This window comes from Ovis aries, chromosome 5 (assembly GCF_016772045.2).
Source record: "Ovis aries strain OAR_USU_Benz2616 breed Rambouillet chromosome 5, ARS-UI_Ramb_v3.0, whole genome shotgun sequence".
NCBI lineage: Eukaryota > Metazoa > Chordata > Mammalia > Artiodactyla > Bovidae > Ovis > Ovis aries.
In genome coordinates this window covers 7,354,206-7,496,836 of record NC_056058.1, presented here as the reverse complement: position 1 = coordinate 7,496,836, position 142,631 = coordinate 7,354,206, and the positions used below count along the sequence as shown (strand labels likewise).

The following is a 142,631-nucleotide window of genomic DNA, read 5'->3' as shown; positions in this document are numbered from 1 at the left end:
TCTAGGTTGCTTCCATGTCCTGGCTATTGTAAACAGTGCTGCGATGAACACTGGGGTACACGTGTCTCTTTCAATTCTGGTTTCCTTGGTGTGTATGCCCAGCAGTGGGATTGCTGGATTGTAAGGCAGTTCTATTTTCAGTTTTTTAAGGAATCTCCACACTGTTCTCCATAGTGGCTGTACTAGTTTGCATTCCCACCAACAGTGTAAGAGGGTTCCCTTTTCTCCACACCCTCTCCAGCATTTATTGCTTGTAGACTTTTGGATAGCAGCCATTCTGACTGGTGTGAAATGGTACCTCATTGTGGTCTTGATTTGCATTTCTCTGATAATGAGTGATGTTGAGCATCTTTTCATGTGTTTGTTAGCCATCCGTATGTCTTCTTTGGAGAAATGTCTATTTAGTTCTTTGGCCCATTTTTTGATTGGGTCATTTATTTTTCTGGAATTGAGCTGCAGGAATTGCTTGTGTATTTTTGAGATTAATTCTTTGTCAGTTGCTTTGTTTGTTATTATTTTCTCCCATTCTGAAGGTTGTCTTTTCACCTTGCTTATAGTTTCCTTTGTTGTAAAAAAGCTTTTATTGGGGCATATTCCTCTAAGTGGGTAAATACATGTATAATTTTGCCAGATATTTACTAATTTCCCCCCTCCAGGACGTATATCACTTCGCATTCTCCCTAGTAAAGTTTGTGAGTGTGTAAAATACTCACAAGCTTTTTCATTTGACCTGATGGACTCCTATGCATGCGTGTGTGCTACGTCACCTCTGTCGTGTCTGACTCTCTGTGCCCTATGGACCACAGCCTGCCAGGTTCCTCTGTTCATGGGATTCTCCAGGCAAGAATACTGGAGTGGGTTGCCATTTCCTTCTGCAGGGGACCTTCTCAGCCCAAGGACTGAACCCATGTCTTTTGTGTCTCCTGCATTGGCAGGGGGGTTCTTTACCACTAGTGCCACCTGGGACCCCTGGTGGACTCCTATACATACTTCAAAACCCATCCCCAACATCCAGGAAGACTTCCCTTCTCCTCAGGCTTTCCCTTCTTGCCTTTCCCAGCTCCAGAGTCCTTCCTCTGGTTCAGTCCTGACATCGAGAGGCTGAGAGTGTCTCAAGCTCCATATTCTCCAGACTGGGAGCTCCTTGAGTGCTGGCTCCAGAATTGAGTCTTCTAGGGGCATTCAGCACAAGACTGAGAACAGAAAGGTGACAATAACAGAAGGTTTTCTGCCTGAACACAGGACAGTCCCTTAGCTCTGGGCCTCTCTGGCTGAGTCCTCCTGGGCCAGAGGAAAAGAACTAGGTCAAGCTAGCCAGTATTCTGGGTTCTCCTGTTTGCCCTCTTGCTAAGTCACCTGTGCTCTAAGGCTGATGTGTCCACTGTGAGTCTGTTACCTGCTTGGCTTCCAGGCAGGTCCAATTCAGGCCTCCCTACTCCCTGGGTGGAGCCCCTCCTTTCTCCATGCCTTAATTCTTCCATCTCTAAATGTGAATAATAATGTGTCTATCTTATGCTTGGAGCAAAGGTATTAGTGATATGAAATAACATCAACTTACTGATGATTTATATCTAATTTATTTACTAATGAGGTGAAATCCATGTACCATAAAGTTAATCATTTCAAAGTGAACAATCCAGTAGCATTTAGTACCTTCACAGTGTTGGGCAACTATTATCTCTGCTGCTAAGTCACGTCAGTCGTGTCCGACTCTGTGCGACCCCATAGACGGCGGCCCACCAGGCTCCTGTCCCTGGGATTCTCCAGGCAAGCATACTGGAGTGGGTTGCCATTTCCTTCTCCAGTGCATGAAAGTGAAAAGTGAAAGTGAAGTCGCTCAGTCCTGTCCAACTCTTCACGACCCCATGGACTTCAGCCTACCAGGCTCCTCCGTCCATGGGATTTCCCAGGCAAGAGTACTGGAGTGGGGTGCCATTGCCTTCTCTGAACTATTATCTGTATCTAGTTCCAAAACATTTTCATCACCCTAGATGGAAACCCCATACTGATTAAGTAATCACTCCCCATTTCCTCCTTTCCCTTTTCCTCCCCAGCCTCTGGCAACCACCAGTCTGCTTCCTGTCTGTAAGAATTACCTATTCTGGGCATTTCATAAAAATGGAGTCATACATTATGGGGCATTTTGTGTCTGGCTTCTTTCACTCAACATAATGCTTTTGAGGCTCATCTACATGTAGCATATGTCAGAGCTTCCTTCCATTTTATGGAGGAATAATTTTCTTTCCTGTAGATATTTGGCATTTTGTTTCTCCAGTCGTCATTTGATGGGCATCTGGGTGGCTTCCACTTTTGGCCACTTTGAATAGTGCTGCTGTGAACGTGAGTGTGTGCTTGCACTTGTTTGAGTACAGTTTTCAGTGCTTTTGGGTTTCCACCCAGGAGTGGAATTACCAGGATGTTTAATCTTTCGAGAGATCATGAAATTCCACCGTTTATTTTTACACACTTGGGACCTCTGATGCCTCCCAAAGCCAGCGAGGAGAGAATTCTAAGTCTTCATTTGGCAGCCAAAAATCTGAAGCTGGGAGAGGTACCACACCACTCTGAGTTTAATGACCACAGAATAGCTCCCATCTGCTTCGTGACCATTGGGTGCCACACACTTGCTAAGGAGGGTTTTAGGATTGTACCCCCATAGCTTCACCATCCCCGGAATCCGACAGATCTGGGTTTAACTCCCAACTTGGGCAAGGTATACTCTGGATCTCCATCTCCCTCTTTCATCTGCAGGCATGCTCAGTTGCTTTAGTTGTGTTCGACTCTGTGCAACCCTGCAGGCTGTAGCCAGCCAGGCTCCTCTGTCTGTGGAATTCTCCGGGCAAGAATACTGGAGTGGGTTGCTTTGCCCTCCTTGAGGGGATCTTTTCCGGCCCAGGGATCGAACCAGCATCTCTCATGTTCACCTGTGTTGGCAGGCGGGTTCTTTGCCACTAATGCCACTTGGGAAGCCCCTCTATTATCTCAGTCCCTATCTTAATGTGCAGAATGAATGTGGAGAATGTAGGCAGATGATGGGGCTTGCGTTAAATAAACCTTTGAGGGAATTCCCTGGTGGTCCAGTGGTTAGGACTCTACACCTTCACTGCTGAGAGCCTGGGTTCAATCACTGGTCAGGGAACTGAGATCCCACAAGCCACGCAGCATGGCCAAAAAATAAAGCAGGCTTTTGATTTAAAGATGAATCAAACAAAAAAGTGATCGACTAGGGCTCAAAAGGCTGAGTAACTTGCTAAAATCACATAGCAATTGGTGGCTAGATCCAGCCTGCAAGCATTTTTGAGGTTTCCTGAACCCCTTTGGAAGCTGGTGAGGTGAGATCCTTAAGGCAGGTTCTCTTGTGTTGCGGGGGAGGGACTTGCTGCTGTGTTGCTTTGTTCTTTGGGGAGCTGAACTTTGATAACAGAATCTTGCTGAATCAGCCTGGGGTGGCTTGTGGTTGTGAGCGACAATTGGTTCCCCCTGGGGAGGTTACCTTTGCCCCTAACTGTTCACTCCTCTTTCCTGTTCTACACTTTATATCAGCACAGCCGAAGGCAGGATGACTTCCGGTGCCCCAGACAGGCTGGCCCAGGTGCTTCCTTGCCTCTAAGCATTGGAACCCGCTGGTCCCTCTGCCTTGAGGCACCCATCACCCTTGCCTTTCATTTCTGCCCTGCACACTCTAGAATCTTCCCAGTCGACTTCTTCCCTCACCTCTGGTCTCCTCTCCCCGTGGGTTCCCCACTCCAGCCCACTGACCTCTTGCTCCTTGAGGAGCCTCCCCTCATTCAGCCCCAGGGCCTTTGCACTTGTTCCCTTTGCTCAGAATGCTCTTCTTCCTGTCTTCCTATCATTCTGGGATCATTCAAACATCACTTCCCCTTAGAGGCCTTGCTCTGACCACCTTATCTAAACTAGGTTCCTTGTCCTTCCTGTGAGCACATCCTACTTACTAAGATCCTTACCAGACATTATTGTATTCATTTGTTATTTAAATTTTTTAAAAATTTATTTTTTGGCTTCATTGCACAGCATGTGGGATCTTTAGCTCCTGACCAGGAATGGGACTCATGTCCCCTGAAGTGGAAGCACAGTCTTAACCACTGGACCACCAGGGAAGCCCCTCATTTGTTCATTTACTGCTGCCTCGGCAACTTGAATGTAAACTCCATCAGGGCAGGAACCCGTTTGCTCAGTACTGTATCTCTAGGCTGAGACCAGTGCCTTGCACATAGTATTCAGGTGTTCAAAAATGTCTGTCAACGGAGTGGCCACACGGTTCCTTATCATAATATGAATTCTTTTTCCTCCCAAATTGGAGGACGAAAGTGAAGGCCTTTTTCATGCTTGGCATTCAAGTTCCGGAACTCTCAACAGGGTCTCAGCAATTAAAATCCTGATTCTGTTCTCACCACCAGAAGTGTCACCTTGGGCAAGTCACTGGCCTTTTGTGGGCCTCCAATTTGTCAAATAAAGTCTTTAACTCTTAACTACTCTCCCCCACCCTCTCTTTTTTTTTTTTCCCCAAAAGCTGGCGAAAGCTGTGGCTCCCAGTCTCCCCTGGTAAACTGAACTCATGATTTGGTACATGATTTTAAGGGATTTACTAATGCCCTGCCCAGAGTCCAATTCTGAGTTTTCCCTCTCCAGATAATCAGTATCAAAATTGATTCGTTTGTGGACTCATTTGTCAGCAGCTAGTCAAATGATATCAATAGTCTGTGCTTAGCCTCATGCTGGGAGATTCTGGGGTCCCAAAAGACCTAGTCATGAGCTAGCTGGGAGAGCCCACAGTGGGAGCTTGAGTACAGCCTAGGGATGAAGCATAGAAAGGCTCGTGGAGGAGGGGCTGCTGCAGCTGGGCTTTGAAGGATGAATAGGAGTTAGTTTGCCAGAAATGGGTATTCCAGCAGAGGCAAGCTAGCTTCTGGGGATTTGAGGGAGGGAGGAGAAATAATAACACATATTTATACAGCATACAGTCCACTTTTGGGGTTGGATTCTCAGGTCCACCCTAACAGGAAAGGAGATGATTGCCCTCCTTTTACAGCTGAGAAGAAGGAGGCACAGAGCTAAGAAGAGCACACCAGTTCACAGAGCTGGTAATTGTTAGAACAGGATTACTGCTGGCTTCTCCTAAAGAGGTATTCTTATTGGTTGAGGGACAAGATGGTTGTTTTTAATAGGCTGAGGTGGGAAGGTGGAGTCTGGTTGTGTGAGATGCGGAAGAATGTCTGATTGGCTGAAGGGAGGGAGGGTAGAGTCTGATTTGCTGATGGCTGGGGGGGCGAGGGGAGGGGGTGGAGTCTAATTGGATAAGAAGCAGGAGATTGGAATTTGTCCAGCTGAAGGACAGGAGAGCATTTAATTGGCTAAGGTGTAGAAGTATAGAGTCTGATTGGCTTGCTGCTGCTGCTGCTAAGTCGTCTCAGTCGTGTCCGACTCTGTGCGACCGGATAGACGGCAGCCCACCAGGCTCCCCCGTCCCTGGGATTCTGCAGGCAAGAACATTGGAGTAGGTTGCCATTTCCTTCTCCAATGCATGAAAGTGAAAAGTGAAAGTGAAGTCGCTCCATACTCTTGCCTGGAGAGTCCCATGGACGGAGGAGCCTGGTGGGCTGCAGTCCATGGGGTCGCTAAGAGTTGGACACAACTGATTGGCTTAGGGGAGGTCAAAATGAAGTATCAGCAGTATCATTTACCCTCTGTTTCATAAGTCCTTTATCCCTAGGCTCTGGTATGGGGAGGTGGAGATTAAGCCCCGCCCCGAACTATGGGGAAATGGAGACAGGTGTGTGTGGAGGAAGGGAGGGGGCTGGGTCACTCTAGGCAAAGGCCAGAGAAGACACCTTGTTCCCTACTGCTCATCTCGCCGTCCCCAGAGTGACTGGATTACTAGGATTCTTGTCCAGGCAGAAGAGTGAAGCTAACCCTCCACCCGCAGAAGGTGAAGTTCTTGATCCTCTGAGCTTCCCACATTCCCTGACAGCACCCCTAGTTTTAGGGAAACATGCTGTCCACCTCTCTCTTGTTGCAGCAGCAGCAAGCCAATCAGAGAGAAGTTTCTGAGGACCAAGGCTTGTCCTCCCTCCACCCACCTCAAAGCAATTGTTGTTCAGTCACTAAGCTATGTCTGACTCTTTGGGGCCTTGTGGACTGCAGCCAGGGTCCTCTGTCCTCCACAATCTCCTGGGGTTTGCTCAAATTCATGTACATTTAGTTACTGATGTTATCTAACCATCTCATCCTCTGCCACCTCCTTCTCCTTTTGCCTGCAGTCTTTCCCAGCATCAGGGTCTTTTCCAGTGAGTTGGCTGTTCAAATCAGGTGGCCAAAGTATTGGAGCTTCAGCTTCAGCATCAGTCCTTCCAATGAATTTTCAAGGTTGATTTCCATTAGGATGGACTGGTTTGATCTTGCAGTCTAAGAGATGCTTAAGAGTCTTCTCCAGAACCACAATTTGAAGGCATCAATTCTTCAGCACCCGCTCATCCTTCTTTATGGTCTAATTCTCACATCCAGACATGACTACTGGAAAAACCATTAGCTTTGACTAGACGGACCTTTGTTGGCAAGCATCTCCACCTGGGTCTATATTGCTATAGTCCTTGTCTTCCCTGAAGTTCTCTCCCTTTCATTCATCCCTCTCGTTCTGAAACATACACTTTATCAAGACTGAGTCAAAAAGAAACAATTTGAACAGATTGATCACCAGAAATGAGATTGAACCTGAAAAAAAAAAAAGAAGTCCCAGCAAACAACAGTCTAGGACTAGGCAATCCCACAGGGGAATTCTACCAAACATATAAAGAAAAACTAATACCTATCCTTTTCAAACTACAGCAAAAAATTGAAGAGGAAGGTACACTCCCAAACTCATTCTCGGAGAATACCATTACCCTGATACCAAAAACCAGACAAAGACAACAACAACAAAAAGACACAAAACAGAAAATCACAGGCCAGTGTCTGTTTTGTTATTGTTTTTATCAATATTTAAAAATTGAAGTATAGTTGATTTACAAGGTTGTGTTAATTTCTACTGTACAGTGAAATGATTTAGTTATGCATATATATACATTCTTTTTTAAAAATGTTCTTTTCTATTATGTTTTATAATAGGATATTGAATATAGTTCTCTGGGCTATACCGTAGGGCTTTGTTTATCCAATCTATATATAAAAGCTGATGCAACTTTAAATTGGATTTTTTTTTTTACTTTCTATTTCTGATATTTCATTATTAGTGTATAGAAACACGGCAGATTTCTGTTTACTAATCGTGGACCCAGCAACCTTGCTGAATTTGTTAGTTCTGAAAGTTTTGGAATGAAGACTTTAGGGTTCTGCATATAGAGTATCGTGCCATCTGCAAATAGGGATGATTTTACCTCTTCCCTTCCAACTTGGATACACTTTATTTCTTTTTCTCGTTTCTGATTGCCATGGCTAGGACTTCCAGTACTATGTTAAACAGAAGCAAAAGTGAACATCCTTGTCTTACTCCTGAATTTAGTATGCAGGCTTTCAATTTTCACCATTGAGCATTATGTTGGCTGTGAGTTTATCATAAAGAGACCATATTATGTTGATGTATGTCTGCTCTATACCCACTTCAATGAGAGTTTTCATCATGAATGAATGCTGAATTCTGTCAAATGCTTTTTCTTCCGTTGTTGAGATGGTTGTATAATTTTTATCTTTCCTTTTAAAAATGTGGTATATCACATTGACTGATTTCCATATGTTGAACCATTCTTGTGACCCTGGAATAAATCCAGCTTCACCATGCTGTATGATCCTTTTTATGACTTGTTGGACTCAGTTTGCTAATATTTTGTTGAGGATTTTTGCATCTTATATTCAGCAAAGATATTGGCCTGTAATTATTAGAGAAAGGCAAATAAAAACTACAGTGAGATACCACCTCACACAGGTCACACAGGTCAGAATGGCCATCATTAAAAAGTCTGCTGCTAAGTCACTTCAGTTGTGTCCGACTCTGTGCGACCCCATAGACGGCAGCCCACCAGGCTTCCCCGTCCCTGGGATTCTCCAGGCAAGAACACTGGAGTGGGTTGCCATTTCCTTTTCCAGTGCATGAAAGTGAAAGGTGAAAGAAGTCGCTCAGTCATGTCCGACTTTTAGCGACCTCATGTACTGCAGCCCACCAGGCTTCTCCGTCCATAGGATTTTCCAGGCAAGAGTACTGGAGTGGGGTGCCATTGCCTTCTCCATTAAAAAGTCTACAAACAACAAATGCTAGAGAGGGTATGGAGAAAAGGGAATACTCCTACACCATTGGCAGGAATGTTATTTGGTGTAGGCACTGTGGAAAACAGCATGGAGGTTCCTCAGAAAACTAAAAATAGAATTATCACATGATCCAGCAATCACATGGGCATGAGTATATGGCATACATGCCTATGTACTCCTGGGCATGTATCTGGACAAAAAGGTGCATGCATCCCTATGTTCGTAGCAGCACTATTCACAATAGTGTAGAAGCTTCATGATAGTGAAGACATGGAAACGTGAACAAAATAATGCCACTTGCAGCAACATGGATGTAACTAGACACTGTTATCCTAAGTGAAATAAGTCAGGAAGAGAAAGACAAATACCATATGATATCACTTACATGTGGAATCTAAAATATGACACAAATGAACCCATGTGTGAAACAGAGTCACAGACACAGAGAACTGGCTAGTGGCTGCAAAGAGGGTTGAATCAATATTTTTAAAGTGGCCATACTCCTGAAAGCAGTCTATAGATTCAGGGCATGTGTGCGCTCAGCCACTGTCCAACTCTTTGTGACCCCATGTAGCCTACCAGGTTCCTCTGTTTGTGGGATTTGTCAGGCAAGAATACTGGAGTGGGTTACCATTTCATCTTCCAGGGGATATTCCCAATCCAGGGATTGAATTCATGTCCCCTGTGCCTCCAGCACTGCAGGCAGATTTTGTACCACTGAGTCATCGGGGAAGCTGAAAACCCCTATAAAAATACCCATGACAATTTTCACAGAACTAGAACAAATCATCCTAAAACTTATATGGAACCACAAAAGACCTGGAATTGCCAAAGCAATCCTGAGAACAAAAGAGAAAAGAAAAAAGCTGGAGGTATAATCCTCCCAGACTTCAGGGTATACCACAAAGCTACAGTAATCAAAACAGCATGGCAGAACAGACACATAGATCAATGGAACAGAATAAAAAGCCCAGAAATAAACTCACATACCAATAGCCAATTAGTCTACAACACAGGAGGCAAGAATATACAATGGAGAAGACAATCTCTTCAACAAGTGGTGCTGGGAAAACTGGAAAGCTATATGTAAGAGAATGAGGTTAGAACATTCCCTCACACCATATACAAAAATAAACTCAATGTTGACCTAAATGCAAGACCTGAAACTAAAAAGCTTCTTCCGCATTCTCCACTGAAAATTCCAGTCTAAATGGGCCCAGGCCAAAAACTCTGGAGTTACCCATGACTTTTCTTTCTCTCACACTGTATTCAATCTGTCAGCAGATCTTTTCAGGGGCCCACCAGGATACGCACGATCTGCGCTGTCTCCTCCCAACGCTTTTCTCCTCCAACTCTCCTCCACACTCAACTTGCTGTAGACTCATGGGTCTCTTGGATGTTTCTTAAGACACAGTCCACCCTCAGGACCTTTGCACAGACTGTGCCCTCTGCCTGGTAAGCTTTCTCCAAATATCTTCCTTCTTCCCTTCTGAATGAACATTCATGCATGTCCCTTGTGTCTGACTCTTTGCACCCCATGGATTGTAGCCTGCCAGTCTCCTCTGCCCATGGGATTTTCCCAGCAAGAATACTGGAGTAGGTTGCCATTTCCTGCTCCAGGGAACCTTTCTGACCTGGGGGTTGAACCCATGTCTTTGGCATCTCCTGCATTGGTGGGCAGATTCTTTGCCACCTGGAATTCCCCCTTTCCTTCTGGTCTCTGCTTAAATGTCACTTCCTCAGAGAAGCCTGGTGGCTCAAATGGTAAAGAATCTGCCTGCAATGCGAGAGATCTTGGTTTGATCCCTGGGTCGGGAAGACCCCCCAGAGAAGGAAATGGCAACCTACTCCAGTACTCTTGACTGGAAAATCTATGGACAGAGGATCCTGGTGGGCTACAGTCCATGGGATCGCAAAGAGTTGGACACAACCAAGCAACTAACACTTTCACTTTCAGAGAGACCTTTCTCTTTCCCTTATCTTGCTAGACTGTTCCTCCATAGGAAACATATATCACATAAAATACCTCTGTAAATTATGCGCTGCAGGCTTCCCTGGTAGCTCAGTAGTGAAGAATCCCACCTGCCAAGGCAGGAGACACAAGTTTGACCTCTGTTCTAGAAGATCCCACATGCCATGGCATGGCTAAGCCCTTGCACCACAACTATTGAGCCTGTGCTCTAGAGCCCGGGAACTGCAACTACTGAAGCCTGTGTGCCCTAAAGCCTGTGTTCTGTAGCAAGAGAAGCCGCTGCAATGATAAGCTCATGCTCTAGAGAGTGGCCCCCACTCCCTGCAACTAGAGAAAAGCCTGCACAGCAATGAAGACCCAGCAGAGACAAAATAAATAAATAAGTAAAATCATATAAAAAATTATATGCTGCTGATCACATGCTAAAAAAAAAAAATATATATATATATATATATATATCCAGAGATCGGGAATGTGCTCTGTTTTATTCACTGTAGAAAAACACCTGGTACTCTCTGGGGACTTTTTAAAGTATTTCTTTACTTTTAAAAATTTATTGTATTATTCTTACTGTTATTTTATTTATTTTATGTTTTGGCTGTGCTGCACAGGATATGGGATCTTAGCTCCCTGACCATCAATCAAACCTGCTCCCGTTGCATTGGAAGTGCAGAGTCTTAACCACTGCACTGCTAGGGAAATCCCGAACTTGTTTGTTGAATAAACATGTGCTCTCTGCCAGCTGGGACTGGGAAAGAGGCATGGAATGAAAAAGAATGTCTCCTTGCCTGGAGTTCAGTCCTGTCCAGAGGGAGACAGTCACTAAACAGACCATTTCAAGAATAATTTTTCTGTGACTGAAGATACATAGGAGCTATGGCTGCCTTGAGTATGATTTTTGAACTGAAGACAGAAGCTGGGGAAGCCCTCAGAGCTGAGACCTACAGGATAAATAGAAGTTAGCTGAGCAGGTGAGAAGGAACAGAATTCTCGGCAGAAGGAACAGCAGGTACACAGGCTTTGAAGTGGGAGATGGCCTTGGTGAGTTTGGTGAAAAATGGTCTCAAGTGACTGGTGTATGGACTATGAGCAAGAAAGTGGTGAGTGACGAGTGGGAAAGGGCGGTTTGCTCCCTTATTCACCCAGAACTCCTGAACTGCTCTCATCTTGGCTTCAGATCTCCCCAGGTCTTTGTGCCCTATTTTGTGTCCTAGGAGAGACTGCTAAGGACCACTCAAGCAGCTCTTTTGCCTTGTGACTTACAGATGGGTTCAAAATGGGGAGCCGCAGCAGGCATGGGAGGGAGGAGAGTGAGATCAGTGTGTTTCTACCTCATCCCCTTTCCTTGTAGTTTGTGCAAGAAGGCTGAGGCTCTTGGCCAAAGGTTCATGACCCCTGCCAGACAGTCCTTTCCACATAGCCTGATCTGGTCCGAGTTGTAGTAACCACGTACTCCTTGGCTCCAGTCCCAGGGGAGCCGTCACCAGGAACCATTCTGGGGTGCCGTATTATCCATTTGAAAATAGTGCTTTTATTAAACCCTTTTCAAATTACCCCATTTGAGTACTCTGTTTCAGAACTCTCTCTTTTTTAAGACTGAGGTTAAATTCACATAATATAAAGTTAACCTCAATCAAATCCCTTATGATTATACAGTGGCAGTGACGAATAGATTCGAGGGATTAGATCTGGTAGTCAGAGTGCGTGAAGAACTATGGACAGAGATTTGTAACACTGTACAGGAGACAGGGACCAAAGCTATCCCCAAAAAGAGAAACACAAGAAGGCGAAGTGGTTGTCTGAGGAGGCCTTGCAAACTGCCGAGAAAAGAAGAGAACTGAAAGGCAAGGGAGAAAGGGAAGATACAGCCAACTGAACAGAGAGTTCCAGAGCACAGCACGGAGAGATTAAGAAGGCCTTTGTAAGTGAACAGGGCAAGTAAATAGAAGAAAATAAGAGAGTTGGAAGGCCTAGAGATTTCTTCAAGAAAATTGGAGTTAGCAAGGGAACATATCATGCAAGGATGGGCACAATAAAGGACTGAAATGGTAAGGACCTAACAGAAGCAGATAAGATAAAGAAGAGGTGGTAAGAATAGCCAGAAGAACTGTACAAAAAGATCTTAATGACCTGGATAACCAGGATGGTGTGGTGACTCACCTAGTGCTGGACATTATGGAGTGTGAAGTCAAGTGGGTCACAAGAAGCACTACTACAGAGAAAGCTGGTGGAAATGATGGAATTCCAGTGGAGCTATTTAACATCCTAAATGATGATGCTGTTAAAGTGCTGCACTCAATATGTCAGCAACTTTGGAAAACTCAGAAGCGGCCACAGGACTGGAAAAAGTCAGTTTTCATTCCAATGCCAAAGAATGTTCATCAGTTCAGTTCAGTTCAGTCACTCAGTTGTGTCCGACTCTTTGCGACCCCATGAATTGCAGCACGCCAGGCCTCCCTGTCCATCACCAACTCCCGGAGTTCACTCAGACTCACGTCCATCGAGTCAGTGATGCCATCCAGCCATCTCATCCTCTGTTGTCCCCTTCTCCTCCTGCCTCCAATCCCTCCCAGCATCAGAGTCTTCCAATGAGTCAACTCTTCGCATGAGGTGGCCAAAGTACTGGAGTTTCAGCTTTAGCATCATTCCTTCCAAAGAAATCCCAGGGCTGATCTCCTTCAGAATGGACTGGTTGGATCTCCTTGCAGTCCAAGGGACTTTCAAGAGTCTTCTCCAACACCCCAAATCATGAACAAGAACGGTCATACCACCCACAATTACACTCATTTCACATGCTAGTAAGGTTATGGTCAAAATCCTTCAAGTTAAGCTTCAGCAGTACGTAAACCAAGAACTTCCAGAGGTACAAGCTGAGTTTAGACAAGGCAGAGGAAACACAGATCAAATTGCTAACATTCATTAGATTGTAGAGAAAGCAAGAGAATTCCAGAAAAACATCTACTTCTGCTTCATTGACTACACTAAAGCCTTTGACTCTTAAAGAGATGGGAATATCAGACCATCTTACCTGTGTCCTGAGAAACCTGTATGCAGATCAAGAAGCAACTTACAACTGGACATGGAACAGCAGCCTGGTTCAAAATTGGGAAAGGAATATGACAAAGCTGTATATTGTCACCTTGCTTATTTAACTTATATGCAGAGAACATCATGGGAAATGCCAAGATTGATGAATCACAAGCTGGAATCAAGATTGCAAGGAGAAACGTCAACAACCTCAGATATGTGGATGATACCACTCTAATGGCAGAAAGCGAAGAGGAACTAAAGAGCCTCTTAATGAGGGTGAAAGAGGAGGGTGAAAAAGCTTGCTTAAAACTCAACATTCAAAAAACTAAGATCACGGCATCCAGTTCCATCACTACATGGCAAATAGAAGGGGAAAAAGTGGAAACAGTGACAGATTTTATTTTCTTGGGCTCCAAAACCATTGCAAATGGTTACTGCAGCCATGAAATTAAAAGACACTTGCTCCTTGGAAGAAAAGCTCTGACAAAGCTAGACAGTATATTAAAAAGCAGAGATATCACTTTGCCAACAAAGGTCTGTCTAGGCAAAGCAATGGTTTTTCCAGTAGTCATGTACAGATGTGAGAGTTGGACCATAAAGAAAGCTGAATGTCAAAGAATAGATGCTTCAAATTGTGTTGCTGGAGAAGGGTCTTGAGAGTCTCTTGGGCAAGGAGATCAAACCAGTCAGTCCTAAAGGAAATCAACCCTGAATATTCATTGGAAGGACTGATGCTGAAGCTGCAGCTCCAATACTTTGGCCACCTGATGCGAAGAGCTGACTCACTGGAAAAGACCCTGATGCTGAGAAAGATTGAGGGCAGGAGGAGAAGGGGGAGGAGGAGGAGGAGGAGATGGGTGGATGGCATCACTGACTCAATGAACATGAATTTGAGCAAACTCCAGGACATAATGCAGGACAGGAAAGCCTGGCATGCTGCAGCCTATGGGTGCGCAAGGAGCTGGACATGACTTAGCTAGTGAACAATAATAAAAATTAATCACTTAAAAGTGTACAATTCAGTGGCCATAGTATATTCACAAATATTTTGTGACCATCACTTCAGTCTAGTTCCAAAATTTTTCATCACCCCAAAAAGGAGATCTTATATCCATCCCCTGTTTGGTATTGACTCCTTATTGCCCCTCCATCAAGCCCCCGGTAACCACTAATCAGCTTTCTGTCTCTATGGATTTACCTATTCTTGGACGTTTCATATAAGTGGAATCGTACAGTGCATGGCCTTTCCTGTCTGACTCCTTTCATTTGGCATAGTTGTTTCAAGGTTCATCACGCTGTCAATGAATCAATGCTTCTCTGTTCTTTTTAAAAAATTTATTTATTTTTAATTGAAGGATAATCATAATATTGTGTTGGTTTCTGCCATACATCAACATAGGTCTACACATGTCCCCTCCCTCTGGAGGCTCCTTCCTTCTTCCCACCTCATCCCACCCATCGTGGTTGTCACAGAGCCCTTGTTTGTGTTCCCTGCGTCATACAGCAAGTTCCTCCAGGCTATCTATGTTACATATGTTAGTGTATATGTTCAATGCCACTCTCTCCGTTTGTCCCACTCTCTCCTTCCTAGCTGAGTAATGCTCCATCGTACAAATACTCCATAATTGTTTATCCATTCATCCACTGATGGACACGTGGATTGTTGCCACCTCCTGACTACTGTAAATAATGCTGCTATAAACATATATATTCATATGTCTGTGTGAGTCCCTGTTTTCAGTTCTTTGGGGCATATACTTAGAAGTGGAACTTGGTTCATATGGTAATTTTATTCCTCTAAAAAGGAATGCCCAAACGTTTTCCCATGGTGGTTGCATCACCTTACATCCCCATTATCAGTCCATGAGGAAAGCTCTCTTCTTTTCACCTCTGCCCCTTAAAGTCTGCTGTGGGCTTCTGGAGCCCTTTCCCGTACCAAGCCACGCTTCACCTTTACTCACTTCCAGGTGTCTTTCTGGCACCATCTCCCTAGTCCGATCACTGCCTCCACTTCCTCCCCTCCTACTCGGACTTGTCTGTTGAGCCTGGCTGAGGACTCTGGTGACTTGGTAACCACACAGTCCTGACTCTTGTCAGTGGCTGGGCCTCTTGACCTCTGGCACAGGGGATGCTGCTTCTTACCTGGCTTCCTCCACTTTCCCGATGTGACCTCCAGCTCCATGTCTCTGCCTGTCGTCTTTCTGAACACAGCTGTGAGCAACACTTCTTCTTCCATCCTCTTCTCAGTCCAACTGCTGGAGTAATATCAGTGACACATCACGTTGGCATCTACTGCCTTCCGAATACAGGTGAGTCACAGACACACTGCTCATGATAGTTCTTGCTGCCTCCTGGGTGTCTGCATGCATGACCAAGAGGTCTTTTTCAGACTCAAGGTAAGTCAGGGTGTCTCAGCTTTGGCACTGCTGACATTTGGGGCCAGATCGTTCTCTGCTGTGGGGGACATCCTTTGTATCATAGGATGCTGAACAGCATCCCTGGTCTCCACCCACTAGATTGATCCCTGTAGCGCCTCCCACTCTGCAGTCTGCCCAAAGTGTCTTCAGACATTGCCAAATGTTCTCTGGGGAAACAATCTGTCCCAGTTGAGAACTGCTGCTGCTGCTGCTAAGTCGCTTCATTCGTGTCCGACTCTGTGCGACCCCATAGACGGCAGCCCACCAGGCTCCCCCATCCCTGGGATTCTCCAGGCCAGAACACTGGAGTGGGTTGCCATTTCCTTCTAAGATAGCCCAAATCAATCCTGAAACTTGTGCTGACACTTTTCCAGCCCATGCTCTGTACCACGCATGGCACTGAGGACACTGCAAACGCCGTCTCATCTCCTGGTCATTGCCTGCATTTTATCTGTCCAGGGATGGAGCACCACAAGGATCATGTGACTTGCCTGAGGTCGCACAGCCAGGAAGCCTACTCTCACTGCTTCCGCATCCCCTGGCCTCTCAGCTTGCTCCTCCTTCCTTGCCTCCATCTCTCAGGGCAGAAAAGCTGGGCTGACACCCTCTCCTCTCCTCCTCAGTCCCCTAGAAACCCACATCCCGTGGGGCACCGGTGAGGACATTCACCAGTGACAGCCTTGAGGGGTGGGATGGGATGGGAATTGGGAGGGAGGCTCAGGAGGGAGGAGTCACACATATACCTATGGCTGATTCATGTTGATTTACGGTAGAAACCAACACAATACTGTGATTATCCTCCAATTAAAAGTAAAATTAAATAATAATAAAAAAGCTCCAATGTGCTGTAAAACAAACCAACTGGGAATTTCCTAGTGGTCCAGTGGTTAGGACTCCACACTCTCACTGCCAAGGGCTGAGGTTCAATCCCTGGTCAGGGAGCTAAAATCTCACAAGCCACAGAGCCAGCACAGACAAAAAAAAAAAAGATTAAAAACAACAGCAACAATAACCAGGGCTTCCCTGGTGGCTCCCTGGCAAAGAATCTGCCTGACAATGCAATAGACAAGTGTTTGACTCCTGATCCGGGAACATCCCACGTACCACGGAGCAGCCAAGCCTGTGCCAGACGACTGCTGGGCCACACTCTGGAGCCCGGGAGCCAGAACTACTGAAGCCAGAGCGCCTACAGCCTGTGCTCCACAACGGAGCAGACACCCAGTGAGAAGCCTGTGTCAAACAGTTAGAGAGGAGCCCCCCGGGCTGCAACTAGAGAAGAGCCTGTGCCGCAGTGCACCCGGCACAGCCAAAACAAATAAACATTAAACAAAACAACCAATGGAGGGCTTCTTCCCTGTTCCAGTACCATCTGCGGCTCCCCATCGCTCACCAGGTCAACCCTCAGGCACTCGGACGGGACGCCTCCAGCCTGCCTGTCGCTCACACCCCAAGGCCAGGGAAACCCACCTGCCCAGCCACCTCCTCCGGTGTCTCTGTGCTGAAGCCCCACCCCCTCTCCCGCACCTGTTGAAATCCAACCTCTCCCTGAAGTCCTGGCTCAGATGTCACATCCCTCACGTTGCCTCCTCTGGCCTCCCTTCCGCCTCCTCCTAGCCACAAAGCTTCAATTATTTGTATATCCTCTCCTTCACCTCGAAACACTACCCCCTCCCACTCTCGCCACCTACTGAGAACTTCATGAAAATGACAGAGAAAGAAATCACCCACATTTACCACCCTCTGCGGCAAGTGGTGCATCTTACGTTTGTTCTAGAATTCTCTTCTTCAAGTTTTGAGCCCTCTGCCTCTTTCTGGAATTTGGGAAAGACCAGTGCCCTAATTTTTCCAAAACTCAAATTCAGGGATTTTCAGCCTCCTCCTTTGTCTTCATCTTAATCCAGACAGATGGTTTTGGATTCTGAAATTTCAGCCATTCACAATCACCTGTCACCATTTTTGCCCAGACTAGGTCTTACCTTTCTATTACTTAATAGTTTTCTCTCAGTGCTTTTCCTTTTAAACCTTATTTATTTTAAGCAAAATTCATACTGCTGTTATTACACACATGAGACTAGGGATTTAATGTTCAGGCTAAGTGTATTTTTTCTTCTACATATGAAAACAAATCTCGCATTTAATATAAATACATAAAATAGAAAATGAATAGAAAATGTTCCTCTGTGTGACATATAAAATTACCAGGCTTGAAAAAAAGACACTGATGTTTTGGACTCAGAGGGAGAGGGAGAGGGAGAGGGTGGGATGATTTGGGAGAATGGCATTGTAACAGGTATACTATCATGTAAGAATCGAATCGCCAGTCTATGTCCGACGCAGGATACAGCATGCTTGGGGCTGGTGCACGGTGATGACCCAGAGAGATGTTATGGGGAGGGAGGGGGGAAGGGGGTTCATGTTTGGGAACGCATGTACACCCGTGGTGGAGTCATGTCAATGTATGACAAAACCAATACAGTATTGTAAAGTAAAATAAAGTAAAAATAAAAATTTATTAAAAAAAATAAAATTACCAGGCTTGAGTTCAGGTTATTTTTCAGCATGAGCCAGCTGTTCTCCTTGCTTGGCTCTGCAACAAACCTTTCTCTGCCTAAAATAAAATAAAATAAAAATAAGACTAGTAGACTGAATAGCTAAGGATACTTGTATCATGCTTTGGAAACCAGTCAGAGTAATTTCTGTAAGGTTCAGACTTGTAAAAATTCATTCATTCATTCATTCACTGAAAGTGTATTCTTTTCCTAGCTTGCTTTAAGTATATTGACAAATAAAACTTGTGTATATTCAGGATGTTCAATGTGATTTGACATTTATTCTCATTATTCAGATTTTAGCTGGAAAACTGATACCTTTTCTATCTCATGGTAAAACCCTGTGTTATATCCCTTTACTGGTGGAAATATCTGTATCTATTTCCCCCACTTGAATCTCAGTTCCATGAGGACAGATATTTGGTCTGTTTTATTCTCTGCCATATTCCCAGCTCTAAAACAATGCTTAGAATACAGTGGGTACTTCACTGTTGTATGGACTAATTCTGAGCCAATGGCTGCTCAGCTCAGCACTGGCTAGTCTTGGGGCGGGGGGGCACTCTTCAGAAGACCCCAATCTCAAGGAGAGACAGAGCCAAGCTAAAGTGGGACCTGCACATGGACCGGGTAGGGAAGTCTTGGCTGTCCCTGAACCAGGACGTGGAATTAGCAATCAGGAGTTGCTGGTGAGGGAGAAGGCTGGAAGCTTCCCAGTGGTTAATAATAGCAGTCAGCGCTTACATAGTACTTCAGTTCAGTTCAGTTCAGTCGCTCAGTCATGTCCGACTCTTTGCGACACCATGAATCGCAGCACACCGGGCCTCCCTGTCCATCACCAACTCTGGGAGTTCACTCAAACTCACGTCCATCCAGTCCGTGATGCCATCCAGCCATCTCATCCTCTGTCGTCCCCTTCTCCTCCTGCCCCCAATCCCTCCCAGCATCAGAGTCTTTTCCAATGAGTCAACTCTTCGCATGAGGTGGCCAAAGTATTGGAGTTTCAGCTTTAGTATCAGTCCTTCCAAAGAACACCCAGGGCTGATCTCCTTTAGAATGGACTGGTTGGATCTCCTTGCAATCCAAGGGTAAAACAAAAGTGCTCCTTACACCTTGAAACAGGGTTTCTCAACCTGGGCCTTGTTGACTTTCTCTGCTGTGAGAGGTTCTCCGATGTGGGCATCGTAGGGTGTTTAGCAGCATCCCTGGCCTCTACTCACAAGATGCCAATAGTACCCCAGCTCCCAGATGTGATGATCAAATGTATCTCCAGACATTGCCAAAGGTGTCTAAGGAGCAGGGGTGGGGGGTGGGGGGTGGGCGGCAGAATTGCCTTGGGTGTGAACAGCTTCCCTAAAGCATTCTGACAACCTTCTGAGGTGGACATATATATAGTAAGTGAAGAAGCCATTTGAACTCTTCCTTCAGAGTTCACAGTCTACCACTGTGCTATACAGCTTTGCATTTGACCTTGGTCCCTGGCTCTGTCTTCTGAGAGTCCAGCACTGCTCTGGGCCTGCTCCATCTCTTGGCCCTTCCACCAGGCTAACCAGACCTCCTGCCTCATCAGCCCCCTGAGCCGGGACTGGCTCACTTGGCCCTCACTAAGTCTGTAACTGCATCCAGAACTTATTTTTATTTGATAAATCAAAAGGCTTCGGAATAGTGGTCCTCTGGGGGAGGAAATCTGAACGTCTTTGCCCTTTCTTCAATTTCGTTATGGTTTACTATAGTTTTAACTCTGGAGCTCATTAAAAGAGGATCATTATTTTCTCATAGCTTCAGGCTTCTCTGTTTGATCTGGTCTTTGCCTGAATCTGGACAGTCTTGAGGGGAGATGTCTCCCCTCGAGCCTGCAGCCTGTGCCTCAGGTTCCCTAGATGGCCCTGAAATAAGAGCTTGGGCCTTTGCTTTCCAGGGTTTTTTCTCCCCCCTTTGACAGATAGTTTTGGGCATCCAGTATGTGCAAGTACATTTGCTTTGCCCTGGGGAGACTGTGGGGAGCTGGAGACCACCTGTGAGTCCTCCTATCTGCCTGCCCTCTTGCCCAGGTCAGATCAGGCAATGGTGTGTGCAAGTCTGGAGGCTGCCTGACTCCATCCGGGCACATCTGGAGCAGGCGGGCTGGCCAAGGACAACATCCTAGCTGGAGGAGTCAAGGTGGCTGGCAGGAGACAGGTGGAGTGGGAGGAGCAGAAAAAGTCTGTGGTGCCTGTTGAATCTGGAAATCTTCCTGATGGCAGACCCCCCAGCGGGTGGGCTGGACTCTGAGATCCAGAGGGAGAAGGAGAGCTGGCTCCCAAGGGCTGTTGGAGTTTGAGGATTTCTGAGGATCCCAGAGGAGGGTCCTGGGGGCCTGCGGGTGCTGGCTTAGGGACCCCAGTTCCAGCTTGGGAGCAGGCCCTGGATTGGGGGCCATGAGGGGTGCTGGTGTGGGCGGTGGGTCCTAGAGAGTGGTCCAGAGGGGAATAAAGGCGCCAAAGGCAGTCAGGGTGGCAGGAAGCCTGATGGTTTTGGGCCTCTGGGTTAAGTCTGTCTCTTCACCTGTCTCTTTCTCTATCTCAGCATCTTGTTCTCCGTCTTTCCACTTGTCACTCTCTCTCACTGGGGCCTCTCCGTGTCTTTCCCTTTCTGCTCCTGTCCACGCCTCCATGTCTCCACGTATCTCGTTTTCTCCCATCTCTGGGGCCCCGCAGCGGTCCCCGCCCAGAGGCTGTTGAGATGGGGGGGGGGGCGTGCCCGGGGCGGGCCTCCCGTCCGGCCGGCTGGCAGGGCGGCTTAAAGGGCTGGGTTGCCTGACTGCGCGGTCAGAGCCGAGGTTGCGGTTCAGGCAGATCCGGATCTAGGGCCGGAGGCCGAGACCCGCAGGGTGAGTGCGTGTCGGGAGGGGCGGGCTGTAACCTAAGAGGGGCGGCAGCCCGGCGCGGTAACCCGAGGTGCACCAGCTTTCGGGCTGGTACCGCGGGTGCGAGCGGCTGCGGGCGGCGGCTGGCGGGGCACCGCAGGCCCCAGGGATCCCCAGGACCAAAGACGGGACTGCCTGTAAGGGACTCTGGTGCGTGTGTGTGTGTGTGTGTGTGTGTGTGTCTGTGTGTCTGTGTGTATCCCCGACCGTCTGTGCATCTGTGAGAAGTTTCTCCTGTTGTGAGCCTAGGAGTCCTGGATACATGCTTCTCTCCGGGTTTCCGTGCAGACCCAGATCTTAAGAAGGCACAGACTCCTCATCAGGTCATCGTAGACACATCCAAGCCCAGCCGTATGACGCCTCCCTAAGACTGAGTGGGGTGACTGGGATTTCACTTCACCCTGTCTTAAAGGGAAGCCTGCATGCCGCTGGTGAACTTTAGGCTTGTGGTCCCACCTGGGTCACACACCTTGCAGGCATAGAGCCTCCAAGAGCCCCTCTATGAAAAGAAGATGCCTGCCTGGGTCCCCACAGTTGGCTGTGAGGATTGTGTGAGGTCCTGCTAATGTTCCCAGCTGATGTCTGTCGTGTGATGAAGAAATAATGTTCCGTTGTGTCCCAGGGGTCAGAACTGGCCCGCTTGGACCACAGGGTGGCTAGCCAGCTGGAAGCACCGCAAGGCAACTGAGGCCCATCAGCTGATAAGTCTCAGGCTGGAGGTAGGAGGGAAACAGTTGAGGAGCTGGGATTTGAACAAACCAGCCCTGGCTGACCCCCAAATCCTGGGTACTTTCTGATGGCTGCCGCCTCTCGGTATAGCCCAGCTTGGGTTTCGGAGCAGTAACATTAGATCCAGGCTGGTGTCCCGCCGTGACCTGAGTTTGTATCTGCAGAGGTGCTTGGATGACTCTGGGGACATTCAGAGAACGGGACCCCATTTCTCCTCCCTAGTAAGATGTGGGCATGATTCTCTAAATCCTCGAATGGCAGGGCAACAATAATGAATGAGATGGCAGTACCAACCGCCATGAGAGATACCTTTGATCAAGGACTTCTTGTCCTTGATCAGGCACTGAGCTGAGCCGATTAAAAATCGTGGAAATGTCATCTCAGCCCCAGGAGGTGGGTAATACGGTTCCTGTCTTTTGGATGAGGAAATGACGGCTCCAAGAGGTGTACGGACACTCCCCTGAGGTCACACAGCTATGAGGCAGAGCTTCATGGAGTCCTTTTCAAGGTGCACATCCAAGTATGGTCACTCTGGATGGACAGAGACAATTGCAGCCCTGGAATGAGCTAGATTACTGGTGTCTTTTAAGCTTCTTTTTCTGTCAGGATTTCCTTTGGGCCAAAGTAACTGCAAGCAAATGCCTACAATATGTACAAAGCTGTGTTGAGACTCCCCGACTTCACACCCGGAACTGCCAACTTGTCCCTGCCCTCGTAACTGCCCCCTGAATCTCTTTCTCAGAACCTCAGAAATTTGAGGGTAGGCCCCCTTCTGGCTCATACCATCTGGGGCTTGGCACTTTGGAAAAATAAGATTTGTGCCTGGGATAGCCCTTTGGCGTAGAGGGGGGTCACAGGGACAGACTGTATTGACTACAGGCTGCGAGACAGGATGGAGAGCAGGGCTGGGATGTGAGGTATTGGGGCCAGCCAGTGTTGGGTACTTGTTTGTCAGGCCACCTTGTGGGTGGGGGCAGAGGTAGGATGCGTAGTACCTGTGGTTTAAGGAGAGGCAGACATGGTTTCTGGTGGGTCGGGGTCCACATTGCTGCATTCCTTCTCAGGAGTCCGCACGCCTTGAATGACGAGTCCCCATTTGCAGGCTGGGCTAACCTGACAAACCAGCACTCCGTGGGCGTGGGCTGGCTTTGGAGCCAGTCGCTGGCATCTCCATCTCCAGATAATGACTGCCCAAGTAGGGTGGGCGGGGTCACCTCTGCCAGGGCAGGTCTGCTGAAGGCCTTTCTTGGCTTCTGGGATGAGACTGGGGGCTGGCGCAGATCGGAACAGGCATGCCAGCTTCCCACATGGTCTTGAGAGTGTCAGCTTTGAATTTTTCTCACTTCCATAAAATGCTAACAGAAATAAGAATAATGGCTGAAATTTGAAGAATAATGCCCGCTATGTGCCAAGCCTTATCTCACTGAAGTGTTCCAAACATCCTTAAGGGGTAGGTCCTGTTGTTATTAACCATTTTACAGATTGGAAAATGGAAGCCGAGGATGGGGACTGGGCCCCCTCCAGGCTGCTTAACTGGGGAGGGGCAGAGCTGTGATTTGAACCCAAAATGCATTTTGAAGGATAATGCAACCCCCTAACACCTCTTCATTTTATTTTTTATTTTTTTTAGTTGAAGTACAATATATATACCAGAAAGTGCACATTCTAGAACTGGTGTTTCCTCACAGTGAACCCCCACATGTCACCAACACCCATATTAAGAAAAGGAATAGCTGCCTGCATCCCCAAACATGCTTCTCTGTTCTTTTTTATATTCATTTTGATTATGGTTTATCATAGGATATTGGATATAGTTCACTGTGCTATCAATTAATTTTTCTTAAAAATAGAGAATTATATTTTTATTTATTTTTAAAATTTAATTTATTTCTTTTTAAATAGAGGGTAATTGCTTTACAATGTTGCGTTGGTTTCTGCGATACATCATTACGAATCAGCCAAAGGTGTATGTATGTCCCTTCCATCTTGAACCTCCCTCCCACCTTGCACCCCATCCCTACCATCTAGGTTGTCACAGAGCGCACCAGGTTGAACACCCTCTTATAATTTCTCATTAGCTCTCTGTTTTATGTTTGGTAATATATGTATTTCAATGCTCCCCTCTCAATTCTAGACTTTACCTTTTAGAGCAGTGTTAGGTTTAAGGAAAAATCACCCAGAAAGTACAGAGCTCCAACACCTGCCCCCCGCAACCCCCTTGTTATTGACATCTCCCATCAGCATGGTGCATTTGTTACAATTGATGAACCAATATTAGAACATTATTACTAACCAAAGTCCACAGTGTAAAGTAGAGTTCATTCTTTGGGTTGTACAATTCACTAATTTTCACAGTTAAAATATTTTTGAGTGGTCAGTATGTGCTCAGTTCAGTTTAGTTGCTCAGTCATGTCTTGCTCTTTGCGACACCATGTACTGCAGCACGCCAGGCCTCCCTGTCCATCACCAACTCCTGGAGTTTACCCAGACTCATGTCCATTGAGTCAGTGATGCCACCCAACCATCTCATCCTCTGTCGTCCCCTTTTCCTCCTGCCTTCAATCTTTCCCAACATCAGGGTCTTTTCAAATGAGTCAGTTCTTTGCATCAGGTGACCGAAGTATTGGAGTTTCAGCTTCAGCATCAGTCCTTCCAATGAATATTCAGACTGGTCTCCTTTAGGATGGACTGGTTGGATCTCCTTGTAGTCCAAGGGACTCTCAAGAGTCTTCTCCAACACCACAGTTCAAAAGTGTCAGTTCTTTAGTGCTCAGCTTTCTTTATAGTCCAACTCTCACATCTGCACATGACTATTGGAAAAATCATAGCTTTGACTAGATGGACATTTTTTGGTAAATTTATGTCTCTGCTTTTTACTATGCTGTCTAGGTTGGTCGTAACTTTTCTTCCAAAGAGCAAGCATCTTTTAATTTCATAGCTGCAGTCACCATCTGCAGTGATTTTTGAAGCCCCAAAAGATAAAGTCTGTCACTGTTTCCATTGTTTCCCCATCTATTTGCCATGAAGTGATGGGATCAGATGCCATGATCTTAGTTTTCTGAAAGTTGAGTTTTAAGCCAACTTTTTCACTCTCCTCTTTCACTTTCCAGGAGGCTTTTAAGTTCTTCTTCGCTTTCAGCCATAAGGGTGGTGTCATCTGCATATCTCAGGTTATTGATATTTTCTCCTGGCAATCTTGATTCCAGCCTGTGCTTCATCCAGCCCAGTGTTTCTCATGATGTACTCTGCATAGAAGTTAAATAAGCAGGGTGACAATATACAGCCTTGACGTACCCCTTTCATGATTTGGAACCAGTCTGTTGTTCCATGTCCAGTTCTGACTGTTGCCTCCTGACCTGCATACAGATTTCTCAGGAGGCAGGTTGGGTGGTCTGGTATTTCCATCTCTTTCAGAATTTTCCACAGTTTATTATGATCCACACAGTCGAAGGCTTTGGCATAAAGGCTCTCAATAAAGCAGAAGTAGATGTTTGCTTCTACTACTGCTACTTTAATATGTGCTCAGGGTATAGAAAGTCAGAAAGGCCCCCCAGGCTGGAGAAGGAAAGGTAAATCTCTCTTTCAGTCCCGCTCCCAGTTCTGCCAGTTTCCTTCCAGGAGCAGCCACCATGATAAATTTCTCATGGGTCCTCAAACTTTGTATTGCACTTAAAAAATTGAGGCAAAAGTCATCTAATATAAAATAACTAAAAATGCTTTTGTGTTTAGTTAGGCATTTATTTGGCTGTGCTGGGTCTTAGTTGCCGGACACAGGATCTTCGATCTTCATTGCAATGTGCAGGATGTTTTCGCTGCAGCAGATGAAATCTAGTTCCCCATCTGGGGATTGAACCTGGGGCCCCTAGCATTGGGAGCTTGGAGTCTTAGCCACTGGACCACCAGGGAAGTCCCTAAAATAACTACTTTAAAGGGAACAATCCAGTGGCATTTAGTATCAATACATTCACAGTGTTGTGCAATCATTGCATATATCTATTTCCAAAACATTCTCATCAGCCTGAAAGGAGACCCCATACGCATTAGCCGTCACTTCCCCTTCCCCACCCCCAGCCCCTGGCAACCATGAATCTGCTTCCTGTCTCTATGGATTTACCTACTCTGGATATCTCATATAAATTGGGTTCTACAATACGCGGGCTTTTGTGTCTTGCTTCTTTCACTCAGCATGATATTTCTGAGGTTCATCCATGTTGTAGTACGTGTCAGTGCTTCATTCCTTTATGTGGCTGAATAATATTCCACTGTATAGATAGATCCACTATATGATATTTATCCATCATCAATTGATGGACATTTGGGTTGCTCCCATCTTTTGGTGGTTATGAAGTGTTGCTATGAATATTTGTACACAAGTATCTAAGTCACTGTTTTCAATTCTTTTGGCTATACACCTCAGGCTTCCCTGATAGCTCAGTTGGTAAAGAATCTGTCTGCGATGCTGGAGATGCTGGTTCAATTCCTGGGTCTGGAAGCTCTACTGGAGAAAGGATAGGCTACCCACTCCAGTATTCTTGGGCTTCCCTTGTGGCTCAGCTGGTAAAGAATCCACCTGTAGTGTGGGAGACCTGGGTTCAATTTCTGGGTTGGGAAGATCCCCTGAGGAAGGGAAAGGCTACCCACTCCAGTATTCTGGCCTGGAGAATTCCACTGATTCTATAGTCCATGGGGTCACAAACAGTCAGACACAACTGAGTGACTTTCAGTTCACTAGGAGTGGAATTGCCGGGTCATCGGGTGATTCTGTATTTAACTTTTTGTGAGACCACCAAACTGTTTCCTACAGCAGCTGCAGCACCTCAAAACTTTTTGTAGCACCTTCTTTTGGGGGAGGGGCATTGGACAGAAGTGCTCTTGTTTGAGGAACCCAGCTGAAAAAAGTAGAGGAATTCCTCAATGCACCCATTTATTGAGCTCTTCCCTTTAGCATCAGATAGACCTCTTTATTTTATTCCCATTATGTGGATGAGAATGTTGAGGCTCCCAGGGTGAGAACCAGTTGGGGATTCACAGCATGTGTGTTTTTTCCTGCTAGGAATAGAGCTGATGTCTGCCCTGGGAAAGACTGCAGCCTGTACCTGGCCTGGGGGATGATGAAGCAGGCACAGGGTTTCTCTGGTCCTGCCTTTCCAGCAACCCGCCTGGAGCAGGGACCGCTTTTCCAGGGATCATGCTTTATCTTGTTCCAATTTCTTCCCATTTCAGTTCAGGAAGACATTTTGTTGGTTGGGATATCAGCTGGGTGGAGGAGGGGGCTTTTGCTGCAACTCCACTAAAGAACCCCACAATTGATGGGAGGTGGATGACTGCAGTAAAATGAACTGTTAGGGGCAGGGCTGGGCCTGGAGGATGAGGGGAAGCCAGCATGGGCAGAGCTGGGGGAAAGACATGCCAGGTGGAGGGAACAGCATGTGCAAAGGCTCAGAGGTAGGAATGGACTTGGCCCGTGGCTGCTGTGGCCAGAGTTGAGTGAGTCACGGGGAAAGTGGTGGGAGGCACAATTGGAGGAGGTCAGTAGGGGCAGACCATACAGGGCCCTGGGATCCATGGAAAGGAGCCTGAATTATTTTCAGAGTAAAATAGGGGGAGCATAGGAGGAAGGGGAAAGTCATGTCTGATTTAATTTTAGAAACAGCCCCTGGCTGCTGTGTGAATAGACTGCCGGCAGCCAAGGAGGGAACTCAGGGGACCAATGGGAGGAGGCTACCACAGTGGTGACACAGGTTGGAAAGATGGCGATGGAGAAAAATGAATGGAAGTGAAGGATGTTTAGGGTGGAGATGATGACGGATTGGATGGAGGAAGAAGGAGGGAGGTAGGAGGTGAGGTGAATCTGAGGGTCTAGGGGGTACTTTTGGGGGAATATCCAGGAGTTGGCTGGACCTATTGCGGGGGGGGGGGGTCACTGAGACACGGGAGGGACTTCAGAGATGGGTCTTGGCGGCCAGGGGAGGGGTTGAAAGTCTCAGGAGGTGTGCACAGAAGGTGAGGAGAGGACGACCCAGGCCCAAGCTCTAAGGAACACCAGCATTTACAAACCGAGTGAGGAAAGCAGGGGCCAGGTCCAAAACAGATTGAGAAGGGGAATCTTTGTGGCTGAGGTGGAGAATGCACAGGGTTCACCTCCCAAAGGGCTTTGGATTCCAGGGTTGGGGAGTGGGGAGCCAAAGATAGAGTTAGGCCAAGGGCATGACAAGCCTTTAGAAAGGGTGTGTGTATGGTGGCTGGGATGGGAGGCAGACTGCAACCAGGTTTCAGATGTGGCCCAGGTGGCCTGTTGGCTGACTGTATATATATATATATATATATATATATATATATATATATATATAACCTTTATATATATATATAAAACCTTTTATTGAAATATAGTTACTTTAAGGCTTCCCAGGTGGCACAGTGGTAAAGAATCTGCATGCCAAGCAGAAGACACAAGAGATGAGGGTTTGATCCCTGGGTGGGGAAGATTCCCCTGGAGAAGGAACTGGCAACCCACCCCAGTATTCTTGCCTGGAAAATTCTGTGGACAGAGGAGTCTGGTGGGCTACAGTCCGTGGTGTTGCAGAGAGTTGGACAGGACCTAGTGGCTAAACCACCACCATAGTTACTTTACAATGTTGCGTTAGCTTCTGCTGTACAGCAAAGTGAATCAGTTATATTGATACATATATGTCGATCCACTCTTTTTAAAATTCTTTTCCCATGTAGGTCATTACAGAGCATTGAGTAGAGTTCCCTGTGATATACAGTAGGTCCTTCTAAGTTATCTATTGTGTATGCAGTAGTGTGTATATGTCAGTTCCAGTGTTTCAGTTTATCCCACCCCCCTTCCCTCTTTGGTGTCCATCATTGTTCTTGTTCAATCATGGTGTCGTATCTGACTCTGCGACCTCATAGACTGTAGCATGCCAGGCTTCCCTGTCTTTCACTATCTCCTGGAATTTTCTCAAACTCAGGTCCATTGCATTGGTGATGCCATCCAACCATCTCATCCTCTGTCACTCCCTTCTCCTGCCCTCAATCTTTCTCAGCATCAGAATTCTTTTCCAATGAGTTGGCTCTTCACACCAGGTTGCAAAAGTATTGGAGTATCGTATTGGAGCTTCAGCTGATGTCCATAGCTGAATATATTGAATCCACACCCCACCCCCAGGAGTCTTGGACCTGCCAGGATGGTGACTTTGACCCCAGCGTTCCACTCAAGACTACACACAGGAGTGGTCAAACCTGATGGGCTCAGAGATCATCTCTTACAGCCACCCCCACTTCCAGATGGGGGAACTTGGGGTGACAGTTAAAGCCAGGCAGTGGGAGATTCAGGATTAGAACCCAGCTGCTTACAGTGTGTGTGTAAGTGTGTGTGAGTGTGTGTGAATGTGCACGTGCATGTGTGTGTGAGTGTGTGTATGAGTGTGTCTGTGTGTGTGCGCACGCACATGTGTAGTAAGAAAGACCCCTTTTCCCCCCCTAGGTTCCTCTTTTCAATCTGGCCTTTGTGAAGGCCTCTCAGATATTCCTCCCCTGAAAGGCCTTCCTGGACCACTGCTGGATATGACTGAAGCAACTTAGCATGCATGTACTCAACCACTAGCTGGCTTCCTTGTATCACTGGGAAAAATCATTAACCAGTGAAATCAGTAAAGAAATAAATACCCATGGATCCTTCCTGCGGAGCAAGTCACCTCCAGTCGTCCATGGGAGTGGTGGACCACATTAGTGGCCCTAATTTAGAGCTTGCGCCTGGGACTTGTGACTCAGAGCTCTCTGTGTTTCATTAGGGAGGGTTGCTTACTCCCCACCCCTCCCTCTTTCCCTTCTTCTCTACCTCCTCAGCCTTCCAGAGGACATATTGCCTACATCAGTCTGTCTGCATTTTTAAAACAAAAATTTTTTGATTCTGACCATTTTTAAAGTCTTTATTGAATTTGTTACAAAATTGCATGCGTGTGTGTATGCTCAATTGTGTCTGACTCTTTGCGACCCTTTGGACTGTAGCCCACCACGCTCCTCTGTCCATGGGATTTTCCAGGCAAAAATATTGGAGCCGGTTGCCATGCCCTCCTCCAGGGGATCTTCCCAACACAGGGATCAAACCGGCATCTCCTGTGCTTCCTGCATTACAGGTGGATTCTTTACCTACTGAGCCATCGCGGAAGCCCCTGTTACAACATTGCTTCTGTTTCCTGTTTGGGTTTTTTGACTATGAGGCATGTGAGATCTTAGGCCCCTGACCAGGGACTGAACCTGCACCCCATGTGTTGGAAGACAAAGTCTTAACCACTGGACTGCCAGGGAAGTCCTTGTCTGTATTTTTGAAAGGAATTTTAATTGAAGTAAAATAAACAAAACATTTACCATCTTAATCATTTTAAGTGTATAGTTCAGTGGTATTAAGTACATTCACATCGTGGTGCAATCATCATCACCAGCCATCTCCTGAACTTTTACATCTTCCCTAGTTAAAACCCTGGATCTATTAAACACTAACTTTCTGTTCCCTCCCCCAGGCTCTGGCAACCATCATCCTATATTCTGTGTCTATGAATTTGACCCCACAGGGAACCTCATTTGAGGATATCATACATTATTTGCCCTTCTGTGTCTGGCTTTGTTCCTTTAGCATAATGTCATCAAGGTTCATTGATGTTATAGCACATGTGACAATTTCCTTCCTTTTAAAGGCTGCATAATATTCTACTGTGAGGTTTTCCGGTGGTGCTAGAGGTAAAGAACCTGCCTGCCAATGCAGGAGACATAAATGATTACGATTCAATCCCTGGGCTGGGAAGATCCTCTGGAGAAGGGCATGGCAACCCACTCCAGTATTCTTGCCAGGAGAATTCCATGGACAGAGGAGCCTGGCGGGCTATGGTCCATGGAGTCACAAAGATGGGACATGACTAAAGAGACAGCACACACACATGCAATATTCTGCTGTATGAATGGACCACATTAAAAAAAAAAACACAGTTTGTTTTGTGTTTGGGTATAGCCAATTAACAGTGTTGTGACCGTTTCAGGTGAACAGGGAAGGGATTCAGTCATACATACAATGTATCCCTTCTCTCCCAACTCCCCTCCCATCCAGGGTTCCACATAACATTATGAGCAGAGTTCCATGTACTACCCAGTAGGTCCCTGTTGGTTGTCCATTTTAAATACAGCAGAGTGTGCATGTGAATGGACCACAGTTTATTTATCCATTCTTTCACTGACAGATGCTTGGGTTGCTTCCACTTTTTGCCTATTGTGAACAGTTCCTTCGTGAACATGAGTGTACATATATCTATCTGAGTCTCTGCTTTCACTTCTTTTGAGGATCTACCCAGAAGTCGGATTGCTAGAACATATGGTAATTCTACGTTTAATTTTTTTTTGAGGAACGACCATAATGTTCTCCATTTTCCATTCCCTCCGGCAATGCATAGGTTTCCAATTTCTTCACATCCTTGCAAACACTTTGGCTGGTGGAAGAGCCAGTCAGTCAGAGCCCCTAGTGGGGGGCACCCCTGGCAGAGGTGGGGGAGGTTGAGGACACAGGTGAGAACTTGCACTGAAGGGTTGCTTTAGCAGTGTTGTCCAAGGAGGTAGGAGCACAGAGGGAACCTTTGGCTCATAGGACAGAGTGGAAGAGATTGGTGAGAGCAGGACTTGAGCATTTTCAGCAATCTCCTTGGTGTTGTCTGAGATCCATGGGCCCTCAAACGTGATTGAAGTTGGCCTTGGTGGGGGATTCAGGGGACCTCTGCCTGCTCCCTGTCTCCCTTGAATTAGAGGCACGGAGCTTGAATTGTCTGGACAATGGAAAGAATGATAGGACCTGCCTCCAAGGATTGCATTAAGGTTCCAAGAAATGAGGCACCACCCAGATGGCACACAGTACGTGCTCCATACCTGCTCACTGTTACTAATATTACTGCTACCCACCCACTCTGCTTTGGGTTCTTCAGGGCAAGGATCTGAGTGCAAGTAGTTTATTTGAGAAGTGATCATAGAAAAGACCAGTAAGCGGGGAGGAAGTGAACCCCAAAGAATTGCAAACAGGGACTCAAACACATACCTATACACCCATGGTCATAGCAGCACACATCACAGTAGCCAGAAAGGTGGAAACAGGGAATGCTTCCCTGGTGGTCCAGGGCTTAAGACTCTGCTTCCAATGTAGCGGGCAAGGGTTCGATCCCGGTGGGGGAACTAAGATGCTACCTGTATGGCCAAAATGAAACAAAATAAAACAGAAACCATGCTAAATGTCCAACAGTTGAATGGATAAACAAAATGTGCTACATTCTTACAAAGAACTATTACTAGCTGCTGCTGCTGCTGCTGCTGCTGCTGCATCACTTTAGTCGTGTCCGACTCTGTGCGACCCCATGGATGGCAGCCTACCAGGCTCCCCCATCCCTGGGATTCTCCAGGCAAGAACGCTGGAGTGGGTTGCCATTTCCTTCTCCAATGCATGAAAGTGAAAAGTCAAAGTGAAGTCGCTCAGTCGTGTCCGACTCTTAGCGACCCCATGGACTGCAGCCCACCAGGCTCCTCCGTCCATGGGATTTTTCCAGGCAAGAGTATTGCTAGCAGTACAAGAAATGAAGCACTGATACATGTTACAAGGTAATGACCTTTGAAAACATTGTGCTGAGGGAACGGAGCTACAAAAGATGTAAAAGGTTGCAGTGTTTGATTCCATTTATATGAAATGTCCAGAACAGATAAAGTCGTAGAGGCAAAAAGAGAGAGAGACAGAGAGAGAGAGAGAGAGAGAGAGAGAAGTGATTGCCAGGTGTGGGGGGAGGGGAGAGTGGACTGCTGATGGGGACGGGGTCTCCTTTTGGGGTAATGGAAGTGTCTCGGGACTAGGTTAGAAGTGATGGTTGCATAGCGCTGTGAATGCCAGTGACTTGCTCGCTTTAAAATGGTTCATTTTATATCATTTAGATTTCACTTCAATTAAAAGATGAAGAGAGAAGTAAGACAGGGGAAAGGAGGCAGCTTAAAAAGAAAGTTTTTTCTCGTGGGGAGCTGGAGTCCTTCTGGAGAACCTTAGTAACACACGTAGAACCACATATCGGTCTTTGCACCAGAAAGAAAGAGCTGGAGCTCGTTAGTCATTGGTTAAGCCTCAGCAGCAAAGCTCATCAGTCATTGGTTGAGACTCATCAGCAATGCTCATCAGTCATTGGTTGAGAGCTCCTTTCAGAAGGGAGGAGGGGAGGGAGTTTGTTTTAATTTTCTAACACTCTGGCCAGCTGTGCACTGGCAGAGGCGTCAGGAAGGATACTCTGTAAAGTTAAGGCTGAGGGCATATGGAGGGGCCAACTGGGTAGCTCCTCCTCCTTGGGGGAGGAAGCGTCCTTGGCGCCTGGGACTTACATGTATTAATGTGCCAGGCATATCATGCTTGGCTCCACAGCTTGGCTCCACAGGTATACACACCTCCACAGGGTGTGTATGGCACACCCATGCCGGAGGGTGGTTCCCACTTTCACTGACCCCCATCCTGTGTGTCCCCCCGCAGGATGCTGCCCATCACAGAGCAACTGCTGCACCTCCTGGGGTTGGAGAAGACGGCGTTCCGTTTGTATGCTGTGTCCGGGCTCCTTCTCACCCTGCTCTTCTTCCTCTTCCGTCTGCTGCTGCAGTTCCTGAGGCTCTGCTGGGGTTTCTATATCACCTGCCGCCGACTACGCTGCTTCCCCCAGCCACCCCGGCGCAACTGGCTGCTGGGCCACCTGGGCATGGTGGGTGTGGCTGGGCAGGTGGGCCGGGCGGGCCAGGGCAGGTACAGGTATTCAGTAAGGATGATGGCACTGCTGGCTTCCCTTATCCCCTCAAGAATCTGGCTGGAGCCATGAACAGACCCATTCTACAGGATCTGAGTGAGACTGAGGTTCAGAGAGGGCAAGCAGTTTACCCAAGGTCACACAGCTTTGATGAGGCAGAGCTGACTCTAAGGTTCTCTCTATAATTCCGGGCTATTGCTATAGCAACAGGCACCAGTGCTTATGAAATCCCAAGGGAGGGAGAGTGGGAGGTATCCTTGTAGATTTCATTGCTTCACCTGTCCCCCAGTGTGGTTTCACAAACTCTCTCATCCTCTTTAATGCTGTGGTCCCAGGTGAGGATTTCAGCCCTTTTCTTTCTTTTCTTTTTTAAAAAAATCATCCAATATGAAGTTTCTTTTTTTTTTTTTTAATATAAATCTTTTCTTATTTCACATATATATTCTGAGTATTAGTTCAGGCACTTTATAAATATTTACTCATTTAGTCCTCTTGACAGTTCTAGAAGGTAGGTCCAGCAACTGTCTCCTTTTTTTTTTTCCCTTCTGGAGAATACTGTGGCACAGAGAGGTTAGGTTGAGTAGCTGGTCCTTGGCCACACAGCTCGTGAGTGGCAGAGTCTGGGTTCAAACCCATGCTGTCTGGTCCCAGCACACCTGATCTTAGCTCTCTACCCTTGCCCGTCTGTCTTCTGGATGAGAAAGGCTGGACTTTTCTAAATAGGCTTCAGAGGTTGTAAGAGAGAAATTCAGATCCCTGAGGGTGCCGAGACTGTGGGGGGCCCCAGAGTCCAGCCCCTATTTCCCTGCTGGACTCACCTGGTTCCCCTTCCAGCCCTAAATGAAGCTGAGGGACAGTTGTGGGGATCTTCTGAGTGAAAGCCTTATGCTGAACTTGGAGGCCTTTGGGGAGGCAGTTTGGGGCGGTGGTCATCAGCATGGACTTGCCTGTCTCGACCATGAGCTGCCTGTGTGACCCTGAGAAGCTTCTTCTCCTCCCTGTACTTCATCTGCATTGTGGAAATAGGATCATCCCCGATAACCCCATGAGAGTGTTCCAATGATTCTTGAAGTTGTTTCTGTGGCATGCTTGGTGCTGGGCCTGCTCCACAGAGGTGGGTGTCTGCACTTCACCCCGGGGTCCTGCAGAGACTGAAAGGAGCAAGTGATTCTAGATGTCTTTTAGATACTGCTTGGAGTGAGTGTCTCAGGAGAAGGAAGGAGGAAACGCATGTCCATTCAATAGTGCAAAATACATTTATTTTACTCAGTTTTGGGAATTACCTTCCTGGAGCCAGCACTCACCAAGTTTTGCCTCTTTGTACCTGAATCATCTCCCTCTCTTCTGTTCTCCGAGCCCTGCTCAGGCCTCCTTTCCCCTCTTCTGCTGTTCCATGGTCCAGACTCCTTCCCGGGCTCCTGCCTTCATTCTCACCCTTCTGGTTCATGCCTCATCCAGGCTCCAGAAAGATTCTTGAATCCCACCATGTTCCTTCCCTGCTCACACACCCTCCAAGGCTCCCCACTGCTGTCCTGAGAAACTCCTAACTCCTCAGCCGGAGTTCAAGTCCCTTTAGACTCTAACGCTCACCCTCCTCACCTGTTCCGCTGTCTCCCTCTGGTCTCATAGAATGACTTTCTGCTCCATGAACAAACTCTGACTTTCCACCTCCATGACCTTTGCCAAAGCTGCCCTCTGCCCAGAACATCTTTTCCTGTCAGATGAACTTCTGCTCATTCGCCATGCCCCATATCCAGCCTTACTCCAGGAAGCCCTCCGGCATGCTGGTGGTGCTGAAAGTGGCGGCCAGGCCCTGCTGCCACAGGTGGTAGGCCAGGGCCAGCTCTGAAGTTCAGCCTCGATCCCATGGGCCCATCCTGGGGCCGAGCGATCTGGATGCCATAGTCTCCCTTGGGTGTGGACAGGCTCAGGGCTGAACTTGATCCAGAAGGAGAGGCAGAAACCAGAGACAAGTCATTCATTGATTCATTCTTCAATTTCTGGACCCTGTCATTCACCAGGCACTGGGTTAGGTCTTTTGTGTTTGAGCTGTCCCAGTTCTCATAGCTTATGAAATAGGAATGGACCTGTCCGACATTTTGGATTTGATATTTGAGGCTCAAAGAGGTCAAGTGACTAGCCCAAGGTCACACAGTGTCTGAGGATGGGTTTGAGCTCAGATCCACCTGATGCTGAGCCTGAAGAGCTCTGCCTCATAGAGCATGTTGGTTAAGAGCAGGTGTTTTGGAGCTTGGGGGGCCTGGGTTCAAATCCTGCCTTCACCACTGTGGCAGGTGATGCCACAGTCTGTTCACATTTCTCTGCCCATTTCTGGCTGCAAGGGGCTGACTTGCCTGAGTTCTAGGCCTTTCTCTAGCTGTAACCCACTCTGCCCAGGTGGATTGTTAGCTTGTGAATTAATGCCCCAGGATAGCCCTCAGTCGGTGACTATGGGACTAAAGGAGCTGGTATAAAAACATCCCTGCCCCCTCACCCTCAAATGGTTGGTGGGTTGACCCTGAGATGGATGTCCCCCCAGAGGTCCCTAGTGGGAATGAGCCCCAGTTGCCCATGGGGATAATTCCCTTGATGACTCTTTACTGGCTGCCTTTTCTGTCTATCTCACTCCCCCTCTCCTCACCCATGTTCTGGGGGATTACCCTCCCAAGTAAACTGCTTGCTCTAGAACCCTTGTCTTTCTGCTTCTAGGGGAGCCCGCACAAAGACAATCCCTTACTCACCTGTAACTTGACACAAGTCATTTGACCCTACTGAGTAAAGTAAAATGGGGGAAATAGTAGCAACTACATCATAGGGTTTTTGTGTGGGTTGAACATATGAATATATGAAAAATGCCCATGGCAGTGCCCAACACTGCAAGGCATGTGTATGTGTTAGAACAATGCCAGTAATATTTTATCACAAACAGAAATACTCGATAAATGCTAATCATTAGCGTTATTGTGTTTGCTGTTACTGCTTTTATTTCTTGAGCACCAGCCGTGTGTCAAGCCCTGTGCTAGGATTCTTTCATGTTGCTGTTTCATAAATTGTCTCAATTGTCCTCAGAAGGGGAGTTGAGTCCCCCCGCCCCGGTTTTCAGCTGAGGGAATGGAGGCTAACTGGGGTGCAGCTGACTGCCTACAATCACACAGCCCTTCCTGGCTTCTTTTGAGGGCAGAGGAAGTGGTAGGAGGGGAGGGCCAAGGGAAACCAGGGCTGGGAACCATCTCACTACCTTTCTGTACCACCACCTGCAGTATCTCCCAAATGAGAGAGGCCTCCAAGATGAGAAGAAGGTGCTAGACAACATGCACCACGTGATCCTCGTGTGGCTAGGGCCCGTCCTGCCACTCGTGGTTCTGGTGCACCCTGACTACATCAAGCCCCTGGTGGGCGCCTCAGGTAGGTGGGCTGGGCCTCTGATTGATGAGTAAACCCTCAACTCCCATGGCCTACCTGGGTTTCTAAGCAGGTGGGCTATCCAGAGGAAAGGCCATTTGAGTAGGGCTTTGAAGTATGAATAGGAGTTTACCAGAGCTGACTCAGCAACACAGATTATGAAGACAGCAAGGGAAAAGAGGTGACAATATCTAAAAGTCCCAGGAACTTTGACAGGCTGTTTACTTCTCAAAGTCAGAGCAAACATGTTCAGATAGGCAGTTGTTTTGCCCAAGCTTTTGTTAAATGGTTGTTGCTTAATTTTAAGCCACGGCACTCCCATCACTTGGATTCTGACACTCCCACTGTGGCTATCCAAATCTGCAGCCTGTTCTGTTAACGTAGGCTGACTGGTGGAGAGGGAAATGTAGAAAGATTGCCTCTCCCGTCTGCATTCCACATCCATCCCAGGGTTAGGATTCCCAAGTGTTCCTGGGGAGCTCTTGCTCAGCCTTCATCACGCAGCTTGAATAACCCCCTCCTCCTGGAAACCTCCCTTGATTCCCCATACAGACCATAGCTCTTTCCTCTGAACTCTTCCAGTCTCACTCCTAACCATTTAGGGCAGAGTTATCTGTGTCCAGCATTGTATCTTCCTCATAAGTGAGTCTCTAGGCCCCCAAGGTGGCCTCGCATGTACCTGGGCATCTCCAGAGGCATCAGGGGATGTTTGAGAGAGGAGGGATGGGAAATTAAGAGCTCCAGGAATTTTAAGCCCTCTGGCTTCAGCTTTGGCCTCTGCAAACACACGTCTGGAGACCACCTTCAAGGTGGCCCCCTGGGGCCACGAAGGCGAAAGAGGCTGTCATTCAGTTCTTCTCAGCTCTGCCCTTCTCCTGCTTTGGGGTCCCCCACTGTTGCATGTGTGAGGGAGTGCGCTCAGTTGCTCAGTCGTGTCTGACTCTTTGCAACTCCATGGACTGTAGCCCGCCAGGGTCCTCTGTCCATGGGGTTTCCTCTTCCAGGGGATTGAACCCACATCTCCCATTGGCAGGTGGGTTATTTACCACTGTGCCACCGGAGAAGCCTCTTGTAGGGGAATAACCATCCCCATAGAACAAAGAGGGAAACCCAGACTCTGCAGGGCTGGGGGGCAATGACACTTCCAAGGGATGGACACCAAGTTGTGGAAAAGAGGCCTGGACCAGGACTTGTGTGGGTTGGGTTTGAATCCAGGCTGGAGCACGCACGTGCTGTGTGACCCAGTGATTTATTTAGCTTCTCAGGGCTTCAGTTTCTGATCTATTAAATGGGGCAGCTGTGAAGACTCAGTAAGATAGTGTTGCGTAAGTCCTAAATAAGGCTTTCTTCTCTTCTGCCTTTAAAAAATTTTATCTTAATTGGAGGATAATTGCTTTATAATATTGTGTTGGTTTCTGCCATAGATCAACATGAATCTGCCTTTTAAATCTTTTTTTTTTCCTTTCTTTCCCACTCCCCCTCCCTATCAACTCAGAGCATCTGTTTTCTGAAGGTCATCCTGCATGATTGTGCAAATAGACCAGGAAGTAGAGCCCCTATCATAAGCTTAGCACTTTATGGGACTTTCCCAGAGGTCCAGCGGTTAAGACTCCACCCTCCGATGCAGGGGGCGTGGCTTCAATCCCTAGTCAGGGAAGAAAGTTTCCACATGCAGTGGAGAGCAGCCAAAAGTAAACAAAGGAAAAATTAAGCTTAGCACTTTAGCCAATGCTCAGGTCTTTTCCCTTCCTCTCCCTTCTCGCCTCTCAGGACTGGCAGGAAATCTTTTGCCTCCCCAACAGGAGGAGCCGGATGGGAGACTGCATCTCAGGGAGGGAGGGGCTGTGAGTCAGGAGAAGCAGCCTGGAGTCAGGGCTCCTGGCCCCAGGGTGTCTGGGCCCCTCTGTGCCTGCCTATCTCATATTGGACAGGCCTGGCCCCAAGTCTTAGATGCCAATGTCTAGGGACCACATCTGGTGGGGTGGAGAGGGGCTTGCTCTTCTGGTCTTAAAACCACACCTGATGGACTCTGGGAAAGGCATGGCTCCTCCTTGAACCTCTGTTTCTTTATCTTCCAAGAGATGTTTGTGATAGAGAGAGAAGGTGGGAAAAATGCTCTCTAGAATAACAAAGCAGGATATATAGCCATATAATTGTAGCTTTGTTTTTATATACTCATTTCTAAAATTGAGCTGAAATCACATACTGTATAATTACTTACTTTAAAGTGGAAGGTATTTAGTGTCTTCACAGTTGTGCAACCATCCACCCTCCCTAGTTTCAAAACCTTTTCATCACCCCATAAAACACCCCATAAAACACCCCATAGCCATGAAGTTGTCATCTCTCATTCCTTTCTCTTTTTGGCCCCTGGTACATACTTTCTATCCCCATGGACTTTCTTTTCTGGACATATCATAAGAAAGGAGTTATACAACATGTGGTCTTTTGTAACTGACTTCTTTTATGCTGAATAATGTTTTTTGAGGTTCAGCCACATGGTAGCAATGACTAAGACTTCATTCCTTTTTTAAGGCTGAGTAATATTTCATTGATGGATATATGGATATACCACCTTTGTTTATCCATTCATCTGCTGATAAACATCTGGGTTGTTCTGCCTTTTGACTGTTATGAATAAGGGTGCTATGAACATATGTGTACAAGTTTTAGACATATGCTTTCATTTCTCTTGGGCAGGTACCTAGTTGTAGAATTGCGGGGTCATATGGGGCTTTCCAGGTGGCTCGGTGGAGAATCCACCTGCCAATGCGGGAGACACAGGAGACACGAGTTTAATCCCTGGGTCAGGAAGATTCCCTGGAGAAGGAAGTGGCAACCCACTTCAGTATTCTTGGCTGAAAATCCCATGGACAGAGGAGCCAGGGGGGTTGCAGACCATGGGGTCACAAAGAATCAGACACGATGAAGCATGCATGTATGCTTATGGGAATTCTATGTTTAACTTTTCAGGGAGCCACCAAACCGTTTTCCATGGTTCCTATGCATTCATTTTTCCCTATCAGGGTCTTCCTGTGAGCTGGGGACTGAGATTTTTCATCTCACAAATTCTTGATACCACTGTGCAATAATTATAATCACAGTAGTACCCCAGGTGGTTCAGTGGTAAAGAATCCCCCTGCCAATGTGAAGACACAGGAGACATGGGTTCAAACCCTAGATCAGGAAGGTACCCTGAGGGAGGAAATGGCAACCCACTCCAGTATTCTTGCCTGGGAAATCTCAGGGACAGAGGAGCCTGGCAGGCTATGTCCATGGAGTTGCAAAGAGTCGGACATAACTGAGCAACTGAGCACACACACACAGTAAAAATAGCCACGTATGCTAAGTTGCTTCAGTCACGTCCGACTCTTTAAGAAGACTGTAGCCCACCAGGCTCCTCTGTCCGTGGGATTTCCCAGGCAGGAATACTGGAGTGGGGTGCCATTTCCTCCTCCATGAAAAGTAGCCGACAGTTGGTTAATTCATTTATATGCAGAAATATTTAATGAGTACCTACTGAGTGCCAGGAGCACTAATTCCTTGAGTTTTTGTAGGATTGCCACAAGGCAGGCAGGACTGCTCTATTTTCTTGTCCAAGTTTACACAGCCAGTCAGTGGTAGGCCTGGGATTTGAACCGGCCACTGGATTTGTGGCTATCCCAGAGGCTGAAGTCTCAACCACAGTAATATGCAGCTTCCTACTGGGCGCCTTGGGGGAGCTTTTCTTATATCACCTCCTCCAGGGTAGATGTTACCATCTCCTTGTTGCTGGAGGGAAAAGTGATGGGAGGGGCAGACTGGACACAGCCCCTCTGGCGTCAAGTGGTCAGGGTTGGATTTGAGGAAGGATCTGAGGATGGCAGAGCAAGGGTTCAGTGGGGAGAAGGTCTGGAGAAGGCTTCCTGGAGGAGGCATCAGCGAAAGTGGGCATTGAAGGATGCATAGGAGTTTGCCTGATGAGAGGTCCCAGGTAGAGGGTCCCAAGTGCAAAAGTGCAGATGTGTGAAAGTGTCAGGGAAACTCAGGTGACTTGGGGTGTCTGGAGTGAAGATGATGTGTGGGGAGAAGTAGGAAATGAGACAGGAGTTGGACTCAGAGCACCAGTGTACAAAGTGAAGGAGCTTGTGTTTTATCCTGGGGGTGTTAGGAAGCCATGGGAGGTGTTTGAGCAGGACGGCCATTATACAGGTTCATGTGTCAGAAAGAGCTCTAAAGGGCCTGGAGTCCAGAGCCCAGAGAGGAGAGATGAGACTTCCACCTCACCCTCCAAAGCTGCCTCTTCCCAGAAGTCTGCCTTGACTTCTAGCAGCCCTTTCTTTGTGCCTCCCTCTGCTCTTGGCATACATTCTACCTGCTTGCTAGTTACATGGCGTGCCTCTGCTTCCCTTTTCTACCACACCCAGAGCTCCACCAGGCAGGGCGTGGAGCTGAGCCATCTCTGGGTCCTCAGCATCGCTCATCATGGGTTGGGCACAAAAGGGTGGTGGAAGAGGTGTGTTGAATGGGAGAATGAGTGGACAGGTAGTTGTGCATACAATTGGCCAATTCCTAGGGAGTGTGTGTGTGTAGGTGGCTGAGTAATATCTCAGGTAAAAGTGACATCACTTGAGTTTCAGGTACTTCCTTCCTGCACCCTGCCCATTCTGTCCCAATTCTATTTAGCACATAGAAAAGGAATTCACTTACTCCATCCACCCCTCCATCCACCCCTCCATCCAATGATCCATCCATTCATCCATCCAACCATTGATAGTTTTCATTCATTCATCCTTTAATTGGCTAGTTCCTTCATACAATAAAAATTTATTTAGCACCAATAGATTAGTGATCAACAAGATCCCTCCCCTCATCCAGAGTGACTGATGGGAGAGGGAATGGCATCCAAGTGGAGACTGGAAGAACGAGGAAAAAGTTTTTGAGACAGAGGGTGCCTGGTGGAAAGACTTAGAACTGAGAGAGAACATAGCTTTTCAAAAAGCTGAAAAAGTTCCGTGACGTTAGCAAGTTGAGTGTGTGTGGGCTGAGGGATGGTTGAGGTAGAGGATAGAGGTATTCTGAGAGTGGTGTGGACTGGGATAGGTCATTCAGAGCATTGGAAATGGGCTGAGCAGCTGTGTTTGAGACTGACGGGTGTGTGGGCAGGAAGGGACATGGTCAGATCTAGAGGCAGATAAGATCCTCCTGGATCTAGCGTGCAGGGCAGACTGGAAAGGGAGAGGCTGGAGGCTGGGAACACAGGAGGTATGGTTCAGATGGCCTGAGTTGGCAGAAAAGAAGGGGTGAATTAGGGGAGGAATCAGGTGAAGAAAGCCATTCTGGAGAGAGTGCACAGTCTGGGCAAAAGTTTGGAAGTGAGGGTCAGCATGTGGGGTTATTTGGCATTTGCTGAAGGATGAAAGGGAAAGGAATATGGCAGCCAGATGGGGCTGGGCTTTCAGTGCTAGCCTGAGCCTGAAATGTTTTACAAGGGCAATGGGGAGCCATGGGAGGTGTTTGAGCAGGGGAGGCTCATGTTCAGATCAGGGTGTTATAAGAATCTCCCTGGGGCAGGTGTGGAGGATTGGACTGGAGGGGTGAGGTGGGAGGTGAGAGCCCAGAGTGGAGGGGCCCAAGGAGGTCGTAAGCAGAGGCCAAGTGTCAGAACCTTGTTTTGAGGCATCGTCACCTCTTCTCTCCCCACAGCTGCCGTTGCCCCTAAGGATGACCTTTTCTATGGCTTCCTGAAACCTTGGCTGGGTGAGCTCGGGACTGGGTAGCCTGGAGCTGGGGCTTCAGGGAAGAGGGGGCGGAATGTGAGGTTTCCTGGAGAGGTCCTTACCCCCATCTCCTGGGCGTAGGAGATGGGCTGCTGCTCAGCAGAGGTGACAAGTGGAGCCGGCACCGCCGCCTGCTGACGCCTGCCTTCCACTTCGACATCCTGAAGCCCTACATGAAGATCTTCAACCAGTGCGCTGACACCATGCACGTGAGTCCCAAGGCTTCTCGGGTAGAGGGTATCTGGAAGTGGGGCTGGTCCAGACTCCAGCTCGTGGCAAGTCCTGTGATGTCAGGAAGCCTGCATCCGGAAGCCTTACTTCCTTTTTTTTTTAAAACAAACTATTTACCTCTTTTTGGCTGTACTGGGTCTTCACTGCCGCCTGGGCTCTTCTCTGCTTGTGGAGAGCAGGGGTTATTCTCTGGTTGCAGTGCGTGGGCTCCTCATGGTGGGGGCTTGTCTTGTTTCCGAGGACAGGCTCTGTGGGCTTCGGTAATCGTGGCACGTGGGCTCAGTAGTTGCGCGTCCGACCTCTAGAGCACAGGCTCGATAGTTGTGGTACACAGACTTCGTTTCTCTGAGGCATGTGGGATCTTCCTGGGCCAGAGACTGAACCCATATCTCCTGCATCGGCAGGCGGATTCTTTACCCCTGAACCACCAGGAAAGCCCTCACTTCCTCTACTTATGAAGTGGGCTTGTAGTGAGCTTGCAACTGTGTTATTATCCGCCTGGCTGAAACTCTGTGGTCTCCATGCCCGTTTGTCACGTGTCTTTGTCTTCCAGGCTAAATGGCGGTGCCTGGCAGGGGGCTCAGAGGTCTCCCTTGACATGTGTGAGCATGTCAGCCTCATGACCCTGGACTGTCTTCAGAAATGTGTCTTCAGCTACAACAGCAACTGCCAGGAGTGAGTATGGCCTCCCTAGGGAACATAGCGCCAGCTGCTGCAGGGGCAAGGTGATGAGAGGAGAGAGAAAATGCTTAGCTGTTAGGCACTCCTGGGCTGTTGGTGCTCTGCCATTGACAGGCTGTGTGGTTCTGGGAAACTGACATCACCTCTCAGCCTGCTTCCTTAGCCCCCAAATGCATATCTCCTTCTGGTCCTCATAGTCGTCGTAGGGGAATTAAATGAGATAATATGAGTCAATGGCTTGGCACACAGTAGATGCTCAGTGAGTGCTAAGTTTAATTTATTCTTCCATGGAAAGTATGTGGTCTTTGGAAAGAGTCCCTCCCCACACCTTCTGAGCCTCAGTTTTTTGTTTGTAAAATAAGAATGACAGTCCCTGACCTGAGAGATACTTAAAGGTTAAAATGATGTAGCACTGCCCTGGCACACAGCAGGTGATGAGTGGATATTTGTTGAGTGAATAAGTAAAATATCCATTGCCCTGGTTCATTCATTCATTCATCAAATGTTTGTTGTGCACCTACTACGTGCCTGGCACTATGCTAGCTATGGGGGATATGGTGGTGAGCACTCAGTCCCAGTTCCTTGGAGCTTTTAGTCTAAGTAGGGATATAAGGAATACGGGACATAATGACTGCCAAGTTTATAGCACATAGTAGGTCCTCACCAATGAGCTGCTGACTCTGTTACTCTGGGCCTTGTAGTGGTATTGTTTCAGTTAGGTAAGGTGGAGATGGCCTTCATAATTAATTCATCAGTTGATCCAAAAATATATATATTGAGTGCCTGCTATGCCCCAACTCTAGACTAGAACACGGTGGTCAGCAACACAGATAAGGAACTAACATTTTAGTGGGAAGAGGGGCAGTAACCAGGAACAAATAAGCAAGAAAACGGCAGCTGGTGATAAAGGCATGAAGACGACAAGCACATTTAAGATCTAAGGACAGCTCTTGGCAGCTCTGGCCCCTTGAGATTTTGTTTTTCTTTTTTCCAAAATAACAACTCTACCGAGATGTAGTTGATATACCATACAATTCCCCTGTTCAAATTATACAGCCAATGGCTTTCAGTCTGTTCACAGAATTGTGCGCCCCTCACCATAATTGATTTTAGAATATTTTCACTGAGAAGAAACCCTGTATCACTGTATTATTCTTTCATCCCCCACTTCCCACTTGCCCTCCAGATCTAGGCAGTTACGGATCTTCCTTACGTCTCTGTAGATTTGTCTTTTATTGACATTTCATGTAGATTTCCATAAAATTCACATAGATACAGAATTTCATGTCTGGTTTCGATATATTGTTTCCAGATTCACCCATGTTGTAGTTGAATTATCAAGAATTAATTTTAAAAATTGTTGAAAAACATTCCATTTACCATATAATGTGGCTCAGCGGTAAAGAATCCGTCTTCAGTGGAGGAAATATAGGAGACGTGGATTCAATTTCTGGGTCAGGAAGATCCTCTGGAGAAGGAAATGTTAACCCACTCTAACATTCCCACAGACAGAGAAGCCTGATGGGGTGTAGTCCATGGGGTTGCAAAGAGTTGGACATGACCGAGAAGTTAAATGGTATTACCATATAATACCAAGTTTTGCTTATCCAAGCATCTGTTGAAAGACAGGGTTATTTCCATTTTGGGGGCAATTATGAACAATGTTGCTATAAACATTTGTGTTCAGGTTTCTGTGTGAACATTTTAAATTCTCTTGGGTACATATCTAATCATAGAATCATCGGTCTTTATGATAATTCTTTGTTTAATCTTTTTTGGAACTGCCTAGTTCAGTTCAGTTCAGTTCAGTCACTTAGTCATGTCCGACTCTTTGCGACCTCATGAATTGCAGCATGCCAGGCCTCCCTGTCCATCACCAACTCCTGGAGTTCACTCAGACTCACATCCATCGAGTCCGTGATGCCATCCAGCCATCTCATCCTCGGTCGTCCCCTTCGCCTCCTGCCCCCAATCCCTCCCAGCATCAAAGTCTTTTCCAATGAGTCAACTCTTCGCATGAGGTGGCCAAAGTACTGGAGTTTCAGCTTTAGCATCATTCCCTCCAAAGAAATCCCAGGACTGATCTCCTTCAGAATGGACTGGTTGGATCTCCTTGCAGTCCAAGGGACTCTCAAGAGTCTTCTCCAACACCACAGTTCAAAAGCATCAATTCTTTGGCGCTCAGCCTTCTTCACAGTCCAACTCTCATATCCATACATGACTACCCAAAAAACCATAGGCTTCACTAGACAGACCTTAGTCGGCAAAGTAATGTCTCTGCTTTTGAATAAGCTGTTTAGGTTGGTCATAACTTTTCTTCCAAGGAGTAAGTGTCTTTTAATTTCATGGCTGGAATCACCATCTACAGTGATTTTGGAGCCCTCCAAAATAAAGTCTGACACTGTTTCCACTGTTTCTCCATCTATTTCCCATGGAGTGATGGGATTGGATGCCATGATCTTCGTTTTCTGAATGTTGAGCTTTAAGCCAACTTTTTCAGTCTCCTCTTTCACTTTCATCAAGAGGCTTTTTAGCTCCTCTTCACTTTCTGCCATAAGGGTGGTGTCATCTGCATGTCTGAGGTTATTGATATTTCTCCCAGCAATCTTGATTCCAGCTTGTGTTTCTTCCAGGCCAGCGTTTCTCATGATGTACTCTGCATATAAGTTAAATAAGCAGAGTGACAATATACAGCCTTGACGTACTCCTTTTCCTATTTGGAACCAGTCTGTTGTTCCATGTCCAGTTCTAACTGTTGCTTCCTGACCTGCATACAGGTTTCTCAAGAGGCAGGTCAGGTGGTCTGGTATTCCCATCTCTTTCAGAATTTTCCACAGTGTATTGTGATCCACACAGTCAAAGGCTTTGGCATAGTCAATAAGGCAGAAATAGATGTTTCTCTGGAAGTCTCTTGCTTTCTCCATGATCCAGCAGATGTTGGCAACTTTTCCCAAAAATTGGTTGTGGCATTTTACATTCCTACCAGCCGTGTGTGCAGGCTCCAGTCTCTCTACACCCTCAGCAACACTTGTTATTATCTATTGTTTTTATTATTGCCATCCTAGTTGGGTTAAGTGGTATTACATTGTAGTTTTTATTTGCATTTCCCTAATGGATAACGTGTTGGAGAAGACTCTTGAGAGTCCCTTGGACTACAAGGAGATCTAACCAGTCCATCCTAAAGGAGACCTGTCCTGGGTGTTCATTGGAAGGACTGATGTTAAAGCTGAAACTCCAATACTTTGGCCACCTGATGCGAAGAGCTGACTCATTTGAAAGGACCCTGATGCTGGGAATGATTGAGAACAGGAGGAGAACGGGACGACAGAGGATGAGATGATTGGATGGCATCACCGACTTGATGGACATGGGTTTGGGTGGACTCAGGGAGTTGGTGATGGACAGGGAGGCCTGGCGTGCTGTGGTTCATGGGGTCTCAAAGAGTTGGACACAACTAAGCGACTGAACTGAACTGAACTGAATGGATAATGGTTAATTTCCCTAATGGTTAGATAGCATCACCAACTCAATGGACATGAATTTGAGCAGACTCCAGGAGACAGGAAAGCCTGGCGTGCTGCAGTCCATAGGGACACAAAGAGTCAGACACAACTTATCAACTGAAAACAACAATAGTGGCTAATACTGTGAAGCATCTTTTCATGTGCTTATGGGCCAGGTGTATGTCTTCTTTGGAGAAATTTCTTTTCATATTCCTTGCCCATTTTAAAGTTGGGTTGCTTGTCTTTTTTATTACTGAGCTTGTATTTATCTGTTTGGCTGTGGCAGGTCTTAGTTGCAGCATGCAGGATCCTTGGTCTTCGTTGCGGCGTGCAGAACCTTTTAGTCGTCACATGTGAGCTCTTAGTCACGTGGGATCTAGGTCCCCAACCAGAAATCAAACCTGAGCCTCCTGCAATGGGAGGGCAGAGTCTTAGCCATGGGACCACAGGGAAGTCCTTATTATTGACTTTGAAGAGTGCTTTGCATAGTTTAGATACAAGCTCCTCATCAGATACATGATTTGCACATATTTACTCCCGCACTGTGGGTTGTAGTCATTTAGTGATGCTTTCTTTATATGGAAGTCCTCATCTCTCTTTGGGCCTGTTTTAAAATGTACCTGGAATTTAGTTTTATTCAGGTTATGGTGAGGACTACAGATGAGGAAGCAATTGCCATTGAAAAGATAGTCTGTTACTTCCCATTTCCAAGATGGGGGTGGGTGGGGTATGCCACAAGACACAAGGCTACCTGGAGGAGCACCAGGAGGGGCATGGCAGGAACATTTTCAGGGGGTCTTCTACGGGAAGCAATGGGAAAGGCAGGGCATGCAGCCTTAGGACTGGGTAGTTTTTCTTTTTTAAGTTTTTAAAAAAGTTTGTTTATAGGTGAGATGAGCCTTTGATGTGGGTTCTTGGTTACTGCGTGTGGGCTTTCTCTAGTTGCCGTGAGCAGAAGCCACTCTCTAGTTGCTGCGGTGTGTGGGCTTCTTATTGAGGTGGGTTTTCTTGTGACAGTGTGTTTTCTTGTTGCAGCTCACAGGCTCCCGACAGCAGGCTTCAGTAGTTGAGGCACATACCCTTAGTTGCCCTGAGGCATGTAGGATCTTAGTTCCTGGACCGGGGATCCAACCTGTGTCCCCTGCATTGGCAGGCAAATTCTTAACCACTGAACCACCAGGCAACTCCTAGGGTTGGCTAACTTTGAATAATTTCAGCTGGCTCTGGGGCAGAGAGGTGCCCCAAGTTATCCAGTGCTTGGCCCTGGGATAATTAAGGTAGGGGTATATAGTGGCTCAGCCCAATAATGTTTGGAGTATGGACTCTGGATTGGTTAGTTTGCAAAAGAAGGGCATGCTCCTGGGGGAGTCATTTGCTGCCTCTAAGAAACAGCTAGTCCTGGGAGGGGTGGTGTCTGTCCAGTCAGTGAGGCTCCAGATGGAATATCATCTAGAATACAAGGAAATGGACTTTTCTGGAGGTCCAGAGGTTAAGAGTCCACCTGCCAATGCAGGGGTTCAATCTCTGGTCTGGAAATTAAGACCCCAGAGGCCTTGGAGCAACAAAGCCTCTGTGCTACAACTACTGAGCCGGTGGGCCTAGAGCCTGTTCTGTGTATCAGGAGAAGCCACTACAGTGAGAAACCCGTGCACGTCAATGAAGAGTAGCTCCCTGCTTGTCACAATTAGAGAAAGTCTGCACGCAGCGCTTAAGACCCAGTGCAGCCAAAACAAACAAGGAAATGAGAAAGTAGAGTTAATTCAGGGCTGCTCTTTGTCACCTGGGGGCTTCCCAGGTGACTCAGTGGTAAAGAACCTGCCTGCCCATGCAGGAGACTTGGGTTTGACCCCTGAGTTGGGAAGATCCCCCAGAGAAGGAAATGGCAACCCACTCCAGTATTCTTGCCTAGAGAATCCCATGGACAGATGAGCCATGGGGGTCACAAAAAGTCAGACACAACTTAGTAACTAAACAACAACAGCTCTGTCACCTGCCTATTGAGAGAGGAAGCTTGTCTTAGGGCCTATGCTCACGTCCTTTTTTCTCCCTGGCAGGAAGATGAGCGATTACATCTCGGCCATCATTGAGCTGAGTGCCCTGGTGGTCCGACGCCAGTATCGCCTGCATCACTACCTCGATTTCATCTACTACCGCACGGCTGATGGACGGCGCTTCCGGCAGGCCTGCAACACCGTGCATGGTTTCACCACAGAGGTCATCCAGGAGCGGCGGCGGGCGCTACGCCAACAGGGGGCCGAGGCCTGGTTTAAGGCCAAGCAGGGCAAGACCTTGGACTTCATTGATGTGCTGCTCCTGGCCAAGGTGAGACGGGACCCTGGAGGGTGGAGTCCTGCCTGGGACAGCTTCCTCCTGAGTTGCCACAACTGTGGAAAATCCGAACTAAGGCGGATCTCAGGAGGCATTAGTGGTAAAGCACCTGCCTGCTGTGCAGGAAATGCAAGCGACACGGGATCGATTCCTGAGTCAGGAAGATCCCCTGGAGAAGGAAATGGCAGCTCACTCCAGTATTCTTTCCTGGGCCCTCCCATGGACAGAGGCGCCTGACAGCTATAGTCCACGGGGTTGCAAAGAGTCGGGCGTGACTGAGTGCACACACACAGAATGTGGATCTAGAATGCAAGCAGATGTAGAACACGTGAGACTGTATTCATTTGCTGGATCTGCAGTGGGGTTTCCCAGGTGGTGCAGAGGTAAAGAATCCACCTGCCAGTGCAGGAGATGCAAGAGACGCGGGTTTGATCCCTGGGTTGGGCAGATCCCTTGGAGAAGGGAATATATACTCTCTCCAGTATTCTTGCCTGGAAAATTCCATGGACAGAGGAGGCTGGTGGGCTACAGTCCATAGGGCTGCAAAGAGTTGGACATGACTGAGCAACTGAGCACAGATTTGCCATTAAAAAAAGCACCATGACACTGGGTGGTTTATTTATTTGCTTATTTTTTTGGCTGATCTTTGTTGCTGTGTGCAGGCTTTCTCTAGTTGCAGCGAGTAGGGGCTGCTCTTCATTGCCACGCGCAGGCTTCTCCTTGCGCTGGCTTCTCTTGCTGCAGAGCACGGACTCTAAGGGGAGGCCTTCAGTAGTTGCAGCACGTGGGCTCGGTGGTTTTGCTGCACAGGCTTAGTTGATCCAGAGCATGTGGGGTCTTCCAGGAACAGGGATTGAATTGTCCCCTGAACTGGCAGGTAGATTCGTATGCAATGGACCACCAGGGAAGTCCCAGCACTGGGAGGTTAAAGGGCAGAAATCAGTCTTCTCAGTCTGGAGGTTAGAGCTCTGAGATCACAGTGATGGCAGCGCTGGTTTCTCCCGAGGCCCCTCTCCTCGGCTTGCAGCTGGCTGTCCTCACCTGTGTCTTCATGGCCTCGCCTCTGTCCGAGTCTGTCCTCATCTCCTCTTCTCATAAGGACACCGGTCACACTGGATTAAGGCCCGCTCTAATGACCTCACTGTAACTTAATTACCTCTGCAAAAGCCTTATCTCCAGATAAGGTCACATTTTGGGGTTAGGATTTTAACTCATGGGTTCTGGGGTGGGGGCGGGGAGGGGCACAATTCGGCCCACGGCACTAACAAAGATGAAATACAGGATCTTGAAGAAATATGACAGTTGCAGAGATGGGTGGTCACCTGTTTGTGATGCTTCTGTGGAGTTTCTGAGCAGCGCCTGGCTTTTGGATTCAGACGGTCCTGGATGCTAGTTCCAGCTCTACCACTTCATACATATTTGACCTTAGTTTTCCCTCTGAGCCTCAGTTTCCTCATTTACAACATGATGATCATAAGATCTGATCATGAGATTTTGTCAGGCCTCTGGCAAGATGCTTGGTGATAGGAACTGCCGAAGAAATGCAAACTCCCTTCTTCCTCTCACCTTTGGCTCTCTTTCCCTCTTTCTTGGACAAGTTGCATACCTCTGTCTGCTTGGGCTTCCCTTGATGGTCAGATGGTAAAGAATCTGCCTGCAATGCAGAAGACCTGGGTTCAATCCCTGGGTCAGGAAGATACCCTGGAGGAGGGAATGGAAACCCACTCCAGTATTTTTGCTTGGAAAATTCCATGGACAGAGGAGCCTGGCAGACTACAGTCCATGGTGGCAAAGAGTCAAGACATGACTGAGTGACTAACACACACACACACACAACTACCTGGAATCCTTTCCCCTGCAGCTTGGCTTAACAAAAAGAGGTGGGTGTCTTTAAAAAATATATATTCATTTATTTGGCTGTGCTGGGTCTTAGTTGCAGCATGTGAGATCTTTTTAAAAATTTTATTTATTGATTTTTGGCTGTACTAGGTCTTTGTTGCTGTTCAGGCTTTCTCGAGCTGTAGCAATGAGGGGTTACTCTTCGTTTGGGTGTGTCGGCTTCTCATTGTGGTGGCATCTCTTGTTGCAGAGCATGGGCTCTAGGCGTGTGGACTCAGTAGTTGTGGAACATAGGCTGAGCTGCTCCCCGGCATGTGGGATCTTCTGGGACCAGGGATTGAACCCGTGACACCTGCATTGGCAGGCATATTCTTAACCACTGGGCCACAGGGACGTCCCAAAGGGCATGTCCTAGGAAGAACTCCTAGGCTGTGGTGGGTGAGACAAAATGAGCTGAGCAGTCTATTGCCCATTCCAGGATGAAGATGGAAAGGAACTCTCAGATGAGGACATCCGAGCTGAGGCAGACACCTTCATGTTTGAGGGTGAGGATGTGGGGTGAGGCTGGGGAAGGATGGAAAAGGGCCCCATTGTCTGAGGACAGCATCTCTGCTACCTTCAGGCAGCCTCTAGCTAGGCTCCTCATCTGCCTGCAGGTCATGACACAACATCTAGCGGGCTGTCATGGGTACTGTTCAACTTGGCCAAGTATCCAGAGTACCAGGAGAAGTGCCGAGAAGAGATCCAGGAAGTCATGAAAGGCCGGGAGCTGGAGGAACTGGAGTGGTCAGTCTTGGGTCCTGGGGATATTGGGGGCAGGTTGAGTTTAGAGCCTTGAGTATTCATCTCTCTACCACTTACTGTCTAACTAACCTTAGCCAAGTCACTTAAACTTCTTGAATTTAAGTTTCTTCAGCTGTAAAATCGGGATGACAGTAATGCATAGGCATTCTTCATAGTGCAGGAATTCTTAGTTGGGAATGTTTTAGTCAGCAAAGGTTGCAATAATACTGTGTAACAAACAGTTCCTAAGCTCAGTGGTTTGCAGCGAGCATTTTTTTATTGCTCTTGTCTGCACATATTTTTCTTATCTGCATATTTCTCTTATTGCTGCTGAGCTTCACTGAGTTGAATAGGTTTGTTTCCAAGCTCAGGTTTGAATTCAGATCTGTCCTACATGTCTCCTCATTCTCCTTAGACCAGCAGCCATACTGGACATGATCCAGCATTATGCAGCATCAAACAACTAGAAAGTTCCTTTTGGTTCATTATCAGTCATTTGGATTATGAACTCAGGGAGACACTTTCAGTTGATGCCATCTTACACTGATACCATTTTACACCTTGCTAATCCTTGCTAATCTGCCTTGTTAAGGAAGGAAGAAGATGCCTCAGACTCTGAGAATTGGCAGGAGGTGGTATCTAGCCAGAATTCAATACCTCTCCTCTCTTTTCCCAGTGGTGTTTATATTTATGGATCTCTTTATACCAGGCATGCCATTTGCCCTTTGTGATAGCAGCATAAAATTTCTTTGAAAGACAGCCTGTTAGTATAAAGAAGACATCTAGATCATGAACATTTATAATTAATCTAATGTTGGGCGCTGAAGTCCAAAGGAAAAAAAATTAATGCAGTATAAGGAGATGATGTGTGGGTTTGTAAATACTGAAGTTGATCCATTCAGGCTGGTAAACTGTTGCTACTCCAGGTCGCTCTGTTTGTCCTGGCACATCCGCAGGGGTGCCCCCTGACCTCCACACAATTCATCAGTTAGAGAATTAATGCTGGGCTCAAAGACATCCAGCTAGAGCTGCTCTGATTGGTCAGGGGGCAGATATTTTTTCTGTTGAGGATTAGAGGTGTGTGCAGGGCATAACTGCAAATGCAAGTTGGGGGAAGTCTGAAATCCTGGACTGGTTTCCTGCAGTTGCTCCTAATAGCCTCTGCACGTGTGTGTGTGTCTCTAGGGGAGGGGGTGGCGTCATGGCCTGGCATCCAGTCACCCACTGTCCCACATTCCCCAGGGACGACCTGACCCAACTGCCCTTCACCACTATGTGCATCAAAGAGAGCCTCCGCCAGTTCCCACCTGTGACCCTGGTCTCCCGCCGCTGCACGGAGGACATCAAGCTCCCAGACGGACGCATCATCCCCAAAGGTGCCCCTTTGTGTTCCCTGTTGCCTGCTTGCTCTATCGCTCGTGGGGGTCTGGCCATGCCTGCCCCAGGTGCGGTATCGTTGTAGGCAGTTTATAGCCTGTGGCTTCTGGGGGTGGTGAGGAGATCCGGTTGTGTGTGTGTATCGGGGAGGCAGAGGTGGGTGGACCCAAGCAGAAAGGAAGGAGTAGGTATGATGGCGTGGGCTCCATGACGGTGCAGGTAGAGAAGGGTTGGCTTCTTTCTGTTGCCAGATATCCTTTGGAGACCAGGTCCTGTCCTGGGTGAGGCTGGGCATGCAGTGAAGCCTCATCCCCAGGTCCAAGCTTTGAGTACCAGCCAGTCTGGGGAAGACACAGCAGGGCATGGATGTTCCCAGTCACATGGGGTGAGGGATGGGCTACAGGGAGGGACAGGGACTGGAGAGCCCCAGATAAGGAGCGATGACGGTATCTGGCATGGAATGCAGGGAGGGCTGCCTGGAAGAGGGAACATGAGAGGTGAGCCTTGGGAAATGGAAGAGGGAACATGTTTATGGAGCAGAGCCTCAGAATACACATAGTGAAAGAAGTTGAATGTACAGTTGAGGCACTTGAACTTGATCCTCAGGGTAGTAGGGAGCCACGGGAGGTATTTGAGCTGTGGCGGAGCAATGTCAGGTGTGTGAGTAAGATCCCTGTGTGGCCAGGATGACAGCTAGGAAGAAGGCTATGGGGACCTCTAATGGAGAAGCAAGGCAGTGGATGGTGAAGCAAAAGTTTTTAAGGAAGGATGGGCAGGAAGGAGTGGCAGATGGCTTGTGGGAATTGTGCGGCTCTGGAGAGAGCTGGGGGAGGGATAGGTCTCCAGAGGAGGTCCTAGTTTCTCTCATTTCCACTGACCCCACTGACCCTCCCCTTCCCCACAGGAATTATCTGCCTGGTTAGCATCTATGGGACCCACTATAACCCTGAAGTGTGGCCTGACTCCAAGGTGAGCTCCTGCCCCAACCCTCCCTTCTCTCAGCTTCTTCCTCCTAAGACCTTGGTCAGCAAGGCCTCCCCTCTCCTCCTCCCCAGGGAGCCAGATGGTAGGGCTGAATGCAGGGCTTGAGTTCTTCTCCTCACCCACCATTCATTCCCCCATTCATTGTTAATTCATTATATCTACAAATCTTTTTTTTTTTTTTTAAACTTTTTGACTGCACTGCGTGGCATGTGGGAGTTTCCTGATCAGGGACTGAACCTATGCTCCCTGCAGTGGAAGTGCGGAGTCCTAACCATTGGACCGCCAGGGTTCAGTTCAGTCACTCAGTTGTGTCTGACTTTTTGCGACCCCATGGGCTGCAGCACACCAGTCTTCCCTGTCCATCACCAACTCCTGGAGCATACTCAAACTCATGTCTATCCAGTCGGTGATGCCATTCAACCATCTCATCCTCTGTCGTCCCCTTCTCCTCCTGCCTTCAATCTTTCTCAGCATCGGGGTCTTTTCTATGACTCAGCTCTTTGCATCAGGTGGCCACAGTGTTGGAGCTTCAGCATCAGTCCTTTGACTGAATATTCAGGATTAATTTCTTTTAGGATTGATTGGTTGGATCTCCTTGCAGTCCAAGGGACTCTCAAGAGTTTTCTCCAACACCACAGTTCAAAATCATCAGTTCTTCAGTGCTCAGCTTTCTTTATGGTCCAAGTCTCACATCCATACATGACTACTGGAAAAACCATATCTTTGACTAGATGGACCTTTGTTGGTGAAGTAATATCTCTGCTTTTTAATAGTCTAGGTTGGTCATAGCTTTTCTTCCAAGGAGCAAGCACCTTTTAACCTCAAGGCTGCAGTCACCATCTGCAGTAATTTTGGAGTCCAAGACTACCAGGGAAACCCCAACATATCTTTGTTGAGCATCTACTGTGAATGGGACACTGAGGGCCCTCTGGGGCACTCTGTCTTTGCTCTCACAGAGCAGACAGTGAAGTGAGGAGGAGGAAAATAAGCAAATAAATAAGATCATTTTGAACTGTGATACACACACAAGGGAAACAAAAACTGACCTGTGTTGGGGGACAGCAGTTTAGCTCACACAGTGAGGAAAGTCCTTACTAAAGAAGAGATGGGTGAGCTAAAACGGAAAATGTTCACACTTTAAAGTGTGAGGAGCAGGGAAACCTGTGTCCCATGTGGAGGAAGCTGCCAGTGCAAAGGTCCTGTGGTGGAAATGGAAAGGAGGCAGGTGTGGTTGGACCTCTTAGTCCAGCTGGTCTGGCCCCCAGGGGCTGAGGGAGGGAACCAACGCTGGGACAGCCAGAACTCACCCCCAATCTACTTCTGCCTAGGTGTACAACCCCTATCGCTTTGATCCAGACAACCCACAGCAGCGCTCCCCATTGGCTTACGTGCCCTTTTCTGCAGGACCAAGGTAACTTTTATTTCCCCCAATCCAAGTGAAGTGTAGGAGGAACATCAAGGCCAGTGGAAGGTCAGGGATGTGCCTGTTAGGAGCAGAAACCACTGGGGGTGTCCTGTCCACCAACCTGGTACCCTTTTCGTGCCCTCAATACATCAAGAAGCCCCCAAATCAGACCCTACGATATCACGATATCACCCAGGGTATCAGATATCTACTCTGTGCCAAGCCCTGAGTTCTGGGCTCATGTGCTCTTAATGGCTCTACGATGCCTTTGTCCGGGAGTTGAGGCTCCCAGTGTGTGTTAGTCGTTCAGTCATGTCCAACTCTCTGCGACCCCATGCACTGTAGCGCGCCAGGCTCCTCTGTTCATGGGATTCTCCAGGCAAGAATACTGGAGTAGGTTGCTATGCCCTCCTCCAGGGGAACTTCCTAACCCAGGGATCGAATACAGGTCTCTCGCATTGCAGGCAGATTCTTTACCGTCTGAGCTACCCAGGAAACCCTGAGGCTCCAAGGGGGAGGTCCTTTTGCCCCATCCCAGGGACCCCGCTCACACAGCGGCTGAGCCTGAGCCCTCTGTCCTCCGTCCACCAGGAACTGCATCGGACAGAGCTTCGCCATGGCTGAGATGCGCGTGGCTGTGGCGCTGACGCTACTGCGCTTCCGCCTGAGCGTGGACCGAACGCGCAAGGTGCGGAGGAAGCCCGAGCTCATTCTGCGCACGGAGAATGGCATCTGGCTCAAGGTGGAGCCGCTGCCTCCGCGGGCCTGAAGGTCGGCGCGCCCCTGAAGGTCGGCGCGCCCCTGCGGATCCCGGGGCCCCAAGCCCCGCCCAGAGAGGCCTAGGTCCCGCCCCCGAGGGACCAGGCCCCGCCCCAAGAGCAGGAGGGCATAGACCACGCCCCCCGGAAGGCTCTGCTCCTGGAGGACCGTTAAGCAGCCTGATGGTGCAGGTCACACCCACTCAAGGCAAGGCTCCGCCTCTGGAGGGTCTGATCCCGCCCCTCGAGGTCGAGATCCCGCCCTCCTGAGTGCCAGTTTCCGCCCTCTTGTTTGAGGAACCAGGATTGGCCACATTCCCTCGAGCTCAGGCCCCGCCCCAGCATCTCTCGGATTCCGATGTTCAGGCCCCACCAACTGAACCTTCTGAGGACCAAGGTTAGATATCTCAGGCCTCTAGGCTACGAGCCCAGTCTACCTCAGATCTCGGCCGCTTTTAAATTGAAGACGTGGAAACTGGAGCCTGAGATCAGAACCCTGACCATCACTTTCTTGAGGCCCCCAGCTCACATGGATGAACTCCCGAGGCTGCATCCCAGGGCCCAGGATGTTTGTTGTTGACTTGTAAGCCCAGACTCTCCCTCTCAAGCCCAGGATGTTTGTTGTTGACTTGTAAGCCCAGACTCTCCCTCTCAAGCCCCTTCCTTCTTCCCTTGCTCAAAACCCCTTAGGCGAGTGTCCTGAATTTTGTAGAATATAAGCAAAGGTGCAGACAGCTCCCATCACCCACTCCCTAGCCAGATCAGATCCTCACACCTGGATTCCAGCAAGGAAATGAGGGGTCCTGGACAGCTGGGAAGTTGTGGGCTAGGAGGCTGGGAAGACGTTTGTCCTCTGACATAAACTTGGGCTTTTGGGGACAGTTTGTGCATTTGTTTATTTCAACACGTGCGTGTGTGCTAAGTCTCTTCAGTGGTGTCCGACTCTTTGCGACGCTCTGGACTGTAGCCCACCAGGCTCCTCTGTCCATGGGATTCTCTGGACAAGAATAATGAGTGGATTGCCATGCCCTCCTCCAGGGGATCTTCCCAAACCAGGGATCAAATCCCTTTTGTCCCCTGCATTAGCAGATGGGTTCTTTACCATTAGTGCCACCTGGGAAGCCCCTTATTTCAACATACTGCTTAGTAAGTGTCCAATGGCACTGGGCTGAGAGCACGACAGCAGGCAAATCCCTGCCCTCAGGAGGATGGGGGACATGTGTTGGACAAATAATTCCATGGGTAAATGTATTTGCAACCTGTGAGAAGTGCTGCAAAAGAGAGGCTCTGGTTCTGGGCAAGCATAGCAGGGGATGGAGGGTGGCTCAAGGAGAGCTACTCTGATGCTGAACCTGGAGTAGAAGTTGAGTGTTGAGGAGGGAGCGAAGTGCTTTCCAGGAAGCAGGAACAGCATCTGCAAATGTCCTGGGGTGAGAGAGTGTGGTGTGCTCATGGAACTCACAAAAGGACTAGGGTGGCTGGATCTGGGGAGTGGGGCTGGAATGGAGAAGGGTGGAGAAGGGTGTCACAGTACAGGTTTTATGCAGAGGGTGTGTGTGTGTGTGTGTGTGTGTGTGTGTGTGTGTGTGCTAAGTCGCTTCAGTTGTGTCTGACTCTTTGGAACCCCGTGGACTGTAGCCTGCCAGACTCCTCTGTCCATGGAATTCTCCAGGCAAGAATACTGGAGCAGGTTGCCATTTCCTACTCCAGGGGATCTTCCTAACCCAGGGATTGAACCCAAGTGCCTTGTGCCTCCTGCACTGGCAGGCAGATTCTTTACTACTGCACCACCTCCTGTAGAGATGGGACGATGATAGTGACTGCAATGATCACATTAATTCATCACATATTTTTCTGAGCATCTGCTGTGAGCCAGGGAGTGTTTGAGTCCTTGCATCACTGACATTCTGGCGCTGGTGGTAGTGGGGGAAACAGATGACAGATGATAAACAAGCAAATAAATAAGTAAATTCACACGGCCTTGGAGGTCACTGGATGGATTATGAATTTCACTGTGACAGAAATCGGGAGCCATGGAGGGTTCTGAGCAAAAGAGGGACAAGATTTGTCTTACAGGGACTTCCATGGTGGTCTAGTGGCTAAGACTACTCCATGCTCCTAATGCAGGGACATGGGTTTGATCCCTGGTCAGGGAACTAGATAGCACGTGCCACAACTAAGAGTTCACAGGTTGCAACTAGCGATTCCGCATGGCACAAAACAGAAGTCTGAAGATTCCACGTGCTGCAACTAAGACCTGGAACAGCCAAATAAATAAACAAATATTAAAAAAATGTTATCTGACAGTCGTGGGTTACTATGTTGAATAGAGACTGTGGTGAGGATGGGATGAGGGAAATCAGATTGGTTGTGGGGGGGGTGGTGGGGTGGTGAGATGATGGTGGCTCTGCCCAAGCTGGGGGCTATAGAGGCGACGAGCGGCGGTTGGATTATGATGAGAAATGACTGTTTCATGATGGTCATACTGGCAGGTCTGCAGATAAATGGAATGTGAGGCTTGGGAGAATGGGCCAACACCAGGTTTGGGTCTGTGGTGGTTTAGTTGCCAAGTTGTGTCTGACTGTTTGCAACCCCATGCACTGTAGCTCGCCAGGCTCCTCTGTCCATGGAATTTTCCAGGCAAGAATACTGGAGTGGGTTGCCATTTCCTTCTCCAGGGGATCTTCCAGACCCAGGAATCGAACCCGGGTCTCCTGCATTGAAGGTGTATTCCTGCATTGCAGGTGGATTCTTTACCAACTGAGCTATAAGGGAAGACCAGGTTTGGGTCTGAGCACCTGGAAAGATGGAAATTCTACCAACTGAGATGGAGAATCCCAAATGGCGTGTTTTTTTGGCGAGGGGCGGGTGAGGGGGGGCAGCCGGGAAGCGGGAGGTGGTTTGAGATCAGCATGTTTGTTTGGGCTGGGGTAGTTGGAGAAGTCAACCTGGCCAGTTGAGCAGATGGGTTCTTAATTTGGACAAGTCCAGGGCTGGTGACGTACATCTGGGGAGGCTCAGTGTTTAGATGTTTAGAAAGCCTCAGGGCCAGGAGGGATCCCTTGGTGTGTGTGTGTGCTTGTGTCTGCACCTCTACACACTGGCGAGCTTGTGAGGACATGAAGGAGGGGCTCAAGGACCAAGCCCTGGTGTCTCCAAATTAATAATGAGGTATAAGTCGATTGAATACTGCTTGTGTGCCCTTCCCAGATATTTTCATTTAGTTCTCAAGGGTGCTGCTATTATCTCTTTTTGGGCTCCCTAGGTGGCTCAGGGGTAAGGAATCTGCCTGCCAAGCAGAAGACAAGGGTTGGATCCCTGGGTTGGAAAGATTCCCCTAGAGGAGGAAACGGCAACACACTCCAGTATTCTTGCCTGGGAAATTCCATGGACAGAGGAGCCTGGCGGGCTATAATCCCTGGGATCACAAAAGAGTCTCCGGCAATTTAGCAACTGTGCACACACGCACTGTCTCGTTTCACGGAGGTGGAAACTTGAGTTCCCCAGAATGAAACGACTCACCCCGAATCATACAACGATGTCCTTGGGACCTTAGAGGGGGCCCGGAGTCGTTTTCTACCCTGTGCTTCGGGCTCCTTGTCCTGGCGGGGTCTCTAGCCCCCTTTTCCCGGAAAGGAGTGTACTAGGGAACGGGGTGGGGTTGGGGGCATGGAGGAGCGGAGGCAAACCTGGGAAGCCGATCCTGGCGCGCCCTCAGGTGGCGTAAAGTGGGGTCGTCGCTCGAAATCCTGTGTCAGAGGCTACAAGAGGTCTAAGTGGGGAACTTGCGATTCCGGGCCCTACAGGCACCACTCGGCTTTGATGATGCTCCGTCTTCCACATCCTTGTTCAGGCTGAGGGTCTCCAGGAGCATACCATTCCCTAAATATCTCAAAGGCATCTTTCGCGCCACCCTTTCCCTTGCCACCTTGTCCTCCACCGGCAAAAATAACTTGGCCTTGGGAGGCAAGAGATGTGGGTTCAAACCCCGGCTCTGTCCGCTCCTAGCGGTGGGCTTGGGCGCATGACTGCCCTTCTCTGCTGCTTCGTTCTCCCTGATCGTGTGGATTTTACAGGATCATCATCCTTGCAATTAATGCAGATTGACTTTCCGCTAAGGGCTGAGGGTGGTGAATGAAAGAGACAAGGAGGAGGGGAAAGAGACAAGGTCCCCGAGACTCAGGTGCACCCTTGCACGTGATTCTTAAGGCCTGGTGCTGTCACTGCTGCTGCTGCTGAGTCGCTTCAGTCGTGTCCGACTCTGTGTGACTCCTAGACGGCAGCCCACCAGGCTCCCGTCCCTGGGATTCTCCAGGCAAGAACACCGGAGTGGGTTGCCATTTCCTTCTCCAATGCATGAAAGTGAAAAGTGAAAGGGAAGTCGCTTGGTCGTGTCCGACTCTTAGCGACCCCATGGACTGCAGCCTACCAGGCTCCTCTGTCCATGGGATTTTCCAGGCAAGAGTACTGGAGTGGGGTGCCATTGCCTTCTCCGGGGGTGCGGGGATACTTTTAATTAAATCTTTCCTCTCCTGAGTGTGTCGGAGGCTCCCTCAGCTGGACGATTCGGGAACAACAGGCTCGAAAGCGTCTGGTCTCCACTAGTTTAACGTGTGAGCGTGAGTGCACGCGAGGCCGTCTGTGACTTGGTATGTTAGGGTGCATTTGAGTGAATATGCGAGCATCCATGTGACTGTGTGCAAGTATGTGAGGGTGTGTACGTGTGTAAGAGTCAAAATGTGTGCACAGTGTGTGATTGTGTGCTGTGTGAGATGGTGGGCGCATGCATCCGTGTGTGTGCATGTGTGTGGGTGGGTGTGTTGGGAAGAGCGAAGAGCAGAATTGCGCTCACTGAATGACTGCAACTGTTCACATCAGGCTGGGCTTATCGCAGGAGCTGCTGTTCAAACTTCCCTCAGGCAGGACATTCTGGAGAAATAATGCCTTTGGAAGCAGCCCTAAGTAAGGACTGGAGGGGCGTGGGCGGGTATATGTTCTCTGCTCTCTCCCAAAGGGACTGAGCCCCAGGTACTCATAGAGTAAGCTTCCCTGATAAAGCATCCTTTACCTGCTGCCTTCTCTTCTTTGTCTCACTTCCCCATTGTCTTACTGGCATTTTCTAGAATCACCTCCCAAAGAAACAACTTACAGTTGAATTTTTGTCTCAAGGTCACTTCCGAATAAGGTATTTTCACTTGAATCTTTACACCAGCGTTAAATTCTGGAGAACCCAAACTAAGACACATATATGGGTTTACTTCCCTAATTCTCATGCGAGTGTTATTTGCTCAGTTGTGTCCGACTCTTTGAGACCCCATGGACTGTAGCCCACCAGGCTCCTCTGTCCTTGGGATTCTCCAGGCAAGTATAGTGAAGTGGGTTTCCATTCCCTCCAACAGGGAATCTTCCTGATCCAGGAATGGAACCCGGATCTCCCTCACTGCAGGTGGAGTCTTTACCATCTGTAGACCTAATCTTAACGCCTCTTCTTACCAAGAAGGAGAAGGAAAATCACTTGTTCAAGGTCACACAGCTGGAGATCAGGCAAAGGTGGGCACTCACCATGGGCTTTCTGACCCCAAGTCCAGGGCTTTCTCCCCTCTGGGAGTCTCCTCCTTGATAAGCGCTCAGGGAATAAATGGGGTGAGGCTCGTAAACAGCCGGTAGGTTACTGATGTGTGTGCTGGATGGACCCAAAGCTCTTGCCTTGTGCTCATGTCCTCATTCTGTCATAAAATAAGAAGAATAATGGCAAACACCATGCTTGGTGCTGACTGTGTGTCAAGGAACATTGTTGGAGGCACTTTATTATTTATCTCCTCTCTCCTCTCTCTCCCCCTTCCTTTCTCTCCACGTATGACATGGGAAACATTTTCACTCTGTTCCCGCTCCCCAACCACCAGCCCCGCAGTGTGGTGTGATTTCTTTTTCATTTTACAAAACTGCATATAAGAGCATTTGCAAGGCACACATTTGTGGACACATAACTATTTTTTGCATTTCTTTACCCTCCCCATGGAAAAGAAATGCAAAAAAATAGTTATGTGTGCACAAATGTGTGCCTTGCAAATGCTCTTATATGCAGTTTTGAAAAGAAATGCAAAAAAGCAAAATGGCTTTCTGAGAAGGCCTTACAAATAGCTGTGAAAAGAAGAGAAGCGAAAAGCAAAGGAGAAAAGGAAAGATATAAGCATCTGAATGCAGAGTTCCAAAGAATAGCAAGAAGAGATAAGAAAGCCTTCCTCAGTGATCAATGCAAAGAAACAGAGGAAAACAACAGAATGGGAAAGACGAGAGATCTCTTCAAGAAAATTAGAGATACCAAGGGAACATTTCATGCAAAGATGGGCTCGATAAAGGACAGAAATGGTCTGGACCTAACAGAAGCAGAAGATATTAAGAAGAAGGAGCAAGAATACACAGAAGAACTGTACAAAAAAGAGCTTCATGACCAAGATAATCATGATGGTGTGATCACTCACCTAGAGCCAGATATCCTGGAATGTGAAGTCAAGTGGACCTTAGAAAGCATCACTACGAACAAAGCTAGTGGAGGTGATGGAATTCCAATTGAGCTATTTCAAATCCTGAAAGATGATGCTGTGAAAGTGCTGCACTCAATATGCCAGCAAATTTGGAAAACACAGCAGTGGCCACAGGACTGGAAAAGGTTAGTTTTCACTCCAATCCCAAAGAAAGGCAATGCCAAAGAATGCTCAAACTACCACACAATTGCACTCATCTCACACGCTAGTAAAGGAATGCTCAAAATTCTCCAAGCCAGACTTCAGCAATATGTGAACCGTGAACTTCCAGATGTTCAAGCTGGTTTTAGAAAAGGCGGAGGAACCAGAGATCAAATTGCCAACATCCGCTGGATCATGGAAAAGCAAGAGAGTTCCAGAAAACATCTATTTCTGCTTCATTGACTATACCAAAGTCTTTGACTGTGTGGATCACAATAAACTGTGGAATATTCTGAAAGAGATGGGAATACAGACCACCTGACCTGCCTCTTGAGAAACCTATATGCAGGTCAGGAAGCAACAGTGAGAACTGGACATGGAACAACAGACTGGTTCCAAATAGGAAAAGGAGTATGTCAAGGCTGTATATTGTCACCCTGCTTGTTTAACTTCTATCATGAGAAACGCTGGGCTGGAAGAAGCACAGGCTGGAATCAAGATTGCCAGGAGAAATGTCAACCTCAGATATGCAGATGACACAACCCTTATGGCAGAAAGTGAAGAGGAACTAAAAAGCCTCTTGAGGAAAGTGAATGAGGAAAGTGAAAAAGTTGGCTTAAAGCTCAACATTCAGAAAACAAAGATCATGACATCTGGTCCCATCAGTTCATGGGAAATAGATGGGGAAACAGTGGAAACAGTGTCAGACTTTATTTTTCTGGGCTCCAAAATCACTGCAAATGGTGACTGCAGCCATGAAATTAAAAGACGCTTACTCCTTGGAAGAAAAGTTATGACCAAGCTAGATAGTATATTCAAAAGCAGAGACATTACTTTGCCGACTAAGGTCTGTCCAGTCAAGGCTATGGTTTTTCCTGTGGTCATGTATGGATGTGAGTGTTGGACTGTGAAGAAAGCTGAATGCAGAAGAATTGATGCTTTTGAACTGTGGTGTTGGAGAAGGCTCTTGAGAGTCCCTTGGACTGCAAGGAGATCCAACCAGTCCATTCTAAAGGAGATCAGTCCTGGGTGTTCTTTGGAAGGAATGATGCTGAAGCTGAAACTCCAGTACTTTGGCCACCTCATGCGAAGAGTTGACTCATTGGAAAAGACTCTGATGCTGGGAGGGATTGGGGGCAGGAGGTAAAGGGGATGACAGAGGATGAGATGGCTGGATGGCATCACTGACTCAATGGACATGAGTTTGAGTGAACTCCGGGAGTTGGTGATGGACAGGGAGGCCTGGCGTGCTGCGATTCACAGGGTCGCAAAGAGCTGGAGATGACTGAGCGACTGAACTGAACTGAACTGAACTATTTTTTGAGGACTCTAAACATGTTAGGAAATATATCTGTTTGTTAACTTTTATTGTATAATAAACCTTCAGGAAGTTTAGTAATTTAAAATGACAAACTTAAGCTCCCTTGCAAACTTAAAAAACCATCTTCTCAGCAACACCTAGATAAGGGTTTAATAACTGGGTCCTATACTTTGACCATCTGATGCAAAGAGCTGACTCATTGGAAAAGACCCTGCTGCTGGGAAAGACTGAAGGCAGGAAGAGAAGAGGGTGGCAGAGGATGAGATGGTAGGATGGCATCACCGACTCAATGGACTTGAATCTGAGCAAGCCCTGGGAGATGCTGAAGGACAGGGAACTAGCGTGCTTCAGTCCGCAGGGTCACAAAGAGTCAGACACGATTTAGTGACCGAATAACAACGACAACTGCCCTAGTCTAGCTGACGCACAACATAAAATCATCATAATCTCTTGAGGGGAGGGATGGCAAAGAGTTTACTGCTAACTTTAATTTACTACTTGGGAAGTTAGAAGGGGACAAATGATCTCTTTTTTAGCATTACACTTCCCAAGGGGCATTTCTCCAAGCCTCCCTTCTGTGGCTTGGGGTGGTCCTTGGTGGTCAGGCTAGTTTTTGTGAACAATCATTACCCAGTAAGTAGACAGGGCAGATGATGATGATGAAGAAGGAGGAGGAGGAAGGGCAGGAGGAGGGATGTGGGGAGGAAGGAGACTATTCATGACTGTATTGCCAAAAATAATATGCCCTAGCGGCTTTTCCTCACTGTGTGTGTTCTCTGTACTTTTCCGAAGTTTTCCTCCAGGCTTTCTGGCTCCCAAGCCAGTTTATTTGATCTGCTGCCACCTGGGCCAGAAATCTGGCAGCTCTGCCATCTGGTTCTCCCTACAGTGTAGCCTCAGGGACCTGTTGGTTTTTTCACCTCAAACCTGCGTCAGGGCTGGGAGTGCTGAGTCAGATTGCATCAGCTCCACTGTGGGTCTCCAGCATGGCTGGTTCTGGCTGCTTTGATTCTCTTTAGTTCAGTTCAGTCGCTCAGTCATGTCCGTCTCTTTGCGACCCTATGAATCGCAGCACGCCAGGCCTCCCTGTCCATCACCAACTCCCGGAGTTCACTCAGACTCACGTCCATTGAGTCAGTGATGCCATCCAGCCATCTCATCCTCTGTTGTCCCCTTCTCCTCCTGCCCCCAATCCCTCCCAGCATCAGAGTCTTTTCCAATGAGTCAGCTCTTCGCATGAGGTGGCCAAAGTACTGGAGTTTCAGCTTTAGCATCATTCCTTCCAAAGAACACCCAGGACTGATCTCCTTCAGAATGGACTGGTTGGATCTCCTTGCAGTCCAAGGGACTCTCAAGAGCCTTCTCCAACACCACAGTTCAAAAGCATCAATTCTTCGGCATTCAGCCTTCTTCACAGTCCAACTCTCACATCCATACATGACTACTGGAAAAACCATAGCCTTGACTAGATGGACCTTAGTTGGCAAAGGAACGTCTCTGCTTTTGAACATGCTATTTAGGTTGGTCATAACTTTCCTTCCAAGAAGTAAGCGTCTTTTAATTTCATGGCTGCAATCATCATCTGCAGTGATTTTGGAACCCCCAAAATAAAGTCTGACACTGTTTCCACTGTTTCCCCATCTATTTCCCATGAACTGATGGGACCGGATGCCGTGATCTTCGTTTTCTGAATGTTGAGCTTTAAGCCAACTTTTTCACTCTCCTCTTTCACTTTCATCAAGAGGCTTTTTAGTTCCTCTTCACTTTCTGCCGTAAAGGTTGTGTCATCTCCATATCTCAGGTTATTGATATTTCTCCCAGCAATCTTGATTTCAGCCTGTGCTTCTTCCAGTCCAGCGTTTCTCATGATGTACTCTGCATAGAAGTTAAATAAGCAGGGTGACAATATACAGCCTTGATATACTCCTTTTCCTATTTGGAACCAGTCTGTTGTTCCATGTCCAGTTCTAACTGTTGCTTCCTGACCTGCATACAGGTTTCTCAAGAGGCAGGTCAGGTGGTCTGGTATTCCCATCTCTTTCAGAATATTCCACAGTTTAATGTGATCCACACAGTCAAAGGCTTTGGAATAGTCAATAAAGCAGAAATAGATGTTTTTCTGGAACTCTCTTGCTTTTTCCATGATCCAGCGGATGTTGGCAATTTGATCTCTGGTTCCTCTGCTTTTTCTAAAACCAGCTTGAACATCTGGAAGTTAACGGTTCACGTATTGCTGAAGTCTGGCTTGGAGAATTTTGAGCATTCCTTTACTAGCGTGTGAGATGAGTGCCATTGTGTGGTAGTTTGAGCATTCTTTGGCATTGCCTTTCTTTGGGATTGAAGTGAAAACTAACCTTTTCCAGTCCTGTGGCCACTGCTGTGTTTTCCAAATTTGCTGGCATATTGAGTGCAGCACTTTCACAGCATCATCTTTCAGGATTTGAAATAGCTCAATTGGAATTCCATCACCTCCACTAGCTTTGTTCGTAGTGATGCTTTCTAAGGCCCACTTGACTTCACATTCCAGGATATTTGGCTCTAGGTGAGTGATCACACCATCATGATTATCTTGGTCATGAAGCTCTTTTTTGTACAGCTCTGTGTATTCTTGCCACCTCTTCTTAATATCTTCTGCTTCTGTTAGGTCCATACTATTTCTGTCCTTTATCGAGCCCATTTTTGCATGAAATGTTCCCTTGGTATCTCTAATTTTCTTGAAGAGATCTCTCGTCTTTCCCATTCTGTTGTTTTCCTCTATTTCTTTGCATTGATCGCTGAAGAAAGCTTCTTTTTATCTCTTCTTGCTATTCTTTCGAAACTCTGCATTCCAATGCTTATATCTTTCCTTTTCTCCTTTGCTTTTCGCTCCTCTTCTCTTCATAGCTATTTTGCCAAGAAAATGCACTGGTCATAGCAAACACCCTCTTCCAACAACACAAGAGAATACTCTACACATGGACATCACGAGATGGTCAACACCGAAATCAGATTGATTATATTCTTTGCAGCCAAAGATGGAGAAGCTCTATACAGTCAACAAAAACAAGACCAGGAGCTGACTGTGGCTCAGATCATGAACTCCTTATTACCAAATTCAGACTTAAATTGAAGAAAGTAGGGAAAACCGCTAGACCATTCAGGTATGACCTAAATTAAATCCCTTATGATTATATAGTGGAAGTGAGAAATAGATTCAAGGGACTAGATCTGATAGGTAGAGTGCCTGATGAACTATGGAATGAGGTTCGTGAAATTGATTATCTTAGCCCATTGATTATCTTAGCCAGCCTTGATTATCTTAGCGCATTTGAAGACAGAAGCAGAATGAACATATGTGTCCCAACCTATCTCTGTAGTCCTGGTGTGGCTTCAGGGAGTGGTTCTTATTCATGGCCCACTTTTCCAGGTCATTCAGGTTTCTGCCCAAAAGCCACCTCCTCAGGGAGGCCTGCCCTGACTGCCCAGTCCAGAGCAGTGCTCTTGGTCACTTTCTAGTGCATCTCACTCTGTTCATTTCCCTAATTCCTGCCACCACCCGACTTGGTCTTATTTCCTGTTGACTTCCTCCACTAGATGTGAGCTCAATGATCCAGAGACCTTGTCTGTCTTGTTCATCCCGTGTGCTGGGTCCCAGCCTGTACAGCTTGTTGTTGAGGAATGAGCCACCTGGGAGATATAAATCCTCTCTTCATTTGCAGAGGAGGACATGAAGATTAGAGAGGGCAGTTGACTTGCCCAGGGTCATACAGCCAGCGAGTAGCAGAGCTGAGACTTGAACTCAGTCAGTTCTTCTGAGTCCGGAACTTGTTCCTTCCTAATAGCTGAGGGAGGAGAGGTGAAACGCCAGCCAGCAGGCAGCCTGCAGGCTTGTTCTAGAGAGACTCCAGGCTGGTTCATGAGAGGTGTGTCTTTATTATGACAGCAAATAAAAACTCATCATCTGTTTTGTGTGGCCAGCTATGTGCCTTTCACTGTGCTAAATCCGTATTTCTTTTTAAAATTGTGTTTTAGTGATAAACATTCTAGCAGCTCAATGTGGGAGAAAAATGCATTCGAGACTCCAATTTACTTCTCTCAGTTCCACTGTGTTGTGTGGATTCTTCTGGACTTTTTCATCGCATATACAAACACGTGCACACATACAAATGCACTCACAGACGTTGTTTATAATCTCACCTTTGTGCTGTGCTCAGTTGCTCAGCTGTGTCTGACTCTTAGCAGCCCCATGGACTGTAGTCTGCCAGGCTCCTCTGTCCACTGAATTCTCCAGGCAAGAATACCAGAGTGGGTTGCTCTTTTCTTCTCCAGGACATCTTCTCAACCAAGGGATTGAACACATGCCTCCTGTTTCCTGCATTGGCAGGTGGATTCTTAATCACTGTGCCACCTGCAAACTGTTTTGAAACATGCTTTCTCCTACTCTTTCTGCCTGTGTCTAATGGGATGCTTGCAACTCTCTGTGAGGTTCTATCAACCCATCTAACAGATGTGAAAAGTGAGGTTCAGAGGGGTGATGGACTGTGCCAGTGGCTGGTGATACCAAGCAACCACCACAGCTGGTCTGGCACAGGCTTGCCCACTGCCAGGCTCTGGATGGGTGTGGAAGGAGAGTGGCTCCTTTCTTCAGCCCTGGCTGGGGGACATCCTGTAAGCCAGGCTTGTGTGATTTGGCAGCTGAGATGTTCTTTGATGAGAAACCCCTGGAGACGCTCCAGCCTCCTCGGGCACAGAACAGAAGGTCCCCATCTGAGGCTTCCTGTCCTTCCATGCTGGGTCCCTTTATTCTCCTACCGTCTGATCCAGGAAGCGGGTGATGGATCCTGCCCCTTCTGTAGGCCCTAGGCCTGCTGGATTTTGAGTTCTTGGCCACATGGTGAAGCAGTCTTTAATCCTGGCTTCTGGAGAGAATGCTGGACCAAAATTTTCACCTTAGCTGGTTCCCCCAAGGATTTGGCAACTGCCTTCACAGTGTGGGTGCTGAAAGGACAAGGACAGGCTTGCTTGCACCTACTCTGTGACTGTGGGGCCCTTTTAACCACGCAGTCCACTTCCCCTCTTCATTTGGGTCCCGCTCAAAGGTCACCTCCTCCGGGAAGCCCTCGTGTCCCTATTACTGTCTGGCAATTCTTGATCACTTATCTGATCATCGCCCTTCTCCCCCTTAGAGGAGTCCTCTGACAGAAGAGACAATGTCTGTTGTGCTTATAGCTACAACCTACCCTCTAGAGTTGTTTCTAGAACATAATAGGCACTCAGTAAATCCACAGCCACCCAGGCCTGGCAAGGACAGATTTTTCTCCTGATTTTACAGATTAAAAAAAGTGAGAGACAAACGAGGTGTGGTTCCCTGACATATATTGCAGAGCCTGACCCAGGTCTCTTAAAGCAGTGACTCTCAAACTTTAACAAACACAAGAATCCCTGGAACCTGGTTAACACATAAATTCTGATTAGGAAAGTACAATCCGACAGTAATGATCTGTCACTGTGAAATGAACACTCGCAAAATCTTTTTTTCTAATTATTTTAAATTAAATCAATAACTTTTAAATGTTGTTTTAGGGTGTAGCTGATTAACAATGTTGTGATAGTTTCAGACAGACAGCTAAGGGATTCAGTCAGGCATCTACATGTATCCATTCTCCCCAAAACTCTGCTCCCATCCAGGCTTCCACATAACACTGAGCCTGTAGGTTATCTGTGGCTCAGCTGGTAAAGAATCCAGCTATCTTGTGACTCAGCTGGTAAAGAATCCACCTGCAATGCGAGACCTGGTTTCGATCCCTGGGTTGGGAAGATCCCCTGGAGAAGGGAAAGGTTACCCACTCCAGCATTCTGGCTTGGAGAATTCCATGCACTGTATAGTTCATGGGGTCACAAAGAGTCGGGCACGACTGAGTGACTTTCGCTTTCACTTCACTTTTAAATATAGCAGTGTGTACCTGTCCACCCCAAACTCCCTTACTATCCCTCCCCCCATCCTCACTGATCCCTCCCGGCAGCAGCCATAAATTTATCTATAAGTCTGTGAGTCTCTTTCAGCTTTGTAAGTAGGCTCATTTGTATCATCTCTTTTTAGATTCCGCTTGTAAGGGACGTTTGTCCTCTGATTTACTTCACTCGATATGACAGTCTCTAGGTCCAGCCATGTTGCTGCAGATGGCATTATGTCGTTCTTTGAAATCAGCCCCCAAACCTTCGTGGCTCAAAACAATGGCTACTTTATTTTCTCTCATGATTCTGCATGTCAACTTGGAACCCTGTGACGTCACCCAAGGCTGTGAGCATCTGCAGGCTCAGCGGGTTGGACCGTACAGATGGCTCCCTCTTGTGGCCGGCAGGTGACACTGACTGTCGGCTGGAAGAGAATCCAAGGCTGCTGATCAGAGCTTCTCCACCTGGCTTGGGCTTCTCTATCACATGGTGACTGAGTTCCAAGGGACTGTGTTTCAAGAACAGCATGTAGGGCTTCCCTGGCGGCTCAGTGGTAAAGAATCTGCCTGCCAATGTAGTAGACACAGGTTTGATCGCTGGTCTGGAAAGATCCCACATGCTGCGGAGCAACGAAGCCCCTGCATCACGACTACTGAGCCTTTGCTCTAGAGCCTGGGAGCCACAAGAGAAAAGCCGATGCAGCCCATGAAGCAGTGAAGACCCAGCGCAGCCAAAATAATAAATAAATACAATTATATACATAAAAAACTTGCAAATTTAAGCTGCCAAACCAGTCTGAGGCCCATCACTGGCATGGTACCACCTGACCGCACAATGTTAGTTAAACAGTGTCAGGCCTGATTCCAGGAGAAGACAAAATTTCCTCCTCTCACTGGGGACAATGGCAGAAAGTTTGCAGCCATCACCTTGGTGTATTACAGCCCAAAGTTCTGCATTTCCTAGATGTTGCTGCTATTGCCAGCGCTGCTGGTCTGAGGACCCCATTTTGGCTGGCCAGGTTTTACAGCTTGTAGCTATAAAGTTCCCTTTCTTCCCTAAACAGTTGATGAGTTCTGAATATATGCCAAGATTCACTTTCACTAGTCCTATCTTGTTGAATTACTTCTCTGTGTGGCTGGAGAGAGTTATTGCACCTCTCTGGACCCCTGTTTCCTCTTCTTTCTTCCTGCTTCTCCCCACCCCTCTCTGGCTAGCCCTGCTGCTTCTCACCTGCTCCCACCTTGCTCCTGGCTCTTTTCTGGATGGAATTGTCAGTGGCTGGATCCACCTCAGCAGAGGAGAAGAGTCTAGGACAGTGCACCCAAACTTGCTGGGGTCTCCAGGCTTCCCAGGTGGCTCAGTGGTAAAGAATCTGCCTGCCAATGTAGGAGATGCATGTTCGATCCCTGCATTGGGAAGATCCCCTGGAGGAGGGCATGGCAACCCATTCCAGTATCCTTGCCTGGAGAATCCCATGGACAGAAGGGCCTGGCTGGCTACATAGTCCATGGGGCTGCAAAGAGTTGACTTAGTGACTAAACAACAACAAGGACCAGGCACCTGAAGCCGGATTAAGCCTCCTGAAGCCACCTGAAGCTGGATCAGATAGACCCGGAAGAAATAGGGGGTAGCAGAGGTGGAGGAGGAAATTTGGGCATCTCTCCAGCTTTCTGAGATGCAGGAAGAATGTCTGAGCTTCTTTTATTCAGCAGCTGCATCCTTCAAACCTACCCTCATCTTTTAGCCTGACCATGAGGAGAGCTCATGGGGTGCTGAGACCACTTTACAGGGAAATTTGGGAATAGGATCTGGAAGAATTTGTGTCCCCTGTAACGCTTACATCCCATGTCCCAGAAGGGAAGGCTGAGCCCAGAGAAAGTGAAAGTGTTAGTCACTCAGTTATGTCCGACTCTGTAACCCCAGGACTGTAGCCTGCCAGGCTCCTCTGTCCATGGGATTTTCCAGGCAAGAATAGTGGAGTGGATTGCCATGTCCACCTCCAGGGGATCTTCCCGAACCAGGCATCGAACCTGGGTCTCCTGCATTGCAGGCAGATTCTTTACTGTCTGAACCACCAGGGAAGCCCAGAGAAAGTGGGCACAAACCACAGTGAGAGTGAGGCTCCCCACTCGGGATCTCCCTGCTCTGCCTTCCCCTGTGTGAACCCTGCTCTCTATGAGTGCCTTGCAAGCCTTACACCTCATGCTCCTAGGTGCTCTCTTCGACTGAATCCTTTTTCCTCTGAATCTAATGTGGGTAATTCCGAGTCAGGCTGGATTCTCTGTTCCTGCTTGCCACAGTCATGGCTCAACACACACCCTGGGCTGTTGGGAAGAAGGACTTGAACTCCTGCCAGGCTCCTGTGCCCTAAAGGGCAGAGGCTTCAGATCTCTGAGCTTCCTGATTCTGAGCTGAAAAATGATACATGATGCCCTCCTGGCACACGCAGGGAGAGGAGCTGCAGAGATGTTTTGGGACAAGGCTGGGCCAGGCCCTGCTCACCTGGCACCTGAACGTTCATGCTTTGAGTGCCACACCCTAGCCTTGGAAGGGCAAGGGCAGTTGTAAACTTGGGGGCCCAGAGCCACCTTTGCTCGCACTCCAACAAACCCATGTGGGAGGTGCTGAGTCTTGAGAGTTCAGGGTTTGTGCCATGTGACCCTGAGCTGGTCTCTCTGGCCAGACACCTCCGGTTTGAAGTCTTGGGCCAGATGCCAGCTTGGGGAGGAGGCATGCAGGGACTGGCTGTCAGCCAAGCCCAGCCTCCCTGTGATTCAGAGATTGGGCCAGAGGGAAAGAGACCTCCCAGAAGGAGGACGGAGGAAGTTGTGTGGGACAAGCCGCTCCTGACAGAAGGTGCCGGGCTGGTGTTGCTGGGAGTGAGGGTTCTGGCCTGGGGTAGGAAGTGGGTGCTGCGTTAGATGGAGTGGCTCCAGAGACAGAGCCGCACATCCCCTCCTTCCCCCCACCGGGGATGGTGGTTTCCTCGCAACTGGAGCTCCTGGCAACCTTCCACTAATTCCTTTCTTCATCTGTCTTTTTCTTCTCTCTCTTGCTTTCATTTCCCTTCCCTTTCTTTCCTTTCCTTTTTCTTTCTTTCTTTCTTTTTCTCCGTCTCTCTTTCTCTCTCCCTCTTCCTCTGAATTTCTGTTTCTCCCTCCCCTCTCCCAGTCCCGGTCTGTCTGTCTCTGAGCCCTTCTCGCTCCTCCCCAGCCCTCCCTATCCCTGCCCCTCACTCCCTTACTCCTCTCCCTCTTTCCATCTCTGCCTCACAGCTCACCATCACTGTCTCTTCCTTCATCCTCAGGATTCACCCGGCACCCCATCTGACCACAGGATGCTGGAGCTGAGCCTGTCCTGGCTGGGACTCGGGGCAGTGGCAGCCTCCCCGTGGCTGCTGCTGCTGCTGCTCGGGGCCTCCTGGATCCTGGCCCGCGTCCTGGCCTGGATCTATGCCTTCTATGACAACTGCTGTCGCCTCCGATGTTTCCCGCAGCCCCCCAAACGGAGCTGGTTTTGGGGTCACCTAGGCCTGGTGAGTGTGGGCAGCAGGATAGGTCTGGGGGATCAGGATGGATAGACTTCCTGAGGGTCAGGAATGGGGCTAGGAGAGCTGGGAGTCTGGGATTAGGCTGGGGTCTGTGGCGGCAAGGGAAACCTCTTGCCTCACCTCCCAACCACTGGGTCCAGTCCTCTCTTCTCTGTCCATCCTATGCTCCAATGCCTTCCTTCTTCTTCTTTTTTTAATTTACTTATTTCGCTCACTGGATCTTAGTTGTGGCACGCAGGATCTTCAACCTTTGCTGTATGTGGGAGCTTTAATTGCAGAATGCAGGATCTGGTTCCCCAACCACGGATCGAACCTGGGCCTTCTGCACAGGGAGCATGGAGTCTTAGCTACTGGGCCACCGGGGAAGTCCCCCCAGTGCCTTTCTTGTTCTCCAATGCTGTCCTCACCCCAAGCCTGTTTTGGGTCATGTTCCTGCTTGTCTTCCCCACATTTGTGCACATTTGAGGGGCTCTCAGGGTGGACTGCAGAGAGCTGGGCCCCGTGGTGTCCCCACAGACTGTACGGCTGGTCTTGAGGCCTCCTCAGAGCCGCTGTCCAGGATCTGTTTCAGCTGGGCCTTGGGCTAGTGTCTACTCCTCTGCGGGCTTCTGAGTCCCAGTAGGAATTAACTATGATCCCCACCCCATCTTCCCCCGATGGGGTCAGAGGAATGTGTGGACTGTCTCCCCTTCTCCCTTTCCTCGGGCACCTTCCTTTACCTATCTTGTCTTCCACCCCCAAGATGCATCAGTGAGCCCTGTTGCCCAACTTGGATAAAAGTGGACCACTCTCTTTTTCAGAATCACTCTGCTCTAATGGTCAAACTTCCTGGAAGGAGGCTACTGGCCCACCTTCCTAGTCTTATCCTCAGAGGCCTTTCCGCTGTGTTGAGTCAGCCCCTTTTTGCCACAATTACACTTAGGATTTTGTCATCACCCGTAAGGGCACCACCTCCAAAACCATTGATCTGAGGATTGCATTCTCTGATCACAACTCCTCTTCCTTCGAACTTCTGTTTTCTTCATCTCCCATCCTAGATCCTGCCAGGATTTCCAGTGCCTTCTACACCCCAGTCCAATGGCTTCCTTTCCATCCTACTGCCTTGGACATCTTTAGCTTAGATTCTCATCCTTTGTACTTGGGCTGCGGTGTCTGGCCAATTGGGCTTTCCTTCGTGACTCTTTGAATAAGAGCTAAACCCTCCAAGTACTCTGATCTTTTCTCCACGATGATGCTAGAGGTCACAAAACAGGACAAAGAGATGACATGAACATCTCCACCTGCCCATTCCCAGTGGGCTTTCTTCTGAATGAAACCTCTGATCTGCTGTCTCGGAGCTGCTTTCACTCACTGCCTCCATTTCTCTGTTTGCTTTCTCCTGCTCCATTCTGGTCCCTACCTCCATCTGGCATCTGATTCTGCCAGATGGCTGTGATCTCTAGGTCTCTGCATCCCATGGACTCCATCCAGCCCCATCTCATCCAACTCCCAGCAGCTCTCTGATCTTGTGAACCACCCAGTCCTCCTGAAACCTACTTTTCCTCTTGGTTCCAGCACATGGCCTCCTCTGGTCTCTCCCCTACCTCCCCATGGCTCCTCTGTCTCCTCTTGGCTCCTCCTTTGCTCTGTCTTTCCATGTGAGGAGCTCTCTGCCCCCAGCGTTCTAACCCTTTCTCCTCCTTCTGCTTCTTCTGAGGACATTTCCTCACCTAGGACTCCAGCTCGTAAGGGGGTCATCAGTTTCCTCCGTAAGTGAATTTTAAGTTCACATCTTTCCTGACCCCAAGTCATCCAGCTCCCTCCTCCTCTTCTCACGTGAAGGGGGAGGGTCTCATAAACACCTCATTCTTCGGTCAGAATCTGAACTCGCGGCTCCCTCCCCAGTCCTGCCTCTGCCCTCAGTCTAGTGCATCCTTCTAGTTGTCCACATCCCATTCTCTGCGGCCCCTGATCCTGCCCATTTCCCTCACCCATGAACCCAGTCCTAATGTGCTGCCTCCACAATCTGTCCCCAGTCTGTCCCCTCTCTGCATCTCCTATCACCCATGGCCCCATCCACCATCACTTTTCTCCAGGAATCCTTGCCAAGCCTACTCTCTGGTCTCCTTATTGCCACTGGCGTCCCCTTCATCCTCTTTCTCTTTTTAGCCCTGGATAGACTTTTCCGAAATTCCATTTAGGTCGCGCCGTTTCTTGGCTGAAAACTGTTCAATGGCTGCCTATTGCTCTGAAGATAAAGACAATGTTTCCAGGCTGGCACCCGCTGTTCTCCTTAGCCTTGTGCATGCCATGGTCACTCTGAGCTTCTGCTTTATCTCTTCGGTGAACCAAGCTCTTCCCACTGCAGGGTTCTTGCTTGCGCTGCAGGAAGCACTCCCTTTCCTGTGTTTACCCCCTGGATTCCTCCTTATCCTTCCATTTCTGGCTCAAGTATAACTGTCTTCTCTAAGCTTCCTTTGACTCCCCCAGACTCTGATCTCTGACTTTGCGCATTTGTTGCTATTGTTCAATCTCTAAGTCACGTCTGTTCTTTGCAGCCCCACGGACTGCAGCACAGCAGGCTGCCCTGTCCTTCATCATCTCAAGGTTTGCTCAAACTCATGTCCATTTAGTTGATGATGTCATCTCATCCTCTGACATCCCCTTCTCCTCCTGCCTTCAATCTTTCCCAGCATCAGGGTCTTTTCCAATGAGCCAGCTCTTCATATCAGGTGGCCAAATTATTGGAGCTTCAAAATTTCAGCATCAGTCCTTCCAACGAACATTCAGGGTTGATTTCCTTCAGAATTGACCGGTTTGATCTCCTTGCAGTTCAAAGGACTCTCAAAAGTCTTCAAGATGACAGTTCAAAAGTGTCAGTTCTTTGGCACTCAACCTTCTTTATGGTCCAACTCTCACATCCGTATGTGACTGCTGGAAAAACCATATGGATCTTTGTTGGCAAAGTGATGTCTCTGCTTTTTAATATACTTTCTAGGTTTGCCATAGCTTTTCTTCCAAGGAGCAAGTATCTTTCAATTTTATGGAGCAAGTATCTTTCAGTTTTATGGCTGCAGTCATCATCTGCAGCGATTTTGGAGCCCTGGAAAACTGTTTCCATTTTTTCCACATCTCTTTGAGATGAAGAGATGGGACTAGAATTCATGATCTTAATTTTTTGAATGTTGAGTTTTAAGCCACTTTTTTCACTCTCCTCTTTCGCCCTCATCAAGAGGCTCTTTAGTTCCTCTTTGCTTTCTGCCATTAGGATAGTATCCTCTGCATATCTGGGTTATTGATATTTCTCCGGGCAGTCTTGATTCCAGCTTGTGATTCATTCAGCCTGGCATTTCTCGTGATGGACTCTGCATGTAAGTTAAAAAATCAGGGTGATAATATATAGCCTTGTTGTACTACTTTCCCAGTTTTGAACCAGTCTTCTGTTCAGGTCTGGTTCTAACTGTTGCTTCTTGACCTGCACATAGGTTTCTCAGGAAACAGGTAAAGTGGTCTGGTATTTCCATATCTTTAAGAATTTTATACAGTTAGCTGAGATCCACATAGTCAAAGGCTTTAGTGTAGAAGCAGCAGTAGATGTTTTTCTGGAATCCTGTTGCTTTTTCTATGATCCTGCTGATGTTGGCAATTTGACCTCTGGTTTCTCTTCCTTTTCTAAATCCAGCTTGTACGTTTGGAAGTTCTTGGTTCATGCATTGTTGAAGCCTAACTTAAAGGATTTTGAGTATTACCTTGCTAGAATGTGAAATGAGCACAGTTTTATGGACTTGGCCCTGCTCATGATTAAATAGTCAATTGTCCCATTACTTATTTATTATCCATCTGTCACCCTAGATGTTTGCTCTGGGGACAAACATGATATATATAGTGGCCCAGCCTGTTTGATAAATGTTTGGTAATACTGTGGTGGAGGCCTGGGTAACTTGCCATCACTTTCCTTTCTTATCCAAGGCCAAAGGCACAGGTGTCCAGCTCCTCTCTCCTCCTCCCCCAGACCAGCATCTCACAGAACAGTATGTGCCAAGCACATAGTAAGGCTTGCCTGAGACTACAGGGTTTGTGAAAGGTTGTTGCTGAATCATGAAAAGACGCCAGGATTCTTGGCCTCCAGAGAAGAAGAATTCAATCCTCGGCCAGAGATGAGACTTGTTGTTCAAAGCTTTTTTGTAATAAAGTTTTATTAAAGTATAAAGGAGATAGAGAGAGCTTCTGACATAGACATCAGAAGGGAACAGAAAGAATACCCCCATGCTAGTTTTTAGCTGGGTGTTATATATAGTTACTAGCAGTCTGTTAATGAAAGAAAGGAATGTCTTAAAACTCAGAATGGCATCAGGCCTCTCATCCATAAAATGTATTTTGGGATAATCTTGGCACCAGACGAGTCATCCTGATTGACTTGAATCTTGCAGAAGGGCAGATTACCATACGAATAGCTTCGTTTACATAGATTAGGGGAACAATGTCTGAGTATAACGTAATGGTTTGTCAAGTAGGTTCTGAGCCATTAGGTGGAACTGACTTGAAGACAGAATCTGGGGTAAATGCATAGTACATTAACATAGCTTAAGACAATCATTTCCATAAGGAAAGTGCATTGGTTAACTCAAGGTTTGAGAATAGTTACCTTCAGGTGAAACCAGGTGTCATTATGGTAACACAGTATTTTAAGAGAAACCTCCTTTTAAATTTCTATAGAGAAGGAAAAAATTATTGCTATTTTCCCCCTGCCGCTTAAGAGAGATAAACATGTCTGACACTTGCAGCTTATTTCCTCCATTTGGAGACCCCTGGCCTTCCTGCCTGTTACCCTCTCACTTGGAATGTTCTCAGAGAGCCCTAAAGTTACCCTTCTGACTCCCCATCCAAGGGCTTGGCTGTGGAGGCTGGTCTTAGTCATGCTTTTCTCCTCCAATATCTCCTGCTGTGTGACTTTGGCTAAGTTTCTCTCCCTCTCTGAGTTGAACTTATCAAATGCCTCAGGGTCCTTAGAGAGCAGAGAGTGTGTGTTCTCAGTCACTCAGTCATGTCCAACTCTTTGCAACCACATGGACTATAGTCCAGCAAGCTTCTCTGTCCATGGGAATCTCCAGGAAAGCATACTTCAGTGGGATATTCCAGACCTAGGGATTGGACCTGTGTCTCCTGCATTTGTAAGTAGATTCTTTACCACCAGTGCCACCTGGGAAGTCCCCAGTGAGCGAGGAGCAGTCACAAAGGTAAAAATGACTTATGTTCACCTACCTGGAGCACCTGGGGGCTTGGATGGGGTGTCCTGAGGGACTAGAGAGGGTGCCTCACCAGAAAGCAACTCCCCCTTCTTCTTCTTTTAAGGGGTATGGCTTCAGTTTCTTCATTTGTAATTGGCATGATTTATGGGAGTGTCCAAGAATCAGGTTCTATCCATACTTCTTGGGAAAATCTTTGGTTGGGAAGATCGCCTGGAGAAGGAAATGACAACCCACTCTAGTATTCTTGCCTGGAAAATTCTATGGAGAGAGGAGTCTCCATAGTGGTGGGCTGTAGTCCACCAGATGGGATTATAAAGAGTTGGACACCACTGAGAGACTAAAGAGCAATAGTAGCAGCATGCGAGTGTCCATAGGTTCAGGAAAGAGATAGATAGCTAGGATGTACTGTGAGAAATAATAGACAGGATGTACCAGATAGGTATCTATATCCAGATAGATATTTGGTTGGCCAAAAAGTTCGTTCAAGCCTTCTGTAAGATGTTATGGAAAACCTGAATGCACTTCTTGGCCAACCCAGTAGCTAGCTAGCTAGGAGACAGAGAAGATGTACCGTGCATAGAGCCTCATCAGCAGAAGGGGTTCAGAGGTGAGGGGGGCTGTCTTGATTGATGGACAGAGTTAACCTGTGTCCCTTGGGGTCAACCAGGGCTGGAAAGTCCCAGGACTGTAGACCCTTAACCATGGAAGGAATTTGAGGCTATGTGGATGGGCCAAAACATGAAAGAATGTGGACTCAAAACCCAGGGATCACCCTGCTACTGACATACCTCCTCCATAGGGATCTTCTCATGTGTCCACCCCTGGGGCTGGCACCACTCCCAGGATGAGAAAAATGATTTCTTTGAGCTAAGGTCATCCTCCCTGTAGGCAGAGAATGTCTTCTCCCTTGCCCTGGGATGCCCCCTTGGGACTTGGCGAGCCTCTGAGTCCCTCCCATCTCTGGCACGAAGAAGCATGGGAAGCAGAGATTCCCTCCATCTGTGCAGGTTCCCACACGCTGTTCACTGCAGCAGCTTCTTCTGGGGGAGTGATGGCTATTGCCTTGCTTGCAGATCCTCCTAACAGTGCAGGGCTTGAGGGACTTCACTCCACTTCACTCACCTGCTCCCAGGGGCTTACAATCTGACTGGGCTCCATCATCTTCCTCATCATTTTCTGCCACCATGACATTGCCTGATCTGTCACCAACACCAAAGGTGTCTGCCTGGGACAGGTGGTAGTGGGTGCCACAGCAGTTTCTGAGGGCAGTGAGCCCCTCACTGGCAAACTTCTGTTCACTTCCTGCAGGTCCCAGGGCCTCTCCTGCTCTTGGACACCTTTGGTCATCTTTTCCCTCCTCCTCTTTCATTTATTTGCCAACCCTATTCTGGTATTCTGAACATTGCTTGGGGATCCTTGCAGAGACTGAGCTCTGGGCTCTGCTGTGGTGGACCCTCCAATCTTGGTCACACAGGATTAGAGATATCCCTGATCCTATGTGGTCTGGGTGGGTCTGAGGGAGAGACACAGGCTGGGGGAGCCCAGAGAGAAAGTGGAGCTTTTGCTGCTGGGGCAGGCTGAAGGACTTCTTGAAGGAAGAATTGCTGGAAGTGGGTCTGGAACAATTAATAGGCATTTTTTTTTTTTAAGAAAAAAAAGTGAAAGTATATTCCGTGGAGAGGACTAGTGCACTCAAAGGCCTGTAAATGAAAGAGTGAGCATCTGGGTTTTGAGCCATAGGGAGGGGTTCAGGGCAGCTACATTGATGCAGGTGGGAGGCAGAGAAAAGGTGGAGAGGAGAGTAGGGAGACAAGGGCTTTGAGACCAGGTAGCAACAAGGGATTGATTCTGAGAGCAGTGGGGAGCCAGGGAAGGTGTGGAGATGAGGAGGAACAGGAATAGGGAGTCAGAGAGATGGACAGAGAAATAGGGGCAGCAAAAGAGAGATACAGAGAAAGAGTGAGGGAGAGAGACTGAGAGAAGGACACATAGAGACATAAAAGGGAGCAAAAGAAAATACATATACATAGATACAAACATATCTATCTTCTACCTATTTATCAGTCCATCTACCCACTTCCTATCACATCTGTCATATCTGCTTATTTATCTATATATTCTCCATCTATCCATACATCTGTCATGTCTGTCACCTACCATGTATCTGTACCTATCCATCTATCATTTATCCATCTTTCTATCCATCTTTCTATCCATCCATCTATCTACCCATCATCTAATGATTGATAAGTAGATTATCTATCTAAATCCATCCATCCACCCATTATCTCCTCCCACCTCTAGCCCCTGCCCTCTTTCTCTCTCTCTCCCCGACTGTTTGCCCCTCTCTCTCAGTCAAAATACAGAGATGAAGAGAATAAGGGGATAGAGAAAGGCACATAGAGAGACATGAAAAAAGACAGAGGCCAAGAGAGAAAAGCTGACTCAGATGGAGAGAGTATAGATCAACAATCCAGGGAGAAGAGGCTAAGGCGGTGAGTGGGTGTGGTGGGTAGGGGGATGAAGTGGGAGTGTGTAACTTCTGGCGCCTCCTGCCAAGCCCGGCCTCAACCCTACCTGTTCCCAGGCGCAGAGCAATGAGGAGGGCATGCGGCTGGTGGAGGAGCTGGGCCACCATTTCCGCGACGTCCACCTCTGGTGGATGGGGCCCTTCTTCCCCATCCTGCGGCTTGTTCACCCTAACTTCGTTGCCCCTCTGCTCCAGGCCTCAGGTATCTCTCCCAGGAGCACTCCCTCCCAGCCTCTTCCCTGGCCCCTGCTCCCCTTCCCGCTCCTGGATAGACCAGGTTGAGCAGGAGAATGGACGGCATTGACAGAGACCTGCTGGGTGATGCTGGGAAAGTCTCCAGTTCTCTCTGGTTGCCAAAGTCTTTTTTCAGTTTTGGGTGGTGGAAAATCAACACTGTTGGTCCACCATGTCAGATGTTCCAGGAGAGGTCAGAGAGTGCGGGGGCAAGCATGGTGTCTTTGGTGCCTAAAAGTGCATTTTGTAGAGTGCTGTGTTGTGCCTGGGGATTTAGGACATGCTGGACCACGTAGGAGCCATGTCAAGGTGTGCTGGGACACGCTGTGTCATGTTGGGGTGTGTCTAAGCACATCGGGTTGTGTCAATGGGGTCCACTCTGTGCTGCAGCCTGGTCTGGTCCCCCTCCCCCTCAACCCCCACCTCCTACCTCCTCCCAGCTTCCTCTACTTTTGGCCCCATTCCTGCTATGCTGGGCTTGGAGGAGAAATTCAGACTCCTTCCTGGGAGCCTCCAGCCCCCAGCAAAAGTTACTTCTTCCCCCTCATCCACCATGGCCCCTGATGTTCTATTTCTTATGTCAGCCACCATCATACCCAAGGATATGTTTTTCTACAGCTTCCTGAAACCCTGGCTGGGTGAGTAACTGTGAGTGAAGGGGATGATCTTGGGGGCCCAGGGAAAGGTTCTTTTGCTTACTCCTCATGGCTGTCTCTGCTAGGGGATGGGCTCCTGCTGAGTGCTGGTGACAAGTGGAGCAGCCACCGTCGCCTGCTGACACCTGCCTTCCACTTCGAGATTTTGAAGCCCTATATGAAGATTTTCAACAAGAGCACAGACATCATGCATGTGAGTCTCTTGAATCCAGGGTCCCAGCTGGAGCGTTGGGAAAGGCGGAATGGGCTCAAACACATATGGTCTGCAATCTTGGTTGAGCTGGATAGCTTTGAAGGGGGTCACTGATTTTCCTCTCTAAGCCTCAGTTTCCTCATCTGTAAAATTGGGATGAAAGTGAAAGTGAAAGTCGCTCAGTTGTGTCCTACTTTTTGTGACCCCATGGACTATACAGTCCATGGAATTCTCCAGGTCAGAATTCTGAAGTGGGTAGCCTTTCCCTTCTCCAAGGGATCTTCCCAACCCAGGGATTGAACCCAGGTCTCCCACATTGAAGGCAGATTATTTGCCAGCTGAGCCACTAGGGAAGCCCAAGAATACTGGAGTGGGTAGCCTATCCTTTCTCCAAGGGATCTTCCCAACCCAGGAATTGAACCAGGGTCTCTTGCATTGCAAGCAGATTCTTTACCGCTTGAGGTACCCCTTTTTAAAGATCGTGATGATGGGAAAGATTGAAGGCAAAAGGAGATGAAGGTGGCAGAGGATGAGATGGTTAGATAGCATCACCGAGTCAATGGACATGAATTTGAGCAAACTCCAGGAGGTAGTGAAGGACAGGGAATCCTGGTGTGCTGCAGTCCATGGGGTTGCAAAGAGTCAGACACGACTTAGTGACTGAACAATAGCAATAAAAGGGTGGTCAAGATGACGTAATGGAATCAGGTTCCTGGCACACATTAGGTACTCAGAAAGTTTTAGTTGCTAGTCTGCTTCATGGAAGCTCTGTAAATTCAGGACAGAAATGATGAACATTGCATAGTAGTTCTTTCTGCATTACATACCACCTTAACACTCGTGGACTTGAAAGAAAGAATTAGTGTTTATTATTGTTCATGAGATGATACATCAGCTGAGTCATTCTTCTCATCCTGGTTGGAATCATGCATGCATTTGTGGTCATGGGTGGGTTATGCAGACAGCTCTGCTGTTCTGGATTTAGCTTTGGCATGTATTCGGAGCTTCGCTAGCTGTCAGCTGGTTTAAGATAGCCTTGGTGGGACAATGAACTCCTGCATTTGTCTCTTCTGGTAGCTCTCATCACCTGAGCTTGACTGCATGGTGGAGGCTGGGATCCAAGAGAACGAGCAGAAACATGCAATATCTCTTAAAACCTAGTTTGGAAACTAACACACCACCTCCTGTTAACTGAAGCAAGTCCCTGCTCAGTCCAGATTCAACAGGTGGAGAAAGGTTGCACTTCCTAATGAAACAGCTGTGAAATCTCATTGCAAAGAGTGAAAATAAAGGGAAGGTTGAAGAAATGGGGACCTGTTTGCAGTTGTCTTCCACCATGATAGTGATGAAGATGATGATGATAGTTAAAAGTTATTTAACACTTATTGTATATCAGAAGGGCCTTCCTTGGTGGCTCAGAGGGTAAACAGTCTGCCTGCAATACGGGAGGCATGGGTTCAATTCTTGGGTCAGGAAGATCTCCTGGAGGAGGAAATGGAACAGTGAGCCAGGTCCATGGCAGGTGTTGTCTAATTTATTTTCAAAATCCTGTGAGGTAGAGATGGTTATATTTGCCACTTTAAGGATAACGAAATGGAAGGTTAGAGAGGTTAGGGAGAGTGCCCAAGATAGCTCATTAGTAAGTGAGCTACGCGGAGTGAGGCAGGTATTCTAACTTGGTTTGTGCAACACCAATACAGGTCATCTTTGCTGTCGTTCAGTTGCTAAGTTGGGTCTGACTCTTTGCAACCTCATGGGTTGCAGCATACCAGGCTGTCCTATCCTTTACTATCTCCTGGAGTTTACTCAGACTCATGTCCATTGAGTTAGTGAGGCCATCCTACCATCTTACCCTCTGTCAACCCCTTCTCCTCTTGCCCACAATCTTTCCCAGCATCAGGGTGTTTTCCAATGAGTCAGCTATTCACATCAGGTGGCCAAAATATTGGAGTTTCAGCTTCAGCATCAGTCCTTCCAATAAATATTCATGTTGATTTCCTTTAAGATTGATGAATTTGATCTCCTTGCAGTCTAAGGGACTCTTAAGAGTCTTCTCCAGCACCACAATTTGAAAGCATCAGTTCTTCGGCCCTCAGACTTCTTTATGGTCCAATTCTCAAATTTGTACATGACTACTTGAGAAACCTATATGCAGGTCAGGAAGCAACAGTTAGAACTGGACATGGAACAACAGACTCGTTTCAAATAGGAAAAAGAGTACGTCAAGGCTGTATATTGTCACCCTGCTTATTTAACTTCTATGCAGAGTACATCACGAGAAACGCTGGGCTGGAAGAAGCACAAGCTGGAATGAAGACTGCCAGGAGCAATATCAATAATCTCAGATATGCAGGTGACACCACCCTTATGGCAGAAAGTGAAGAGGAACTAAAAAGCCTCTTGATGAAAGTGAAAGAGGAGAGTGAAAAAGTTGGCTTAAAGCTCAACATTCAGAAAACAAAGATCATGGCATCTGGTTCCATCAGTTCATGGGAAATAGATGGGGAAACAGTGGAAACAGTGTCAGACTTTATTTTTAGGGGCTCCAAAACCACTGCAGATGGTGATTGCAGCCATGAAATTAAAAGACGCTTACTCCTTGGAAGGAAAGTTATGACCAAGCTAGATAGCATATTGAAAAGTAGAGACATTACTTTGCCAACAAAGGTCCGTCTAGTCAAGGCTATGGTTTTTCCTGTGGTCATGTATGGATGTGAGAGTTGGACTATAAAGAAAGCTGAGTACAGAAGAATTGATGCTTTTGAACTGTGGTTTTGGAGAAGACCCTTGAGAGTCCCTTAGACTGCAAGGAGATCCAATCAGTCCATCCTAAAGGAAATCAGTCCTGGGTGTTCATTGGAAGGACTGATATTGAAGCTGAAACTCCAATATTTTGACCACCTGATGCAAAGAGCTGATTCATTTGAAAAGACCCTGATGTTGGGAAAGATTGAAGGCAGGAGGAGAAAGGGATGACAGAGGATGAGATGGTTGGATGGCATCACCGACTCAATGGACGTGAGTTTAGGTAAACTCTGGGAGTTGGTGATGGACAGGGAGGCCTAGTGTGCTGTGGTTCATGGGGTCACAAAGAGTCAGACACGACTCAGCGACTGAGCTGAATTGACAGGAAAAAACATAGCTCTGACTATACAGACTTTTGTCAGCAAAGTGATGTCTCTGCTTTTTGACACACTGTCTAGGTTTGTCATAGCTTTTCTTCCAAGGAGCAAGTGTCTTTTAATTTCACCACTGCAGTCACCATCCGCAATGATTTTGGTGTCCAGGAAAATAAAATTTGTCACTGTTTTGACCTTTTTCCCATTTATTTGCCATGAAGTGATGGGACTGAATGTCATGATCTTAGTTTTTTGAATGTTGAGTTTCAGGACAGCTTTTTACTCTCCTCTTTCACCTTCATCAAGAGGCTCTTTAGTTCCTCTTTGCTTTCTGCCATTAGAGTGGTATCTTCTGCATATCTGAGGTTGTTGATATTTCTCCTGTCAATCTTCATTCCAGCTTGTGATTCATCCAGCCTGGTATTTTGCATAATGTACTCTGTATATAAATTAAATAAACAGTGTGACACTATGCAGCCTTGTGGTACTCCTTTCCCAATTTTGAACCAGTCCATTATTTCATGTCCAGTTCTATTGCTTCTTGACCTGCATATAGGTTTTTCAAGCATCAGGTAAGGTAGTCTGGCATTCCCATCTCTTCAAGAGTTTTCTAGTTTGTCATGATCCACCTGGTCAAAGGCTTTTGTGTAGTCAATGGAGCAGAATTAGATGTTTTTTTGGAATACTTTTGCTTTCTCTATGATCCAACAAATGTTGGCAGTTTGACCTCTGGTTCCTTTGCCTTTTCTAAATCCAGCTTGTACTTCTGGAAGTTCTTGGTTCATATACTGTTGGAACCTAGTTTGAAGAATTTTGAGCATAAACTTGCTAGCATGTGAAATGAGTGTGATTGCAAGGTAGTTTGAACAGGCCATCTTAACTGCTACTAAAAATTGGATAGTGGAAAAGCCAAGTGGAAAGCAATGAGTTAACCCAGGACACACAGAACAGAAGAGGCAGAGCTGGACCTTGAGCCCAGGTCTCCTGACTTCCAGCTGTAGGGTCTTCATGTCTTGATAGTAGGAGACTCCACTCTCACTCAAGCCTGGTCTTCCCTGGGGATGGGTGTTTGGAGCACAGGACCAGAAGGCTGGGTCTCAGGGAATTCAGCCAGGTGGTTGGGATTGGGCAGGGACTTGAGTGGGAAATCCTAGCCTTAACCTTGCTCTTTTTTATGTCCAGGCCAAGTGGCAACGCCTGGCCTTGGGGGGCAACACTCGTCTGGACATGTTTGAACACGTCAGCCTCATGACCCTGGACAGTCTGCAGAAATGCGTCTTCAGTTACGACAGCAATTGCCAGGAGTGAGTCTCAGCCCAGGGCCTGGGGAACATGAGGCATAGATCCGTGGGCGTAGATGGGTCAGGGAGGACTGGTCAAGGTGAACAGAAGGGATCTTCTTGGAGGAGGTAGGTCAGAGCTGGACACTGAAGGACAGGGAAGGGAAAGAGAAGGAGCGATTCTTGCAGGTAGGCAGAACTGTTTGATAAAGGCCATGAGGCCAGGATGAGAAGAACCTGTGTGTGTAGCTGGGGAGAGACATCTTGAGGTTGGAGGAATGGGCAGAGTTCTATCTTTAGGACATTCTGAAGCCAGACAAAGAGGATATGAACTTCATCCTGAGGTTTCCTGGGAGCCATGGAAGATGTTTGGGTACATGAGGATCTTGGTCAAAGTTGAGCTTGGACATATGACTGGAGAGAAGACTGATTGTTGTGTAGACACAGGATGTGAGGAGACCACAGAGGGGAGGAAGTTTGAGCTTGGTGTAGAAAATGGGGAAGATGTGGGGGAAACTGAGAAAGATATTGGCAGGCCCAGATATTGTGTGGGAGAGAGGAAAGATGAGGGTGATTCCCATGCTCTGCCCTGATGTCTAGGACATGAGGGAGCTCACAGAGATGGGGGTCAGAGAGAGAAATGTGATTGAATGGGATGTGGTCCTGGGTAACTGACCAGAAGTGCTCTTGTAGTATGAGATCATGAAGGGAGGCAATAGCTTAAAACATCTGAAATCCAGAAGTGCACAGCTATTGATATCTCTTATCAGGGTTCCCAAGACTTCCTATTAGGAATCAGTTTCTAAGAAGAGATGGCCCGCAGATATACAGTACTCCTTTTTTTTTTTTGGCCATGCCATGTAGCTTCCTCAATCAGGGGAATTTGTGCCCCCTGCAGGGGAAGCATAGAGCTCTAACCACTGGACCACCAGGGAAGTCCCTCAGTACTTCTTAAGGCTTGCTCTGGTCTGACCCTGCAGGAAACCCAGCGAATATATTGCTGCCATCTTGGAGCTCAGTGCCCTGGTGACGAAACGAATTGAGCAGATTTTCCTGCACGTGGACTTCCTGTACTACCTCACCCCCGATGGGCAGCGCTTCTGCAGGGCCTGCCGCCTGGTGCACGACTTCACAGATGCCGTCATCCAGAAGAGGCGGCGTACTCTAATCAGTCAGGGTTCCCAAGAATTCCTCAAAACCAAGGCTAAGGCCAAGACTTTGGACTTCATCGATGTGCTTCTGCTGGCCAAGGTAGGCTTCTTGTGTGCGTGTGTGCATGCCAAATTGCTTCAGTCGTGTACAACTCTTTGTGACCCTATCGACTGTAGCCCACCAGGTTCTGTCCATGGGATTCTCCAGGCAAGAATACTGGAGTGGGTTGTCATGCCCTCCTCCAGGGGATCTTCCCAACTCAGAAATCAGCCCATGTCTCCTGCAGCTCCTGCACTGCAGGCAGATTCTTTACTGCTAAGCACCCAGAAAGCCTCAAGGTGGGCTTCTCTGGGATCTCAATTCAAGATGTAGACTGGATCTTGGTTTCAAAGGTCTGATTAAAGAACTTGGACTTGATCCAGAGAGTGCTAGGGAGTCATAGAGGATACTTGAGGAAGGGAGGGGCAGGTCAGAGAGAAGTTTCAGATGTGACTGTGTAGAAAGCTGCCTGGAAGGAGTAAAGAGGAGGCAGGAGACCAAGGAGGAGTCCCCTGGAGTGGAGTGGGTTATGGAGATGAAGAGGGAAGGATCCTGCTTGGATAATGGAGCTTCAGGGATAATCTCAGGTTAGGCTCAGGTGTCCTCAGAGCTGGTATGACTCTGAGGATCTTGCTTTCTGTTCAGGATGAAGATGGGAAGGGATTGTCAGATGAAGATATCCGAGCTGAAGCTGACACCTTCATGTTTGAGGGTGAGGGTCCCGGTGTGGGACTAGAGAATGGGCAGGGGTCTCTTCATCCCAGGGTTGGTGGGTGTTGGATCACTCCATCTTGCCTATCCTTCCCATCTTCTTTGTGGGGAGGTGGGGAAGGGTGGCTTGGCATGGTTCACCCTTTGGTGCTGAAGTATCCCAGAGACCCAAGCCTATCTGGCTGCCCCTCAGGCCATGACACCACAGCCAGCGGCCTCTCCTGGATCCTGTACAACCTGGCAAAGCACCCTGAATGGCAAGAGCGCTGCCGGCAGGAGGTACAAGAGCTCCTGAGGGACCGCGAGCCTAAAGAGATTGAATGGTGAGTGCAAGTCCTCATGGTGTGCTCTTGAACCCTCCCCACTGTCTCTGCTCTCCAGGTGGGAGCTGGGAAAGATCTTTTTCGTTGATTCTATAATTATTGCTCAGTGGGAATAGGAGCAGAGCCCAGAGGCAGAGTCTGATACCTAGTCTGAATAGCAGGTGAAAGTTTGTAGGCCTTTGGGGCAGAAAGATCTGAGCATCCACATTAATGTCCCTACTAACTTGCTATGTCACTTTAATAGAATCAGTTTCCTTTTATGAATACCATTTTTCTCCTCTATAAATTGGGGATGGGATGGGAAATCTCTCCCCAACAGTGCTATTTGGAGTACTTGGATAATATGTGTAGAACAGATGCCACCTAATATATACTCAGTATATGAACTCTTTTTCCCCTCTCTGCCTTTTCTGCCTGAAGTTGCATTTTTCCTGAAAAGACTCTCATTTCTCTTTTTTGTTCTTTTCTCTGATTCCCATGCAATAGTCTATTCCAGGGATTTTTCTTTTTTAAAAAAATTATTTGTTTTAATTGGAGGCTAATTACTTTACAGTCTTGTAGTAGGTTTTGCCATACATTGACATGAATCAGCCATGGGTATACATGTCTTCCCCATCCTGAACCCCCTCCCACCTCCCTCCCCATCCAATCCCGCAGGGTCATCCCAGTGCACCAGCCCTGAGCACCTTGTCTCATGCATCGAACCTGGACTGGTGATCTGTTTCACATATTATAATATACATGTTTCAATGCTATTCTCTCAAATTATCCCACCCCAACCTTCTCCCACAGAGTCCAAAAGTCTGTTCTATACATCTGTGTCTCTTTGCTCTCTTGCATATAGGGTCATTGTTACCATCTTTCTAAATTCCATATATATTCATTAGTATACTGTATTGGTGTTTTTCATTCTGACTTACTTCACTCTGTATAATAGGCTCCAGTTTCATCCACCTCATTAGAACTGATTCAAATGTATTCTTTTTAATGGCTGAATAATACTCCATTGTGAATATGTACCACAGCTTTCTTATCCATTCGTCTGCTGATGGACATCTAGGTTGCTTCCATGTCCTCACTATAAAAAACAGTGCTGCAATGAACATTGGGGTACATGTGTCTCTTTCAATTCTAGTTTCCTCGGTGTGTATGCTCAGCAGTGGGATTGCTAGGTCATATGGAGAAGGCAATGGCACCCCACTCCAGCACTCTTGCCTGGAAAATCCCATGGACAGAGGAGCCTGGTAGGCTACAGTCCATGGGGTCGCTAAGAGTCAGACACGACTGAGCAACTTCATTTTCCCTTTTCACTTTCCTGCATTGCAGAAGGAAATGGCAACCCACTCCTGTGTTCTTGCCTGGAGAATCCCAGGGATGGTGGAGCCTGATGGGCTGCCGTCTATGGGGTCGCACAGAGTCGGACACGACTGAAGTGACTTAGCAGCAGCATGGCAGTTCTCCACACTGTTCTCCATAGTGGCTGCACTAGTTTGCATTCCCACCAATAGTGTAAGAAGGTTTTCTTTTCTCCACACCCTCTCCAGCCTTTATTGTTTGTAGACCTTTTTTTTTTTTTTAAATTTCTTTTTAAAAATTTATTATTATTATTTTACTTTACAATTTGTATTGGTTTTGCTACACATCAACATGAATCCGCCATGGGTGTACAGGTGTTTGTTTGTAGACGTTTCGATAGCAGCCATTCTGACCGGTGTGAGATGGTACCTCATTGTGGTTTTGATTTGCATTTCTCTGATAATGAGTGATGTTGAGCATCTTTTCATGTGTTTATTAGCCATCTGTATGTCTTCTTTGGAGAAATGTCTGTTCAGTTCTTTGGCCCAGTTTTTGATTGGGTCATTTGTTTTTCTGGAATTGAGCTGTAGGAGTTGCTTGTATATTTTTGAGATTAATTCTTTTGTTAGTTGCTTCATTTGCCATTATTTTCTCCCATAATAGGTTGAAGGCTGCCTTTTCACCATGCTTATAGTTTCCTTCATTGTGAAAAAGCTTTTAAGTTTAATTAGGTCAGGAAGCCAACAGTTAGAACTGGACATGGAACAACAGACTGGTTCCAAATAGGAAAAGTACGTCAAGGCTGTATATTGTCACCCTGCTTATTTAACTTATATGCAGAGTATATCATGAGAAACACTGGACTGGAAGAAGCACAAGCTGGAATCAAGATTGCTGGCAGAAATATCAATAACCTGAGATATGCAGATGACACCACCCTTATGGCAGAAAGTGAAGAGGAACTAAAAAGCCTCTTGATGAAAGTGAAAGAGGAGAGTGAAAAAGTTGGCTTAAAGCTCAACATTCAGAAAACAAAGATCATGGCATCTGGTTCCATCACTTCATGGGAAATAGATGGGGAAACAGTGGGAACAGTGTCAGACTTTATTTTGGGGGGCTCCAAAATCACTGCAGATGGTGACTGCAGCCATGAAATTAAAAGACTCTTACTCCTTGGAAGGAAAGTTATGGCCAAGCTAGATAGCATATTGAAAAGCAGAGACATTACTTTGCCGACTAAGGTCCGTCTAGTCAAGGCTATGGTTTTTCCTGTGGTCATGTATAGATGTGAGAGTTGGACTGTGAAGAAAGCTGAGCGCCGAAGAATTGATGCTTTTGAACTGTGGTGTTGGAGAAGACTCTTGAGAGTCCCTTGGACTGCAAGGAGATCCAACCAGTCCATTCTAAAGGAGATCGGTCCTGGGTGTTCACTGGAAGGACTGATGCTAAAGCTGAAACTCCAGTACTTTGGCCATCTCATGCGAAGAGTTGACTCATTGGAAACGACTCTGATGCTGGGAGGGATTGCGGGCAGGAGGTAAAGGGGACGACAGAGGATGAGATGGCTGGATGGCATTGCCGACTTGATGGACGTGAGTTTGAGGGAACTCCAGGAGTTGGTGATGGACAGGGAGGCCTGGCGTAGTGCAATTCATGGGGTCGCAAAGAGTCAGACACGACTGAGTGACTGAACTGAACTGAACTGATGCCCCATTTGTTTATTTTTGCTTTTATTTCCAGTATTCTGTGAGGTGGGTCATACAGGATCCTGTTGTGATTTATGTCAGCGAGTGTTTTGCCTATGTTTTCTTCTAGGAGTTTTATAGTCTCTGGTCTTATGTCTAGATCTTTAATCCATTTTGAATTTACTTTTGTGTATGGTGTTAGAAAGTGTTCTAGTTTCATTCTTTTACAAGTGGTTGACCAGTTTTCCCAGCACCACTTGTTAAAGAGATTGTTGTTAATCCATTGTATATTCTTGCCTCCTTTGCCAAAGATAAGGTGTCTGTAGGTATGTGGATTTATCTCTGGGCTTTCTATTTTGGTCAATTGATCTATATTTCTGTCTTTGTGCCAGTACCATACTGTCTTAATGACTGCAGCTTTGTAGTATAGCCTGAAGTCAGGCAGGTTGATTCCTCCAGGTCCATTCTTCTTTCTCAAGATTGCTTTGGCTATTCGAGGTTTTTTGTATTTCCATACAAATTGTGAAATTATTTTAGTTCTGTGAAAAATACTGTTGGTAGCTTGATAGGAGTTGCATTGAATCTATAGATTGCTTTGAGTAGTGTACTCAATTTTCACTATACTAATTCTTTATGGGCTTCCCTGGTGGCTCAGAGGTTAAAGCGTCTGCCTGCAATGTGGGAGACCTGAGTTCGATCCCTGGGTCGGGAAGATCCCCTGGAGAAGGAAATGGCAACCCACTCCAGTATTCTTGCCTGGAGAATTCCATGGATGGAAGAGCCTGGTGGGCTACAGTCCACGTGAACATGTTATATTTCTCCATCTATTTGTGTCCTCTTTGATTTCTTTCATCATTGTTTTATAGTTTTCTATATATAGGTCTTTTGTTTCCTTAGGTAGATTTATTGCTAAGTATGTTATTCTTTTCATTGCAATGGTGAATGGAATTGTTTCCTTAATTTCTCTTTCTGTTTTCTTGTTGTACTGTATAGGAATGCAAGGGATTTCTCTGTGTTAATTTTATATCCTGCAACTTTACTATATTCATTGATTAGTTCTAGTAATTTTCTGGTGGAATCTTTAGGTTTTCTATATAGAGGATCATGTCATCTGCAAACAGTGAAAGTTTTACTTCTTCTTTTCCAATCTGGATTCCTTTTATTTCTTTTTCTTCTCTGATTGCTGGGGCTAAAACTTCCAAAACTATGTTGAACAGTAGTGGTGAGAGTGGGCACCCTTGTCTTGTTCCTGACTTTAAGGGAAATGCTTTTAATTTTTCATCCTTGAGAATAATGTTTGCTGAGGGTTTGTCATATATAACTTTTATTATGTTGAGGTATGTTCCTCTATTCCTGCTTTCTGGAGGGTTTGTATCATAAATGGATGTTGAATTTTGTCAAAGGCTTTCTCTGCATCTATTGAGATAATCATATGGTTTTTTATCTTTCAATTTGTTAAAGTGGTGTATTACATTAATTGATTTGCAGATATCAAAGAATCCTTGCATCCCTGGGATAAAGAACACTTGGTCATGATGTACGATCTTCTTTATATGTTGTTGGATTTTGTTTGCTAGGATTTTGTTAAGGATATTTGCATCTATGTTCATCAGTGATATTGGATTGTAGTTTTCTTTTTTGTGGCATATTTGTCTGGTTTTGGTATTAAGATGATGATGGCCTCATAGAATGAGTTTGGAAGTTTACCTTCCTCTGCAATTTTCTGGAAGAGTTTGAGGAGGATAGGTGTTAGCTCTTCTCTAAATTTTTGGTAGAATTCAGCTGTGAAGCCATCTGGACCTGGGCTTTTGTTTGCTGGAAGATTTCTGATTACAGTTTCAATTTCCATGCTTGTGATGGGTCTGTTAGATTTTCTGTTTCTTCCTGGTTCAGTTTTGGAAATTTATGCTTTTCTAAGAATTTGCCCACTTCTTCCAAGTTGTCCATTTTATTGGCATATAGTTGCTGATAGTAGTCTCTTATGATCCTTTGTATTTCTGTGTTGACTGTTGTGATTTCTCCATTTTCATTTCTAATTTTGTTGATTTGATTCTTCTCCCTCATTTCTTGATGAGTCTGGCTAATGGTTTGTCAATTTTATTTATCTTCTCAAAGAAACAGCTTTTAGCTTTGTTGATTTTTGCTATGATCTCTTTTGTTTCTTTTGCATTTATTTCTGCCTTAATTTTAAAGATTTATTTCCTTCTACTAGCCCTAAGCTTCTTCATTTCTTCCTTTTCTAGTTGCTTTAGGTGTAGAGTTAGGTTATTTATTTGACTTTTTTCTTGTTTCTTGAGATAATCCTGTATCGCTATGAACCTTTCCCTTTGCATGCTTTGACAGTGTCCCATAGGTTTTGGGTTGTTGTGGTTTCATTTTCATTCATTTCTATGCATATTTTGACTTCTTTTTTGATTTATTCTGTGATTTGTTGGTTATACAGGAGCATGTTGTTTAGCCTCCATATGCTGGAATTTTTAATAGTTTTTTTTTCCCCTGTAATTGACTTCTAATCTTACTGCATTGTGATTAGAAAAGATGCTTGGAATGATTTTAAGTTTTTTGAATTTATCAAGGCTAGATATATGGCCCAGGATGTGATCTATCCTGGAGGAGGTTCCAGGTGCACTTGAGAAAAAGGTGAAATTCATTGTTTTGGGGTGAAATGTCCTATAAATATCAATTAGTTCTAACTGGTCTATTATATCATTTACAGTTTGTGTTTCCATGCTAATTTTCTGTTTAGTTAATCTCTCCATAGGTGTGAGTGGGGTATTAAAGTCTCCCACTTTTATTGTGCTACTGTTAATTTCCCCTTTCATACTTGTTAGCATTTGCCTTACATATTGCGGTGCTCCTATGTTGGGTGCATGTATATTTATAATTGTTATATCTTTTTCTTGGATTGATCCTGTGATCATTATGTAGTGTTTTTCTTTGTCTCTTTTCACAGCCTTTATTTAAATGTCTATTTTATCTGATATGAGTATTGCTACTCCTGCTTTCTTTTGGTCTCTATTTGCATGGAATATCTTTTTCCAGCCCTTCACTTTCAGTCTGTATGTGTCCCTTGTTCTGAGGTGGGTCTCTTGTAGACAATATATATATAGGGGTCTTGTTTTTGTATCCATTCAGCCAGTCTTTATCTTTTGGTTGGGGCATTCAACCCATTTACATTTAAGGTAATTATTGATAAGTATTATCCCATTGCCATTTACTTTGTCATTTTGGGTTTGAGTTTATACACCTTTTCTGTGTTTCCTGTCTAGAGAAGGTCCTTTAGCATTTGTTGAAGAGCTGGTTTGGTGGTGCTGAATTCCCTCAGCTTTTGCTTGTCTGTAAAGCTTTTGATTTCTCCTTCATAGTTGAATGAGATCCTTGCTGGGTACAGTAATCTGGGTTGTGGGTTTTTCCTCTTATATCACTTTAAGTATGTCCTGCCAATCCCTTCTGGCCTGAAGAGTTTCTATTGAAAGATCAGCTGTTATCCTTATGGGAATCTCCTTGAGTGTTATTTGTTGCTTTTCCCTTGCTGCTTTGTGTTTGATCTTTGTTAATTTGATTAATATGTGTCTTGGGGTGTTTTGCCTTGGGTTTATCCTGTTTGGGACTCTCTGGGTTCTTGGACTTGTGTAACTATTCCTTCCCCATTTTAGGGAAGTTTTCAACTATTATCTCCTCAAGTATTTTCTCATGGCCTTTCTTTTTGTCTTCCGGGACTCCTATGATTCGAAGGTCGGGTTGTTTGACATTGTCCCAGAGGTCTCTGAGGTTGTTCTCCTTTCTTTTCATTCTTCTTTCTCTTTTCCTCTCTGCTTCATTTATTTCCACCATTCTGTCTTCTACCTCACTTATCCTATTCTCTGCCTCAGTTATTCTACTGTTGGTTCCCTCCAGAGTGTTTTTGATCTCATTTATTGCATTATTCATTATATATTGACTCTTTTTATTTCTTCTAGGTCCTTGTTAAACATTTCTTGCATCGTCTCAATCCTTGTCTCTAGGCTATTTATCTATAACTCCATTTTGTTTTCAAGATTTGGGATTATTTTTGCTATCATTATTCTGAATTCTTTTTCAGGTAGACTCCCTACCTACTCCTCTTTTGTTTGGTTTGGTGGGCATTTATCATGTTCCTTTACCTGCTGAATATTTCTCCGCCTTTCCATCTTGTTTAGATTGCTGTGTTTGGGGTGGCCTTTCTGTATTCTGGCAGTTTGTGGTTCCTGTTTATTGTGGAGATTCCTCCCTTTGGGTGGGGTTGGATGAGTAGCTTGTCAAATTGCCTGGTTAGGGTAGCTTGTGTTGGTGCTCTGGTTGGTGGAGCTGGATTTCTTGTCTATAGAGTGCCATGAAGTGTCCAGTAGTGAGTTTTGAGATGTCTATGGGTTTGGTGTGACTTTGGGCAGCCTGTATATTAAAGCTCAGGGTTATATTCATGCTTTGCTGGAGGATTAGAGTGGTATGTCTTGCTCTGGAACTTGTTTGCTCTTGGGCGGAGCTTGGTTTCAGTGTAGGTATGGAGGCTTTTGGATGAGCTTTTGTTGATTAATGTTCCCTGGAGTCAGGAGTTCTCTGGTGTTCTCAGGTTTTGGATTTAAGCCTCCTATCTGGTTTCAGTCTTATTCTTTTAGTAGCCTCAAGACTTCTCCATCCATACAGCACTGATGATAAAACATTTAGGTTAATGGAGAAAAGATTCTGCACAATGAGGGACACTTAGAAAGGTTGGCTAGGTTACATGGAGAAGAGAAGAGAGAGGAGGGAGATAGAGGTGACCAGGAGGAGAAGAGGGGGAATCAAAAGTGGGGAGAGAGCAGTCTAGCCAGTAATCAAATCTCTATGTGCTCTCCACAGCCTGGAACAGCCAGAGAGGTTCATGGAGATACATAGAGAAGAGAAGAGGGAGGAAGACTATAGAGATGATCAGGAGGAGAAGAGAGGGGTCAAAAGGAGAGAGACAAATCTTGCCAGTAATCAGTTCCCTAAGTGTTCTCCACAGCATGGAATACCCAAAGAGATTCACAGAGTTGGGTAGAGAAGAGAAGGGGGAGGGAGGAGATAGAGGTGACCAAGGGGAATGAAAGTAATGTCAAAAGGGAAGAGGGCAATCAAGCCAGTAATCACACTCCTAAGTAAAAATGGGTACTGAAGATTAGGTTCTTAAAGGTACAATATTGATAACAAATATCAAAAAACAAAGTTTAAAAAACTAGAGAGGTTAGACTGTCAAAAATACAATGTTAAAAAAACAAACAAAACAAAATCACAAAGATTATAAAAAATATATATGAAGTTTGCTTTAAAAATAGGGTCTTTTTTTGCAAGGTAATAGAAGGTTATAAAAATGAAAATTTAAGGAGTAATAGAGGATTTAAAAATAAAAAAATTTAAAAAATGATAATAGTAAAAATATATCTAGGTATTTCTCTGGAGTTGGGCAGTGTAGGGTCAGTTCAGTTTCAGATAGTTCTTTGTTCCTGCTTATACTTCTCAACATCTGTAGGCCCCTTCCAATGTAGTTGGTGCTAACTACAGTGTTTTAATCTGTTGCACCTGTCTCTTCCAAAGCGGGTCCCTCTGTTTATTTTAGCTTCTTCTGTTTGCAAGTCTCTTCAGTGTCTTATTTCCACCCTGACACAAGGGGGGCGAAGGTGGTCACTTATTTAGGTCCACTTGTTCAGTTTTGCTGTGGGGAGGGAGGAACACTGCAAACAAATATCACTGGCATGTGTGGGCATGCTCGCAGTGTCTGAGCCACACTGGGTTTGCCCCTGCTCACGGTGTGTGTGCCATCCCAGTATACACTGCTCAGGCTCCAGGTTGCTCTAAAGTCGAGTTCAGTTGCTCAGTCGTGTCCGACTCTTTGTGACCCTATGAATCGCAGCACGCTAGGCCTCCCTGTCCATCACCAACTCCCGCAGCTTGCTCAACTCATGTCCATCGAGTCGGTGATGCCATCCAGCTATCTCATCCTCTGTCATCCCCTTTACCTCCTGCCCCCAATCCCTCCCAGCATCAGAGTCGTTTCCAAGGAGTCAACTCTTCTCATGAGGTGACCAAAGATTGGAGTTTCAGCTTTAGCATCATTCCTTCCAAAGAAAACCCAGGACTGATCTTTTTTTTTTTGGAAAGGATCATGTGATACCTGCATTCCCAAACATAGAATGTCATTCTCCCAGCTATTATAAAACAGTGCTGTGATGAACATTGGGGTACATGTGTCTCTTTCAATTCTGGTTTCTCGGTGTGTATGCCCAGCAGTGGGATTGCTGGGTCATAAGGTAGTTCTAGTGGCTGTACTAGTTTGCATTCCCACCAACAGTGTAGGAGGTTCCTTTTCTCCACACCCTCTCCAGCATTTATTGCTTGCAGATTTTTGGATCACAGCCATTCTGACTGGTGTGAAGTGGTACCTCATTGTGGTTTTGATTTGCATTTCTCTAATAATGAGTGATGTTGAGCATCTTTTCATGTGTTTGTTAGCCATCCGTATGTCTTCTTTGGAGAAATGTCTATTTTAGTTCTTTTATTTTTGATTCATTTTGCTATTAGGTCTCCCCATTTTTGTTTTATTCTTTTATTTCTTCTCATCATTTTATAGGACTGATCTTCTTTCGAATGGACTGGTTGGATCTCCTTGCAGTCCAAGGACTCTCAAGAGCTTTTGACTAGATGGACCTTAGTCGGCAAAGTAATGCCTCTGCTTTTCAATATGCTGTCTAGCTTGGTCATAACTTTTCTTCCAAGGAGTAAGCGTTTTTTAATTTCATGGCTGCAGTCACCATCTGCAGTGATTTTGGAGCCCACCAAAATAAAGTCTGACACTGTTCCCACTGTTTCCCCATCTATTTCCCATGAAGTGATGGAACCAGATGCCATGATCTTTGTTTTCTGAATGTTGAGCTTTAAGCCAACTTTTTCACTCTCCTCTTTCACTTTCATCAAGAGGCTTTTTAATTCCTCTTTGCTTTCTGCTATAAGGGTGGTATCATCTGCATATCTGAGGTTATTGATATTTCTCCCGGCAATCTTGATTCCAGCTTGTGCTTCCTCTAGCCCAGTGTTTCTCATGATATACTCTGCATATAAGTTAAATAAGCAGGGTGACAATATATAGCCTTGATGTACTCCTTTTCCTATTTCCAACCAGTCTGTTGTTCCATGTCCAGTTCTAACTGTTGCTTCCTGACCTGCATACAGATTTCTCAAGAGGCAGGTCAGGTGGTCTGTATTCCCATCTCTTTCAGAATTTTCCACAGTTTATTGTGATCCACACACTCAAAGGCTTTGGCATAGTCAATGAAGCAGAAATAGATGTTTTCTGGAACTCTCTTGCTTTTTCCATGATCCAGCGGATGTTGGCAATTTGATCTCTGGTTCCTCTGCCTTTTCTAAAACCAGCTTGAACATCTGGAACTTCACGGTTCACGTATTGCTGAAGTCTGGCTTGCAGAATTTTGAGCATTACTTTACTAGCGTGTGAGATGAGTGCAATTGTGTGGTAGTTTGAGCATTCTTTGGCATTGCCTTTCTTTGGGATTGGAATGAAAACGGACCTTTTCCAGTCCTGTGGCCACTGCTGAGTTTTCCAAATTTGTTGGTATATTGAGTGCAGCACTTTCACCGCATCATCTTTCAGGATTTGAAATAGCTCAATTGGAATTCCATCACCTCCACTAGCTTTGTTCATAGTGATGCTTTCTTTCTTTCTTTCTTTTTTTTCTCTTTATTTTTTACTTTACAATTCTGTATTGGTTTTGCCATACATTGACATGAATCTGCCATGGATGTACATGAGTTCCCTATCCTGAACCCCTCTCCCACCACCCTCCCCATATCATCTCTCTGGGTCATCCCAGTGCACCAGCCCCAAGCATCCTATATCCTGTATCGAACCTAGACTGGTGATTCATTTCTTACATGATAGTATACATGTTTCAATGCCATTCTCCCAAATCATCCCACCCTCTCCCACAGAGTCCAAAAGACTGTCCTATACACCTGTGTCTCTTTTGCTGTCTTGCATACAGGGTCATCATTACCATCTTTCTAAATTCCATATATATGTGTTAGTATACTGTGTTGGTGTTATTTTTTTTTTCCTGGCTTACTTCACTCTGTATAATAGGCTCCAGTTTCATCCACCTCATTAGAACTGATTCAAATGTATCCTTTTTAAAGGCTGAGTAGTACTCCATTGTGTATTTGTACCACAGCTTTCTTATCCATTCATCTGCTGATGGACATTCTAGGTTGCTTCACTGTCCTGGCTATTATAAACAGTGCTGCGATGAACATTGGGGTACACGTGTCTCTTTCAATTCTGGTTTCCTCGGTGTGTATGCCCAGCAGTGGGATTGCTGGGTCATAAGCAGTTCTGTTTCCAGTCTTTTAAGGAATCTCCACACTGTTCTCCATAGTGGCTGTACTAGTTTGCATTCCCACCCACAGTGTAAGAGGGTTCCCTTTTCTCCACACTCTCTCCAGCATTTATTGTTTGTAGACTTTTGGATCGCAGCCATTCTGACTGGTGTGAAATGGTACCTCATTGTGGTCTTGATTTGCATTTCTCTGATAATGAGTGATGTTGAGCATCTTTTCATGTATTTGTCAGCCATCTGTATGTCTTCTTTGGAGAAATGTCTATTTAGTTTTTGGCTCACTCTTTGATTGGGTAATTTATTTTTCTGGAATTGAGCTGCATAAGTTGCTTGTATCTTTTTGAGATTAGTTGTTTGTCAGTTGCTTTTTTTGCTGTTACTTTCTCCCATTCTGAAGGCTGTCTTTTCACCTTGCTTATAGTTTCCTTTGTTGTGCAGAAGCTTTTAATTTTAATTAGATCCCATTTGTTTATTTTTGCTTTTGTTTCCAGTATTCTGGGAGGTGGATCATAGAGGATCCTGCTGTGGTTTATGTCGGAGAGTGTTTTGCCTATGTTCTCCTCTAGGAGTTTTATAGTTTCTGGTCTTACATTTAGATCTTTAATCCATTTTGAGTTTATTTTTGTGTGTGGTGTTAGAAAGTGATCTAGTTTCATTCTTTTACAAGTGGTTGACCAGTTTTCCCAGCACCACCTATTAAAGAGATTGTCTTTACTCCATTGTATATTCTTGCCTCCTTTGTCGAAGATAAGGTGCCCATATATGTGTGGATTTATCTCTGGGCTTTCTATTTTGTTCCATTGATCTATATTTCTGTCTTTGCGCCAGTACCATACTGTCTTGATGACTGTGGCTTTGTAGTAGAGCCTGAAGTCAGGCAGGTTGATTCCTCCAGTTCCATTCTTCTTTCTCAAGATTGCTTTGGCTATTTGAGGTTTTCTGTATTTTCATACAAATCTTGAAATTATTTATTCTAGCTCTGTGAAAAATACCTCTGGTAGCTTGATAGGGATTGCATTGAATCTGTAGATTGCTTTGGGTAGTATATTCATTTTCACTATATTGATTCTTCCGATCCATGAACATGGTATATTTCTCCATCTATTAGTGTCCTCTTTGATTTCTTTCATCAGTGTTTTATTGTTTTCTATATATAGGTCTTTAGTTTCTTTAGGTAGATATATTCCAAAGTATTTTATTCTTTTCGTTGCAGTGGTGAATGGAATTGTTTCCTTAATTTCTCTTTCTGTTTTCTCATTGTTAGTGTATAGGAATGCAAGGGATTTCTGTGTGTTGATTTTATATCCCACAACTTTACTATATTCACTGATTAGCTCTAGTAATTTTCTGGTGGAGTCTTTAAGGTTTTCTATGTAGAGGATATGTCATCTGCAAACAGTGAGAGTTTGACTTCTTTTCCAATTTGGGTTCCTTTTATTTCTTTTTCTGCTCTGATTGCTGTGGCCAAAACTTCCAGAACCATGTTGAATAGTAGTGGTGAGGTTGGGCACCCTTGTCTTGTTCCTGACTTTAGGGGAAATACTTTCAATTATTCACCATTGAGGATAATGTTTGCTGAGTGTTTGTCATATATAGCTTTTATTATGTTGAGTTATGTTCCTTCTATTCCTGCTTTCTGGAGAGTTTTTAGCATAAATGGATGTTGAATTTGTCAAAGGGTTTCTCTGCATCTATTGAGATAATCATATGGCTTTTATTTTTCAATTTGTTAATGTGGTGAATTACATTGATTGATTTGCGGATATTGAGGAATCCTTGCATCCCTGGGATAAAGCCCACTTGGTCATGGTGTATGATCTTTTTAATGTGTTGTTGGATTCTGATTGCTAGAATTTTGTTAAGAATTTTTGCATCTACGTTCATCAGTGATATTGGCCTATAGTTTTCTTTTTTTGTGGCATCTTTGTCAGGTTTTGGTATTAGGGTGATGGTGGCCTCATAGAATGAGTTTGGAAGTTTACCTTCCTCTGCAATTTTCTGGAAGAGTTTGAGGAGGATAGGTGTTAGCTCTTCCCTAAATTTTTGGTAGAATTCAGCTGTGAAGCCATCTGGTCCTGGGCTTTTGTTTGCTGGAAGATTTCTGATTACAGTTTCAATTTCTGTGCTTGTGATGGGTCTGTTAAGATTTTCTATTTCTTCCTGGTTCAGTTTTGGAAAGTTGTACTTTTCTAAGAATTTGTCCATTTCTTCCACGATGTCCATTTTATTGGCATATAATTGCTGATAGTAGTCTCTTATGATCCTTTGTATTTCTGTGTTGTCTGTTGTGATCTCTCCATTTTAATTTCTAATTTTATTGGTTTTATTTTTCTCCCTTTGTTTCTTGATGAGTCTGGCTAATGGTTTGCCAATTTTATTTATCCTTTCAAAGAACCAGCTTTAGGCTTTGTTGATTTTTGCTATGGTCTCTTTTGTTTCTTTTGCATTTATTTCTGCCCTAATTTTTAAGATTTCTTTCCTTCTACTAATCCTGAGGTTTTCCATTTCTTCCTTTTCTAGTTGCTTTAGGTGTAAAGTTAGGTTATTTATTTGACTTTTTTCTTGTTTCTTGAGGTATGCCTGTAATGCTATGAACTTTCCCCTTAGCACTGCTTTTATAGTGTCCCACAGGTTTTGGGTTGTTGTGTTTTCATTTTCATTAATTTGTATGCATATTTTGATTTCTTTTTTGATTTATTCTGTAATTTGTTGGTTATTCAGAAGCGTGTTGTTCAGCCTCCATATGTTGGAATTTTTAATAGTTTTTCTCCTGTAATTGAGATCTAATCTTAATGCATTATGGTCAGAAAAGATGCTTGGAATGATTTCAATTTTTTTTGAATTTATCAAGGTTAGATTTATGGCCCAGGATGTGATCTATCCTGGAGAAGATTCCGTGAGCACTTGAGAAAAAGGTGAAATTCATTGTTTTGGGGTGAAATGTCCTATAGAGATCAATTAGTTCTAACTGGTCTATTGTATCATTTAAAGTTCGTGTTTCTTTGCTAATTTAATGTTTAGTTGATCTGTCCATAAGTGTGAGTGGGGTATTAAAGTCTCCCACTATTATTGTGTTATTGTTAATTTCCCCTTTCATACTTGTTAGCATTTGTCTTACATATTGTGGTGCTCCTATGTTGGGTGCATATATATTTATAATTGTTATATCTTCTTCTTGGATTGATCCTTTGATCATTATGTAGTGGCCTTCTTTGTCTCTTTTCACAGCCTTTGTTTTAAAGTCCATTTTATCTGATATGAGTATTGCTCTCCTGCTTTCTTTTGGTCTCTACTTGCATGGAATATCTTTTCCTAGCCCTTCACTTTCAGTCTGTATGTGTCCCTTGTTTTGAGGTGGGTCTCTTGTAGACAACATATATAGGGGTCTTGTTTTTGTATCCATTCAGCCAGTCTTTGTCTTTTGGTTGGGACATTCAACCCATTTACATTTAAGGTAATTATTGATAAGTATGATCCTGTTGCCATTTACTTTATTGTTTTGGGTTTGGGTTTATACACCCTTTTGTGTTTCCTGTCTAGAGAAGATCCTTTAGCATTTGTTGGAGAGCTGGTTTGGTGGTGCTGAATTCTCTCAGCTTTTGCTTGTCTGTAAAGCTTTTGATTTCTCCTTCATATTTGAATGAGACCCTTGCTGGGTACAGTAATCTGGGCTGTAGGTTATTTTCTCTCATCACTTTAAGTATGTCCTGCCATTCCCTCCTGGCCTGAAGAGTTTCTATTGAAAGACCAGCTGTTATCCTTATGGGAATCCCCTTGTGTGTTATTTGTTGTTTTTCCCCTGCTGCTTTTAATATTTGTTCTTTGTGTTTGATCTTTGTTAATTTGATTAATATGTGTCTTGGGGTGTTTTGCCTTGAGTTTTTCCTGTTTGGGACTCTCTGGATTTCTTGGACTTTGGTGATTATTTCCTTCCCCATTTTAGGGAAGTTTTCAACTATTATCTCCTCAAGTATTTTTTCATGGTCTTTCTTTTTGTCTTCTTCTTCTGGGACTTCTATAATTCTAATGTTGGAGCGTTTCATATTGTCCTGGAGGTCTCTGAGATTGTCCTCATTTCTTTTAATTCATTTTTCTTTTTTCCTCTCTGATTCATTTATTTCTACCATTCTATCTTCTATTTCACTAATCCTATCTTCTGCCTCCATTATTCTACTATTTGTTGCCTCCAGAGTGTTTCTGATCTCATTTATTGCATTATTCATTATATATTGACTCTTTTTTATTTCATCTAGGTCCTTGTTAAACTATTCTTGCATCTTCTCAATCCTTATCTCCAGGCTATTTATCTGTGATTCCATTTTGATTTCAAGATTTTGGATCATTTTCACTATCATTATTCGGAATTCTTTATCAGGTAGAGTCCCTATCTCTTCCTCTTTTGTTTGGTTTGGTGGGCATTTCTCCTGTTCCTTTACCTGCTGAGTATTCCTCTGTCTCTTCATCTTGTTTATATTGCTGCGTTTGGGGTGGCCTTTCTGTATTCTGGCAGTTTGTGGAGTTCTCTTTATTATGGAGTTTCCTCACTGTGGGTGGGGTTGTATCAGTGGCTTGTCAAGGTTTCTTGGTTAGGGAAGCTTGTGTCGGAGTTCTGGTGGCTGGAGCTGGATTTCTTCTCTCTGGAGTGCAATGAAGTGTCCAGTAATGAGTTATGAGATGTCAATGGTTTTGGAGTAACTTTGAGCTGCCTGTATGTTGAAGCTCAGGGGTGTGTTCCTGTGTTGCTGGAGAATTTGCGTGGTATGTCTTTCTCTGGACCTTGTTGGCCCTTGGGTGGTGCTTGGTTTCAGTGTAGATATGGAGGCATTTGATCAGCTCCTATAGATTTATGTTCCCTGGAGTCAGGAGTTCTCTGATGTTCTCAGGATTTGGACTTAAGCCTCCTGCTTCTGGTTTTCAGTTTTATTTTTATAGTAGCCTCAAGACTTCTCCATCTATACAGCACCAATGATAAAACATCTAGGTTAAAGATGAAAAGTTTCTCCACATTGAGGGACACCCAGAGAGGTTCACTGAGTTACATGGAGAAGAGAAGAGGGAGGGGGAGTTAGAGGTGACTGGAATGAGATGAGGTGGGATCAAAAGAGGAGAGAACAAGCTATCCAGTAATCACTTCCTTATGTGCACTCCACTGTCTGGACCACTCAGAGATGTTCACTGAGTTATACAGAGAAGAGGAGAGGGAGGAAGGAGACAGAGGTGGCCAGGAGGATAAATGAGGGAAATGAAAAGGAGAGAGACAGATCCAGCCAGTAACCAGTTCCCTAAGTGTTCACCACTGTCTGGAACCCACAGAAATTCAGAGTTGGGTAGAGAAGAGAAGAGAAGGGGGAGGGAGGAGACAGAGGCAACCTGGTGGAGAAAAAGGAGAATCCAAAGGAGGAGAGAGCGGTCAAGCCAGTAATCTCACTCTCAAGTAAAAATGGGTACTGAAGATTGGGTTTTTAAAGGTACAAAATTGATAACAAATACCAAAAACAAAGATTAAAAATCTAGAGTAGAGGTTGGATTTTCAAAAATACAATATTAAAGAAAAGAAGAAGAGGAGGAAAAAAAACAAAGTCACAAGAATTATTAAACAACAACAACAACGACACAAAAAAATATGGTGTTTGCTTTAAAAATAGGTCTTTTTTTTGAAAAGTAATAGTAGGTTATAAAAATAAAAGTTAAAGGAGAAATAGAGGACTTAAAAATTTAAAAATGTTAAAAAAAAGAAGAAAAAGAAAAGAAAAAACAAACAAACAAAAAGAATGATCATAAAATTAGTAAAGGTATATCTGGGACTTTCTCTGGTGTTGTTGTGGGCAGTGTGGGGGTCAGTTCAGTTTCGGATAGTTCCTTGGTGTGGCTTATATTTCTCAAGATCTATAGGCCCCTTCCTATGTAGTCGGTACTAACGACAGGGTTTTAATCTATTGCACCTGTCGCTTCCAAGGCGGTTCCCTCTGTTTTAGCTTCTTCTGTTTGCTGGTCTCTTCAGTGTCTGTTTTCCGCCCTGACACAAGGCGGGCGGTGGTGGACACTTTTTTAGGCTCACTTGTTCAGTCGTGCTGTGGGGAGGGAGGGACACTGCAAACAAATAACACTGGCATGTGCTCGCAGTGTCTCAGCCACGCTGGGCCTGCCCCTGCTCACGGCGCAGGTGACTTCCCTGCCCACACTGCTCAGGCTCTAGGTTGCTCTGCCAGGAGCCGTCTGAGGCCGGCCCTGGGCTGCATGCACCTCCCAGGTCTAAGCCACTCAGGCTCAGGCACTCAGGTAGTCCTCAGAGGTGCAGACTCGGTTGGGCCTGCGTTTTGTGCCCTTCCCAGGTCTGAGTAGCTCAGGTGTTTGGCGAGAGCGGTCGCTGCGACTTATCATCTTTCCCGTCCCTGCTGCTCAGTTTTCTGGGTGTACAACTGGTGCCCCTTCTTAGGCGGATGGTGACTGTCCAGAACCCCAAGAACTCTTAGTTAGCGAAGAAGCTAGCTTGCAGTTTGGTAGTTAATGTCTCTCTGGGGCTGTGATTGCCCCCTTCCGGCTCTTCCGGCTCTGGCTGCCTGTCACCGGAGGGGGATGGTCTGTAGCTGGCTAATTCTGTTCCATCCTTTGTTCTGTGCACGGTCCTGGTGGTGTCTTCTGTTAGAGCTTTTTGCATGGTAGCTATCCCACAGTCTGTAGCTGGCTAATTCTGTTCCATCCTTTGTTTTGCTCTGGTGTCTTCAGCTCATGGTAGCTATCCCACAGTCTGGTATGCTAGCCCAAGCACTGCTCTGGGCACTCAGCATTCTGGCCCTGCACTGCAGCCCCGCTGCCCCAGTGGCTAGTGGCAGGTGCAGGCATCTCCACTGCTTCTCCGCTGGGGGAGTTACTACTGGGCTCGTAATCTGTTGGTTTTAATTATTTATTTATTTTTCCTCCCTGTTCTGTTGCCCTCTGTGCTTCCAAGGCTCGCCACAGACTCGGCAGCAAGAGTGTTTCCTGGTGTTTGGAAACTTCTCTCTTTTAAGACTCCCTTCCTGGGACAGAGCTCCCTCCCTATCTCTTTTCTCATCTTTTACATTTTTTCCTACCTGTTTTTGAAGACAATGATCTCCTTTTCTGGGTGCCTGATGTCCTCTGCCAGCATTCAGAAGTTGTTTTGTGAAACTTACTCAGCGTTGAAATGTTCTTTTGATGGATTTGTGAGGGAGAAAGTGGTCTCCCCATCCTATTCCTCTGCCATCTTAGGACCGCTGCCCCATAGTGATGCTAAGACCCACTTGACTTCACATTCCAGGATGTCTGGCTCTAGGTGAGTGATCATACCATCGTGATTATCTTGGTCGTGAAGCTCTTTTTTGTACAGTTCTTCTGTGTATTCTTGCCACCTCTTCTTAATATCTTCTGCTTCTGTTCAGTCCATACCATTTCTGTCCTTTATCGAGCCCATCTTTGCATGAAATGTTCCCTTGGTATCTCTAATTTTCTTGAAGAGATCTCTAGTCTTTCCCATTCTGTTCTTTTCCTCTATCTCTTTGCATTGATCACTGAGGAAGGCCTTCTTATCTCTTCTTGCTATTCTTTGGAATTCTGCATTCTAAAGCAGGCCCTGGGTTGTGTGCAGTTCCCAGGTCTAAGCCGCTCAGGTTCAGGTTCTTGAGTACTCCACAAAGACACAGACTTGGTTGGGCCTGCATTTTGTGCCCTTCCCAGGTCCGAGCAGCTCAGGTGACAGGTGCTTGGCGAGCGCACTCTCCTTAGGTGGGCGGTGTGTCTTATCACCTCCCCCATCCCAGATGCCTGGTTTCCTGGGTTCGCAGTGAGAACGCCCTCTCAGGTGTGCTGTGTATCTCTTCTGGGGAGCTGATCTCTGGCTATGACCCTCCTGATGGATGTCAACTGTCCAGGATCCCAGGAAGACTTGGTTGGCAACTGGGAGCCTATTTGCAGTTTGGTAGGGGATGCCATCTCTGGGGCTGAGTTTGCCCCTTTCCAGCTCTAGCTGCTGCCTGCCTGCCTCCCTGCTTCCCGTGGGGGATGGGCTGTTCTGCTGGTGGCTAGCTCTCCTCTGGTATTTGCTCAGTCCTTTGTTGTGTGAGTGGCCTGGCAGTGCCTTAGGTTAGGGCTTTTCGCGGGAAAGTTCTCTCTCTCTTTCTCTCTCTCTCTCTCTGGCTATCCCACAGTTTGGGTTGCTATCTCAAGTTAGCTCCCTCAGATTGCCCTCAGGGTATTCAGGCCCAGTCCTTACCCTAAGCAATGCAGCCCGCACCTCCCTGTTCAGCCCCCACTTGCTGGTGGTGGATGCGAGAGTCTGGGCTACTTCTCTGCTGGGAGTTGCCATTAGGCACATAATTTGTGGGTTTGTTATTTATTTATTTTTCCTCCCAGTTATGTTTCCCTCTGAGATTCCAAAACTCCCCACAGACCCGCTAGTGAGAGGGTTTCCTGGTGTTTGGAAACTTCTTTTTTATGACTCCCTCCCCGGGACGGATCTCTGTCCCTAACTCTTTTGTCTCTTTATCTTCCATATTTTGTCCTACCTCCTTTTGAAGACAATTGAGCTGCCTTTCTGGGTGCCTGGTGTCCTCTGCCAGCGTTCAGAAGTTGTTTTGTGGAATTTTCTCAGTGTTCAAATGTTCTTTCGATGAATTTGTGGGGGAGAAAGTGGTCTCCCTGTCCTATTCCTCCGCCATCTTAGTCCAGGGATTTTTCTGCTGGGGCAGAGAGGAAAGTAGGTAAGGCTTGATAGTAAAACAGTGAATATGAATTCACCACTCTGGGTGTAGGTAGTGAACAGTGCCAGGCCAAGGAGGTATCTTCTGCAAAGGCCAGGAGTGAGCCTGAGTTTGGAAGTAAAAGTGCTTGATAGTTGTGAAATATACAGTGTGAGTATCAAAGGGGCTCCCAGTAATCTGGAATTTGTAATGGAAGCTCTTCTTTAAATGTTTTGAAAGTCATGTTAAGAATTTTTAAGGAATCAGTTCAAGTCCTTTAGGGAGCCAATATTGGATAAAAGATAGAAATGGGCAGGTATGCCACAATTAAGGAAAAGTCAAGTTGGGCAGAAATGGTCAGTCAGGCACTAGTGTGCCCAGTCATTGACTGTGAGCTGCCTAGGAAAGTGCGAACTTGGCTTGAATGCTACAGCAGAGCCCAGAGACCATATAGCTGGAGGCTGTCAGCTGACAGCTCTCCTTATAGCTCTCCAGCAGGTTCTATCTTGAAGGGAGATCCATGACTAATGCAGGAGGGCAATGGGGAGCCTTGGGAGATATTTGAGCAGGGGAGGGGCAGGTCAGATATGAGTATTAGAAATATCTCTTAGTAGGGACTTTTTTGGTGGTCCGGTGGTTAAGAATCCACCTTCCAATGCAAGGGACATGGGTTTGATCCCTGGTTAGGGAACTAAGATCCCATGTGCCACGAGGTCAATGCAGCCAAAAATAAATCTTTTTTAAAAAGAAAGAAATATCTCTTTGCAGCTACAGGGGCAAACTGGAGGGGGTGAGCTGTAGTCTGGGGATCCAGGGAAAGATTCTGGGCCAAGGACTGAAGGATGGAGAGGAAGTATAGGACTAGAGAAAGGAAGTCATGCCCTCAACTTCAAGGTTTTGCTCAGCATAGCAGTCCTGTAAGGTGGAAAAATGTTTTTGTGCTTCCCCCAACTTCAAAAAATTATGCACTTGGTTAAAATCCAAACAGCAGGCGTGAAAGGATTTATAATGAACTTAAGCCTCCCATCAGCCCCACCCCTAGCTTTATTGAGACGTAATCAATGTATAACATTATGTACATTTTAGGTGCACAACATGACCTGATGTATGTATATATCACAAAATGATTACAGTAGGGTAGTTAACACATCCACCACCTCATATAAACCTCTGTCATATGCCAGTGTCCCAATCCCATTCCATCCTTCAATGGTTTCCTGTGTCCTTCCGGACATTGTTCAGTCTGTCCCTACGTTTATTGGTTTTTCTTTTTCCTCTGCTAATGACTTTATTCATGAATCTATAATGGAACTCAAAATAGCAAAGAACGTGAAAAACTTCAGATTAATATTCATCAACCAAATATATCAAAGAATACATTTATTTTTTTATATAATTAACAAAACCTCTAAAATGCACATGCGAGAACACAAATATTCCTCATTTTGTGGAATTTCAAAGTAATGAAGATCTGGTTAACACAGTTGGCCAGAATAGCCCTTTGTACTGCATATCCAGGATGCTCCCATCACATTACTCAACAAACATCTTTGTGTATGTGTCTTTATTTACCTGTCTTAGAAGCTCTCTGAATCTACCCAGGAGCCAGCTTGCTGGGCTGTAAAAGACACATTGCCTTTCCTTGACAATGCTGATGCCCTCTGCTTGGTGGTCTCTGTCCACACCTCCTCATTTCAGTGCCCAACACTCCAGCCGCACAACCTCAGCCACTCCTTCCCATTACCCACCCTGTGAATTCTTGACTCAAACAGATGTGAAGTTTGACATTAAAAGATGCTTGCTCCTTGGAAGAAAAGTTATGACCAACCTAGACAGCATATTAAAAAGCAGAGACATTACTTTGCCAAAAACGGTCTAGTCAAAGCTATGGTTTTTCCAGTAGTCATGTATGGATGTGAGAGTTGGACTATAAAGAAAGCTGAGCACTGAAGAATTGATGCTTTTGAACTGTGGTGTTGGATAAGACTCTTGAGAGTCTCTTGGACAGCAAGGAGATCCAACAAGTCCATCCTAAAGGAAATCAGTCCTGAATATTCATTGGAAGGACTGATGCTGAAGCTGAAACTCCAATACTTTGGCCACCTGATGCAAAGAACTGACTCATTTGAAAAGACCCTGATGCTGGGAAAGGTTGAAGGTGGGAGGAGAAGGGGATGACAGAGGATGAGATGGTTGGATGCCATCACCGACTCGATGGACATGAGTTTGAGTGAACTCCAGGAGCTGGTGCTGGACAGGGAAGCCTGGTGTGTTGCAGTCCATGGGGTCACAAAGAGTTGGACACAACTGAGCAACTGAACTGAACTGAACGTCTATTTTCTATGTAATTGCCCTTTTTCTGATACCAGTTATTTTGAGCATCTCTTCGTTTGAAATCTCAGTGTTTGAAATTCCATGAATTCCTAGATCATGTCCTCTGCTTATTTTTCTCCCAGAGCCCTGCCACCTCTCTTGTTGATTTGTGGGAATTCCATGTATATTCAAGATATTTTTCTAGACCTATATATTTATTGCATATATCTCATCTGTAATAAATGTTAATTTGGTCCCCTGGTATGTTTTATTAACTAGAAGAGCTCCTTAATTCTGTGCATATTTATCCATTTCCTTTTGTCTTCCAGTCTGTACTTTTGGGATTTTAAGAATTCTTTCCTACACCTAGATCATGAAGATATCTCCTATATTGTCTTCTAATATTATGGCTTTACCTTTCACATATAAGAGATTACACTTTGTGTATATGTATATATTTAAAAATTCATTTATTTATTTGGCTGTATTGGGTCTTAGTTTCAGCACACAGAATCTTAGTTCTCCAATTAGGAATTGAACCCACATCCCCTGCATTGCAAAGTGGATTCTTAACCACTGGACCACCAGGGAAGTCCCCACTCTGTATATTGAGTAGATGAGGACTTAATTCTTAAAAAAAATTTTTTTTTTTTTGGTAGAGCCACAGGGCTTGTCCCACAAGGGCTTGTCTCAATTCCTGGACCAGGGTTTGAACTCAGGCCCCCTGCAGTACAAGTGCAGAGTCCCAACCACTACACTGCCAGGAAATTCCCGAGGATTTAGGTCTGTTCCTACATCACCACTTGTCTGAATACCTTCTACCAATGATCCATCCACTGCTCAAGGGTTTACAGGGCCTCCTTTCTAGATGCCATTTTCACCAACTCATGTTGATCTCCTAGTTCTCTATTCTGTTCCATGGATCTGTTTTACTGTTCTTGCGACAATACCATGCTTTTTAAAAATTACTACATTTTTGTAATAGTTCTTAATATCTGGTAGGTTGGGTTCTTCTGTGTGTGTTCAGTTGCTTCAGTCATGTCTGACTCTTTGTGACTCGATGGACTGTAGCCAGCCAGCCTCCTCTGTCCATGGGATTCTCCAGGCAGGAATACTGAAGTGGATTGCCATATCTGCCTCTAGGGGAATCTTCCCAACCTAGGGATTGAACCCACGTCTCTTAGGTTTCCTTTATTGGCAGACAGGTTCTTTACCACTAGCACCACATGGGAAACCTTGGGTTCTTCTTTTTTCTTTTATTTTCTTCTTCTTTTTAAAAAAATTTAAATTGGAGGATAGTTGCTTTACAATGTTGTGTTGGTTTCTGCCGTACAACAATGTGAATCAGATATCTATCTATCTATCTATCTATCTATCTATCTATCTATCTATATATGCCCTCCCTCCCACCCCCGATCCCACCCCTCCTAGGTCATTGCAGAGCATCAGGCTGGGCTCCTTGTGTTATACAGCAGCTTCCCAATGGCTATCTCTTTTACCCATGGTACTGTATATGTGTCAGTGCTACTCTCTCAATTCTTCCCATCCTCTCCTTGCCCCACTGTGTCTACAAGTCCATCCCCTATATCTGCATCTCTATTCTGGGCCTGCAAATAGGCTCATCAGTACCATTTTTCTAGACCCCATGCATGCGTGCATGCTAAGTTACTTCAGTCATGTCTGGCTCTTTGCGACCCTTTGGACTGTAGCCCACTAGGCTCCTCTGTCCATGGGATTCTCCAGGCAAGAATACTGGAGTGGGTTGCCATGCCCTCCTCCAGAGGATCTTCCAGACCCAGGGATTGAACCTGAGTTTCTTATGTCTCCTGCATTGGCAGGAGGGTTCTTTATCACTAACACCACCTGGGAAGCCTCCTAGATCCCGTATCGATCTTCTGTTTTCAAATTGACCTAGCTCTTGATGAACTCCAGTTCTTTCAAATTGAAGATTACCAAGTGCCCCCCCCCCCAACCAACTAGATTTTTATTTAATTACATTGAATATGCTGATTAATTTAGAAAGATTTGACACCTTAACAATATTAGGTTGGTTCACTCTACAGCGTGGAGTAGAACTTACTCAAATAAACTTATAAATCCATTATAGAGACTTTTTTTTGCATTGTAAACTAATTATAAACTTCAAAAAGCTAATACATTAACACTTTAAAGGGTATACTGGGAGTGTTGTGCTTTGCTCAGAAATTCGTCTAAAAATATCAGGCTGTTTTCTTCTATTAATAGTAACTTGAAATATTGATATCCTAATTCTTAAATCTTTGGTTCATCTGGAATTAATTTTGTTATAGCAGTGAGAGTCAGAGGAAGGTGGAAAGAGGGTCTTTAGGGCAGTAAGAGGGCTAGGGGTGTGTCTCTGTTTTTACTCCCTGGATAATTGTCTGGGGGTTGCTTAGGGACGACCTGGCCCAGTTGCCCTTCCTGACCATGTGCATCAAGGAGAGTCTGCGTTTGCATCCCCCAGTAGCGGTCATCTCTCGCCGCTGTACCCAAGACGTTGCGCTTCCAGACGGCCGAGTCATCCCCAAAGGTACTCAAAACAATGGGTGTGAGGGAGGCTGGTGGTCCCATCAGCTGAGACCTTGACCTGACCACTGTCTCCTCTGCCATAGGGAACATCTGTGTCATCAGCATCTTTGGGATTCATCACAACCCATCGGTCTGGCCAGACCCTGAGGTGCTGCCCTCCACTGGGAAAATCAAACACTCCTCCACTCTGTTCACATCTGGGGGTGTCCAGGTATCCTGAGATGTCCCACCCAGTAGCCCTGCCTCTCTCTGTCCTCCAGGTATTCAACCCCTTCCGCTTTGATCCAGAAGCCCCCCAGAAGAGATCACCTCTGGCTTTCATTCCCTTTTCGGCAGGGCCCAGGTAAGGCCAGCTGGTGTGTGAGGTAGGGATGGTTTGAGGATGGTGCAGGGGCTCAGGGAACATGCAAGCCCACGTGGAGGGGATGTCTCAGACACCTTTAGCCTCCCTGTCCATCCCTGAAGAGGGGAGGGGTGTCCCAGTTAGTTTCTGGGCATGGTGGAACATGATAGGGTTTCCCAGCACAGTCGGAGCCCTCACTTAACGCCCACAGGAACTGCATCGGGCAGACATTTGCCATGAACGAGATGAAGGTGGCGCTGGCGCTCACCCTACTGCGGTTCCGCATCCTGCCCGATGAGGAGGAGCCACGCAGAAAGCCAGAGCTGATCCTGCGCGCGGAGGGCGGACTTTGGCTGCAGGTGGAGCCACTGAACACAGGCCAGTAATGACCCATCATCACCTTCTATCCTGCGATCCACCCTGACCACAGACACCTCACTGCAGATCCCCAGGAATAAAATTGTGCTGTGGGGTCTGTCCCAGTCTCATCGAGAGCCAGCAGGGGGCGCTTGGGCCCTGGGAGGACCCAGGCGGGTGGGCGTGGCTGTGAACGTGGGAGGCGGGATGGAAGGTGAGGGTGGGGGCTTGGAGGCGGATATTGGTATGATACCTGGAGCTCCATCTTGGGTCTTGAGGACAAGACTACTCTTTAGCGAAGGGTGGAGCAGAGAGATAGATGCAATCAGGGTCATATGACCCACTGATCCACCACTCTCCCACTGCAAAGGTTGCCATCCTAGTCTGCTGTTTACTAGTTGTTTGGTTTGGGGAAACTCGTTTATTTTCCTTTATTACATAATAGCAGCCTCTTAATTGTGATGTTGCGGAGATTTGTAAGTGAGCATGTGTCAAATGACTGACGATATTTGGTAAGCATCAGTACTCAATAAAGGTTAATTTCCTCTCTTCTTTTTGCATCACTTTCTCAAATTTAAAATGTTTTAAAATCATAAAAGGTATATTTAAAGATTTGAGACACGTGGAAATACTGCTCAAGAAAACTGTCATTAAAATATTCAGTAAATTCAAAGCCTCCATAGTTACATCTATTACGTAATTACAGGGGCTCTGATGTTAAGCTGGTCTGAAGCTAGGAACCAAAAAAAATTTTTTTTTCCCCTCTAAGAGATATTATCTAGGGCTTCATTTTCACCTAAATGTTCTAGGAAATGTAGATCAAGAGGGTCCTCAATAATAAGAGGAGGTGGAGGGGGCAGGAGTGGGGCCACTTGATTCAGCACCTGGGACAGTGGCTGCCGCAGACTTGCCCCACGGAGGCTGCAGGGGTTTCTGGGATAGAGTCCTACTCTCAGAGTCTTTCAGGGACCAGACGACTTACTGGTGGCAAAGTAAGAAAGAAATCCTGTAACATGAAATGAGTAAATATTTAATATATTTTAAGCTGAAAATTGCATATGTTTTTCTTTGCCTTCAGAGCTCTTATTTAAAATGTTTTTCTCCCCTCCCAAATGATACCTTGTCATTGAAGAAAATAAAAAATAAGAATTAAAAGTCTTATCTATAATTGAAACATGTCAAAGTAATCACCATTTATATGCTCTCACATATACTGCCAAATTTAGTTTTATATGTAATAATTATACAAGTAAAATTTGATTTTACATATAAGTGTATTACATTTACATGTAATAGCCTTTTAAAATGCTATTTTACTAACAAGCACATGGAAATATGTTAAACATCATTAGTCGTTAGGGAAATGCAAGTCAATGCTACAGTGGGATACCACTTCACATGTTAGTCACTCAGTCATGTCTGACTCTTTGTGACCCCATGGACTGCAATCTCTGTTCATGGAATTTCCCAGGCAAGAATACTGGAGTAGGTTGCCATAACCTTTCCCAGAGGATCTTCCTGGTCCAGGGATCGAACCCGGGTCTCATGCCTTGCAGGCAGATTCTTTACCATCTGAGCTACCAGACAAGTCCTAATAGGATGGTAAGAATATAAAAAAATGGAGGACAAGTGTTGGCGAAGATGTGGGGTAATTGGAATCCTCATTCATTGTTGCTGAGAATGTAAAATGGTGCAACCACTGTGGAAAACAGCATGGTATTTCCTCAGTAAATTTTTTTTTTCTTTTTAAAATTATTTTATTTTTCCTCAGTAAATTAAACCTACAATTATCATATGATTCAGCCATCTCATGCCTAAGTATGCACAAAGACTTGAAAATATGTGTTCAAACAAAAAACTTCTACATGACTCTCTGTAGTGGCACTATCCACAACTGCCAAAAGTTGGATATTTGGGAAACAACTCAAGTATACATTAACAGATGGATAAATAAACAAAATGAGGTGTATCCATAACAAGGAATATTATTGGGTCATAAAAAGGAATGAAGCACTGATACATGCTACAACATGAATGAACTTTGAAAACATTATGCTAAATGAAAGGAACTGGATACAAAATGTCATCTATTGCATAATTCCATGTATATGAAATGTGAAGAATGGGTAAATCCATAGAGATAGATCCAGGAGCTGGAGGGTGGAGGAGAAAATGGAGAGTGACTGCTACTAGGTATAAAGTTTCTTTTTCAGATGACAAAAATATCTTGGAACTAGTAGAAGTGTTGACTGCACAACACTGTGAGTGTCCTAGATGCATGGACTCAAAACACTTTGTAATGGTCGCAATGGTAAATTTTATGCTGTGTGAATTTTGCCACAAGAAAAAAATGCCATTTTACCATACATGTCTCTTGTTAATCTGGACTTTTCATATAATAATATATTGGGAACATCCTTCCACAACATACAGTCATCATCTTGGGGGTCTTTAGAATCTTTAAGTGTTACGTGTTTAAGCCACTGTTTGTTTTTGTAATGGCATTATGTTAGAAAATAATTCAGTTTGTCTCACTTTATGCACCTTGATGACTTGAAATATCACTACCAATTACATATTGAGTTACTCTTAATCACAAAATTTTGAGTGTAGAAATTTTATTGTTTAGCAATAGATACACATACATTTATGTTGGTGTGGTTAAACACTTTTTATGCAACACATAGGGGGCTTCATAACACTACAGACACTGATGTTTTTGGTCCTATTAACAGAGGTGGACCACTGGAAGGAAGAAGGTGATGACACTTCAGCTCCCCCAGGTGAACACTGATTTCATCCTCACACCAGTCTTATGGATTGGAGAAATTAACTCACTTGCTCAAGGTCACTCGATTGATGAGTGGTGGAGTGAGGGTGCATTTTATCAGCGTGGCTTCAGTGGTCATGCCTAACCTTCTAAGGAAGTGAAGTGATTTTTACTGTGTCTCAGCCCCAGTTGTGTCATATTACCCGGAGAACCCGTGCAGGCTTACAAGATGAGACTCTTTGATGAGTGGTGTCCAAAATTTTAAATTTAATATTTTTGACAGGGAATTCATTCACTCATGTAGAAAATAGGATGCACAATGAAAAATATTGGTCTCCCTATATCCTTTGTTGGATACCAGGCCAGAAGAAGTTGGGTCACTACTGGCTTGTGCTCCGTGGCTCCACCCACAGCCAAAGTCCACCCTCAGCTGTCAGGATCAGCTCTGGTTTCCTAAGTGACTCCTTGTCTGGCAGGACGCGCAAGCACAGCAGGGTGAGCGCCAGGACCACCCTCATCTCGGTCATGGTGAATGTCTGCTTGATTCAGTTCCTGTGGGTGAGAGTGGGGGCTCTGACTGCACCATCATTCCGGCCTCATTGCACCTGGAATCTGGCCTGCAACCCCCGTCCATGACTGCAGAGGTAGAGCCCAATTGTGCCCGGGATCCCTCCGTGGGCTTGAATATGAACCTGGCCGCTGCTCTGGTCCTGAACTCAGACCAGCAAACAGGGAAATGGGGCTCTCAGCACACCACACACCCCCTTTGGGCCCACCACCATTCCCAGACTCTTACCCATTATGTCCAAGGGAGTGGAAGGGGGAGAGCCAGAACTCTATCTTTGTTTTCCCCACTCCTCTGCCCCACAGTTATGCCAGGAATCTAAGTCCCAGATCCGCACCCCCCCCCCCAACAAATCCTTACCTCAGATGCCCACTACCCTCACGTGGGCCCTGAAAAGAAGGGACCAAAGGCCAGAGGTGACCTCCCCTTGCTGTTTTCTGGCATGAAGCAGAAGGGGCCATAGACCTGGGGACAAGAAAAGACAGGGCTACTGTGTGGGATCTCCCAGGCTGTCCATCCTTAGAGAGGCAGATGTGTGTATAATGGAGGGAGGTGATGTCTGCTATGCAAGTCAGAACTCTTTGCCCTTCCTTGCATCCCCCATGGGGAGAGGGGGGGCAGCACCTCAGGGTCTGGCCACACAGATGGGTTATGGTGGGTCCTGAAAATATTGATGAAACAGATAACACCTGTGGAAGAAGAGGGGCCAGTTAGGACTAAGTCTAACCTGCTGATGAGCCCCTCTTTCTCACCAGGAACCTCTTCCCCTAGTCATTAGGGTACCTTTGGGGATGACCCAGCCATCTGGAAGCACAATGTCCTGGGTACAGCAGCAGGAGATGATCATGACTGGGGGGTGCAGCCACAGACTCTCCTTGATGCACATGGTCAGGAAGGGCAGTAGGGTAAGGCCATCCCTAAGGAAACCATATGACATCCAGGGAGCAAAAGCAGAGGCCCTCCAACCTTCCTACTGCCCTATAAGATCCCCTCTGCCTATAACAAAATAACAGATGGACCAAATAGCTCCAAACTCATTATGTTGTATACATTAAATATGTACAGCCTTTTCTTTGTCTATCACACTTCAATAAAATGGTTCTTAGAAAGAAAGAAAAGTAGTGCCACAGAAGTACCAGACAAAATTTACTTACATATTTTTAGAAGCCTTTCTGAGAAAAACTACAAAAATCCAACAATAAAAATATTTACAAAATTGTATAAAATCAAAACATTCTGTGTGGCAAGACTGCAAAATCAAAAGACAAATGCATAAGAAACACAAGAAGCAGATTCAATATTTATTTTCATTTGTTATGGCACTAGACATACTAGCTAATGCAATTAGACAGGGGGAAAAGAGTAATATCATTCGAAACATGGGGAAAATGTGTCATTTTTCACACATAGTGATTTTATACTTAGAAGAGAAGAGAAATCACTGGAAAACTTTCATAAACGTTGAAGGTAAGATCCAGTAACAGGGATGAATTCTTTTTTTAAAAAAAATTTCTTTCCTTTTGTGTAGTGATTTAAACAGATGATACAGTTAACATAGTTCAAAGTTGGAACAATGCAAAACATCACCCCTATGGCCCAACAGCACTCATTTCTCCTCACAGTTTGCCTAGTGGTTATTTTTATGTATCTTCCTAGAGGCATTTAAACAAAAACTTTTTATTTTGTATTGGGGTATACAATGTGAACAATGTTGTGGTGTGATAGTTTCAGGTGTACAGCAAAGGGACTCAGCCATACATATTCATGCATCAGTTCTCCCCCAAATTCCCTCCCATCCAGGCTGTCACATAACATTGAGGAGAGTTCCATGTGCTACACAGTAGACCATTGTGTATTGTCCATTTTAAACATGGTAGTGTGTACATGTCCATCTTAAACTCCCTAACTATCCTTCTCCCCCATCCTTCCCCCTGGCAACCATAAGTTCATCCTTTAAGTCTGTGAGTCTATTTTTGTTTTGTAATTAAACTCACTTGTATAATTTCTTTTTAGATTCCACGCATAAAGGATGTCATATATTTCTCCTTTTGTTTGACTTACTTTTGTCAGTATGACAATCTCTAGGTCCATCCATGTTGCTGCAAATGGCATTTTTTACTCTTTTTAATGGCTGAGTAATACTCCATTGTATATATCAAAAACTCTGTTTCATTGAAAATTATATAGTAGCATACTCTATACTATATAGCATATCAATGTCTTATTGTACACCCTCTGGGATTTATGACATGATACAGCCTTCTTATTGTGGAGCTGTAATATAACTTCCTATAGTTTCCTCTAGAGCCTTTCAGTTCAGTTCAGTTCAGTTCAGTTGCTCAGTCGTGTCCGACTCCCTGTGACCCCATGAACTACAGCACGCCAGGCCTTCCTGTCCATCACCAACTCCTGGAGTTCAGCCAAACTCATGTCCATTGAGGCAGTGATGCCATCCAGCCATCTCATCCTCTGTCGTCCCCTTCTCCTCCTCCCAGCATCAGGGTCTTTTCCAATGAGCCAACTCTTCGCATGAGGTGGCCAAAGTACTGGAGTTTCAGCTTCAACATCAGTCCTTCCAATGAACACCCAAGACTGATCTCCTTTAGGGTGGACTGGTTGGATCTCCTTGCAGTCCAAGGGACTCTCAAGAGTCTTCTCCAACACCACAGTTCAAAAGCTTCAATTCTTCGGTGCTCAGCTTTCTTCACAGTCCAACTCTCACATTAATACATGACCACTGGAAAAACCATAGCCTTGATTAGACGGACCTTTGCTGGCAAAGTAATGTCTCTGCTTTTTAGTGTACTATCTAGGTTGGTCATAACTCCTTCCAAGGAGTAAGCGTCTTTTAATTTCGTGGCTTCAATCACCATCTGCAGTGATTTTGGAGCTACCCAAAATAGAGCCTTTAAGACTCCCTTATTACATATTTTAAGTCTTTGATTTGTGTAGATGTTATTTTCTTGACAGACGTGAGAAGCAGGTTGAATTAACTTTTTAGCCATGTAATTTCCCTGTTGTTGCAAAAGTTTATATTATTAAGATGATCTTTATTTCTCCTATTGATATATGACTCCATATTTATCAGTTACTAAGTTCACTGAGCAAGAAATTGATATCCATAAATTATTAATTTTTGTATTAGAAAAAATAGAAAAGATGATGATATAAAATACATGGATTAAATTTAATAAGAAATGTGAATGTCTGTATTCAAAATGAACTTGTAAATGTTTCTCAATCCAGATAGACCATATTATTCACCATAGCAACAAGAGTACCTAAGGATTTATTTAGCAAAAGCTGCTCAAGATCTCTATGCTAGAATTGTAGACTCTACTAAAAGACCAAGTATTATTTTACTATCCAGAATTGTATATCTGCTTCACACTCTGGGACAGTGTATTAACATTATGAAGTAATCTATGCTCCACAGGTCAATCATATATCAATCCCCTCCTTTCCTCCTTTACCTCTCCATCTCTCTCCCTCTCTGCCTCCATCTCTTCATTTTTGATCAGCTACCTTGTTGCCCTTACCTCAAATGCACCCACCTCTCTACTGATCAACTTTCAGGGTCTGAGATGAGGCATTTTATTTTCTACCCTCTACTTTGTCTGTCTTACTCTAAACTGAGGCTTTGTCCATGTATACAGGGAGTTTCTTGACGCTAGCTCTGCCCATTTATACAGGAAATTTCTTGACTATTCCTCCATGAGACTAGGAGATCCTGGAAGGCAAAGGCCAGGTCTAGGTTCTTCCTGAGTCTCCAGGACACAGAATGGCTGAGAAGAATTGGAGATGTCACAGAACTGAGAAGAGGGAAGAAGTGTGCCAGTGTTTGTTGAATGGGGACTGGATGGAGGAAGATGCAGGTATTCCTGGACAGGTTTTGAATGACTTTAGTTCCTAAGAGTTCCATGTGAAACCTGGACTAAATAATATGAGGAATTAGGGAGCAGGATATGAAGAAACACTCAGGGAGTGGAGATGTTTGAAAACATGTAATTTTAGAGAGAAAAGTAAGAGAGCAGAGGGAAATTTCACTTAGTGAATATGTGCTAAGTGGTATCATCTACCCTCACACATTGTCACTAATTACTTCAGAAATCCAGGTCTTTCTGTTTCAAAAGCCTGCAAACTTCCTCCTTCTATACATGCTGTGTAGCAGACCTTGTCTCTGGGTCTTCCCATGAAGAAATAGTGACAGAATCTACAAAAAGATTTTTTCTCTTCCCCAGCCAGGGAGCAGAGCCAGAGAGAGGGACTCAGAAAAATGCCATGAGGACTTGAATTCACCATTCAATCTCTTTAGGCTCATGGTCCTTCAGGAGCTCTTGCACCTCCTGCCAGCAACGCTCCCAATGTTCTGGGCACTTTGCAAGGTTGTACAGGATTCAGAAGAGGCCGCTGGCTATGGTGTCATGGCCTGAGGGGTAGCCAGACATGCTTGGGTCCCTGGGCTACTTCAGCACCAGAGGGTGGACAGCACCCTAACAGAAAGGACCATGGGGAGGATGGAGAGGCATGGGGGATGGTTCAGGGTCTCCACACCTAGTCCCTGCAATGGAGGGACCCATGCTCCCCTCTGTAGTCCCACACTAGGACCCTCACTCTCAAACATGAAGGTGTCAGCTTCAGCTCAGATATCTTCATCTGACAGTCCTTTCCCATCTTCATCCTGGAGAGAAAGCAAGATCCCCAGATTCACACTAGTTCTGAGGGTCCCTAAGCCTAAACTGAGACAATCTCTGAAACTCCATTATCCATACAGAAACTCAAGCCCACTCTGAAATGCTAGATTGCCTGTGCACTCTATCACCAGAGGACCCATCCAGAGATCTCCTTGACTTCCTTGCCTCCTGTGTCATCCATGGTAAAGAGAATCAAAGATTCATAGAAATTTTCATGTTTATACATAATGTAACCTAGGTTACAGGATGATTAAATGACAACTTGCCACGGAAGCTAGAGTTTAAACATTGTCCCAAAGCCATTTGCTCACAGGCTAGGATAGTAAATCCAGAGATTCTTTAGTCTCTTGGAGATAAGGGATGGGTTAGAAACCTATGGAACCTATAAACTTTGTCTTCTCACTGATAAGGATTTGCTTAAGTTCCAGAACAACCTCTCTCCTTCCCTCCCCTCCCATTCCTCTCTCTCCATCTCTCTCTCCCCTTTTTATCTTTCCTTTCCCCTCACTCCCTAAAGTGAAAGTGAAAGTCTTTCAGTCATGTCCAACTCTTTGCAACCCCATGGACTGTCAAGTCTTTGCAACCCCATGGACTATACAGTCCATGGAATTCTCCAGGCCAGAATACTGGAGTGGGTAGACTTTCCCTTCTCTAGGGGAACTTCCCAACCCAGGGATCGAACGCTGGGTCTCCCACATTTCAGGCAGATTCTTTACCAGCTGAGCCACAAGGGAAGCCCCTCACCCGCTAGGGTGAAGGGAAAGGGGATGAAGGGAAGAAGGAGAAGATATATCAGCTGTTCTATATAAGTTCCAAACTTCAAAATCCAGAGGTACCTGTTCTGTGATGCAATCATGGTTGAATGTACAGGTAAAAGCATCATGGTGCCCTCAAAGGAATTTGGGGATGGAACCAGAGCTACAACTCTACTCTGACTACTGTTTCTACTATGAGAAATAAATGTGCTGCTCTGATCCAGGCTTCCTTCTCTCTATGTGTGTGTATGTGTGTGTGTGTGTGTGTGTGTGTGTACACACCCATATATGTGTATATCTATGTATGCATGCATGCTTAGTTGGGTTTCCCTGGTGGCTCAGAGGTTAAAGCGTCTGCCTCCAATGCGGGAGACCCAGGTTCGATCCCTGGGTCGGGAAGATCCCCTGGAGAAGGAAATGGTAATCCACTCCAGTATTCTTGCTTGGAGAATCCCATGGATGGAGGAGCCTGGTAGTCCACGGGGTCGCAAAGAGTTGGACACGACTGAGCGACTTCACTCACTCACTCACTCACTCACTCATGCATGCTCAGCCACACAGTCATGTTCAACTCTTTGTGACCCCATGCACTGTAGCCCACCAGGCTCCTCTGTCCATGGGATTATCCTGGCAAGAATACTGGAGTGGGTTGCCATTTCCTCCTCCAGGGGATCTTCCTGACCCAGGGATTGAACCCACGCCTCCTGCAGCTCCTGCATTGCAGGTGGATTCTTTACCACTGAGCCATGTGGGAAGACCATGTATGAATGTATGTGTACATATATATACATGTGTGTATATATATATACAGTCTACCTCTGTGGTAGATAACTTATTAGCTTGGGAGTAGAGTAAAATCTCAGACCTTCTCAATTTCAGACTTAGCACTCCCCTGCAGACCATTTTCACATGGTCATGTCTAAAACTTATCCATGACCCATTCCTCCCTTCCTCAACACTTCCTTTGGCTCTCCAGTACCCTATGCATCCCATCCAAGATCTCTGATCAGTTCAAAGTTCTTTCTACTTCTTGAACTCAGATCCCACAGCAGCTTACCTTGGTCAGCAGGAGCACATCAATGAAGTCCAAAGTCTTGGTCTTCACCTTGACCTTGAGGAAATCATCAACACTCTCACTGAGGAGGGGCCAGCGCTGCTTCTGGATGACCACATCTGTGCAGCCGTGCACAAGGGCAAGTCCTGCAGAAGCACAGCCCATCTGGGGTAAGGAAGCCCAGGAAGTCCATGTGCAGGAAGATCTGCTGGTTCCCCTTTGCCACAAGCGCACTGAGCTCCAAGAAGGTGGCAATATATTCACTGGGCTTCCTGAAGGATGAGAGCATGAAGGGAAGCCACCACTTAAAACACCGGAAGCCCAGAAGCTGGGGGCCTACCTCCCTTCAGGAAGCTGAGGCTCCAGAAACAGATGGTTCACAGATACAGTGTGGGGATGAGCCAGGGGATGTGACTGTTCAGACTCTTCTCAATGCACATCCCATCTTCATGAACTGACTCTATTCTCCAGGCACCTAGAGCACAGCTTAGACATCAGGCTTCTCTCCTTTCTTTCTCTCCTAGTATCTGTCTGCTTCTCCTTCCCCATACTTGTCCGCTTGGCTCAGACCTTATCCTTTCCCAGCTGGTTAATGAGGACAATGGCTTCCTTAGTCTCCTTACATCCAGTTGTCAATATCATCCAGTGTCTGCATTGTGGTCAGTCTTCTCTCCAGTCAGATGTCCAAGCTCAGCTTTGACCTCGACCCTCATCTGCTCATACACCTTCTATGGCTCCTAGGAAACCTCAGATCTAGTTCATATCCTCTGTCTGACTTCAGAATGTCCTTAAGACTTTCCTTCCACCCCATACCCAAATTGTCTCCTTAGTGTTGCACATACTTTGCTCATTCTAACCTCCTAGCATTTATTAAACAGTTCTGCCTACCTGTATGGTTTGCTGTTTCTCGTTCCCTTTTCCTGTCTTTCAATGTCCAGTTTGACCCATCTCCTCCAGGAAGACCTTTCTGATCGTCCACTTCAGTCTCACTCATTTACACCTTTGGGTCTAGGGCTCATCTTACCAGGCCCTGGGCTGAGCATTCACTCCTGGCAATTACTGTTGAAACTGAAGACACCTTTCTGCAGACTGTCCAGGGTCATGAGGCTGATGCGTTCAAACATGTCCAGATGGGTGTGGCCCTTTTTAATCAGGTGCTGTCACTGGGCTGAACAGAGAAGGGGACATGGTTGAGTCTGGGAACTGCCTCTTCCCTAACCCCAAACACCAAGACGCACTCCCCAGACCCTGCCTCCTGGTCCTAGGCACCGATTTTACCAGATGACCAGGCTTGAGTGGGAGTGGAAGTCGTTACATGAAGCCATGAAGTCCCCAGCCTTGGAGTCAGGAGACCTGCTATTAGTATAACTTTGGTTCCTCCCACTACATTTTGTGCACTGATGGTCAGCTTACTGCATAAAGTAACAAGTACAAGTACAGCAAATGTCAGATCTCATCATCTTCATTGTTAGAAATTATTGAGGGAAAGGTCCCCTATGTTGAGAGAGGTAGTCCTCCATGGGTCCTGCGTACATTTGTACTTTCTTGCTTCATATGCCAAAAAAAAAAAAAAAAAAGCAAGACTCTGATATTCATTACCTGGGCCATTTCTCAGAGTTGTGTTTTTAGCAAACAACCTTGAGGAGTGAGGTAATCTCTCCTCCTCGACAGGTATTAGGGGCAATTGCTTCTAATTGCTATAAAAGTCAGAGTCTCTTGACCTCCCCCCACCCCCAACCATAATACAATAGCAGGCATATACATCAGCATGCTACATGAGCAGTCATATATCAAAGCCCACCTCTGTCACCCTCATGAGATTTAGTGACTTGGAAGAAGAATGCAAACCAACAAGAAGCACATTTTGTTGCCTTCTGAGGGTAATAAATTGCCCTTTGTCTCTCACCCAGGAGTTTCATGTCTCCTGGAAGAATCCATGAAACAGTAATAAGCTCTCTTGTCACCTTGCAGGTATGGAAAAAATCCCAGGCACCTCACAAAAGCCTGACCTCCAGTTCTTCATTCCCACATATATATCCAAACCCTTTGCAGTGTAAGTTTTCAGTAACTTCTCTTAGGAGGTGGGGGCCTCTTTCACTATCCTTTGATTCTGAGCTGCTTCTGGACCTGCTTTGGCCAATAAACTGGTGAAAATGATGAAGTGGTCATCCCAAACCTAGACCCCAAGCAGAATTGCAGCTTCCTTTCAGTCTGTTGGAACCTTGCTTCTGCCATGTGAGCAAGCCTGAGATGCCTTCTAAAGAGAGAGAATCACATGAAGGGTCATCCTGTTGTCTCAGCTGAGATCATCCGAGATTAACCTGCAGTCAGCCAAGCCACAAAGATGAGAGAGGACTGACCTCAGATCAGTAAGTCTTCCTATCTGACCTCCACCAGACCACCTGATCACCCCAGCTGATCACAGATACACGAGTGGCCCCATCCATGTCCAGAAGAACCAGCCTACTGACTCACAAACTTGTCAATACTAAGCACTTATTGTTTTCAAGTGATTTGTTACTCTGGAATAATGACTACATGATATTCATCATTATCATCAACCATGTCTCAAGATTTCAAGCCTTCTGTGAGGGAAACATAGAAACACCTTCTGAGCACCTACTGTGTGCCAGGAACATGACCCCATTACATCATCTTGGCCACTCAAAAATGGGGGATCACATAATCCTCATTTTTCAATTGCGGAAACCAAGGCTCAGAAAGAAAGAGCCATGGCCTTAAAGTCCCCACAAGAGTCAGATCCCAGACAAGACACTGTTGAGTCCTCATTATCCCTAAGACTCCAGCTGGAACCCTGGGTTCAAGAGACTCACGTGCATGATGTCTGCGCTCTTGGTGAAAATCTTCATATAGGACTTCAGGATGTTGAAGTGGAAGGCGGGTGTCAGCATGCGACGGTGGCTGCTCAGCAGGAGCCCATCCCCTAGCAGAGACAGCCACAGGGAGTGGGCAAAGGAAGACCTTCTCCTGGGTCCCCAGGGTCACCCCCAACCCCCTTCACTCACAATTACTCACCCAGCCAGGGCTTCAGAGTGTTGTAGAAAAGCATGTCCTTTGGTGTGATGGCAGCTGACATGAATGAAGATAATCAAGGGCCAGAGAGAGGGGGAGGGGAGGGAAATTTAGTGCTGGTTGGAGGCTCCCAGCCAGGAATCTGCATTCCCCCTCCAAGCCCAGCATGGCAGGAATGGGGTTAAGAGCACAGGAAGCTAGAAAGAAGGGTAAAGGGAGGAGGGAGGACAAGACCAGGCTGCAAGACAGAATAAAGCAAAGGCAGAGCCCACAGATACCACCTTATGAGCTTAGATACACCTCAGCATGACACAATATGCCCCAAAATGACTGGACACGGCTCCTAGATTGTCCTACATATTTGGCAGGAGTTTGGGTGAAAAGATTTTTAACCATATTAGTGGTGGTTATAGGACTCCAGACATTTCAAAACTCAGAATTGTACACCATATAGAGCAAACATTACTGACACTTTACTTTTTGTAAATTTTGTAAATTTACATATAATTTTAAGAGAAGCTGAGGGTAACTAAGCATATATATTATTCACATAAATATACTGTGAAGTGATGGGCTTTCCAGGTGGCTCAGTGGGTAAAGAATCCGCTTGCCAATGCAGGAGACTTGAGTTCAGCCCCTGGGTTGGGAAGATGCCCTGGAGGAGGAAATGGCAACCCATTCTTGCCCAGAAAATCCCGGGGACAGAGGAGCCTGGTGGCTACAGTTCTTGGGGCTGGAAAGAATCGGACATGACTGAAGTGACTGAGCATGCATGCGCACACTATGAAATGATATACAAAAAGTGCAGATGAAAAAACTGGGGAAATGAACATCATATGGAAGACCAATATATTTCACTGAGCATCTTATTTTCTACACGAGTGAATGAATTCCCTGTCAATAATATTGCATTAAAAAAGTTAGGCACTACCCAGGAAAGAGTCTCATCTGATAAGCCTACAGGTGTTCTCCAGGTGACCTGATGCATGTGAAGCCGAGATACACCTTGAAAATCACTTCCTTGGGAGGTGAGGCATGACATTTGAAGCCAAACTGACTGAATGTACCCTTCACCTACAAGGTCACCCATCAACTGAATGACCTTGAGCTAATGATTTAATCTCTGCAATCCATAAGACTGATGTGAGGTGAAATTGGTGTTTACCTGGGGGAGATGAAGTGTTGTTGCCTTCTGTCTTTCAGTGGTCTACTTCTTTAATAGGACCCAAAACATCAATGTCTGTGGAGTCACCAGGCCTTACATGCTGTATGAAAAGTGCTTAAACACATCCACATCTTATGTGAATATATGTGCAAATATTGCTACAGAAATAAAATTTCTACACCAAAAGCTATGTGATTAAGAGTAACTCAATTTACAATTGGTAGTGATATGTCAAGCCATCAAAGTGCATTAAGAGAATTCATAAAGAGATAAAAAATAAAGAATGGCTTGAATATTTAACATTTAAAGATTTTAAAGACCACCAATATGATGACTGTATATCGTGGAAAGATGTTCATGATATATTAGTATATGAAAAATCCAGATTACAAGATAAATGGAAGATAAAATAACATTTTTGGTTGAGGTAAACTTACATAAAATTCACACATTCACAAAATTCATGACATTCAGTTCAGTTTAGTTCAGTTCAGTCGCTCAGTCATGTCTGACTCTTTGTGACCCCAAGAATCGCAGCACACCAGGCCTCCCTGTTCATCACCAACTCCTGGAGTTCACCTAAACTCATGTCCATCGAGTTGGTGATTCCATCCAGCCATCTCATCCTCTGTCATCTCCTTCTCCTCCTGCCCCCAATCCCTCCCAGCATCAGGGTCTTTTGCAATGAGTCAGCTCTTCGCATGAGGTGGCCAAAGTATTGGAGCTTCAGCTTCAGCATCAGTCTTTTCAATGAACACCCAGGACTGATCTCCTTTAGGATGGACTTGTTGGATCTCCTTGCAGTCCAAGGGACCCACAAGAGTCTTCTCCAGCACCACAGTTCAAAAGCATCAATTCTTTGATGCTCAGCTTTCTTCACAGTCCAACTCTCACATCCATTCATGACCACTGGAAAAACCATAGCCTTGACTAGACGGACCTTTGTTGGCAAAGTAGTATCTCTGCTTTTTAATATGCTATCCCGATTGGTCATAACTTTCCTTCCAAGGAGTAAGAGTCTTTTAATTTCATGGCTACACTCACCATCTGCAGTGATTTTGGAGCCCCCCCTCCAAAATGAAGTCTGACACTGTTTCTCCATCTATTTGTCACGAAATGATGGGACCAGATGCCATGATCTTCATTTGCTGAATGTAGAGCTTTAAGCCAACTTTTTCACTCTCCTCTTTCACTTTCATCAAGAGGCTTTTTAGTTCCTCTTCACTTTCTGCCATAAGGATGGTGTCATCTGCATATCTGAGGTTATTGATAATTCTCCCAGCAATCTTGATTCCAGCTTGTGCTTCTTCCAGCCCAGTGTTTCTCATGATGTACTCTGCATAGAAGTTAAATAAGCAGGGTGACAATATACAGCCTTGACGTACTCCTTTTCCTACTTGGAACCGGTTTGTTGTTCCATGTCCAGTTCTAACTGTTGATTCCTGACCTGCATATAGATTTCCCAAGAGGCAGGTCAGGTGGTCTGTATTCCCATCTCTTTCAGAATTTTCCACAGTTTATTGTGATCCACACAGTCAAAGGCTTTGGCATAGTCAATAGAGCAGAAATAGATGTTTTCCATAACATTAACAGTGTTCAAATCCATGCCTCTAGTACATTCACAGTGCTGTGCAACCACCACCTCTCCCTATCTAGTTCCAAGGTATTTTTGTCATCTGAAAATGAGACCTGTACCCATTAGCAGTCACGCTCTGTTTCCTCCTCCAGCTCCTAGATCTATCTCCATGGATTTACTTATTCTGTACATTTCATCTAAATGGAATCATACAATATGTGGTCTTTTGTGTTTGACTCCTTTCACTTAGCCTGTTTTCAAAGTTCATTCACGTTGTAGTATTTCATTCCTTTTTTAAAAACAATTTTTTTGGCCATGGCACATGGCTTAGTTTCCCAACCAGGGATCAATCTCACACCCCCTGCATTGAAAGCACGTAATCTTAACCACGGGGGTGCCAAGGAAGTCTCTGCTTCATTTCTTTTTATGACTCAATAATATTTCTTATTATGGATATACCTCATTTTATTTATTCATTTTTTTGTTAATGGAAATTTGAATTGCTTCCCAAATTTGAACTTTCAGCAACTGTGGATGGTGCCACTGTGGAGAGTTGTGCACAACATTTTGTTTAAACACCTGTTTTCAATTCTTTGGGGGTACATTCCTAGGTGTAGGATGGCAGGGTCAGTTGGTAATTCTAGGTTTAATTTGAGGTCTTCCCTGTAGCTTAGTCAGTAAAGAGTATGCCCGCAATGCAGGAGACCTGAGTTCAATCCCTGGGTCAGAAAGATCCCCTGGAGAAGGATCCCACTCCAGTGTTCTCGCCTGGAGAATTCCATGGACAGAAGACCCTGGTGAGATACAGTCCATGGGGTCACAAAGAGTTGGACAAGAGGTTTAATTTATTGAGGAAAAACACCAGACAATTTTCCACAGTTGCTGCACTATTTTACATTCTCAACAGCAATATATGAGGATTCCCACAACCACATCCTCACCAACACTTGTTATTTTCCATTGTTTTATATTCTTGTTATCCTAGTGAGTGTGACCTGATATCACATTGTTGCATTGACTTGCATTTCCCTAACAACTAATGATGTTGGGTATATTTCCATGTGCTTAGTGCTGTGCCATGCTCAGTTGCTTCAGTCATATCTGACTTTTTGAGACTCCCAGGAACTTAATCTGCCAGGCTCCTCTGTCCATGGGATTTTTCAGGCAAGAACACTAGAGTGGCTTGCCACGCCCTCCTCCAGGGATCATACCTGTGTCTCCTGCCTTGGCATGTGGATTCTTTACTGCTGAGCCACTGAAGAAGCCCTCTTAGTCAGTAAAATAGCATTATTAAGAAGAAGTTTAAAAAAGAAGGAGATTACATATAAATGTAATACATTTAGATACAAGGTCAAATTTTTGCTGATATAAGGATTCATGTGCTGCAGTCCATGGGGTCACAAAGAGTTGGACACAACTGGACAACTGAACAGCAACAACAACAAGGATACATAGAATTTTAAATTTAGCAGATTATGTGAGAGAATATGAATGGAGATTACTTTGACATGTTTAGATTATGGATATGATTTTTATTTGTTACTTTTCCTTATCTATAGTTTCTTCTATGACAGAGTATCATTTGTGGGAAAAGAAAAACATTTTAAAGAACGGAAAGAAAAGAAAAATATTTGCAATTTTCAGCTTAGAATATATCATATATTTACTTATATCATTTTACAAGATTTCTTTCTTATTTTGCAACCAACGAATCTTCTAGCCCCTGAAAGGGTCTGAGACTGACTATCCCAGGATACCTTACCGCCTGAGTGGGGCTAGTCCTGGAGCAGCCGCTGTCCCAGGTGCTGAAGGAAATGGCCCACTCCTGCCCCCTTCACCACCTCTCATTGTTGTGCTGTTGTGGACTCTCTTGACCCCCACTTCCTAGAACATCTAGATGAACACGAAACCCTGGGTCATGCTTCCCTGAAGGGAAATTTTTTTTCGGCTCCTAGCTTCAGACTAGCATCACATCAAAGCAGCTTGTAAATATGTAACATGTAATTATGGACATTCTGAATTTACTGAATCTTCTAATGACAGTTTTCTTCAACAGCAGGTTCTCATAAGTCCTAAAACTTAAATGTGTAACTTTAAAACATTTTAATTTTGAGAAAATGATGCAAAACGAAGGGAGGAAATGAACACTTTTTGAAGATGCTTACCAGATATTGTCAGTCATTTGCACACGCTTGCTTATAAATCTTCAAAACATGGCAACGAAGTGGCTACTGTTATGCAATAAAGACGCCGAGGCTTAAGAGTGATATGATTTTCCCCAAACCAAACAGCTAGTAAATGGCAGACTGGAATGGTGGCTTTTGTAAGGATGGAATGGTGGATCCAGGGACATCTGATCCTGACTGCTCCACCACTGCTCCACTGCTCTAGCTCTCTGCTCCACCTTCCCTAAAGAGTAGTCTTGTCCTCATGATCCAAGATGGAGCTCCAGCTGTCATAACTATACCTGCCCCCATTCCCCTCCCCTCCCTCCTTCCCCCCACCTCCCAGGTTCATAGCCTTGCCCACCCACCTAGATCCTCCCAGGCCCCAAGCGCCCTGGCTGGCTCTCAATGAGACTGGAACAGAAGTGACAAGCATAGTTTTATTCCTGGGAATCTGGAGGTGTCTAGGGTCACGATGGATCCCAGGCAAGGAAGTGATGGGTCATTGCTGCCCTGTGCTCAGCGGCTCCACCCGGAGCCAGAGTCCGCCTTCCGCGCGCAGTATCAGCTCTGGCTTCCTGCGAGGCTCCTCCTTGTCCGGCAGGACGCGGAACCGCAGTAGCGTCAGCGCTAGGACCACCTTCATCTCAGTCATGGCGAATGTCTGCCCGATACAGTTCCTGTGGGCGGGAGTTGAGGCTTTGACTGCACCCGGAACCCTCACCCGGACCCCAAAGCACCTGGTATCTGGCCCACAACCCCCATTCCCACCCACAGTATAGAGAAAGAGCCTAACCATGCCTGGAACCTTATGTGGGCTTGCATATCTCCAGACCCTAGTCTACTCTCCGCTACTGAACTCAGACCAGCAGACAGGGGAGCGGGTCCCCTCAACACACCATGAACCCCTCCTTGAGCCCACAACCATTCCCCAGACCCTTACCATAATGTCTGAGGGGAGGGGAGAGAAAGTGACCATCTTAAAGTTTTCCCCCTTCCTGGCCCCCACACTTAACCTGGAATTTCACCCCCAGCCTCCTACCCCCACCTCTCCACCCCCATCTCATATGGCCGCTGTCTTCACCTGGGCCCCGCGGAGAAGGGAACAAAAGCCACAGGTGACCTCCCTTTGATGTTTTCTGGGTCGAAGCGGAAGGGATCAAAGACCTGGGGGCAAGACAAGACAGGGCTACTTGGCATATGTTTGTATAGTAGGGGGAGGTGATGGCTGATTTGCCAGAAGTCAGAACCCTGAACCCTCCCCTGGGTCCCCTGAGGGGAGTGGACATGGATAAGGGAGGTGGGAGGGTGGGGGAGATATCACCTCAGGATCTGGCCACACAGATGGGTTGTGGTGGGTCCCGAAAATGCTGATGAGGCAGATAACACCTGAGAAGAGGAGGGGCAGTCAGGTCTAGGTCCCACCTGCCTGATTGGCCCCTCTTTCTCACCAGGAACCTCCTCCCCTAGTCATTGTGGGCACCTTTGGGGATGACTCGGCCATCTGGAAGTACAGTGTCCTGGGTACAGCGGCGGGAGATGACCGTGACTGGGGGGTGCAATCGCAGACTCTCCTTGATGCACATGGTCAGGAAGGGCAACTGGGCCAGGTCGTCCCTAAGGAAACCCCATGACAATTATCCAGGGAGCAAAAATAGAGACACACAACCAGCCCTCCTTGTGCCCCATAAGACCCTCTCTGCCTAGGAGCAAAATTGGATTGTTGGTTTAAATATCTCCAAACACATTAGGTTGTATACATTATTTATGGACAGCTTTTTCTTTGTCCATCATACATCAAAAAAAATGGTTCTTAAAAAAAAAAAGCAATGTGATAGAAGTACCAGAAAAAGTTTAGTGAGGTATTTTTAGAACTTTTAAAAGCAAAACATGGAAAAGCCAACCATAAGTTTACAAATTTATATAAAAATAAAATATTATTTATGGCAAAACAGCAAAGTCAAAAGGCAAATGAGTAAAAGATCAGATTCAATGTTTACTCTTATTTATTACAGCACTAGAGACACTAGCTAATGCAATTAGATGTGGAAAAGGAGCATTATGCCATTCAAAATGTGGGGTGAATATGTCATTTTTGGCAGACAGTGATTTTATGCTTAGTAAACAAGAGAATTCACTGCAAAACTTTTATAGACATTGAAGATCCAGTAAGGGGACTGAATTATTTTTCTTTCATTCCCTTCATTTTGGGTGGTGAGTTAAATTCCTTTGTAAAAAGCTTTTATTGGAGTATAGTTGGTTTACAACATTTTATTTCTACTGTACAGGAAAGTGAATCAGCTACATGTATCTCCTCACTTTTTATTTTCTTCTCATTCTGTCACCACAGAGCATTGAGTCGAGTTTCCCTATGCTATACAGTAGGTTCTTGTTAGTTATCTATTTTATACATAGTATCAGTAGTGTATATTAAATTCTTAACATAGACTCAAGGGATTAGATCTGATAGACAGAGTGCCTGAAGAACTATGGACAGAGGTTCATGACATTGTACAGGAGGCAGTGATCAAGACCATCCCTAAGAAAAAGAAATCCAAAAAGGCAAAATGGTTGTTTGAGGAAGCCTTATAAATAGCTGAGAAAAGAAGAGAAGCTAAAGACAAAGGAGAAAAGGAAAGGTATAAGCATCTGAATGCAGAGTTCCAAAGAATAGCACAGAGAGATAAGAAAGCCTTCCTCAGTGATCAATGCAAAGAAATAGAGGAAAACAATAGAATGGGAAAGACTAGAGATCTCTTCAGGAAAATTAGAGATACCAAGGGAACATTTCATGCAAAGATGGGCTCGATAAAGGACAGAAATGATCTGGACCTAATAGAAGCAGAAGATATTAAGAAGAGGTGGCAAGAATACACAGAAAAACTATACAAAAGAGATGTCCACAACCCAGGTAACCACGATGGTGTGATCACTGGACTAGAGCCAGACATTCTGGAATGCGAAGTCAGGTGGGCCTTAGGAAGCATCACGACAAACAAAGCTAGTGGAGGTGAGGGAATTCCAGTTGAGCTATTTCAAATCCTAAAAGATGATGCTGTGAAAGTGCTATACTCAATAGGCCAGCAAATATGGAAAACTCAGCAGTGGCCAAAGGACTGGAAAAGGTCAGTTTTCATTCTAATTCCAAAGAAAGGCAATGCCAAAGGATGTTCAAACTACTGCACAATTACACTCATTTCACATGCTAGTAAAGTAATGCTCAAAATTCTCCAAGCCAGGCTTCAACAGTACGTGAACTGAGAACTTCCAGATGTTAAAGCTGGATTTAGAAAAGGCAGAGAAACCAGAGAGCAAATGGCCAACATTGATTGAATCATTGAGAAAGCAAGAGAGTTCCAGAAAAACATATATTTCTGCTTTATTGACTATGCCAAAGCCTTTGACTGTGTGGATCACAACAAACTGTGGACAATTCTGAAAGAGATGGGAATACCAGACCACCTGACCTGCCTCCTGAGAAATCTATATGTGGTTTAAGAAGCAACAGTTAGGACTGGACATAGAACAACAGACTGGTTCCAAATTGGGAAAGGAGTACGTCAAGGCTGTATATTGTCACCCTGCTTATTTAGTTTATATGCAGAGTACATCATGTGAAATGATGGGCTGGATGAAGCACAAGCTGGAATCAAGATTGCTGGGAGAAATATCAATAACCTCAGATATGCAGATAACACCATCCTTATGGCAGAAAGTGAAGAAGAACGAAAGAGCCACTTGTTGAAAGTGAAAGAGGAGAGTGAAAAAGTTGGCTTAAAGCTCAACACTCAGAAAACGAAGATTATGGCCTCTGGTCCCATCACTTCATGGCAAATAGATGGGAAAACAATGGAAACAGCGAGAGACTTTTTTTGGGCTCCAAAAATCACTGCAGATGGTGGCTGTAGCCATGAAATTAAAAGATGTTTGCTCCTTGGAAAAAAAAAAAAGCTATGACCAACCTAGACAGCACATTAAAAAGCAGAGACACTACTTCACCAACAAGGTCTGTCTAGCCAATGCTATGGTTTTTCCAGTAGTCAGGTATGGGTGTGAGAGTTGGACTATAAAGAAAGCAGAGGGCCAAAAAATCAATGCTTTTGAACTGTGATGTTGGAAAAGACTCTTGAGAGTCCTTTGGACTGCAAGGAGATCCAAGCAGTCAATCCTAAAGGAAATCAGTCCTAATATTCATTGGAGAGACTGATGCTAAAGCTGAAACTCCAATACTTTGGCCACCTGATGTGAAGAATTGATTCATTGGGAAAGACCCTGTTGCTGGGCAAGATTGAAGGCAGGAGGAGAAGGGGATGACAGAGGATGAGATGGTTGGATTGCATCACCGACTCAATGCATGTGAGTTTGAGCAAGTTCTGGCAGTTAGTGCTGGACAGGGAAGCCTGGTGTGCTTCAATTCATGGAGTCACAAAGAGTAGGACATGACTGAATGAACTGAACTGAATTCAAATTCTTAACAGGTGATACAGTTAACTTATTCAAAATTGGATAACCACAAAACACAAGTTATGGCCCAACAGCACTCATTTCCCTTCCTGGCAGTTTGCCTAATAATTATTTTTTTATGTATTCTAGTACTAGATCCTGCCAAGTCTCTGATCATATTCCTACTAAGCAATAATGACAGAACCAACCAACCCTCTCTTCTCAACAGAACCAATGAGAGGGGCTCAGAAATAGACCAGGAGACTTGGACTTACCATTCAATGTTTTTAGGCTCACGATCCTTCAGGAGCTGTTGCACCTCCTGGCGGCAGCGCTCCTGGTATTCTGGGTGCTTGGCAAGGTTGTACAGAATCCAGGAGAGACCACTGGCTGTGGTATCATGGCCTGAGAAGCATTCAGAAAGGCTTGGGTCTCTGGGCTACTTCAGCACCAGAGCATGGACAGCTCCCTTGCATTAAGGCCCATGGAGAGGATGGGGAGGGATAGGGTGGCCCAGGGTCCATTCAGCAAGTTCTTTCTCCTCCTGTAGTCCCACACTGGGACCCTCACCTTCAAACATGAAGGTGTCAGCTTCAGCTCGGATATCTTCATCTGACAATCCCTTCCCATCTTCATCCTGGAGAGGAAGGAAGATCTCCAGAATCACACCAGCTTCCCTGGTGGCTCAGAGGGTAAAGCGTCTGCCTATAGTGTGGGAGACCTGGGTTCGATCCCTGGGTCAGGAAGATCCTCTGGAGAAGGAAATGGCAACCCACTCCAGTACTCTTGCCTGGAGAATCCCATGGACGGAGGAGCGTAGTAGGCTACAGTCCATGGGGTCACAAAGAGTTGGATACAACTGAGCGACTTCAGTTTCAGTTGAAGGCACCTGAGTCTAATGTGAGACAATCTTTGAAAATCTCCATTATCCATCTAGAAACCCATGGCCACCCTGAACTCCTGGACACTATCACTAGAGGACCCACCACACAGACTTCCTCTTGACCACTTTGCCTCTTAAATTGTCCCTGGTGAATGGAATAAAAGATCCATAAATATTTTCATGTTTTTATGTTATGCAACTTGGGTTAAAGAATGACTGAATGGAAACTGAACTTAGAAACTAGAGATTGAGCATTGCCCCAATGTCATTTGCTCACTTTGTATGATAGTATTGGGTTGGACAGAAAGCTTGTTTAGGTTTTTGGCAACCCAATAAATTCAGAGATTCCTTTTCTCTCCTAAAGATAAGAAATGGGTTATAAACCTGTAGATCTATAGACTTCAATTTCTTTCCAGTGAGGATTTATTTAAACTCCAGAACATTGTCTGTCTTTTCTACTCTTGTCTCATATTGTTTCATATCTTCTTCTCTTCTCTCCCCTCCTCCCATCCTCACTGCTCCCTTCTTCTTTTCTTTCTCTCTTTCCCTCTCCTTGACCACCCCTGTAGGGAAGAAGGGAGCATATGTCTCGCATTAGTTCTAAAATTCAGAATGTCAGTGCAGTCTGATGGTTAAGACTCCACACTTTCACCACAGGGGACAAAGGTTCCATCCCTGGTTGGGGAACTAAGATCCAGCATGCCAAATGGGGTGGTCAAAAGAAAAAGAGTTCTAGAATTCAACACTTGGCAGTAATTCCCCTCCGTGCAAGCATGGCTGCATGTAAAGATAGAAGCATCATGGTGCCCTCAAAGGAATTTGGGGATGGGGAACCAGGGCTACAATTCTACTCTGACTACTGTTGCTGCTATAAATAATATATAGGTTGCTCTTATCTAGGGTTCTGTATATATACATACATGTATATATATGTATGCAAGTATACAGACATGTGGGGCTTTCCAGGTGGTTCAGTGGTAAAGAATCTGCTTGCCAATGCAGGAGATACAAGGAAACATGGGTTTGATCCCTGGCTCGGGAAGGTCCCCTAGAGGAAGAAATGGCAAGCCAATCTGGCATTCTTGCCTGTAAAATCCCATGGACAGAGCAATCTGGTGGGCTACAATCCACGAGGTCACAGTGTCAGACATGACTGAGCTCACACACATGTATATGCACATATCCGGTCTTATTACCTTGGAAGTAGAGGGAAATCTCAGGCCCCTTACAATTTCAGATTTAGCAGCCCTCCTGCAGGCAGTATTCCATATTGGTCATCTGTAAAAGTTACCCTAACCCACCCCTCCCTTCCACAAGCATCTCACATGGCGCCCCAGTGCCCTCTGCATCCAGTCCAAGTTCTTTGACCAAATCAAGTTCCCAAGATCCAAATCAAGGTTCTACTTCTTGAACAAGAAACCAGAGGAGCCCACCTTGGTCAACAGGAGCACATCAATGAAGTCCAATGTCTTGGTCTTCGCTTTGGCCTTGAGGAAGTCATCGATACCCTCACTGGGGAGGGTGCGGTGCCGCTCCTGGATGATGGCATCTGTGAAGTCGTGCACCAGGCGGCAGGCCCTGCGGAAGCGCTGCCCATCTGGGGTGAGGTAGTACAGGAAGCCCATGTGCAAAAAAATCTCCTGGTGTCGTTTTGCGACAAGGGCACTGAGCTCCAAGATGGCAGCAATATATTCACTGGGCTTCCTGTAGAATGAGAGCATGAAGGGATGCAACAACTCAAAACACCTGAAACCCAGAAGCTGAAGGCTACCTCCCTTCAGGAAACTGAGGCTCCAAGAACAGGTGGGCCCATAGATCCAGTATGGTGATGAGCCAGGAGAGTGATGCTCCAGACTCTTCTCAACCCACTTCCCATCTCTGTGAGCTGCCTCCATACCCCAGGCAGCTAGAGCACAGCTTCTCCTCTATCTCTTATCCAGTGTCTGCCCTTTTTCTCCAAAACTGTCCACTCAGCTCAGATCTTCTGCTAGCAGGTCAATTGGAGAAGGAAATGGCAACCCACTCCAGTGCTCTTGCCTGGAAAATCCCATGGACAGAGGAGTCCATGGGGTCACAGAGAGCTGGAACGACATCACTTTCACTTTCTTTCACTTCCCTATTCTCCTTAGATCCACTGTCAACACCATCCAGGGTCTACATTATGGTCAGTCTTCTCTTGAGTCAGATGTCAGAGCTCAGATTTGACCATGACTCTCATCTTCTGAAACACTTTTCATAGCTTCCTGGAAACCTCAGGATAAAGTTCATATCCTCTTTGTTTGGCTTCAAATGCCCTTAAAATATAACCTGCCTGCTCCTCCAACCTTAATTCCAAAGTGTCTCATCACTATTGCACACACTTTGTTCATTATAACCGCCTGCCCTTTATCAAACAGTTCTACCTACTTGTAGGAATCACTCCTTCTCTTTCCCTTCCCTGTCCTTCAATGTCCAGCTCTGACTCACCTCCTCCGGGAAGACTCTTCTGATTACCCTCCCTCCCTCATCTACTCTAGTGGGTCTATATTCCCAGGCCTTGGGCTGAGACTCACTCCTGGCAATTGCTGTCGTAACTGAAGACGCATTTCTGCAGACTGTCCAGGGTCATGAGGCTGATGTGTTCAAACATGTCCAGATGGGTGTGGCCCTCTTTGATCAGGCGCTGCCACTTGGCCTGAACAGAGAAGAGGACACAGGTGAGGCTGAGAACTGCCTCCCTGGTGCCCCTCCCTAATCCCAAACACCAAGATGCATTCCCCCAGACTCTGTCTCCTGGTCCCAGGCACCCAGCCCCAGGGAGGACTGGGCTTGTGTTACTATTAGTGTATAAACTCCATGGCTGGGAGCCAGGAGATCTGGGTTTGTGAATCCTGGCTCTGTGCTCTATACTTATGTATCATTGGTCAACTTTGAATAAAGTTAAGTGCTAACAATTGTTATTCAGTGACTGCAGCCATGAAATTAAAAGATGCTCCTTGAAAGAAAGGTTATGGCAAACCTAGACAGTGAATTAAAAAGCAGAGACATCACCTTGCCTACAAAGGTGCTTATAGTCAAAGCTATAGCTTTTCCAGTAGTCATGTATGGCTATGAGAGTTGGACCATAAAGAAGGCTGAGCACTGAAGAATTGGTGCTTCAGATTTTGGTGCTGGAGAAGATGCTTGAGAATCACTTGGACAGAAAGGAGATCAAACCAACCAATCCTAAAGGAAATCAACTCTGAATATTCATTGAAAGGAGGGTTGGTTTGGGTTGGTCAGCTTAAGCTCCAATATTTTGCCCACCTGATGTGTAGAGTGGACTCACTGGAAAAGTCCCTGATGCTTGGAGAGATTGAGGGCATGAGCAGAAGGGGGTGACAGAGAATGAGATGGTTAGATGACATCACTGACTCACTGGACATGAGTTTGAGAAAACCCTGGGAGCTAGTGAAGGACAGGGAAGCTTGGAGTGTTGTAGTCCATGGGGTTGCAAAGAGTCAGACGGGACTTAATGACTGACCAACCTAGAACAACAAATGTTAGGTTTTATCATCTTCATTGTTATAAATAGATTAGGAAAATATTCCCTATGTTAGAAGAGTTAATCCTGTGCGGGCCCAGAGTACCCATGCACTTTTTTGCTGGGTAGGCCAAGAAATTGGAAGGCCCTGATGTTCTTTACCTGGCCCATTTCTCAGAGTTCTGTTTGCAGCAGACAGCCTTGAGAAGTGAGATAGTGACTCCTCCTGGACAAACATCAGGATTGCTTCTAATTGCTATAAGAGTCATAGAGTCCCTAAACCTAGTACCCCCTCCCCTGTGACAAAACACACTACCTGAGCAGGCATCTATAGGAGCCCACCTGTGTCACTTGCATGCGATTTGGTGACTTGGATGAAGAATGCAAACCAACAAGAAGCACGTGTTGTTTGCTGGGCTAACCTTTGTCTATGACCCAGGAGTCTCATGTATTCTGGCAGAATCCATAAAACAGTAACAAGCTCACTTGTCAGCTTGCAAGCATGGAAAAATTACAGGCACTTCACAAAAGCCTGACCTCTAATTCTTCACTTCCCTATGTATGTATCCAAACTTTTCACAGTGTAATTTTTCAGTAACTCTACTTGAAGGTGGAGCCTGTTTCAGCATCCTTTGATCCTGACCTGGCCCTGGACTTGCTTTGGCCAATAGACTGTGGTGAAAATAATGAGGTGACCAACCCAAACCTAGACCCCAAGGCACATTGCAGCTTTCTCTCAGTCT

General features: G+C 45.9%; 3 protein-coding genes, 1 non-coding gene and 1 pseudogene across 15 annotated transcripts in view; 3 read left to right on the top strand and 2 right to left on the bottom strand.

Moving 5' to 3' along the window:
- Positions 1-21,030: 21,030 nt before the first annotated feature.
- LOC101119041 (ultra-long-chain fatty acid omega-hydroxylase) lies at positions 21,031-57,587 on the top strand. Of its 6 annotated transcripts, none has more exons than XM_042249751.1 (13): positions 21,031-21,090; positions 33,392-33,454; positions 36,917-37,061; positions 42,744-42,797; positions 42,899-43,026; positions 43,602-43,723; positions 49,287-49,554; positions 51,878-51,944; positions 52,056-52,185; positions 53,425-53,558; positions 54,464-54,528; positions 55,872-55,954; positions 56,540-57,587. In XM_042249751.1, exons 3-13 carry the CDS (start codon positions 36,968-36,970, stop codon positions 56,715-56,717), a joined length of 1,323 nt encoding a protein of 440 aa, XP_042105685.1. In that variant the 5' UTR covers positions 21,031-21,090; positions 33,392-33,454; positions 36,917-36,967; the 3' UTR covers positions 56,718-57,587. The 6 variants fall into 6 exon arrangements, with proteins under 6 accessions (XP_042105685.1, XP_027834886.1, XP_042105686.1 ...); XM_027979085.2 differs by having other exon boundaries at positions 33,392-33,614; XM_042249750.2 differs by lacking the exon at positions 21,031-21,090 and adding an exon at positions 33,110-33,299.
- A 15,867-nt stretch (positions 57,588-73,454) lies between these two features.
- LOC106990140 (cytochrome P450 4F6-like) lies at positions 73,455-115,832 on the top strand. 3 transcript variants are annotated; one of them, XM_015095773.3, is made up of 13 exons: positions 73,455-73,503; positions 73,955-74,182; positions 82,013-82,157; positions 82,774-82,827; positions 82,911-83,038; positions 87,340-87,461; positions 88,418-88,688; positions 89,274-89,340; positions 89,533-89,662; positions 114,451-114,584; positions 114,667-114,731; positions 114,844-114,926; positions 115,138-115,832. In XM_015095773.3, the coding sequence occupies exons 2-13, from the start codon at positions 73,985-73,987 to the stop codon at positions 115,310-115,312; spliced, it is 1,572 nt and encodes a 523-aa protein (XP_014951259.2). In that variant the 5' UTR covers positions 73,455-73,503; positions 73,955-73,984; the 3' UTR covers positions 115,313-115,832. The 3 variants fall into 3 exon arrangements, with proteins under 3 accessions (XP_014951259.2, XP_060272235.1, XP_027834879.1); XM_027979078.3 differs by having other exon boundaries at positions 73,476-73,545; XM_060416252.1 differs by lacking the exons at positions 82,013-82,157; positions 82,774-82,827.
- Positions 115,833-118,433: 2,601 nt separating this feature from the next.
- LOC106990676 (prostaglandin E2 omega-hydroxylase CYP4F21-like) lies at positions 118,434-126,260 on the bottom strand (annotated as a pseudogene).
- Positions 124,395-124,466, top strand: TRNAW-CCA (transfer RNA tryptophan (anticodon CCA)). The gene has a single exon. It is a non-coding gene; the product is annotated as a tRNA-Trp (tRNA).
- Positions 126,261-133,486: 7,226 nt separating the features above from the next.
- The window catches only part of LOC101118441 (cytochrome P450 4F2), a 16,200-nt gene continuing 7,055 nt past the window's right edge, over positions 133,487-142,631 (bottom strand). For 4 of the 5 annotated variants that reach the window (XM_042249744.1, XM_027979063.2, XM_042249745.1 and 1 more), the window contains 8 exons: positions 140,939-141,060; positions 139,820-140,090; positions 138,074-138,140; positions 137,779-137,908; positions 134,544-134,677; positions 134,385-134,449; positions 134,145-134,227; positions 133,487-133,740 (listed from right to left, as the gene is read on the bottom strand). In XM_042249744.1, the coding sequence (XP_042105678.1) occupies positions 133,563-133,740; positions 134,145-134,227; positions 134,385-134,449; positions 134,544-134,677; positions 137,779-137,908; positions 138,074-138,140; positions 139,820-140,090; positions 140,939-141,060 (1,050 nt within the window). In that variant the 3' untranslated portion in view covers positions 133,487-133,562. The remainder of the gene's footprint in view (positions 133,741-134,144; positions 134,228-134,384; positions 134,450-134,543; positions 134,678-137,778; positions 137,909-138,073; positions 138,141-139,819; positions 140,091-140,938; positions 141,061-142,631) is intronic. The other variant, XM_060416250.1, reaches the window with a different exon arrangement.

Coding starts and splice junctions, on each gene's coding strand:
- LOC101119041 (XM_042249748.2), top strand. CDS start 33,271: ATGCTTGGCTCCACAGCTTGGCTCCACAG. Junction 54,529..55,871: donor AAGTGTGGCCTGACTCCAAG/GTGAGCTCCTGC, acceptor ACTTCTGCCTAG/GTGTACAACCCCTATCGCTT. Junction 55,955..56,539: donor CCCTTTTCTGCAGGACCAAG/GTAACTTTTATT, acceptor TCCGTCCACCAG/GAACTGCATCGGACAGAGCT.
- LOC106990140 (XM_015095773.3), top strand. CDS start 73,985: ATGCTGGAGCTGAGCCTGTCCTGGCTGGGACTCGGGGCAGTGGCAGCC. Junction 88,689..89,273: donor ATGTGCTTCTGCTGGCCAAG/GTAGGCTTCTTG, acceptor CTTTCTGTTCAG/GATGAAGATGGGAAGGGATT. Junction 114,732..114,843: donor CGGTCTGGCCAGACCCTGAG/GTGCTGCCCTCC, acceptor TCTGTCCTCCAG/GTATTCAACCCCTTCCGCTT.